The sequence below is a fragment of the Quercus robur genome, chromosome 3 (assembly GCF_932294415.1).
Source record: "Quercus robur chromosome 3, dhQueRobu3.1, whole genome shotgun sequence".
Classification (NCBI taxonomy): domain Eukaryota; kingdom Viridiplantae; phylum Streptophyta; class Magnoliopsida; order Fagales; family Fagaceae; genus Quercus; species Quercus robur.
The window spans coordinates 58,522,569-58,650,739 of record NC_065536.1 but is presented as its reverse complement, the minus strand read 5'-3'; the positions used below and the strand labels follow the sequence as shown (position 1 = coordinate 58,650,739).

Below are 128,171 nucleotides of genomic sequence, written 5' to 3'. Positions count from 1 at the left end.
TCGATTTGTAATGACTTCTTTTCTCAAGATTCAAGTGGGTTTTTAAGTGTTTTTATTGTCTAGATTTTTCTGCTAATGTTGGCTGCAGCTTAATTTGTTTTCCTAGCTGTGATGCAGATAAGGTGGTTTTTAATACTTAAAAAGGAAAACTGCCCTACTGTCTTGACTGAAATCTTGGAGCATGTGGCTTGAGTTAGTGAACAATCTTTCATCCTATGCCAACATGGAAATGAAGCCTAAAAATCCTGTATTTTGGAAAACAACTGAATCATCAAAACTTTCATATGAATGCATTGTGAATTAGAAACTTTTAGAAAGAACTGTGATAGGTTTTATTTCAAATAAATTTCCAATCCTATGATCCTCTCTTTGTACAATATATCGTGACAAGTTTTATTTCATATGAATGAATTCTAAATTAAGACCTTTAAATAGAATTGTGACGATTTTATTTTCTAATATATTCCCAAACCTATGTAATGGGTTATATTTCAGATTAAATAATAGAATTAAAAACTTTTCAATTATTGTATTGAGTACATACCAATCTCATGATCTTTTAAATATTAAATTGATGGTCTTTTAAATATTAAATTGTGACAGGTTTTATATTACATGGAATAAATGATTAAAAGTTTTTTGAGACGCATTGATAAAAAATTTAAGTTCCATTTACCTTCCTGTAAACTAGGGATTCCTTCAACAAATTAACATAGAGAAATAATTAGTGGAATTCTATCTTAGTGACATCTTAAGATTCAATAGAGAAATAATTGCCACTAGAAAGATCTCTAAAAGATTAGACTGTAAACCTACACAGTGCACACGTACCTAAGTCTCACGTTGCGCCCATTGCGGGAGATCAAAAAACAAAAACAAAAAGGACAAAAGAGAATTCAAATAAAGGGTACAAAAATCATGTCCTTTTGCTGAATATCCAAGATTGAGTTTAAATTATTTTTTGTTTTTCAAATAATTTGCAATCGCTTGAATGAGAATTGAGTTAAGAATGAAAAATGTTAACTTTGAAATACTTCTGGGATAGAATGGTTATGGATATTTGTGCATTTTGATGTATTTTTGGAATTATTTTTGTTTTAATACCAAATGGACAATAAATAGTTGTGGGCTTGATGATTTACTGAAAACTTCAATGGTTGTTGATATGAATAGGTGCTTTTCAATGATCTTGATTTTTTTTTAATGAGCTTTTGAATCGAGGTGGTATTGTTATATGAGATTGTTGCTCTAGGCATTCTTATATTTAAATTCCTTTCCGTTTTATGTTACTTTCAATTTCATGGCCAGCTTTTTGATGATTTTTAATTCAGGGATCATTTTACTTTCAAACTGAGGCTGCTTGGGCCTTCCTTATCTTTGGAGATTCACTGGTTGACAATGACAACAATAACTAGTTGCCAACCAAATTGACCTTGTGCCTATGGACAGAAGCTGTACAAATTTTTGGTTTTATAAACATTGTTAAGATATAACCAGATGCTTATCCTGCACTTGCAGCTGGCATATCTAATGGTGAACAAGGTGTAGGGAATTAACCCAAAATTTCCAAAACAGTGAGAAACAAAATAAAGAAAACATATGCCAAAGAAAAAATAATCACACGTACAAGACAGTATTTACGTGGTTCGACAATTTGCCTACGTCCATGGAGTTGCAAAAATTTCACTATTATCAGGGAAAAATACAAAGTGTGGCAATACAATTTTTCTCACTCTAAAAAACGACCAAAAAAATAAAAATAAATAAATAAATAAATAAAAACCTAATCACCAAAACCCTAATCACCAAGCCTCCGCTCCATAGACTAAGCCTCAAAAAATCTCCCATTAAAAACCACGCAACATTATTTTGAGTTGGATCATCATCCGGATCAAACAAAACTAGGCTTCACAATGTTGACACCTAATTTTGCATCCTGCATTTAACCTTACCTGGAGGGTAAAATGATAATTTTGCCTTGGAAATATGCATCTTAATTCTGATCATTAGATCCTTAATCTCATTTCACCAAAATGATCTTGATATTGTAACGATCAAATTGACTGGTCATAAGCTCTAATCGAACCACCAGATTGAAAGTTATTATCAAATCAAGATTTAATGGCTGAGATGCATCATCACAAATTGTGTCCGACTATATGTGATTATGAACAATTGATTTCAATTAGTTATAAGTATAATCAATTTGAGATCAATGATATGTCATAATTTGATTAGTTAGGACTACATTTTACTGTAAGGTTGCACACATCTAATTAACTAGATAGTTAAACATTAATTATTCAATGTGTAATTTGTACAATTATCTTTTTATTAAAGTAAATTTGGAACCAATTAAGTCTGAAATGAGAGTGATTGAAACTATTTAATATTAATTGGGAGCTAATTTGGAACCTATTAATGTTAATTGTGCTGAAACCATTTTCTAACAAATGACCTCTGCTCACCATTTCATCGATATCTCTCACAATATTTTGAATCTGTGAATGAAATTAATTTTCTCAGAAACTAGACATCCGGGACTTCAATTTGAGTACAAGAATAAGACAATTCTGATCAGAATTGAGTAAGATATAATTTTTTGAAATTGGCTCTACAAGCTATTACAGTAGTTACGGGAAAACCGAATTTTGCTTCCTCCTCACTTTCACCAATCTTCACATTTAATGTACCAGATTTCCTTAAAGGCTAAAATGAGGTCTAGGTTCATGATTCTTTGTCAACCCTCATTAAATGGTTTTCCATTCATATTTCCTCCACCATTACTATATAAACTCCACCTCTCCTTCATTTCAAGACACAAAAACCCCATCTCTTAAGTTCTAGTGAAGTTAAGTAATCTTGTCATATCTTGGTCTTCTTGAGACTCAAGGTATTGAGTGAGACTCACTTTTCCTCTCTTAACTCTTCTTTTCCTCCACCCTTAGGATCTTTACCAAGAGTCTCCTCCTCTACCATATGAATCTTGCATGAAGGTATAATCTCTTTTCCTAACTTGTTTTTTGTATTACCATGATAAGAATTTAAGATTAAAGTATAATAATAATCATTTAAATTCTTTTGAATATGTTTGAATGTTCTTATATGTTATTCAGATGTTCTTGGTTGTTCATCGCATGTTCATGCATAACACTAGTTTCGATCTTAAATCCACATCAAAAACATGAAAAAGATGTTTGTTTAATAATTCTTTTAAATTCTTGAATCTAGGATATCACCATCCACACACATTCACTAGAGTTTATTTTTCAATCTAAATGTCATGCTTAATAAATTGAATTAGGGTTTATCACATGCACACACATTAAATTCAACATGTAAATTGATTGATAACATATTGGATGATGTGATATGAATGTTAACCACATAGTTTAGAAGACCGGTTTCACTGGGTAAGGTGGATGTCTAACACCTTCTCACCTTGTAACATAGCCTCTGAACTTAGATCAAGAATTGATAGACTAATGTTTATCCTTATAATTTTCAATTACTAGATTGGAACTAGGAAATAAAGTTATGTATTTTATCTTAGATTGTATTTAGGACCAAAATCATATAATTTTCTTATGATCAATGTAAGTTCAATTGAAAATTAATAAAATGAGGAATTTTATAATTTTGATTTTCTTATTTATCCCAATAATTAAATAAGTGGCGATTCTATTGTAAAACCCTTAATCTAAAGAAGAAAATATAACTAGTCGAACCTCCATTTTGAATGGCAATAACACGACTCCACCCATTCACATGGGTTTGGCCCAACATTCTATAAAAACGGGTCGAAGGCGTGGTCTCTTACACACAAAGCCCAACAAATCTTCCACTTGGAGACTAGTTCAATCACCAACATCAACCGCAATCCTCTAAAAACAATCCTTCATCCCTGTAACTCATCCTCATGTCCTCAAGTTAGAAGACTAACTGAAGCTACACACAGCTTTAGCTTCTCAATAGTGACACTCTTAATCAACATATCTGCCAGGTTCTTAGATCCACAAATCTTCTCAAGTATTACCAGCTTGTCTTCAACAAGATAACAGATAAAGTGGTATTTTGTCTGTATATGCTTCAACTTTGAATGAAAAGCTGAATTTTTAGCAAGAAAAATTGCACTATGATTGTCACTATGTAGAATGTCCATCTCTCGCTTCTTACCCAATTCATCTAAGAAGCTATGTAGCCAAATCATTTTCTTTCCAGTTTCAGTTGCTGCAACATACTCAGCTTTTGTAGTAGACAAAGTAACAATCTTTTGTAGATTTAAGGCTCATGATATAGTTATACCACCAAAAATAAATACAAACTCAGTAGTACTCTTTCTATTATTAATATCACTAGCAAAATCAGCATCTACATAACCTTACAGTTTTAAACTTACACCTATGAAGTAAAGACATGTATCTGATGAACCCTTTAGATATCTTAGAATCCACTTGATTGCCTCCCAGTGCTGCTTTCCTAGCCTACTCATGAATTTGCTCACAACTCCCTTTGCATGTACAATGTCTGGCCTTGTACACACCATAGCATACATCAAGCTACCAATGGCTGAGGCATAGGACGCCTTGCTCATATGGTCCCTTTCTTCTTCTGTCTTCGGTGACTGTTCTTTGTTTAGTTTGAAATGACTACCCAAGGATGTGTTCACTGGTTTAGCTTCATTCATATTGAACCTATTGAGAACTTTCTTCACATACTCTGACTGTGAAAGTTTCAATGTACCATTAGCCTTGTCTCTAATGATTCTCATACCAAGGATTTGTTTTGCAACTCTCAAATCCTTCATTGCAAACTCTTTTGACAATTTCTTTTTTAGATCACTAATCTCCTCAATGTTAGGGCCTGCAATGAGCATATCATCCACATACAACATAAAATGATATAAGTATTGTTAAAAAACTTAACATAGCAACAGTGATCAGCTTCACATCTCTTGAACCCAATTTTATGCATAAAACTATCAAATTTCTTGTACTACTATCTTGGAGCTTGTTTTAGGCCATGCAAACTCTTTCTCAGTTTGCAAACTAGATTTTCTTATCCCTGAACAATGAACCCTTCTGGCTGAATCATGTAAATGTCTTCCTTCAAGTCATCATGAAGGAATGTCGTCTTCACATCTAACTACTAAAGATATAAACTTTTTGCAGCCACCATTCCCAGTACCTGTATGATTGTTGACATCTTCACAACTGGAGAAAATATTTCTGAGTAGTCAATGCCCTTTTTCTACTGGAACTCTTTGACAACTAATCTGGCCTTATAACGTTTGCTGCCATCATGCTCATTCTTCATTCTGTATACCCACTTGTTGTGCAAAGCCTTCTTTCCTATTGGCAATTCAGTCAATTCCCATGTCTGATTCCCTAACAAGGAATCCATCTCATCCTTCATGACTAACTCCCACTTGCTTGAATTTTCATTCTGCAAGACTTCTTTATAATACTCTGGCTCACCACCATCAGTTAACAAGAGATAATTTAGAGTGAGTGATTAACATTGTGGAGGTCTAATCGTCCTGGAAGATGAACGGACTTTAGCTATAGGTGTACTCTGATCTACCTGTGAATCTACATTCTCCTTATCTTCTTCACCCTTTTTCTAGACAATACTATCAGTCAATTCATCTAAATTGACAAGCTCAGATTTCTTTTGATCTATTTCTGTAACATCTAACACTATAGTTGACCTGTCCTTGTACATAACCTGTTCATTAAATATCATATTTCTACTTCTAATGATTTCCCTGTTTTGTTCATGTCAAAACTTATAGCCAAATTTCTCATCACCATAACCAATGAAAAAACATATTTTAGACTTTGCATCAAGTTTATTACAAGCATCAGAATTAATATGAACATAAGAAATACAGCTAAAAACTTTTAAATGTGCAAATTTTACCTCTTTACCGCTCCAAACCTCCTCAAGAAGTCTAAACTCCATGGGAACTGATGGTCCTCAGTTTATTAGGTAAGCTGTAGTGCTAACAGCATCAGTCCATAAAGTTTTTGGTTCAGCATGCAACCTCATACTCCTAGCATGCTCATTGAGAGTTCTATTCATGTGCTCAGCCACACCATTCTATTGTGGTGTCCTAGGAATTGTCTTCTCCATCCTGATTCCTTGTGCAGCACAATACTCACTGAACCCTCCATCTATGTATTCTCCTCCAGTATCTGACTTCAAACATTTTATTTTCAAACCTATTTCTGTCTCAACTATGGCCTTCCATTTCTTAAAAGTTTCAAATATATCAGAAATTCAGAAAATAAATCCATACCTTTTTGCTTAAGTCATCAATGAAAGTGATGTAGCACCTTGAATCTCCAAGGGATGCAACCGGAGAAGGCCCCCACAAATCAGTGTGCACTAACTCTAATTTTTCAGCTTTCGGTGTCCTGCTAGTTTTCAAGAAGCTCACATTGTTCTGCTTTCCTAAAATGTAGCTTTCACACATGTCAAAATCAATGGACTTCAATTCTGGTAGTTTTCCTCCTGACAGCAGCATTTTCATCCATTTCTCACTTATGTGACCAAGTCTGCGGTGCCATAGGCTTGTATCAGTACTTGCTTCAACAACTGTAATTGTGTCTTTTGAACTTAAGGTCATATATAGAGTACCGGTCTTCTTTTCACGAGCCAATACTCTGGCTCCCTTTGTAACCTTCCAAGTACCACTAACAAACAGTATTGCATGCCTTTTATCATCAAGTTGTCCAACAGAAATTAGATTCCTCCTCAGATCAGGAATATGTCGAACATTCTCTAGTAACCAAATAGACCCATTGGGCAACAATATACGAACGTCTCCCATACCCGCAACATTCAAGGCTGTACCATCAGCCAAATACACTTTACCAAAATCACCTGCAGTATAGTTCTGTATGATTTCTCAATGTGGAGTGGTATGAAACGAAACTCTTGAGTCTAAAAACCAATTGTCAAGTGGACTATCTACTGCAAGAAGTAATGCATCATGTACCTCTTCTGTTACAGTATTAGCAGAATCATCTTCATTCTTCTTTTTAGGACTTTTGCATTGCCTCCTAAAGTAATCCGTTTTCCCACAATTCCAGCATTGTACTTTTTAGCCTAATCTAGATTTATTTCTGTTCCGATTAGAATTTCTGGATTTTGATCTGCCTGATTTGAATTTCTATCATTACCTTGGCCTTTTGTATGTCATTGTACTTCAGTTTTTCTTTTCTTGTAAAATTGCTTACTATTATCCTTATTGCCTCCCAACTGTTTGGCAAAAAAGCCAAAACGATCAGTGCATAGATCTCATCATCAAAATCAATTTCTACAGATGACAATTGTTTGTGATAGTGTTAAATTTGTTCAGATGTTGTGCTACTAATGCATTCTTTGCCATCTTCAAGTTGAACAGTTTCTTCATCAGATGCACCTTATTATTTGCTGATGGCTTTTCATACATACTAGACAAAGCCTTCATTAGATCTGTTGTGGTCTTCTCCTTTACAACATTGTGTGGAACAGACCTAGATAGAGTTAACCTGATGACTCCCAGTACTTGTTTGTTAAGAAGAGCCCATTCCTCATCCTTCATAGTTATAGGTTTTTCCCCTAGAAGCGGCAGATGCAACTTCTTCCCATAAAGATAATCCTCGATTTGCATCCTCCAAAATCCAAAGTCTGTGCCATCGAACTTTTCTATTCCAAATGACTTTCCTACTTCCTCTGCCATTACTCCCACTCAAATCTAACCCTAGGCTCTAATACCAATTGTAGGGAATTAACCCGAAAATCCCAAACTTGTGAGAAACAAAATAGAGAAAACATACGCCAAAGAAAAAATAATCACACGCACAAAACAGTATTTACGTGGTTCGGTAATTTGCCTACGTCCATGGAATTGCAAGGATTTCACTATTATCAGGGAAAAATATAAAGTGCGGCAGTATAGTTTTTCTCACTCTCAAAAATGACAAAAAAAAAAAAAAAAAAAAAAAAAAAACTAATCATCAAGCCTCCGCTCCATGGACTAAGTCTCAAAAAATCTCTCATTCAAAACCACACAACATTATTTCGAGTCGGGTCATCATCCGGATCAAACACAACTAGGCTTCATTAAGCCTAACACAAGGAATCATAAGTTTATAACTATTGCATTTGGTGAGTTTTAGTCCCTTGCAATTACTTGTAAATCTTTTATCTTCGTTTTCATAATTAATATGCCTTGTTTTTGGGATAGGTTACTCACGATTCTTTTAGCGAGATAAACTTGTCACAAAATCCCAAGCTTCTTCTATTGCCCTTGCAACTAGTAAGGCTTTTGACATATTGAGTGGGTAACTTGCATGAATTGAAGCAGAATCAATGATAGAAAATGTTGTTGCTGTGCATACTGCTTCAGTAGCTGAAGTTGAGAAGGATATCAGTCCCAGTTTTAAAATGGAGCTTTTCTTTGAGAGGAAAAGGATTTGATGTTGTGGAGAAAAATGCTAAGGAGGAAAGGCATCAATTTCGCATTTCAAAGAAAAAAAAAGTGTAAATAATCATAATCATTAGCAATTGTGAATGATAGGTTTTGTTATGTGTATTGGTCACGTAGTGTGTTAGTTAAATGTTTTTTTTTTTCCCCGAAATTCACAATATATGGTAAACAAAAGCTAATGGTGCTTTGTGAAAAGAGAAATCAAAATAAGCTGAAATACAAGAAAATGCAAAAAAAGTACATAAGTCCGAAACTTTGACTCACAGTCAACCAAAAGAAGAAATTGAGAAAGATCGTGAGGAAGAGAGAGAATGTTCTCTTATATCCATATTTCCACCCCCAAGTTTTTGAATTGTGAGAATGCATCCTGGTTGAATGAGCTTTTGCTCTAAAGTTTAATAACAAAAGTGCAGAAGAATGCTTAAAAACAATAGGTCCAAAACTTAACCCACAGTTAGCGAGAAGAAAAAATTGAGAAAGGTCATGAGAAAGAGAGAAAAGATTCTCTTGTACCCATATTACCACTTCCTGACTTCAGAATTGTGAGAATGTTAGCTGGCTGAATGTTTTGCTCTAAAGTTTTAGCTATATGAGTAAAATGTGGTTAGCCTATTTTGAATCTGATTGGGGCCTTTTATATTGAGTTTTTGGTGCTCTTAGTTATGGTTTTTGGGCAGGGAGAGAGGCTTTGGACCTCCTAAGTGTTATTTCCAGTATTTCGATGTAGTTTGCTTTATGCTTAGGAAATGGGTTGGTTGCTTTTTACATTCCCTAGAAATCACAAAAGATTGTCCAATAGGCTACACTATGAGGCCAAAAATATTAACAGTCAAGTTTTTATGTCAGAATAATTTCTATACTATTATGACCCTGCTTCCATCATCCTTGTGTAATCTTGGATTTTCAACTAGTGTCATTCGTGTAAAATTTTCCAAAAGAATTGATTTCATGCAATGTAAACACATCTTTTTTTTTTTTTTTTTTTTTTTTTTTTTTTTTTTTTTTTTTTTTTTGTGGAGAAACCGCAATGCAAACAAATCAATTATCCTCTTTTGAAACTTGAAAAGTGAGAAACCGCCACATACCAATAATTCTACTTAACTCTTGCCAGCTTTTGGGATTAAGACACTAGCTATTAATCTACAAATCAAAATGATAATGATTTGATTTCACGCATAGCACTACTAGCATACACAGTTTATTTAAGTCACTACAATATGCTAACTTAAAAATTGAAAACAAAGAAACAAAAAACAAATTAAAAATGCATGATACTACTAACATACCCATAGGACATGTTTGGTAACTATTTTTCCCCTTAATTAAGACTAAAAAACGTATTTGACAACTCAATGAAAACACACGTATGATTTAATAAATTTATCTCATTTAATAAGTTAGCGCCAAAGTTTGAATCCTAATAATAACAAATTTCAGGATTTTCTCTCTTTAATTGATACCATATAACTTTGGGCACTATATAAATTTTATAACATATAGCTTCTTTAGAAATTTGTAATCATCCTATGTGCTACATTTCATATTTGGATAATAATTTTCATTTGCCTTTTGTAAAAAGTATATAGTCTTGTTTCAGCATCGTCAAAATTACCAAACAGATTTTCAAAATTTTTTTTCCTTAGAAAACTTTTATTTTATTTTATTTTAATGAACCAAACATGTTTTTTATTTCAAAAATACAAGAAAATTGTTTTTTCTTTATATTCCTTATCAAAAATAACTACTTTCGGGAATATTTTGAACAACTAATTCTACTTTCCAATCATATAATTATTTCAGTCTAAGCAACACAAAAACAAATACAACATGCCATGAAACACATAATGGTCTCTCAAGTAGTTGCTGAGGTAACGCCACTGATACTAACAGGGCTGACACTCATACAGTCTAACCGGTCTTACAACAATTGGCTTACAGGAGCCAACTAACTGCAGCAAAATGCATTAATATTGAATGGTTAAATATGACTTTTCATTGCTATCCCAAAAAATAATTCAAAAAATGAAACCATCATCTCTCTTTGGAAGGAATTCTAAGTATGCTTATGGGTGCTTGCATACTATGAATTCTAGCATTCTAAAGTTCATTTCCATATATATGCACATGATGGAATTGAACTTTAGCATCCTAAAGTTTTGTAACTAGACCTGTTACAGCGACTTCAAATCCATATATTTGGTCATCAATTAGTTTTGTAACTGACCTTTTAAACTTTATTGTGCTAAAAAAATTGGTCTTCACAACCGAAAGAAGTATAAACAGTCCAATGTACATTATATGGCCAAGAGAGAGAGAGATATTCTATTCTTAGTAGAAAGACTACATAGGCAATGCCATTTCTATAATTTAGATACTTGATCAAGGTAGTTAAAGGCCAAAGGTGACCTTAAGGTGCCAAGGCCTTGTATCGTCCGAGGCGTGAGGTGACAAAAAGGCGTTTGCCCGAGTAAAGCAAGGCATCAAATTCTTAATATATTTATTATACATATAGAACTTAAATCATATGTACCTAGGGTCTGTTTGGATAGAACTTATTTTGCTGAAACTGAAAACTGAAAATTGAAAACACTGTAGCAAAATAATTTTTAAATGTGTAAATAGTACCGTGGGACCCATTTTTAATGAAAAAATTGATAAAAAATGAAATTTGTGGGTCCATAAACAGTGCATATAGCAGACCGGTCAAAAGTTGCGGCTACTGTTGCATGAACAGTAGCCGCTTGTGGGAAAAACTCGTGAAAAAAAAAAAAAAAAAAAAAGGAAAACGCAGAAACGCAATTAAGTAAAAACGCAACGCTATCCAAACACACAACTAGTGTATTATAATATTATAATGAAGTGTTTTTCAATGTGTAGCATGAAGGAATTAGGTCTATCAATTATTTCAAAAAAGGATTAACATGGTTAGGCTCTATCAGTTAGTTCTAACAATAAGTTTTACTACAAGCTTCTATATAACAAAAAGTCTTAAAAAAAATTTGTAAATTAATTTTAACTAACAATAAGTTCTATAACATGCCTTTTGAAATTAATAATCTAAAAATAGGTTTCACAACAAACTTTTATAATAAAAAAAAATTTTAAAAAAAAAACTTAAGTCTCTCTCCTTACTCCTTAGCGCCTTTTTCATGGCTTAAGGTGGTCGCCTTGCTCACCTAGGCTCTAAAGGCACCTCGCCTTAGAGCCTTTAAGGCGCCTTAGTGGCACCTCGCCTCACCTGGGCACTTAGGCAATCACCCAGCTTGCCTTTGACTACATTGTACTTGATTGTTAAGCTTTTGATCAGTAATGGGTGACTTTGACATTTTGTCAAACAGCAAACACACAATATCCAATTTCATAGCACATGCTCTTGTTAGCATTTTATCAAACATTTTATACACATTACACAATTGGTTGAATCCTGGGCCTATAATGCAGGTGACTGTAAAACTATTAGTCAAGTTGAATGTTGAACCTTGATTCACTTGTGATAACAATGGTAAATTTATACCAAATCTGTTTGGCATATAGCAAGAACAAGATAGAATTTGTAAATTGCACCATTGATTTCATACATATGTTAGTATCATCACCTCTAATAAACTTAGTTTAAATTCTTGAAGTTTTGTAAAGATATTTTGAAAGACCCATTACAACACAAAAGATGTCAAGTAAACTTACATCTTTTGGATATTGGTTGCTGAAACTCAAGATTTGCCGCCAAGCCAAGTCTTCCCACACTTTGCACACCATGGCTAACACCAGACCATTACATCTATCCTCCGCCTCATTTCAATTCCTGTGATGCCTCTATTCTCATCTTTATTATCCCTTCAACTCCCCCGACAATGGTGCTAGGTCCTCACATTCTCCATGCCTTTAGAGAATCGGCATCCTATAACCCATCTTGCATAGAGATGGTAAGGAATGGCAATGGGCCGGGTTCGAGCCAGGTTTTTTCATACTCGGAACCGACCTGCAGGCCCAAACCTGGCCCGTTTATTAAACAGATTTTTTTTTTGGGGCCTAGACCGGCCCCGCGGGGCCCCGTGGGCCCTGTTTAGGCCAACTAGATTTGGGCCTAATCTGCAGCCCAAATCGTGGCCTAACCAAAAATAAATAAATAAATAAATAAAAATTGAAACCCAAATTCATTTTTGCCTAGATTCAAGCCCTATAACATATAGATTCAAGCCCAAATTTATAAATCAATAAATCATAGCTAATATCATAAATCAATAAATAACCTGTTAATTATAAATCAATAAATCATAACTAAGATTATAAATCAATAAATCACCTAGCTAAGACAACCATTTAATCATAATCCAATAAATCATAGCTAAAATCACCTGCTAAACATAAAAATAAAATAAATCCAACAAGTCCAAGAAATTAAAAAGTAACAAAATAAATCCCACAAGTTTAGAATAATTACAAACCAACAAATTAATTCAACAAGTCTAAGAAATTAAAAACGCTACTAAATCAATACAAAAATTCTAATCCTCCACTGCTGTGACACAACTCCCATCCTCTTCTTTAGGCTCCTCATCTTCAAGAATTGATTGAAGTGTACAATCTCCAGACATAATTAAAGAACCTACAACAATAAATTAAAAAATGGAATGAACTTCATCAAATTATAACTAGTAAATATAAAAATACAATTTTGATTTCATTTTATAAATATGAATTAGTCAATTACTAATCATCGATTTTACTCCATAACCAATTCTGAGCACACATCATTGCCTCTATAGTGAGCATTTCATTATGCAAATAAATCCAAGTGAGCATTTCAATGTCATTACTCATTAGATTCTCAAAAAATTCATCAATAGGCACAAAAACCAAAAATGAAACTAAATCCAACCACATTTTCTTTGTTGCTGCTTTAGCAAACTAAACTAAAAGCTAACTAAAAGCTATATTATCAAAACCAAATTATAGAATGTATCCATTCAACTCAATTATGCATCTCAATATCGAACAATTCAAAACTACTTCATAATAATCATTTTATAACACTTTATAAGATTTCATTTTGACCCTATCTACATATTGATAATTTCAATGTCATTAGATTCTTAAAAAAATTAGCAGAGAAAGAGAGAAAATGAACTTGTGCAAGTGATGGTCGGCAGTGAAAGGCTTCAGGCCAATTAGGCCAACGGTGATAGATGTTCAGGCTGGCGGTGACAGATCGAAGGTTGGGGGTGAGTGAGAGGGAGTGACTGAGTGAGAGTGGGAGAGGAGAAAGTGAGTAGGGGTGGTTGAGTGATTATGTTGTGTGAAATGAGATTAGGGTTTTACTTGGCCTGATAAATTATAGGGTTATGTATGGGTTTAAAAAAAAAAAAAAAAAAAAAAAAAACCAGAAGCAGGTCTAGAGTTTTACAAAAACCCAACTTGAACTTGGACCGAACCCTACCCATATATGTTAAAAATACTAAAATACCTCTCTCTCTCTCTCTCTCTCTCTCTCTCTCTCTCTCTCTCTCTCTCTCTCTCTCTCTCTCTCTCTCTCTCTCTCTCTCTCTCTCTCTCTCTCTCTCTCTCTCTCTATATATATATATATACACACACACACACACTAGGTAGGGCCGCACGTGCTGGCTTTAGTTAAAAAAAAAAAAGGCAATTAAGTTTAAATTTTAATTATATTTTCAACATGAAGGCAAAATATAAATCAATTGATTTTTAAAGTAATTTTTAAAGTGCATATGTATTTTATCATCAAAAGGGACGTTAAATTGATTGCATCCGAAAGAAATACAAAGATTATAATAGCTAATATAATACATCATAACATAATATATTACCAAAGTTCAAATATATACATGTGCTTTGAAATGCACCATAGTATAAGTATATAGGTTGTACATACTTTAAATATATACATGTGGATGATAACATAAGTATATATGATTTACATACTTCAAATATATACATGTGCTTTAGAAAGCACCATATGATAAGTATATATCATGTGCAAAAAAAAACCCAAAATGTTGATTTCTAATAATAGGCACATCATGGAGTAACAAAAATGAGGTAATGTTTTGATGATTTCATTTAGTTATATGAAAAGACAAAGTGATACATTATATATGAATAATGTATCTATTTGTCTTTTGTATGTGCCTTTTTTTTTTTTTTACAAAGTTCCAAAAGGAGATGTTTTGCATTACACAGTTCTTTTTGAACTTCATTTTCATGGATTTTCTTGAGGCAGATCATGAACGGCAATGATGTTGAACTTATAGCGCGGTTCTGTAGGGGTGTCCAGCTTTATTGCTCTCAGTTGGATGAGAAAGTTCTTATCAGCAGAGAGCTTGACAAAGCTTTCAATATTTTTGATTCCATCCTATAGCCAAATAAGTACACTTAATTAAACTAAAATAAGGATTTGATCAAACTTAAATTGACAAGCTAAGGGAAGTGAAGCATTATAATATTATTTTGTAATATCAGTGTTAATAATAACTAAGAATTCAAAAGATTGTCATCCATTAAATACATTAACATTGGCCATTTGAGCTTAAGCCAAAAAAAGAAATAATTTTATAACTCCATACAATTACTATTAACGTTCCCATTAAATTTCTAAGGTATAGCCAACTATGTACCTTGTTTATAAGGCATAGCAAGTGAAAGCACAACAATATTATCACAACTTGTATTGAAAATTCGATAGGTAGCTAATCTATATTATACAAAGCATAAAAATTAGACGTGAATTTTTGTTACTTCATTACATTTTAGCTTACTTAGTTTTAGCAAACATCCTTTTAAGCAAGAAAAAAATTCAATGTTAGGTAGCAAATAAAACACCCTATATCACCATTCTAACTTTCCTAGCATGACTACCAAATAAAATTCTAAATAAAAATAAAAATTGAAACAAAAAGCAAATACCCAGTTTAGATATGTTGAAATAACACAATGAAGCTAAATTAATTGACACAATCACATGATGAACCTGAAATAACACTTGCAAAAATATGATATACATAAATTGAAAAAACATATAAAATTAAATCCAATCAAGCAAAAGAAGTAGAATTCATAACTTGGAGTGCAGCCTGCCTGAAGATTTAAAGGAAAAAGTTTGAAGTTGTGCATATTTGCATTTTTAAAATCAAAACTGAGAGATTTTATATATACCATCATTGAAGCAGCCAAAGTCCAAAATAGCTTCTTATATGCAAAAGACCAAATTAGAATAGACCAAATAGCTTCCAAACAAGCAGCGTGCAAGAACATTTGCTTAATTACATTATCGGTCCTATCAACTCTACCAAAATCTCTACCATTCCTCTGTTGCCAAATAGTCCACAACACACACAAGGGAATATCCTTCCAAATCTCCAAAATTCCTTAGACAATAAAAATTTTCCTTTCCAACATCTAAAATCACAGTCTTTAGCATGACCCCAAAAAAGAGTAAACACAAACAACTCAATTTTCACATACTAAAATGCAAGACCAAATTTGTAATATGTACAGAAACCAAACATTAAATTGGTATCAAGCCAAAAATTTCCACCACAGGGCTTGCCTTGTCCACCACCCATGAATCTGCTAAAACCCCAAAAACCTTTCAGAACTCGTTTCTTGAACTCAACAATACACATGCAAAAATTTTGACATTGGAGGTAAAATTAGAAGCACACAAATTTGGAACTCTTACACTATATATAACAAAAGACACAGATTTTATATTTACCATCATTGAAGCAACCAAAGTCCAAAATAGCTTCCATGTATACAAAAGACCAAATTAGAATAATTTCTTTATATTTGAGAAAGATTAGATATCCAAGAACTTTAAAATTCATATCCTTGATCCTTTTTTCTTACCTTTTTTTAAATTTCTTTGAGAAGAGAAGATAAGGAGTATGGACATTTTAATAAGCTAGCAAATACAAAGAATACAATTTTGAAATCACTACGGTTGCTTTTATGATGTCTACCAATGGCTTAGAGTATCTATTGTGTGCATCAGTCCATATTCTCAGAACTAATACCAGTTTTGAATTTTCCTTAAAATTACATCAAAATATCAATAAGGTGATAAAGAAAATATAAAAAGGGAACATTATGTATTAGTAGTAACCATTAATACTGATTACATGAGAAAGTGAGAAAACACTCACCTTTGTCATTTAACACTCCACCAAATGCCAATTCATATAACAAGTCTTTCTAGAAGATAAGCAAGAAAACAAATTTGAACTAATGATTCTTCATAAGCCATGTTAATGTATGCAGTAATATATGCTACATATTAATGATCATCAGGTTAAGACCTATGGTAATTTGTCGAAGAATCAAGACAAACCAATGGTCTTTTAGAATCCCCATGATCATACTAATCAATGAAAACAGTACGTAGTTATTGTCACACAATTGACCTAATAAGCAAGTTTGAGATATTTTAATTTGCGTATCAAAACATACATGGACAAAAATTGCAAAAGTAGGTGCTGCATCACTACATGCTTGGACAAAAATTGCAAGGCAGAGGATTTTTTATCATCTAAGAGAACCGAAAATGCAGCACCGCACTGACATAGAAACACGACACAGTGGAAAATTTTACAATTCACAAAATGATGAAATACCCACAAAACATATCTAAACTTGAATAGGAAGCATTAAAAATTTTAATATCAACTCAAACTTTACATGTAGAGATGATTCCTAATGACCCAAGTAATTTTACAGGACAGGAGCAGAGTGTATTACATAGATTTACAAGAACTTTAATATCAACTCAAACTTTTCATGTAGAGGTAATTCTTAGCGACCCATGTAATGATAAATGACAGGAACAAAAGGAGCTGTATAAATTTCAATATAATGTTGCCTAATATCCAAAACCAGAATGCATCCGAAGCAACAACCAATTAAATGCCACAAATTAAAAAGGGAAATATTTGACTTAACATGATTACTAAAGCTTTGGAGGATTTTTCTTTTTGAAAAAAAAAAAAAAAAGCATCACAACACTTCTAGAAACTGAAGAGCTTACATCATTATGGATAAAACTCTCTTTAGCAATAGTTTTCTCTGTCCTTAGATTAAACAAAGTTCTTCCTTTAGAGTGCTGCATAAGTGAAAAGACAATCCAGTCAAATCCTAACACATGCAATAATAGGACAACATGGTTTGAAGTCTAAAAAGTACCATTATTAGCTAGGAAAATAACAATTTTTAAGAACAAAAAAAAAAAAAAATTGTAATAACAATGCGTTTAAACCCCAGATAAAATTGTGAATAGTTCTTAAGTTCTTATGATTATCAAAATTATCTTTTAAAATAAAAGAATATGCAAGCTCTTCCTATGGGAAATGTTAAATTAACTCAGAATCTAACCTTGCTTAAAGAGTTTAGGAAGAAACATAAAAGCTTTTAGCTTATAGTATTATATATCTCCATATAATCTAAATATAGTATTTTTTTTTGTTCATAGTAATTATAAAACTCCAACAGTATCGGTCCCTGGAATTCATATAAACTGGAGTTTAATTCAATAAACAACCCCCCCCCCTCCCCCCGGGCTCGGGTAACACACACACACACACACAAAAAAGAACCACTATGATTTGGATAACCAATATGACAAGCTGGAATTGGTTCTATTCAAAAGTGTCAGGCAATTTCAACGTAAAATTGAACATATGGATGTCAAATTTGTTACAAATTGCTTAATACATCGTTTTTTTTTTTTTTTTTTGATAAGCTTAAAATATGATAATTAAGCTCAAAGTGCAAGGCATATGCATCCAATTTCTAAAATTTTAAAAAGAAAAAGAAAAAAGGAAATAAATTTAATATCTTTGGAAGGTATCCGAACATTGGTCAAGATGTATTTAATGCCTAAGAGTTAAAAAAAATATATATTATTAACAATTATTACAACATGTAATCCTGCAAACGGAAACTGGGGATAGGAACAAACAAGAAATGAATTTCAAACTTGGAAACAGAAAATCAAAACGTAAAATTGTTCAACCACAAATGCAAGCCATACTTCAATAAATACCAAAAGGGTACCGAAAATTACGCAGTGAAGATGGTTTTGTTTTGTTTTTATATATATACCTTTTTGAAGCTGCAGAGGCCTAGTGATTGGCCCTGACTACATTCCCGCCAGCTCCACACAAACACAGAGATACACAAACAGAGTGCATGAGAGAGAGAGTGTTAAACTTTAGTAACATGCATGCATAACACTATCAGAATAATAAAGCTGACCTTAATAACATGCATGTATAAAAATAAAACAAGGGAATTTGTATGGATTACTCATTAACAACTGTGAAAAATTAATAATCTCTAAGAATTATTGAGCAAATAATAACATGATGAGTTTATGACTTTTATAATTGAAAATAATAACATGATGAGTTTATGACTTTTATAATTGAGCAAAACATGCATATTTCTCTTACATTTTTCACAAGTGAGCAAAATTTCCTAATTCAGCAGGCTGAGCTCCAATTAGACCGAGATCCTTTAGCTAGCTGTGATACCGGATAAAAAAAAATGAAACAATAATATAAAATATTTGTTTAAAAAAAAATCACCAAATTGAAAACAAAATTAAACGGAAGAGAGATATAAAATACCAAAGGTCACTAATTTTTTAATGTTGCTAAAAAATGAATTAATATGTAGTAGACTCCAGATTAACAGAAGAAGGCAAAAACAAAGTATGATGAATATATACCATTGGTTTTACTCATTCCAATTTGGTTGCTCTACATCCCAAAATCCAAAGCAAATACTATCAGAAAACAAAGATGACCTTAATAACATACATGTATAAAAATAAATATTCAACAACCACTCCATATTCCTTGATCAAATGTTTAACGGAACTAAAATAAAATGATAATGAATCTCTTAAAAATCAATCAACCCATAGAATAATAAATCAGTCTTTAAAAAAAAAAAAAATCAATCCAGCCATAGAAAAGAGAACTTCAGAAAGAGAGACCTGTATTGTGATTAGTTGAGAATGCTGAACCACAGAACAGTAAAAAGTTTTTTCTGATCTTCCACACTCTCTCTCAACTTCCAAGAAACCCATACGCATTGACAATCTCCACCAACCATTTCAACTTTCAAGAAAAGCACATAACCCACGGCCATCCTTTCTCTACCGCTACAAACCTATATTCCTCTGTCTTTGAGGCTTATCTCCCCCAAATATGTATGGATTGCAACAGAACCACACACGTACTCAGCTAACCTCATCTTTCTGTCAGAGTCCAGAAGAAGAACAAATTTTTTTTCCACTTTTGCCCGCCAGACCTGCTTTTCTTTCCCAGGCAAAATCGTTTGATGAACAGAGCATTCTCATCAGCTCTCTCATTAAAAATGCCATTTTGACACACTAAAAACCTACTTTATCATTTTAGCACATCATTTTACAACATACCATTTATCAGATGTTCTATACTATAATTCTATACATTAAAATAATATTTACTACACATTAAAATAATAGAGAGAGACATCTTATAGGAAGAGAGAGAAAAAACAAATTAAATAAGCCAAATAGTGTTTTGGCATGGCTGTCCGTACCGTCTCATATTTGAGACGGTACTGTAGCTATGTCTCAAATTTTTTGAGATTTGGAAGAGCTGATGAGGGATAGTTTTTGGTGTTTGGTGTGCCAAATGCCAAATATTTGGCACACCTGATGAGAGTGCTCTAAGAGATATAGAAGAGACGTGGCCGTGGGTTATGTGGTTTTCTTTTAATTAAGCCCATATAAGCCCAATTAAAACAATGATAAGCCCAAATAAAACAAAGACAAAGCAGTAGTCACAGGGCTGTTAAGGTTCTGACCGGCAAGAGAGTGGATTTGAGAGAGGCAAGGAAGAAAGACATACAGCACTACAGAAGTCTTAAGAGCTTTAGGGTTTTCTATAGATTTTATTTTATAATATAAAAATATTTTATGTATACTCTGATTCCAATACGACGTAGTTTTGAAACTAACATTAAGAAACGACGTAGTTTTGAAACTAACATTAAACTTAATGTTAGTTTCAAAACTACGTCGTTTTGGTATTTAGCTTATAAAAAAAAAAAAAAAAAAAAAAAAAACAAAAAAACGTCTGCCTCCTTTACTCTTTAAACCCTAGAATTATCTATACCCATCTCCTTACTCTTTCTTCAGCCGTCCAAGCCCCAAACTCTCCCTCTCCCATAAACGTCTGCCTCCTCTCTCATTCTCTGTCCTCACTTCTCTGCCTTCACCTCCACTACTTGCTACCACAGTATTCTGCCCCTTAATATCACAAATCTTGGAGTGTCACTCTTTCCTTTGTCGTTTTCGCTATTCTCAAGAAGTTTTATAGAAGATTTCGAATTTTGATGCTCCTCATTACAATGCTTTCTTTGAGGTTTGTTTATGTATTTTAGTTTTAATGGTTGTGAATGATCTTTTATGGATTCAGTTTTTTTTTTTTTTTTCTTAAATGGGTTTTTGTGGATTCAGTTTTTTTTTTTTTTTTTTTTTTTTTTTAAAATGGGTTTTTTGTCATTTGAAATAAGGTATTTTTGAGAGAAAGATTGTGAATTTGTTTGTGATTGTGCGTTTTCTTTTGTTTCTTTTTTTCTTTTTATGGTATATTTGGCTTTTTGAATGATTATGATGGGGTTTGAATTGTTAACTACATTGTGTTTGATTTTGGGCAGTGATTGACGAAACCAGATTTTTATATAGTTAATAGATATGGATTCAGTTTAGTTTTTTTTTTTTTTTAAATGGGTTTTTTGTGGTTTGAAATAAAATATTTTTGAGAGAAAGATTGTGAATTTGTTTGTGTTTGTGCGTTTTCTTTTGTATCTTTTTTCTTTTTATGGTATATTTGGCTTTTTGAATAATTATGATGGGGAGTTGTTAACTACGCTGTGTTTGATTTTGGGCAGTGATTTAGAGAGAAAAGATAGAGAAGAGATAGAGAGAGTTCTTCTAGTCTAGAGAGAAAAGAGAGAAACGCACCGTTGAGCACTCTACAAACGGACAAAAAAAGAGGACTCACGAAACCAAAATACCATTTCACTCACCCCTAACCTCCGATCTGTCACCGCCACCGCCGGCCTGAACATCTGTCACCGCCGGCCTGATTAGCCTGAAGTCCTTCACCGCCGACCATCACTTGCACCTCCAATCAGGTTCGTTTTCTCTCTTTCTCTCTTTCTCTCATTTCAATCTCAACTATGTTTTTTTTTTTTTTTTTTAATTAAATAACTGAATCTAGTCTGAGTTGATGGTAGACCAGAATGCATATTCATGTTCGAAATTTGAGGTTATTTTTTTTTTTTTTTTTGCCATAATCTAATGGTTATGGGGAGTGTCTGGTTATAATAACTCACTACATTTTAGATTTTTATGGTATAATATAAATCCTACTTTATTTGATCAGGTCTAAAATATATATATATATATATATATAATAGTAATAATAATTATGTAAGGATATGTTGGAGAACCATTTGAGTTTCCTATGGCTTTAGATCTATTTGGAAGGGTAGTTTGAGTTGCCTGGGTGTCAACTGAAGTGGATAATCATACTCTCTGCTGCCTTGATTGGTAGTGGTTGCCTAAGGTGAAGCCTTGCCTTATGCTAGTTTAAAAACTATTTATTTAAGGATTTCAAAACTAGGTATTTTTCAGGTTTTCCTTTTAGTGTGTGCAATAGTTTGTGATGAAGGGCAAGCACTGTAAAAATTATCATCTGGACACTTTTTCATATGTAGACTAGTAACATGCATAGTTTAACCATATATACCACTTTGATGCTTGGTGGAATGCCAATTAAATCATGATGCTCTAGTTGTTTCCTTTAATTTACTATCAATTAAATCATCTCTTTTAATCTACGATGTTTTATCCATTGTGGTATTTGATTATAATTTATAGTTTAAGCATATCTTGTTTGATAACAAGTGAAAGAATTTATATACGCCTAGGTTTTTCCTAAGCAATGCTTTGGTTAGGAAGTTTAATCAGGTATGTATAAACTATGACACTTGGAGAAACTGGTAAAGAATCACACTTTAATGCTTGGGTGAATGCCATTAAAAACGCGTCCTCTACTGATTTTTTATGGTTGTCAATGAGCTTTAGTTGAGATGACACATACTCCCCTTGTAAAATAAGGTAGAGGGTGAGATCATGGTAACTTATACCAATATTTAAAAAAAAAAAAAAAAGAGGGATGTTTCTAGTCCGTTCATTTACCATCAACTAAATCATCTCTTCTAAGCTACAATGTTTTGTCCATTTTGGTATTAGGATCTTGATTTCATTGGTGCCAAGAGTATTGTGGCTCATTGGCATTGCTTGGTCTCCCCCCCCCCCCCCCCCCCCTCCTCTTTCTAAGGAGAACCTGAGTTCAAATCTCCCCTTCTCAACTTGTTGTCAGCCCAAAAAAAAAGAAATGTTATTGGTATTTGATTATACATTTGTTGTTGTCATTCTCTATTGGTGGTTAGGCCTATAGGAGCTGTTATATACATGCAATGAAGGCATATGGTGGAGGAGGTTCCCCAAGTTCTAGTTCCTTCATCGTAAGGATGGATGAGTATAACCTGTGGCTTTCAGTAAATTCATCATGAGCAAGTGTGAAACACTATCCTTCAATATTTTATGCCATTGGACATTGTTAAATTACCATGCCTTCTTCTTTATAATATTTCTCTTTATGACATATTAAGATCGTGTAAAAGTTGTCAGACTCCAATTTTTGGTATTAGCATTGAATAATTGCTGACATTGTCATACAATGCATAAAATTTTTACCTTTGAAGTTGTTGGGGTTTATGCCCTAAAATCCAATTTATTGGCATGTTATAAATAATTAAATTGTTTAATTATGAGTCTATTTGTAAATGAACTAGTGGGACATTATTATAGTCATTGAGATGCATTGTATGTGATTTAGTCATAGAAGATATAAATTACAAGTTCCTTGTAAACTCAAAATGTAGTTTGTAGTTGGTGATGAAATTGGGCGTTTTATCTGCGAACACATTAACTAAGATGGTTTGTCTTGATCATGGAAGTGGAGACTTTTAGTTGATGTGTGTTAAGTGTTAAGACATCTTGAATTGGACCGTTGTGAGATTAATTATTGAATCAACAACTGTCACTTGAATAATTAATCTCACTACTTTTAATTTCATAGACTCTCAATCCTGAGAGGATAATGAACCCGATTATGAAATGTAGGTTACTTTGATATATCAGGAGTGAGATCTAATATTCACGGTCAAAATCTCAGTATATTGGGTAACCACATGTAGTGTTGAGGGAATACATATTCTCAAGATGGAATTTGTAATCTCTTTTTATAGAGACACGAAATATCCCCTTGAGATAAGTTTAATGGGAACTGGTTATTCAGGGCGCTCACTTTAGTAAGGAGTTACTAAAGCTTATATTTATTGAAATTAGATTTCAATAAATGTGAATAACTAAAATATTAAACTGGGTACTCAAGGATAAAATAGTTGTTTACGTAGTGACAGTTTATTATGACTTTGTTCATAAGGCTTAGAGTGTAATTATATTTATTTAGTGGTATTAAATATAATTAATGGTAACTTTAGACTTGTCAATAGTTGACAGATAAGCCTAAGGCCCATTGGAGCTAGAGTCTTATTTGTTCCCTTTGATCCCATCTCAAGCCACAAATTAAAGCCCAATTGGGCAGGTCCAAAAGGCTAATCCAATTAGATAATCAGCTTTTATTTAATAAGAGTTATTAAATAAAGTAACTACCAAGGTAGTTAGAATGTACGAATGATGAAAAGAAAAGAAAATAGTTTTTCTTTACAATGAGAAAAAGAACTTTCTTTGAGAATCAACGTACATAAAGACTGATTGAGAGACCACTCTTCTCGGGCACCATGTGAAATTGAGATGTTGATTAGAGGTATTCTCAAGTTTTGTTTTTGAATTTCACTTCATCAAGGTACGTTTTCTATTCTTTGTTCTAGAATTCAAAGTTACATGTTATCTCTCATGAATGAAGTAGATCCATGTTTGTTGCTTCCGCTACGTGTTTGGTATGAGATGCAAAACCAAATTTTCCAACAGAAGCGGCTTATATCTGAATTCTTAATATTAGCATTCAATAATTTCCCCATAGTCCAAAGGCAGTGAATTGAACATTTTTCCATGGCTGCATCACAAAGTCTCTTCTTCCCTCTCCTAAAATCATTGGTTCTTGTCTTCTCCTTTTTTTTAATTAATAAAATAGAGAATTCTTGTCTTCTCCCTTTTTTTTATTGATAAAATAGAGAATTTTTTTTTACGGTTCTATTAATTAGGAGAGAGGTCAAGCCTTGGTGTAATGGCAAGTGCCTTCAACCAAAAGCAAGTAATAGGTCATAGGTTTAAGTTTGGGAATCAATCTCTTGATGATAAGACTGTTTACCATGACCTCTCCTAGACCCTATAAAAGTGAGCTTTGTGCAATTGGTATGACTTTTTATATATTAAATTAACAAAAAGACCACAGTATTATGAGGAAGAAAACTTACCATAGAATAGAACCCTGAAAATATCTGGAACAGCTCAATAAGCTATCAGCTGAAAACTGAAACATCTATGATAAAAAAAATATATCAATATACAATTATTTATTATGTATTAATTTATTATGTTGAGAATGACTCACAACTCTTTTGACGTTGAATTTTTTCTATTATATGGTATCAACACTGTCAAAATGAAAATGTGTTAAAAACAACTAATTTTAAATTTTCATTTAGCATAATAAAAATGTGGCACACCTTCCAATTTATACCACAAGCCTAATAATTCCTCATCCCAAAATTGTAGTGCAAACGAACCAATTACTATGTTAATTATGACCAATAAATAAATAAATATATTTTTTTAAATAGCAAACATATAAAGTTACGGTTTATCCAATTGTTAACGGTTCTTGCATGGAGTAGGGGCCATCAAGTAACATTGGCCAACTTACAGTGTCAACAATATTGTCACATCCAAATTTGACCTTAACCATTCTCCTCCCATAGTCCTCTAATATAGTGGCAATCAAACCCGTTGGAAAACCGTTTTCATAATCCCACACTTCTTCCCTTCTAGTTGTTTGTTTTAAATGTAGTCCTTGTGCTATGATTAATACTCTTTAGTCTTTGACGCTCACATGCGTATTGTGCAAGGCTATGTGCTATTCCGTTGAGTTTGCTATTTATCCATATAACCTTTAAATTGTAAAGAACAACAAATTTTCTGTTGAATTCTATTAGATTAACATCGTTGCAATCAGCTTCACCACTTAAAAATTTAACAACACTTTCGGCATTACTCTCAATTCTGAGGTTCATATTAGGTAGGTTATTCCTAAATAGACGTTCATCCCAGGCAACAATGGCCTCACCTTCCAACAAAGAAGTTTTCTTAGCAAAATTTATTGCATTTTCTTGGCAAAACTCAGCACTAACAGGAAATTGGTTCTGGTTCCTAAGGATAAAACCTGTTTTGAGAAAAGACGTAGGTGTGCTCCTTCTCATTGCCGCATCAAGAGACAAGTTAAAAGCTATTGTAAAGTCTGGTTCTATAAGTACCTCCTCCAAATAACATGGGAAACTCATTGCGTAGGTAATCCAGTTTATTTGGAGGAGAGTTAGGGACCTGACTTTACAATAGATTTTAACTTGCTTGTTGATGCGGCAATAAGAAAGCGCACACCTACATCTTTTCTCGGAACAGGTTTTTTCCTTAGGGAACATAACCAATTTCCTGTTAGTGCTGTGTTTTGCCAAGAAAATGAAATAAATTTTGCTCAGAAAACTTCTTTGTTGGAAGGTGAGGCCATTGTTGCCTAGGCCAAACGTTTAATTAGGAATAACCCACCTAATATGAACCTCAGAATTGAGAGTGATGTTGAAATTGTTGTTAAATTTTTAATTGGTGAAGCTGGTTGCAATGATGATAATCTAAAAGAGTTCAAGAGAAAGTTTGTTATTTCTTTCAATTTAAAGGTTATATGCATAAATGGGGAACTCAATGGAATTGCACATAGCCTTACACAATATGCATGTGAACGTTAAAGGCTAGAGACTTAATCATAGCACAGGGACTGCATTTAAAACAACAAGAAGGGAAGAAGTGTGGGGTTATGAAAACGGTTTTCTAGCGGGTTTGATTGTCACTATATTAGAGGACTATGGTAGGAGAATGGTTAAGTTCAAATTTGGATATAACAACATTGTTGACATTGTAAGTTGGCCAATGTTACTTGATGACCCCTGCTCCAATGCAAGAGCCATTAACGGGTGGATGAACCATAAGTTTATATGTTTTCTATTTAAAAAAAAATTATTTATTGATGGATATATATATATATATATATATTGCAGATATAAGTTAGGCCATAATTGACAAAGTAATTGGTTCGTTTGCACTATAATTTTGGGATGAGGAATTATCATCCTTGTGGTATGAATTGGAAGGTGTGCCACATTTTTACAATAGTGTTATGTTAAATGAAAATTTAAAATTTCTTGTTTTTAACATATTTTCATTTTGACAGCGTTGATGCCATATAATAGAAAAAAACTAGCGTATTCAACATCAAAAGAGTAGAGTCATTCTCAACATAATAAATAACTGTATATTGATATTATCATTTTTTAATTATAAATGTTTCAGTTTTCAGCTTATTGAGCTGTTCCAGATGTTTCCAGGGTTCTATTCTATGGTAAGTTTTCTTCCTCATAATACTGTGGTCTTTTTGTTTTTACTTGTGTAATGTTAAGAACCTATGGTATTTGCATAATGTTCTTAACCATAATTTCGTGTCATCTAGGTTGATTTAAGAAGTCAGTCCAAACCAATGTTATTAATTTCGTTTCGTTTCGGCCGGAATGGCTGAAAAATTTCGTACCACTATGCAAATCGAAATGACACACCCCCTTGTTCCACCTTAGATAAAATTCCAACCTATTTCGGTGTGTTTCGGTCATTCTAGTTCGTTTTGGTGAAATCCAGCCGATATTCAAGATGAACCTCACTGCCTCAGTGAAAAATGAAAAGAAAAAGAAAATGAAGATGAAGATGATGATGAAGATGAGAACAAAAATTAAAAGATGAGATTAGTGTCAACAAATTTATAGAGCAATAGACCCGAAGAGAAATCCTTAGAGATGAAAATGCTGAGAGAGGGAGGAGATAAGACTTAAGAGAGACAGAAGGTTAAGTGAGTAAGAACTTTTGAATAGAAGAGTACAGAGAGAACTTAAAAGACATTTTGAATATACGGTTGTGATGAGGTTTGGAATGTGGGAATATTGGGATCGGTGATAGATGGGACTTCAAGAGAGATGAAAATGGGGGAAGAGCAGACCAAAGACACATGTGACATAGAAGAGAGAGAAGTTAAAAAATGAATCAAAAGATATGAAGATATGGCAGTGGTGGGATCGGTTTAGAGAAAATGAATGCATAGGAAAAACTGAAAATTAAAATCATTATTTTATATAATTAAATTAACTCCATTATTTTATATCTATATTTCCCTTTTTTGAATTGGTATCTTTTTTTTTTTCTTTGCTGAGATTAAATGGGCTATTCTTGTGCCACATAAAGTGGCACAAGTATTGTTCGAGATTGAATTGATTTGATATATATATATGTGTGTGTGTGTGGAATTTTGAAACAGCTTGAAACGGTACGCCGAAATAATCTGGTATTGAAATATTTCATTCCACTAAACAAACTGAAACAGATTCCGAAATGGAATTAATAACATTGGTCCAAACGGGTAGATGAGATAGAAGTATGTATATAATTAATTTCTTCTTATTTGAGTTGCATTAGTAGTTTGTTTTCAAGTTGGTAGTTGTATGTATATATTTAATTTCTTCTACAAAAATCGGGTACACGTCTATTTAAATACCTAGAGGAGAAGGTAGAAAGAATGAAAGCTCTTTGCCAAGCATCCGAACACACCATTGACTGCGTGGATGTGGGTTTTTTTGTTGTTAATTTTAAAATTATGTGTTTTTATTATGGTTTTGTTATTATTGTTTATTTATTTATTTATTTTATTTAGGGCAAGCTTGTCTTATTAACAAAGTATGATGTGACTTATCCATCTGCTGAGGTAGGTTATTTGTTGTTTTCCTCTATATTGCTATTTGTTGTTATTTTGTGTCTTTTTTCCTTTTCCCAATTAATTTGTTTACCTTGTGAAACTGTTTTGTTTTTTGTTTTTTATTTTTTATGCAGCGCAAGAAGTATTTGTTTGATGAACTTCCAACTCTCAGAAAATTTAATGTCTTAGGCCCGTAAAGGGTCTTGAAGATGAAAAGGATATATTTTGGATAATATTGCCTAATTCCTATTTTAAGTAGCTTTTAATTTTTTTTTAGTAGTAAATAAGTTAACTGTAAAAAATTACTGTTTTTAAATTTCCCCCCTGTTTTTCTTTTTGTATTTGTAGCTATGAGGTTCCATTGTTAAGGATGTGCCTCGCCTTGAAAAATTTTGTTCACTTGTTGTGAAGATGGCAGAAGATATGGACAAGAAGGGGGACCAAAAAGAAGAAATTGAAGAGTCCCATGGTGGGATAGGCAGAGGCTTTGACAACTCGTATTTTTGGGGATTTACAGAGAAAAAGTAAGGAAGAGTGACTGAGGTTCTAAATTAAACTGTCTAATTATACTTGCCCCCTTTATAGAGGAAACCTTTACAAAACATGGCTACTGTCTATGAAAAGCTGTTCCTTTTTTGATATTCTTTCTTGTCAATGCAAAAGATAAGAACTGGAGTTTCTGGTAACAATAAAACATTGTCCTTTTAACTAGTTTGGTTTACGAATCTGAGTCAAAATAAAATTAGATTCTTTCTGCATATTATTTGATTAAACTGTATTTGGGTTTCTTGTGAGTGCAAGAAATACAAGTGACTATTTGCTTGTTTGCCACATTACATGAGTTGGGGTTTGATTCTTTGTTGTCAAAGGTAGCAAGGAAAAATTGTGTCTTGAGGTTACGCTTGACACATTGATAACTGAGTGTTTGTTGCAATTCAGCTGAGAAAAGTGGTGGTGAATTTAGTATGCCAATATCCTAAAATGTCTTTGGTTCAATCTCAAGTCAGACTGAGAAATGGTTTTCTCACCAGCCCTCCTCTCTCTCATCTACTTTCACCTTCTTCTTCTCCTTCATTGATTACCAGAAACAACCGAGCCCATCGTCATCATCTGGAAGTAAAATAAGCCCAGCAATTCTTTTTATCATAGTTATTCTAGCTGTCATCTTTTTTATATCTGATCTACTTCACTTGCTTATTAGATTTCTCACAAAACATAGATCTTCATCATCAATAAGTGAATCAAACAGACACCCAGAGATTTCTGAGTCTGATGCTTTTAAGAGACAATTGCAACAACCCTTTCAACTTTCTTGATTCTGACCTAGATCAAGCTTTTGTAGATGCTCTCCCAGTTTTCCTCTATAAGGAGATAATCGGTCTGAAAGAGCCATTTGATTGTGCAGTTTGTCTTTGTGAGTTTTCAGAACAAGACAAGTTGAGGTTGCTTCCAATGTTTAGCCATGCTTTTCATATTGATTGTATAGGCACATGGTTACTATCTAATTCAACTTGCACTCTTTGTAGAGGGAACCTTTACACACCTGGGTTGTTGGGCTTTCCGTTGAAAACCCAGTTTTTTGTTTTGAGGACCCAAGGGAAGAAGATGGGTTTTCAAGCAATGGGGCAAGTGGGTTTCTTTCTGGTCAAAAGCCTGCAGAAAATGCCATTATTAGTGAAAAGAGTGTATTTTCTGTGGGAATTGGCAAATTTAGAAGCTCAAATGATGGAGTAGGAGCTGTAGTAGAGAGAGGAGTGGGAGAGACCAGCAGTAGCAGTTTGGATGCAAGATGTTACTCATTGAGATCATATCAATATGTGGTTGCTGATTCAGAGCTGCCAGTTGCTCTGTCCCAGTAGAGTGGGTGGTAGTATGAGAGTTGTGAAAGGGAGAGGGACAAAATGGGATATCCACAATTCATGGGATTGGGGATGGTGAGGGGAAGAAGATTAACACTGGAAGTAAAGGTATAGTTTTTCTGTTTCTAAGATCTGGCAGTGGTCCACTGGGACATCCTCTCTCACTGTGGCTTTGCCATGGTCTGATAGATTATAGGGTTCACCATGAAGGTATTCAATGTGCTTTTTACTTTTTTGCATTATGTCAAATTGTCAATAGGTCCATTTCTCAAAAGCTTTTTCCTTCTTTTTTTAATGAATGGATAATTCCTTACCTAAATGCTAGCTTATGTGAATGGTGCTCAATTTTTTGAACTCTATGGAAAATGCTCTTGCACTTCATCATTTTTTTGAACTCCTTACATCTACAATTTGACGCTTTCCTCCTCATTCGTGCCTTTTTTTGGGGGCAAAAGTTAGGAATATTGGGTATCCAATCAATATCAATATATATATATATATATATATATATAAAATGTGAGAGTGCATGATGTCCTGCCATGTGGCGCTCTAATTTTGAATTTATTTTTTTATTTTTTATTTACCTCTTTTTGTTGAGTTTTTTTATTGTTACTCAAAATATCACATTTACTTATTTTTACTATTATCTCATGAATCTCTCAATAATTGCCTGAACTTACACCATACATTTCTCTTTTCTTCATGACTTATAGCATACCCACCGTCTTAGTATTAAAAACAAAAGCGAAAAAAAAAAAAAAAAAAAGCTTATGGAGGAATATTGGAGAAAAATTAATATTTGTTGTCCTTTCTACGTGGTTTGTCTCTCTATTTTTAATTTTTAACTCAATTTAATTTCTACGTGGTTTGGCTACTTGCTACTAATTTAATTTTTAATATCTCAAAATTTATATGCTTCTTTACTCTAATTATTAAATTAGTTTACTTTTTCTTTAGAGCATCACCATTGGTAGTGGTTAGCTTTTTTATCACCTCACACTCCAATTTAAGTGCCAACATTGGTGTAGTCAAAAGACAAAATATTTTGCCTTCTTGCTATCTTGAACTGTCAAGATTAGCAATTTACTGTACTAAAGTGGTATATATATATATCTATATATATAAATGAATAGTGTTTGATTGATGATAAAAATTAGACCATTTGATGCAAGGTGTGTTGTGAAATTATATTAAAATAGATAAAATAGTTTTTTGAGTTGTTAAATGCTAAAACTTTTAGCTTCACTAATGTGGATGCTTTAATATATGTACAACATTATCCATGCATTGTATGGGTAACTTACTAGTTCAATTAATCGACATTGTATTTTAAAAAATTGACAAACAATGTTTTCTTTTTTAATAACAACTAGATTTAATATAGTCATGTGTTTGAATATAATTGGAAAAACTATTGGAATATGACAGTTATTTTGTTAAGATGCCATCATAGTAGCTTCTCTATATGTTGATAAACCAATGTATGGGGTTTCAAGCAATAAGAGATAGTAATCCTTAATCAAATAGGTTTCAGTTAGCTCAACTGGTAAAATCTTTGACCCTTTACTAAGGAATTTGTGTTTGAATGCTATCCTACCTACATCATGGTTTTAAAAACCGGTACGATGAAAGAACCGGAAAAGAGACTGATTAACGGTTTTCTGGTCGGACCGGGGTCCGACCGATGGTCGAACCGGTGACGTCATAAATAATTTAATTAATAATTATAAAAATAAATAAATAATTTTATAACTAATCATTTTAACTGAAAAGTTAAACAATAGTAAAACATTAAACTTTGGCTTATCAACTTTTAAACACCATTGAACACAATTCAACCAAAAAAAAAAAAAAAACATATACAAACATTCATAGCCTACAAGTCTACTATAAAATATTTTAGTTATTTTTTAACCTTTCAAATAACAAAAAATAAGTGCACCATGAGTAACAATATCATTGCCCATTTGATATTTTTTCCCCTCCACACATTCTTGATTCTACGTATCCCAAGATTCCCAACAACCACACATTTTGAAATTACTTCCACACGTTTTGGTCCAACAAACAACAATAGTACCCACCTCACTTTTTGCTTTTTGCTTTTCATCTCTTTCTTCAATACTCTCTCTCTCTCTCTGGCGTGAATAAGTGCAGTGCAAGATGCAAGAGCAGCAAAAAATAAGCCTCAGCTGAAGCAGACAGGAAAGACGCAAGGCAAGAGCAGCAAAAAATAAGCCAAAATAAGCTTCAGCTGAAGCAGACAAGCAAGATGCAAGAGCAGCAAAAAATAAGCCTCAACTGAAGCAGCCAGATCATTACAAATCTGCTTATCTTTGGGCTTCTTTGATTCTTTCTCAACATAATATAATAAATCTGATTTTTTTTTTTATTTTCTTTTGAGAAAAGGTAAGTAACGTAAATATGATATTTTTGGTTTACTGTAAGTGTCTTAGGCTTCAACACTTCATACTTGAAAGAGCATTTTTAAAATCAAAATCTCTCTTCTTAAATCTGAAATAACATCTCTCTTTTTAATTTTTTAATTTTTTTTTTTGGGTTAACAGCTGAAGTATTTAGGTAGAAATGCTAAAACCGGTTTAACTGCACCGGTTTCCGGTTATACCGGTTGAACCGGCGGTTTTCACTGTTCATCCGGTTTTTCTTTTATTTTCGGTTTTAACTAGTAACCGGACCGGATTAAGGTCCGGTTCCCGGTTGAACCGGTTGAACCGGCCGGTTCGGTCCGGTTTTTAAAACATAGACCTACATACAAACAAAATAAATTCCATAGTTGAATTAATGTCACTTTATTGTTGAGAATTGGTAAAGTGACAAAATTCAGAAGCTATGCATATGAAGCCCCTAAGATCATCAGCATCTGGTGATGCAAAATGCGTTTAATCCATTTTAGCTTTTATTGTAACAACAAATCCACAAATAGATTCCCACATCTGGTTGACAGGTGATAAAGGGACAAACTCAGAAGCTATGCATAAGAAGCCCCTAAGATCATCAACATCCGGTGATGCAAAATGCCTTTAATCCATTTTAGCTATTATTGTAACACCAAATCCACAAATAGAATCCCACATCTGGTGAAGCATATTGCTAAATTTTTTGCATCTTGCTGCAATGAACATGTAAAATATATATATATATATATATATTTTCTCTCTACTGCCACCAAAAAGTACAATAACATGGTTTTTTTTTTTTTTTAATTTTTTTAATTTTTTTATGCGCATAAAATAAATATTATTTTAATGAGAATGAGATGTAGGGTGTGTTGTTAAAGTTGTTATAAAATAACTGTAAATTGTGATCCCTGCAGGGACTGCTTTGACGTTTTCATATGCCTAAACCTGCAATATTCTAATGCCAATCACGATACATGCCCTTTTGGAACTCCAGAGTAATATTGCTTCTCACCTTTCTCCTGGTAGAAGTTTTATTATGTATGTGCATAAGTCTGCTTGATTCACCCTTGACAACGAACTTTTCTACTGTTATTATATTGCACTGGATCTCAAGGACATTCCGTGTCATTTTGAACCATGTGAAAGGTCCAACAGGATTTCAAGATTTGTTGACTGTGAATGGGATAACCTACCCAACTTTTAAGCAAGCAACTGAACAGAGGGGTTTATTAGAGAATGATAATAGCATACGACAATGTATGCTTGAGGCGGCAAACATTAGAATGCCATTAGCTTTGAGAAGATTGTTTGCAACTATATTGGTATTCTGTGATCCAACTGGAGTACGAGATTTATGGAATGAGTTCTACCTGCATATGGTTGACGATTATCCATCATCATCTATCACAACGGATGTAGTTCGTACAAATAGGCTTCTAAATGATTTAAAACTATTACTATTGCAACATGGCAGACGTATCACAGAATTTGATTTGCCGACAATAACTGCAACATCTGATGAAAGTTCATCCATGCCTAGAATCATACAAGATGAGCTTACCATTCCTATGGATGACGAAGAATTGACATTAGTGGACAAATTGAATAACGATCAAAAATTTTCTTATAACACAATAATGGAAGTCATTCAACGTAAACAAACAATGGCATTCTTTGTGGATGGTCCAGGAGGAACTGGAAAAACGTTTTTGTATCGCGCATTACTAGCATCTTTAAGAAGTGTAGTCATATCGCAATTGCCACAGCAACATTACTACCTGGTGGAAGAACAGCACGTTCAAGATTTAAAATACCTTTAATTCCTGAAGCGTCATCAACTTGCTCTATAAGTAAACAATCTGATTTGGCTGAACTCATTAGACGTGCGGTAGTGCTTATTTGGGATGAAGCTCCTATGGTGAATCGACGTGCACTTGAAGCATTAGATAGAACATTGCAAGATCTTATGGAAATTAATTCACCTTTTGGTGGAAAGGTGCTAATACTGGGAGGAGATTTTCGTCAAGTACTTCCTGTTATTCCCAAAGGCACAAAGGCAGAGTTGATAGATGCATGTATAGTCAACTCCCCATTATGGAGATATATCAAGATCTTACATTTAACTCAAAACATGAGATCTATTAACGATCAACAGTTTTCAGAGTACATAAGACGCATTGGTGATGGAATTGAACCATTTGCAACAGACGATCTGATTAAAGTTCCGTCTTCTATGGCAATACCATGGGAGGGTGATCATTCAATTGCTCAACTAATTGAACAAGTTTTTCCAGATTTGTAAAATCATGCCTACAATGCAAGATACATGGTTGATAGGGCATTGTTAACACCAATTAATGAGGATGTGGATAAACTTAATGAGAAGATAATCACACAATTTCCAGGAGAAGAACAAAAGTTATATTCGTTTGATGAAGTTGAAGATGATACACAACATTTATATCAACAAGATTTCTTAAATTCTATATCTCCAGGAGGTTTACCACCACATATCCTAAGGCTGAAAAAAGGTGCTCCAATAATGCTATTGCGAAATATAGATCCAAAAGTGGGGTTATGTAACGGTACAAGATTACTATGTCATGGGTGTTTTAATAATGTAATTGATGCAGAAATTTTGACTGGACAATATGCTGGAACACGTGTGTTTCTACCAAGAATCCCTTTGAAAACTACAGAAAATGTGCATCTCCCATTTGTGATGATAAGGCGTCAATTTCCAATACGCTTGAGTTTTGCACTTACAATTAACAAAGCACAAGGTCAAACAATTCCCAACGTTGGCATATATCTTCCTGATCATGTTTTTAGCCATGGCCAATTGTATGTGGCCCTGTCAAGAGGGGTATCTCAATCTACCACGAAACTATTAGTTCAAAAAGGAACAATACCTAGGGAGGAAGGAGTTCACACAAAGAATATTGTGTACAAAGAGATTTTGTTGCATTCATCCTAGGTATATTTCATAATTTTAATGCCTACCAAATTAATAGTTGAATTTTTTTCTTTTTTGTTTCTTATTTAATATTATGAAATGTGTTTATTTGATAAAAGATTTGTATTGTCATTATGAAGGAAACGAAATCCAACATCATATCATGCTTAAAAGCTAGGATGGGACAAAACTCACTTCACGATAGTGTATATCTGGAGAACAAGGTATTTCAAAAAAAAAACACCCTAACTTCTTTGTTTACCACACATTGTATATTACATTATATGTTTATGTGGAATAAGTGTATTTGACAATTTAAATTAATGTGACAATGGTGTTATTCTAACGTGGCTTCATTTGCCTCTTACAATTACACAACAGGTTTGTTGCAAATGTTGCTGTGAAACAATTGGAAGGCTCAATAAAAGATTTGCCCAATCATAAACATTTTTTTTCATACCCTGTCATATATATGGGTGGATGTAATTTTTTGTTTCTTTTTTTAATGAACAATCTTCTACAAATTCTAATTCTAATTATAGTAATGTTTCAAAAATTAATCTATTAACAATCACTTTAGAAGCAACACAAAAAAATTGGATGATATTTATGGAATACTAGCCTCTGAGCACGTGCTCACGCGCGTGCTCAGAGGCTCTTCTATTTTTTGGGTAAGGGTTAATTTAGAGCATTTATTATAATTTGGGATTACTACATTTTCCAATCACAAAAAAAACCTAGGAGTGTGATGAGTGTCATGTGTGGAGAAATAATTTTTCAATCACAATAATTTTTCATCACAAAAAAATCTAGGGGTGTGATTGGAAAATTATTTCTCCCCACATGACACTCATCACACCCCTAGGTTTTTTTTGTGATTGGAAAATGTAGTAATCCCAAATTATAATAAATGCTCTAAATTAACCCTTACTCAAAAAATAGAAGAGTCTCTGAGCATGCGCGTGAGCGCGTGCTCAGAGGCTAGTCTGTATATATTAAGAGGATTTAGAAAGTTAGTTATTGCTTTTTTTTTGTCAAAAATACCCCTAAATTAATTAACCAACAACTTAAAAATGGGGTTAAAATAGTAAATTGGCAAAAGAAAGTTAGTTATTGCTTTTTTTTACTGTCAAAAATACCCCTACCTAAAACTTAAAAATAGGGTTAAAATAGTAAATTGACAAAAATAATAAATTCCTACTCCTACGTTGAAATGCCTTCTTACTTCTAATAAACTCCTACTTTTACGTTAATTTAAATTCATACTTTTACTCTCTAACTCCCTACAAAATAGAATCACTCTTTTATTAGTTTTAAAACTCCTCAAATCTAGAAAACTCACTTCACGTAAAAATCCCAAATTATAATAAATGCAAATTATTAATATTTACCCAAAAAATAGAAAAGCCTCTGAGCACGCGCGTGAGCGCGTGGTCAGAGGCTAGTTTTTATTATTGGAATCTACTGCACTTTTATTACGTCCCACTTTACTATTTCAATTAGTTAATTTTTATTTTTACCTACCGTACTTCAAAAAATAAAAAATAAAAATCAGTTTTAAATACCAAACATTTCCTAATACACTTCCTCCTATCCTATTTCGTAACGGTTACTAAATATTATAATTAGGTCATAAAAAAGGCCATCGTTCTAATAAAGCCCAAAAAAATCTCGTATCTCATCTCATTATACTATTTCTGTAAAGCCCACAGTTAGCCCTATTAGCCGAGCCCATTAATACATACACTTCATCCCAAGTTGCAATTTGTTAGGAAAATGGGAGATCTATTATCTTTTTTTTTTTCCATTTTCTTTTTTTTTTTCTTTTTCTTTTTTCTTTTTTTTTGCTTTCAAAACTTCTAAACCTAGGGCATGGGATTTCAAGTAAACTGCATACAATTATTTCAATATTTTCATATTAATGAAGAAGCAAGGAGATTAATTCTTGGGAAAATGCTAGATCTACTAACTTTATTATTATTATTTTTTTTTACAAATTGCTAATATAGTGAGTAGTTATTAGTAAGTATATAAATGATATTATGCGCTTAAATGAGAACCAGTAAAAATTAGTCACAATAATAATTTGTAAAAAAATGTGGTAAAATAGCTTTTGGCTTGGTTATAGCATTACTCTATTTTTTAAACATGCATGCAAAAGATTTAAAAAGAAAACTGAAAGTACATAAGTAAAGAAAAGAAAGGAATGTTTTAACAAACAAATGCGTTAAAATAAGATTGAGATATAATGTTTAATTGCAAAAGATTTTCTTTTTTTACTAAATAAAAAAATGGGTCTTTAGTGTTGATTTATCGACCCCTGTAGGTTCTATCAACTGTAAGAGTGAAAAAAACATACACCCATAACAAAGTTATATGTGTCACCTGTTAGGTGATGATGATAATTGTTTGCAACACTGTTCTTGGCTTCCTTAATGGAATGTGTAAAGTGAAAACTATATAGCTTGAGTTTGGGCTTTTTTCTGGACTAGAGACTATATTGCTTGATTGACGCTGTGGCCCACTCATTATGACTTGCACTCGCACCCAACTGTGCCTATGGCTACTCCGCATGATTTTACTTACAACTGTGGATTTTGTTGTAAGTTTGGTTCAGCTTTTTAAATTTTGATACCATTTTTTTTTTTAAATGACAATTTCAAAAAGCATGGTTATGAAACTAGGCTCTTTTTTTTTTTTTTCTTTTTTCTTTTTAAGCTAGGCGCCTAGTAAAAGCTGATAAAAAGTATATATATAAGAGAGTTTATTTCATACTTAGTACCAACTTCTTAATAATAATAATTGTGGGGCCCGGCCCAAAATGATGGGCTAGTCAAATTACGGGCCCGTCCGAGAAGCATCCTGTCCGAGGAGAAGTCATAGTCCAAGCATCGTTCGAGCCCAATTACGGTAAAGAAGACCTGTCCGAGGAGCAACTCCTCCTCGGACATTACGAAGTCTGGATCAAGAGCTCACCCCAGCCATTGCAATTCACCCTCCAAGCATATAAAAAGGAATAAAACCCAAAATATCTCATAGAAAGCTGCTGCCACCACATTAAATGAGTCACAACCACTCTCTTGGCCGCATTAATGAGGAAAAGACCCCTGAACAGTGCTGCCTTGGCCACTGCAACTCACAAGGTGATGATAAAGGTGTCTGATAGGACAGGTGCTCAAGTGGGGGCTTAGATGATCGACAAGTGTAAGGCTCAGATAAGATCGAAAGACCTATATAATGTAGTGGAATCCCTCAGAGAGAAGAGGAAAAAATTTGTATGATCTAGACCCAGAAATATAATCTTCGGAGAGAGATCCATTTGTGTGTTCTTATTTCTGCAGCAATATTGTCCATGCACCAAACCGTATAAGCTCACTGAAGCTAAGTTCTTTGACCCATCCTCTACCAAGATTTATTGTGTGTTGTACCTTGGGCCTGGGCCAAATTAAAAGGATTTGGGCCAGAAAAATCGTGCAGCTACAATAATAATAATAAATATATTATTGGTATTATCTATATCTATATATATATATATAATAATAGATAAAGTACAGAGAAAATCCAATTAAATTTCAAATTGGAATTCAATTAGAGTCTAATTTTGCGCCGTGTGTCTCACTTAATCTAAATTTTAGAATTTTGTGCATAGTGAGTTAATTTAGTGTAAAAATTGAATTTCAATTAGAGTTTAATTTTGCGCCACATGTCCCATCTAATCTAAAATTTTAAATTTTTGTTCCAAATTAGTTAATTTAGTGTAGAAAACAATGAGTCCAATATAATAAACCATAAAAAATATAATCATATAACTAAAAAAAATTCAAATTTATAACTCATCTATATATATATATATATATTGATAGGTAAAGTTTAGAGAAAATTGAATTAGAATTTGAAATTATAATCCAATTTTGCGCCATATGTCCAAATTTATGTGGGAACTACACCATAATTATCTACTTAAACTTGTGTCATGTGTCTACTTAAGTTTTTTAATTTTTGTGTCAAGTGAGTTAATGAGTACAAAAAACTAAGAATCTAATATTAATGAACTATAAGATAAATAAATAAAACTCATATATACTCAATAAAAATCACCACATGTTTCTCAAAAAATAAATAAAATAAAAATCACCACATAACAAAAATCACCACACGTTCTATCTTATTAAAAATTAGAAAAAAATGATCATAAATAGTATTAAATTTAGGTAATAATTTTAATATGTGACTAATCATGTTTACTTTAAAAATATAATTTGACTAATTATCTATATTTTATGATAAAAAATTTTGTTTAATTTTAAATATATCTATATGTATGCATGAATGCATGTGTTACATACTTTAAAAAAAATGACTAATTATTTATATTTTTATAATAAAAAATTTGTTTAATTTTAAATGCATCCATGCGTTTACATGGAGTTAGATGCTAGTATATATAATAATAGGTGAAGCTGAGAGAAACTCAAATTAGAATTCCAAATTAGAGTTTCAATTTTGCACCATGTGTCCTAAATTATTTATTCTTAAAGAGTTTTATATCTTAATTTTAGAATCAAATGTGGGACCATATCATAAATATTCATTCAAGTGAGTTATTAAGTACAAAAATCAAAGAATCTAGAATAAATGAATCATAAAAAAAAGTGCTTCACAATAATAATAATAATAATAAATATGGACAATTTACATTTTATACCTAATAATATCCTTACAAATTTTTTTAAAGAGTTAATAAAATATAAAAATGACTATCAATAATATTTAAATTATATATATATAGGAATTATATTATGCATCTTATTGTATATCTTTAGGTGTATCCATGCATATGCATAGGGTTACAAGTTAGTTTTAATAATGTTTGTGTTAGTTTTTTTTGTGTCATAATTATTTGTTATTACTATTAATAACTTCTTATCAATATTAATTAAATCTCAAAAATTTTCAACGAGCATAAAATGATAATGCAAAAAGATGACAAAATACATACCAATAATCCAAGTTTAAATTGTACTAGTACATGATATTATAAAAATAAATAAATAAATAAAAAAGACAACTACTAATTATTATCTCCAAATGGAATTAGTAATGAAATCCCGAGGAACCACCATCTCAGGGTCTGTAAAAGATCTCATGTTGTTTGCTTCACTATTATGCTGTCTAATAGGAATTAAATCTTGATTGATACCTTTGAAGCCCCTATCATCCTATTATTTAGTCTAACAAAATTATGAAGAGCTATGGAAAAGATGGCGTGTTTTTGATAATTCTCCATTTATTCTTTCACACACTAAAAGGCTCAATCACAAGTGGTTTTTGGTACCTGGTGGTTATTGCTTGGTGTCCTGTTGATCAAAAACTCTACCTTATATAAAAAGGTTTTTCTTAGATTAGATATATAAGACATAAAAAAAAATTAGAAAAAAATAGAGAGAAGAAGAAAAAGAGGAAGAATCAAATCTGCAGCAGCACAGAGGAGAGGAACCTAGCAGTAGAGCTCCTACAAATTAGAGTTTGAGATCTGGTTCTGGGCTGCACACTGCATAATTTGTTTTTAGAATAGAAGGGTTAAAATTGGGTTTTCGAGAAAAAAAACTATGGGGAATTTGGAAAATGGATGCACCTTCCCAACAATAATTTTTATTTTGCATTTGTTGCGTTTTGCAACTGTAGGTCTTGTGGTGCCACATGAAAACGTAGGATTCCTTTGTACTGGAAAATGCACATTTTATTTCTCCTTTTTTTTTCTTTTTTTTTTTTTTTTATTTATAATTTGCAATCCATTTCTAAAAGAAGGAAGAACAAAGGGGATAATCACCCTTACAAGTTGCCAATAAAGGTGTTTTGGGATCCTTAAAAGTGAAACCAAATGAGCACCAAGTTAGTGTAACCATTGTATTGTTTAAAAACTGTCCAAAAGATCTCAAGAGTAATTGCAATTAACTCAAAATGACTTAATTCATTATTGTATTAACAAATTGACTCATTTTGACATGAATAAATTTAATTGATATAAATAAATATTATTTAATTTCTAACATGAATTTGAATTTTATATATTTATACATTTTTCATTGAAATTTTAAAGTCTAGAACCCTTTTTAAGTCTTAACCAAAAATTTTAAAAAAAAAAAAATTCTTATTTCCTTTTATTTTTGTTAGTTTTTATATTTCTAAATTTGAATGGATCAAGATCATTAAGATTTTTTAAGATACTTCATCATATAGAGTTCTTTAAATCTTGATATTTCATCATATAAAGTTCTTTAAATCTTGACCTTTTCTTTTGATAATATGATTCAAATTCTCCCAAATCATATAGAGTTCATTTTTTTTATTCATTTGATGGTTATAATGGGGGAGGAGATTTGAATCTTGGATGTCTTCCTTGGATAACATCAAAGTTCAATGTTAGTAGGTTTTACAAAAATAACATTAAAAAAAAAAAAGAAAAAAAAAAAGAAGGAAAGAGAACCTAGGCCTCAGTACCTGTGCTTGCTTGGAGTAGACACCAAGCATTGGAAATAAGAATCAAATCCCTCTAATTGCTCAATCAGTCAACATCAATTAGGTCCAACAGAATCATTTAGCATAACTACAAAGTATTCCAAGAATCAAGTGTACCACACAGTGAATTAGTTTCCACTAAATTATCAACCTGTGCATAAGAATATTAAGAAATCATCACTTAACTGGCCTAGGGCACGGGTTTGAGTTAGATCTTAACTTCTAGATTCTACTAGACCTATGAACCGGAGATCGATATCTACTCATGTAACTATGGAAAGACAAAGCGGGCCTCCATTAATGCAGGTTGCTTGAAGATATTAGAATGCAACCTAAGATATATGACTGAGGCAGTAAAATGGGTACAATTAGTGACATCATTGAAAGGAACATTTTTAAGTGGGAGTTGCTTGAAGATGTAGAATGCAACTCTCATAACTGACTCTAGGACTCTGAAAAGTGAACATTTTTGGCCCAAGAAAGAAAGGAACACATTCAGCTTTGGAGAGAGAGATATCACCTTGTGGCCTATGTATTAATTAGATCATATCTAATTCAAAGAGATCAGTAGAATATCATTTACATTGATAGGATTCGTTTGAATAAATAAAGACAAGTTATGCTTCCTTACATACCAAGTTCCTCACAATCTAATCATTTTATGCTAGAACACACTCTCTTCCACAATTGACAAGTCTCTGACTTTCGTCAAACCTGCCAAATCATAAGCTCAAATTTAGTATCATAACAAAACTGTACTTCTCTAGTTATTATATTTTTTCAGATTATTTATACCCAAATATAAGATGCAACTTTCTATTCTACTACAAATTTTGATGTGAGAGTGCATCCTTTAATATGTTTAACTATATGCACTTCATGTTTATGTGGATCTGATACTTTTGCCAAATCATAGTGAAAACCCTACCTTTCTTCTTAAGCTTGTTTCGGAAGCTTCTTTTCCTGCTAAATGCCGTCTCCTGCAGACATACGAAAATAACCAGTCATCATTCATGAAGGTGCAAATATTGGCAACAAAATAATAGGGAACCACATATGGAATTTACAATACATCAGTAGGAAACTAAAACTTGCACTCATGTATGATAAAAAATCAATGAGAATTGTAACTTCCACCAAATTGTACATTCCTAAGTATCCAGCATCCCATTAAACAACACAACTTTAGGGGGAAGAAAGAGAATTGCAGAATCATTGGTTGTTCTTCAAAATCTGGGCCTAAGTAGCATAAAATCTGCCCATTCACAGAAATCACATCTTTGAGAATCAAATTACAAGTTTCAAGAATTACCACAGGCTGACCAAGTTCCTCTGCTTGATGAACTGCAGCAACCAGATCCCGGTTGGATTCAGAGTACAGGCTAGTGACAAGTCCAAACTGACCAGCTCTACCACTGCAACCAACCCTATGCAAAAAATCTACCGCAGAAGTAGCAAAGTCTGCCTGGAATAGATAGATAATTTCAAGAGTTAAGTCCTCTATCAATTCATATACACCCCAAAAAATGTTGAACAAACAGAACAAAATTAGAAAAACAATTTGAAGGAAGCATGCCAGTTATAATAGTAAAAGAGGTCTCATGACAGAAGAGCATGTAAGAGAAAAATGAAAGATCATCTAGAGTGTCCATCTGTAGGATCCCATACTAAGGCTATGATCATCTCACTACCAATAACAAGGTTTTTCATTTTCCTCTGGCTCTGACTACAAAGCACTCATTGTGATATATATATATATATATATATATAGGACCTTGCTTGAATTTATAGGAAGTCTACAGTTTAGTGTCTTTTACCATTTTTATATAATGTAAAAATATTTTCCCTTTCTCCTTTTTTTCAAAAATTCTCTGACATTGAGAAACTTCTAATTTTAAGTTCTTGTATTAGTTCTGGAAATCTGTCCATCAAAATTTTTTTTCCAACATTTTACAATAATATAATTTTGTTTTCCTATTTAGATTTACTCTAATGGCATGGAGTTAGTAAAGTGACTCTAGTTGTTTAGTGACCACTCATTAAAAAAATTAATGTTTATCAGTTTCCACTCTAATGTTTCAGAATCAGTAAACACACTCATAGCTGCTTAAGTGCTTAGTGCTTACTCTCATAATTTAAACAGTTCTTTTGATGTCTGTCATTTACATTCTCTCATTTACTTACTGTTATGAAACCTAGCGTTAGTACTTATCAAAAAAAAATAAAATAGCATTAGCAGGGCTTTCTGTCCTGTGAAAGGAGAACCAGATACACGATGGAGGAATAGCTAATTTCATAAAAAGAGATGCACCTGAATAACATGTGAGACATTTGGTATGTCAACACCACGTGCGGCAGCATCAGTGCACACAAGAATACCACCTTTCTCTTTGAGATCAGTCAAGCTCTGGGAACGTTCCTCCAAAGAGACATCCTTATGGTAACGGTAACAGTGAATGTTAGCTTTCAACAGTATATTTGCCACCACTTCTGCAGCCTCAACAGTGTTTGCAAACACCATAGTTCGGCATTCAGTAGCTTTAGATTTAAAACCCTGTTTCACAGCATTTATGAGTTCATCCACCTGAGTCTCAGTTGTAACTTCAATCCACCTCTGCTTCAATCTGAAATGGAATTGAATCAATAATCACCAGCTCTCATGCATTTTCACATGCATGATAACACCAAAGAGGTTATTTAGCATCATTTTTTTTTTTAAATGACGAAGAGCCTTTCCAAGGCAGGGCTACTTTGTGCACCCACCCCAGTTGAGTAAACACCAGATACAAGACCCCACCCCTAAGACTACATATTAAATAAAAGAATGGTTTTTTATATAGCATTACATCTTTAACCAATTATGTATATACTTTTGAGTTCATCAAGTCTTTACTAGAAAACAAGGCCACGCTGTTTGGCTAGAACTGGAAAATAAAAAGAAAAATTTCACCATAAATCACTGGAGTTGCATCTCTTTTTTTTTCCCACCTGAAGTACTATTTGAGGGTAAATTCCCTCCTCATGACTCCTCCCAATCTTAATCGACACTAATTTCCATGAGCTAAGCATATGATAATGGCTGCACACCCATGGGGCTCCACCCAACAAGCATGCAAGGCCTCACCTATTCTACACTAATGATTGGCATGCAATCAAGCTATTGTTAAAGCATTTGCCAATGAGTTGGCTAAGGATCTCTTAAAGTGGAAGAAGTCATAATTTTGACCCACACAGGAGAGATGGGAATGTATCACAAATTTCATATATATGCTCTGCCTATTCCTCTCAATTCTATTATCCAATATTCCCTAATTAGCTACACACATAAAAATTAATAATGCTCATCTACAGAATACTTCAATGTACCAAGCAAGGGATTAAACTGCCTGAAATGGTCCAAAATTTATAATCTAAACTCATGCCCACTGATAGCATTTAGGCATCAACCATGTGAATCAAAAGGATCACCATGGAAATATAGATGTAGACGTATATGCATAAATATATGAACATAGTGCATGGAGCAAACATCTCCAACCATGTGTATGATTTCATCATTTCATGTGCTATGGCACCATAATATAACTTTTCTGCATGGTTGTAAACAGTCTTATAGTGGGCTAAATGTAAGTGACCAAACTGGCATTTAGCAATTGTTGTTAAGATAAGTCATTAGATCACCATACACTTACTCTTTATAAGAAGAGTCCTACTTAGTACATACTAAAGTTAATATATATATATATATATATATTGCATTGTGATACCAAAATTTTTCCCATTGAGCCACCAGTAAACCTAATCTTTTTGCTATAGGTCACCATGTGTTACTAGTATATATTAATTTAAAATTAAAAACACACACTAATGCTTCAAAAGCAGATGACTAGCAAAGGGAAAAAGAATATCACTAGAGAAAATAGTAGGCAACCAGAAATAGATGGGGCACCTGGGGTTGTGACAATGGAGGTAGTTTCCACTGACCCAATTGGCATTTGGAAACATCTGTTTCAACACTTGCCCAGCAGTTTTCTTTCCATTTACTGGAAGGGTGGCTGCAACAAAAACGTACGGTTTACTGCGCTCATAAGTTTTTCTCACTCTCCTCCAGTCTTTTCTTTTATTAGACCCAGCTTCAACTTCCTCTGCTAAGTCATCAACATGAACATCCTCATAATTTTCCTCCCCTTCTGATATGATGTCAGTTTGTAGGTCCTCCTTATCATCTAAAGTAAAGTGTGATGAAGGTTCAGACTCCAATTCCACTGGCAACTCAGATACGGATTCTTTTGATCTAGACAATAGCTTTTCATCAAAGTGGAGCATGTTTAATAGACGAATAACTTTATTCTGGAAGCCCCCACTAAGAAGCATATCTGCTTCATCTAACACCTGCAAGTTATAGCAAATAGATATGTTACTTATAAATTATGTGATCTCTCCTATGTTATCATTCTGGGCAGCCAGATCAGATTTGGAATTATTGAGATAACCAACATATTTACACACAGTTAGTTACACAAAAAACATACCACATATTTTACACCACGCATAAACTCCAAACAACGGCGTTTGCCTGGGTCAATATTATTAAGGAGAGCAGCTGGTGTCGACACAAGAATATCAGGCTTATGAACTGGCCATCCCTGCAGTCAAAGTTTCTTACATGTGAGAACCAAAAATCTTAAAATGTCTATGGACATAACCCCCAAAGAAAATTGAACCAAATCCCTTCAATTAACACACTATGTAAAGGCTTAGTAGCCCATATCCATCACAAGAATAATTTGCAAATAAAGTACCTGCCCACCACAGACAGCTGCAACTCTAAGAAGCGGTTTACCATCATCGCCACAAAGACCATTTGCCATCCGCACCACTTGCTCACACAGCAGCACATTTGGGCAAAGAACAAGAAAAATCCTTTGGGATTGGATTGATTCTTGATTAGAAACAGTATTTACAGAATCATCATGTGCAGAGCAGAGCCTATTGATCAGGGGAATCAAATATCCATGTGTTTTACCACTACGGTCTCTGCAGCCACAACCACATCCTTTCCCGAAAGTATAGCTGGTATACAAGCAGCCTATATTTCAAATAGAAATATCTTAATAACAACCCTCACTAAACTCATAAAAAAATAAATGCACAAGGATTTGGATTTCAATCTTTAGTATTAAATTACTTGAATAAAGTATGAAATGATAGGATTTTCTGGATTAATGAAATTTATGAAGGAATTTGAGCATTATCAATGTGTGGATTTGAAATGACTAAGTGTAAAATATCATTTCATATTCATAATATCAACTGTTTTTCTTTAGCAAAATCTCAAAACCTTACATCATCACGTGTTGTTAAATTTATGTCAATCAATTTATACTACTGAAAACCAAATGGAACCTAAGAATTACAAAGAGAGATCCAAAACAAAGCCTTTAGCAAGTCTAGTATAGAAATTTTCGCTTATTAAACACGGTATTGGTCAAAGTTTTCATCTTTTCCCCTCAAAAAACAAAACCCACAATTCAAAATTCGTTGTTTTTCACCCTTTGCCTTGCAATTCTCCAAAAACAATCAAAAACAAAACATTGACATTCCTGCTATAATTCAACAAATGAGTGAACAAGGCCAGGGTGAGTGTGTGTGGCTACCTGAACCAGAGAGGGCCTATCGATGCCGGCACTATAGACAGCCCGAGAGAGCTTATCGGACACCCCCCGGGATGCCCACGACACGTCTTCATCGGCGAAAAACGTGTCAGTTCCCTTCCTTTCCGCAGCAGCGGTGGCGGTAGCAAATGGTCTAGCTTGTCTTTGGCGAGGTGGGTTCAGGCAAAAGAAGTTGACCCTGGGCAAAGAAAAAGAAGGGCATGAAGGAAGTAATGGTAGTGGTGGTGAAGAGTTAGAGAGAAGAAGAGAGTAAGAGTGTTTGAAATGGGAAAAGAATTTAGTAGGAGGAGGTGAGCGTTTGTGGATGTAAAGCAGTGAAGCTGAGCGATTGAGAAGCATCGGGGTTTTCTCTTATTTTGTGGGATTGGAATGGGGTTTTGAGAATTGCAGAGGAAGGGATACGGGGTTTTTTAGTTTAGGGTTTAAGCATGAACACTTGCCACTGTCTATTACTCTATTGTGACTGAATAATAATAGTAAAATTAATAATAAATATATTATTTTATTCTCTAAACTTTACTAAAATTTTTTTTTTTTTTTAAACTTTAAAAAGTTCTTTGCTGGTTTCTAAGGGAATGTTTGGTATACCATTTCAAACAATAATTTTCAGTTTTTAAACAATATTACACGTATTTTTACACACTTTCTTATCTACATGTATTTTTACACATGTTTTCAAACAACAAAACACATGTTATTAATTACATGTACAAAACACCCGCCAAACAATTGAAAAGTTGATTTTTTTCTAAACTATTAAAAATGTTTTACTTTTCATCCTTAAATTTTACTAAAAGTTTATTTTTCGTTTTTAAATTATTGAAAATTTTTCTTTTTTATCTTTTTTTTCCCAAATTATTTATAATAAAAAAATAAAAATAAAAAACTCTTTACAAAGTGTGAGATAAAAAAAATAATTTAAAAATCAAAAATAAAATTTTAGTAAAATTTAGACATCAAAATAGTATTTTAACCACAAAAAAAGCTCACACTCCAAAACTCATCTTTTAAATTTCACTATTTTTCATTTTAATTATCTAAAAATTTGCATTCTTTCATTTCAATATTTTAAATTTCAAAACTCCACAATTTCGTTACCATTTGAACCCCCCCCCCCCGCATACAGCGTCATTTTGCCCTTAATTTAGTATTTAATAATTAATATATTATTTATTAGGGTAAATTCCACAAACCACTCCTGAGATTTGTGATAATATTCAACTAAGTCCAAAACATTTTAAAACCTACCAATTTCGTCCTAAAAGACAATTTTGTCCCTGAACTTAAAAAGAAAAAAAAAAAAAACACCATTACTTTTTTTTTCACTCCTTCCTCTGTCTTCTGTCTCTTTCCTCTTCTCGTCTCTCCTGAGTTCTCCATCTCAAAACATATCCTAAAGTCACCATTGCCATTCAACCATCACCTCACCAAACACACCACCCACCTAACCACCACGACAACAACCCACCCCACCACCACGGTAACATCCTCCTACCACCACCATGAACCTACAGATGCACAAAAACCCACAAAAAAATCAAAGCAAAATTCACACAACTAAAACCCACAAAATCTGAATCCAAAAGGCAAGACCTATCCTAAAATCCATCAATAAATCAAAACCAGAAAATTCCAACCCAAAACCCATTGGAACCCACCTAAAATCAAAACCCATGAACCATAAATCAACCCATCATGACCCACGCCGGATTTGAGAGACCCACAACCCACGACCACACCGGACTTGAGAGAGCCATGACCCACGACCTACGCCGAACTTGCCATGATCCACGCCAGACTTGATGCACCCACAACCCATGATGGAGCCATGACCCATGGAGAAGACGGAGAGAATACATGCATACGGCTTGGTTAGGTGGCTTGCAGTGGCCTATGATGGTGGTGGCTTGCAGTGGGGCCAATGACAGTGGGTCTGGCCATTGTGACTTGGTGATGGGTTTTGGGTTTGAAGATGAAGAACTCAGAGGAGAAAGGGGGAAGACAGAGGAAAAAGGGGGGAAAAAAGTCAAGGTGTTTTTTTTTTTTTTTTTTTTAATTCAGGTACAAAATTGTCTTTTTAGGATGAAATTGGTAGGTTTTTAAATATGTTAGACTTAGTTGGTATTACCTCAATCCTCAGGGTGGTTTGCCGAATTTATCCTATTTATTAATTGACTTATTAAAAAACGTTAATTAAAATAAAAATAAAAACCAACCCGTGAGAGATTATTAGATATCATATCCAGCCCCGCCGACACACCGCACAAAAGAAACTGGGCAGTTTCAATCATGTCTCTCTTAGGTTGGAGATGTGGTGGGACGCTGTTGTTGAAGCTGAAGTTGAAGTTGAAGTTGAACACTATAGCTGCTGCTTCTTCTGCTACTGCAAGTGCTAGTACTACTTCTTCCCTCATAAATCTAATCCGCCACAACAGTAAACGTTGCTTATCCTTCGCCAGCAACCATGAAGAAGAAAAAAGTTCTCATTCTCAATGTCCTCATCAGCACAGCAGCAGCCGCAAAGCCCGAATCTTGGTACGCGGCCGCAACCGCGGAGATAAAGGTATGGATTTTTATTCTGCTGAGGTGCTGGATGAGAGAGGCAGCGTTAACATAGGACCCGCCACTCTTGTTGCCACGGTTCCTTTTGACTATCTTTATGGAAACGATGTTGAATATTGTAAACTCGTCAATGGTTTTCTTTGTTTTCAAAATATGGAAGCTGTAAATATCTTGAATCTCAGCGCTCCCCCACAGAGTTTGGCTCTTTGTAGTCCAGTAAGCAACTTTCAATTTAGCGGTTTGGGCTTTGATCCTTTGTCCAACCAATTCAAGTTCTTCAGTTGGCCTAGGGGCAACAGAGAATCTCCTAGCATTTTCACGTTTGGTAACTGCAATGGCAACGACAACGGCAACGGAGGAAGTAATAGTTGGAGACAGTTAGCTCCTGAAGAATTCTACGGAGCTGACTTATTATGTAATAAATTTTTTCGTAACCAAGTTGGTGTTTCTGCTAATGGTGCACTGTATTGGCTTACCTATTGGGTTACCAATCGTGACAGACTGCCACCCAAAATAGTGGCATTTGATCTCCACGAGGAGATTTTTAGATTAGTCCCTTATCCTGATGGTGCTAAATCAGACTTACGCAACCATGTTGGACATCTTGCTGCGGTTTGTGGACGCTTGGCTTTCATAGAAAAGTTGCAGCCTGACAAATTGAATATTTGGATATTGCAGGAGGACTACCACAATTGCAACTACTCTTGGGTTAAACAAACTATTCGTTTTCCTTTTGATTGGTCTAAACTGAAGCGATGGAGTCGCATTCTTGCCATCAACACTAACACCGATGAGATCTTTCTGGAATTAGATGTTAACCATTGCTCTTTAGTCTGTTATAATACAAAGACAGAAAATATGAAGCGACTTGAAATCACGGGATTGCCTCATTGGTCGGAACCTGTCCATTGCAAATTGGTCGGCATTACCTTCGATGATGAGAGAGGGTAAGTTTCCATTTAATATCCAGGGAGAATTAAGTGGTGTTCAACCAAAAACTGATGGGAAAATTTCATGTAATGGGATCATGTTTGCTTGTTTGTTTATGGTTTGGCTTTAGGAATAAGATCTTGCTGTTTTGCTGCAATAGCATCTAAATGCTCATATGTTTGTATTTAAATTTAAAATATACGATAAACCAATCTAGAATTTAAGGAATTGATATTTTTATGTGAATGTTTTTCTTCATCATGGGCACTTAATTATGATATTTTTGAACTTTCTTGTTTTTGCATACTCTTTTAATTTTTGGGGTTTTATGGTGTATGGTAGTTTTGTGTTCGGGGTTTGAAGTACTCCTCTGTTTTGATGAGTATGTTGTGCAATTGAACTCGATATTACCGATATTGAGTTCCACATGGCCTTTTTTTATTTAGAAAAGCCACATCAGAGACTGCCACCATGACGAAACACCCATGAAACTCAATATTAGTGAAGTCAAGTTCCGCACAGAACTCGAATTTAGCAATATCGAGTTCTAAAAGAGTGGTATTTAGCCATTTTCCCCTTTATTTCTTGCTGTCAAATGTGGGATTGCTAGAACAAAACTTAAGTGAATGCGTTGAAACTTCAGGACCTGCTAGACATAAATTTTTACTTAACCTTTTATTTTGTAGGCTTCTATTCAGTATTTGGTTTTTGAGTTTAAATTGGGTCTGGTCATGGCCCAATTTAAACTCAAAAACCCCAAATCTTATCTCCTCTCCTTTTAGCACTGGAGCTCCACCCTGCCACATACACCGCCGCATACGTTTTGCTGAAGCCTTAAAAATATGTTGGAGCCGTCGTGAGTGTGGTGTCGCGGCCTCAAGGAATATTCTTTTATGATTTGTTTTTTTTCCAAATTTTAGATTTCGAAATATTGATGGGTTTGGGTTGTTTTTTGGATATCAATCACTTGATTTGGTATAGGTTTTTCTGTTTTTTGGTATTTTAATGGGTTCTGATTAGATTCTTAAGTGGTAGCCTAAAAAAGAATCTGATTGTGAGAATATCATAACAGAATTAGAAGTACATTGGCAGATGCTAATGACATACTTGATACAAACTTGGACATAGTTTACTTTAAAAAGACTGGTTATCTTTCTAGATGTTCCAGATTTGTTGGTGAGAATGTCAAACTAGGGTTGATGATAAATAACCAAAAAAAAAGAAAAAAGAGAGAGACTACATTGATGACAGCAAGCATGACTAAAAGTTTCCCATGAGGTTTGATATTTCTATTGCTTTGTTGTGTAGTTGTGCCCTTCGTTTTGTAATGACTTCTTTTCTCAAGACTCAAGTGGGTTTTTAAGTGTTTTTATTGTCTAGATTTTTCTGCTAATGTTGGCTGCAGCTTAATTTGTTTTCCCAGCTGTGATGCAGATAAGGTGGTTTTGAATACTTAAAAGGAAAATTGCCCTACTATCTTGACTGAAATCTTGGAGCATGTGGCTTGAGCTAGGGAACAATCTTTCATCCTATGCCAACATGGAAATGAAGCCTAAAAATCCTGTATTTTGGAAAACAACTGAATCATCAAAACTTTCATATTGTGAATTAGAAACTTTTAGAAAGAACTGTGATAGGTTTTATTTCAAATAAATTTCCAATCCTATGATCCTCTCTTTGTACAATATATTGTGACAAGTTTTATTTCATATGAATGAATTCTAAATTAGAGACCTTTAAATAGAATTGTGACAATTTTATTTTCTAATATATTCCCAAACCTATGTAATGGGTTATATTTCAGATTAAATAGTAGAATTAAAAACTTTTCAATTATTGTATTGAGTACTTATCAATCTCATGATCTTTTAAATATTAAATTGATGGTCCTTTAAATATTAAATTGTGACAGGTTTTATATTACATGGAATAAATGATTAAAGTTTTTTGATACGCATTGATAAAAAATTTAAGTTCTACTTACCTTCTTGTAATCTAAGGATTCCTTTAACAAATTAACATAGAGAAATAATTAGTGGAATTCTATCTTAGTGACATCTTAAGATTCAATAGAGAAATAATTGCCACTAGAAAGATCTCTAAAAGATTAGACTGTGAACCTACACAGTGCACACGTACCTAAGTCTCACGTTGCGCCCATTGCGGGAGATCAAAAAACGAAAAAAAATAAAAAAAGGACAAAAAGAGAATTCAAATAAAGGGTACAAAAATCATGTCCTTTTGCTGAATATCCAAGATTGAGTTTAAATTATTTTTTGTTCTTCAAATAATTTGCAATTGCTTGAATGAGAATTGAGTTAAGAATGAAAAATGTTAACTTTGAAATACTTCTGGGGTAGAATGGTTATGGATATTTGTGCATTTTGATGTATTTTTGGATTTTTTTTTGTTTTAATACCAAGTAGACAATAAATACTTTTGGGCTTGATGATTTACTAGAAACTTCAATAGTTGTTGATATGAATAGGTGCTTTTCAATGATTTAGATTTTTTTTTTAATGAGCTTTTGAATCTGGGTGGTATTGTTATATGAGATTGTTGCTCTAGGCATTCTTATATTTAAATTCCTTTCCTTTTTATGTTACTTTCAATTTCATGGCCAGCTTTTTGATTTTTTATTCAGGGATCATTTTACTTTCAAACTGAGGCTGCTTGGGCCTTCCTTATCTTTGGAGATTCACTGGTTGACAATGGCAACAATAACTAGTTGCCAACCAAATTGACTTTGTGCCCATGGACAGAAGCTGTACAAAATTTCTGGTTTTATAAACATTGTTAAGATATAACCTGATGCTTATCCTGCACTTGCAGCTGGCATATCTGGTGGTGAACAAGGAATCATAAGTTTATAACTATTGCATTTGGTGAGTTGTAGTCCCTTGCAATTACTTGTAAATGTTTTATGTTTGTTTTCATAATTAATATGCCTTGTTTTTGGGATAGGTTACTCACGATTCTTCCAGCGTGATAAACTAGTCACAAAATCCGAGGCTTCTTCTATTGCCCTTGCAACTAGTGAGGCTTCTGACATATTGAGTAGGTAACTTGCATGAATTGAAGCAGAATCAATGATAGAAAATGTTGTTGCTGTGCATACTGCTTCAGCAGCTGAAGTTGAGAAGGATATCAGTCCCAGTTTTAAAATGGAGCTTTTCTTTGAGAGGAAAAAGATTTGATGCTGTGGAGAAAAATGCTGAAGAGGAAAGGCATGAATTTCGCATTTCAAAGAGGGGAAAAAAAAGTGTAAATAATCATAATCATCAGCAATTGTGAAGGATAGGTTTTGATATGTGTATTGGTCACGTAGTGTGTTAGTTAAATGTTTCCTTCTTCTTTTTTCGAAATTCACAATATATAGCAAATAAAAGCTAATGGTTCTTTGTGAAAAGAGAAATCAAAATAAGCTGAAATACAAGAAAATGCAAAAAAATACATAAGTATGAAACTTTGACTCACAGTCAGCCAAAAGAAGAAATTGAGAGAGATCATGAGGAGGAGAGAGAAGGTTCCTCTATATCCATATTTCCACCCCCAAACTTCGGAATTGTGAGAATGCATCCTGGTTGAATGGACTTTTGCTCTAAAATTTAATAACAAAAGTGCAGAAAAATGCTTAAAAACAAGAGGTCCAAAACTTAACCTACAGTTAACGAGAAGAAAAAATTGAGAAAAGTCGTGAGAAAGAGAGGAAAGATTCTCTTGTGCCCATATTACCACTTTCTGACTTCAAAATTGTGAGAATGTTAGTTGGCTGAATGGGTTTTTGTTCTGAAGTTTTAGCTATATGAGTAAAATGTGGTTAGCATGTTTTGAATGTAACTGGGGCCTTTTATATTGAGTTTATGGTGCTCTTAGTGACTGGTTTTTGGGTAGGGAGAGGGGCTTTGGACCTCCGTGTTATTTCCATTATTTCGGTGTAGTTTGCTTTATGCTTAGGAAATGGGTTGGTTGCTTTTTACATAATTTTGGAAATAAAGAGGTTTGCTCTAATTGGTTGCCTTTTGTAAGTCATTTTAGATTATTGGAATACTCAACTAAGTGAGTGCTAGCAGTTGGAGATAGCCAATGAGAGCCAATTAAATTTTAAATGCAAAAATGAATTAGGACAGAAACTTAGGGTCACAAACAGCTAGAGCATAGAAGCTTTTTTGAGGTGGAAATTTTGGATACAATACCTCCTCCATTAGTTTGAAATACCAGTGTCCCTTACCCACTTGATAGCCGCTAATGCAAAAGGTTCGAAAGAAACCGACACATACCCTTCAAATTACACTTTCTCAACTTTCCTGATATGCTGCATGGGCTTAGATCATACTTAAAAGAATATAATATAATATAATACATGAATTGACCTGCAAGGAAGTTGAGCTTGACCATATCGGACTCGTAGAAAATGTGTTGTCAAAGTGGGTATCAACAATGATTTTGCTCATTCATCATTATAAATAAATAAATTAATCATTCAATCAAGAATAGAGGAGAAGGTAAAGGTTCCTAGTAATCACAAAAGATTTTCCAAATAGGCTACACTATGAGGCCAAAAATATTAACAATCAAGTTCTTATGTCAGAATAATTTCTATACTATTATGACCCTGCTTCCATCATCCTTGTGTAATCTTGGATTTTCAACTAGCGTCATGTCATTCGTGTAAAATTTTATAAAAGAATTGATGCCATGCAATGCAAACACATCTTTTTTCCCCCTTTTTTTTTGAGAAACCGAAATGCAAACAAATCGATTATCCTCTTTTGAAATTTGAAAAGTGAGAAACCGCCACATACCAATAATTCTACTTGCCAGCTTTTGGGATTAAGACTCGAGCTATTAATCTACAAATCAAAATGATAATGATTTGATTTCACGCATAGCACTTCTAGCATACACAGTTTATTTAAGTCACTACAATATGCTAACTTACAAATTGAAATCAAAGAAATAAAAAACAAATTAAAAACGCATGATACTACTAACATGCCCTTAGGGCATGTTTGGTAACTATTTTTTCCCGTTATTTAAGACTAAAAAACGCATTTGACAACCAAGTGAAAACACATGTATGATTTAATGAATCTATCTCATTTAATAAGTTAGCGCCAGAGTTCGAATCCTAATAACAGCAAATTTCAGGATTTTCTCTCTTTAACTAATACCATATAACTTTGGGCACAATATAAACTATATAACATCTAGCTTCTTTAGAAATTTGTAATCACCCTATGTGCTACATTTCATATTTGGATAATAATTTCCATTTGCCTTTTGTAAAAAGTATATAATCTTGTTTTAGCATCATCAAAATTACCAAATAGATTTTCAATTTTTTTTTCCTCAAAAAACTTTTTTTATTTTTTATTTTAATGAACCAAACATGTTTTTGATTTCAAAAATACAAGAAAATTGTTTTTTCCTTCTATTCCTTATCAAAAATAACTGCTTCTGTGAATATTTTGTACTTCTAATTCTACTTTCCAATCATACAATTATTTCAGTCTAAGCAACACAAAAACAAATACAACATGCCATGAAACACATAATGGTCTCTCAAGTAGTTGTTGAGGTAACACCACTGATACTGACAGGGCTGACACTCATATAGTCTAACCGGTCTTACAACAATTGGCTTACAGGAGCCAACTAATTACAGCAAAATGCATAATATTGAATGGTTAAATATGACTTTTCATTGTTATCCCAAAAAATAATTCAAAAATGAAACCATCAATTCTCTTTGGAAGGAATTCTAAGTATGCTGATGGGTGCTTGCATACTATGAATTCTAGCATTCTAAAGCTCATTTCCATATATATGAGCATGATGGAATTGAACTTTACCATCCTAAAGTTTTGTAACTAGACCTGTTACAGCGAGTTCAAATCCATATATTTGGTCATCAGTTAGTTTTGTAACTAGACCTCTTAAACTTTATTGTGCTAAAAAAATCGGTCTTCACAACCGAAAGAAGTATAAACAGTCCAATGTACATTATATGGCCAAGAGAGAGAGATATTATATTCTTAGTAGAAAGACTACATATGCAATGCCATTTCTATAATTTAGATACTTGATCAAGGTAGTCAAAGGTGAAAGGCAACCTTAAGGTGCCATGGCCTTGTATAGTCCGAGGCATGAGGCGACAAAAAGGCGCTTGCCCGAGTAAAGCGAGGCGCCAAATTCTTAACATATTTATTATACATATAGAACTTAAATCATATGTACCTAGTGTAGTATAATATTATAATGAAGTGTTTTTCAATGTGAAGCATGAAGAAATTAGGTCTATCAATTATTTCAAAAAAGGATTAGCATGGTTTAGGCTCTATTAGTTAGTTCTAACGATAAGTTTTACAACAAGCTTCTATATAACAAAAAGTCTTACAAAAAAATTTGTAAATTAATTTTAACTAACAATAAGTTCTATAACATGCCTTTTGAAATTAATAATCTAAAAATAGGTTTCACAACAAACTTTTATAACAAAATTTAAAAAAAAAAAAAAAAAAAAAAAAAAAAACTTGAGTCTCTCTCCTTACTCCTTAGCGCCTTTTTCATGGCTTAAGGTGGTCGCCTTGCTCACCTAGGCTCTAAAGGCGCCTCGCCTTAGAGCCTTTAAGGTGCCTTAGTGGCACCTCGCCTCACCCAGGCACCTAGGCAAGCACCTAGCTTGCCTTTGACTACACTGTACTTGATTGTTAAGCTTTTGATCAGTAATGGGTGACTTTGACATTTTGTCAAACAGCAAACACACAATATCCAATTTCATAGCACATGCTCTTATTAGCATTTTATCAAACATTTTATACACATTACACAATTGGTTGAATCCTGGGCCTATAATGCAGGTGACTGTAAAACTATTAGTCAAGTTGAATGTTGAACCTTGATTCAGCTGTGATAACTGTGGTAAATTTATACCAGATCTGTTTGGCATATAGCAAGGACAAGATACAAATTGTAAATTGCACCATTAATTTCATACATATGTTAGTATCATCACCTCTAATAAACTTAGTTTAAATTCTTGCAATTTTGTAAAGATATTTTGAAAGACCCATTACAACACAAAAGATGTCAAGTAAACTTACATTTTTTGGGTATTGGTTGCTGAAACTCAAGATTTGCAGCCAAGGCTAACACCAGACCATCACATCTATCCTCCGCCTCATTTCAACTGCTGTGATGCCTCCATTCTCATCTTTATTATCCCTTCAAATCCCTTGACAACGGCGCTAGGTCCTCACATTCTCCACGCCTTTACAGAATCGGCATCCTATAACCCAGCTTGCAATACCAATCCCATGGATTCATCTACTACTTTTGTTTTGAAATGCATTTTGGTCTTCTCTCTTCTGTTTTCTTTTTCTTTTACTTTGCCTAAATTAACGTTACTTTAGAAATTGCTCTGTTAACTCTCCCATTGATGTCAAGTTAGTATGTTTTAAATGATGTCGCACATTTTAAGCCAAGGATTACCTTGAAATCAATCCTAGCCATGAAATGGACACTCTCTATTTCACTTGGAAATGGAGAGGATCCAAATCCCCACATCATGCGTCAAGCAGCAGGGAAGGCATCCACCAAACCAATCACTATTCCATTTGGGTCACTTCCTTCCTGCCTTCTTCTCTTTTGCATTTCCTATGCCTTCACCAATTCCTTAGTTTTTACAGCTGTTGACTGTACCTAGCTACCTGCCTCAAGGCACAACAAATAAGGTCCCACTCAAGAATCAAATATTGAGTGGCAAAGTTTTATCCAGTGAGTTGTTGATTTTTTTTTTTTTTTTAAGAATTTTTGGTTAGGACAGTTCACCAAGGCTAGCTGACAATAATACGTGTGCCGGAGCACAGCTGCTACTAGCCTCTACCCCCTTACTATATATCTCACCCATTTCTTTAAACTCTTCTTCACCATTTTTACTTTTAAGAAAAACCCTTCTTCACAGTTACATTTTTGTGTTTTTGGAATTTGCTAGTTGTGAAGGGAAAATTTGAAACTCTTTGGCCTTCACCATTACAGTTATATATGGCTGCCATTACCAAACAGCTCACAGCACTCTCTAGTCTGCGTTCCACAGCTAGATTTGTCCAACTCCACACTGTGGACACAAGAGTTCCTCCGATGAATAGTGCTGCTGAAGTTGAAGGAGAATTGCATCCGTACTACCAAGTCAAGAAAGATGAACAAGAGATGATTTTGAAGGTCAACCTACCTGGGGTGGACAATGAGTGCACAAAGGTTTGGGTGGAAGACCATGGTGCTCTTTGCTTCAAAGCTACTGGATGGGACTTTAACGCGCTTTTCGTTAAGGATAATGAAGGAAAGTTTCTCTGTGACACTCATCTTTATCTACTGGATTAGTAAGTCCCAATTCAGCAATGGAGTCTTGAAAATCATTGTTCCCAAGAAGACTGGAACTTGACAGTTCTTCCATTGTTAATGAGTTTGAATTTTTTTTATTTTTTATTTAAGGTGGTGGTTATTTTTGTCTTTTTTAATGAAGTTTATGTTTCTTCGTCTTTGTTCTGCTCTCTGTTATCTCTGTGTTTTAAAAAGTAATGGAAGTTCCAAGAGATTACCTTTCCTATCCTTTCCTTTCCTTTGTCTTTTTTAATTGATAAAAGAGTAATTTAGCAATTACTTTTACTTCAACATGCCAGCTTGCACTGATTGTTGTTCTTTAAGGTGAAAAACCAGGCAGTGGTTCTTCTACCATGCTAAGACATTTCCATTTGATGAATCAAGCTTGCTGCTTGGAGGAGTTGACAGATTCAATCACCCACCTAGTGATAATGAGGCAACACTCTTCTCAAACATGTGCATTATCCAAAGAAAATTTTAGAGCGATTCTTGTGGGCCTTTGCATAAATACATTGAATAAAATTAGGAATTAGAGTGTACATTTTGCTGGTTGTAAAGTTATTTTCTTTTGGCATTGTGTTGTTAGAGCAGCATAGGCACACTATCTATCGAAATCTGATCTGGTTGTGTTTTAGGATTTATAACTAATGTTGATCTTTTTGAATTAATGAAAGCATTATGATCCAGTTTCAATCATAATGCATGATATTGTATGACAATATTGTCATTATGAAAAAAGTCATCAAACTACTATATCGACTAGATTGGACACGGTTCTAGTGTACTCAGCTTGCCTACGCCTGTTTCTAATCACTGAATACTCTATTAAACAACATAATTAACGGATTGACATCAAACATCTTTTTTTTTTAATTGACAGATTGCATCAAACATCTAGAAAGAAAGGCATTTGACAAAAACAAAAACAAAAAAAAAATACAAACAAACAAAAACGTACCATTCTCCACTCTTTCCTTCCTGCCCTCTTGCAAATCTCGATAGATTTTGAGGTTCAACCACTGCCCCATTTCTAAGACATTCACTACTAACTTGAATTGAGTTTAAGGTTCAACAACTGCCCCATTCTGAGGTTCTACCATAAAGAGAAATGCTTCTGATATTTTGAGGACCACCCGAATAAACCCATTCAGGCAAACCGATAATTTCAACCTTCTTGAAACAATGTCCCTCCGTATTATAGAAAAGCAGCCACGCAGGGCTCTTACTCAAAGAAAGCGGCTTTAGCAATATCTCCCCGTTGGGATAGTCCCAATAGGAACAGGTTGACCACAGTCGCTCCACTCAAATGGAAAGAGTATAGTCTTCATAACCCACACATGATTGTGCTACCAAGGCCAAGCACCCATCAAGCTCAACTAACCGTTCAAATTCCAAACGGAACGATGCAGAGTTTTTTTTTTTTTTTGAAGTCATGGGGAAGTGGGATAAGTCTAAAATTCTCATCTTTGAGAACAAAAGCCACAATGGATCTGCAACCGCTTCTCAAACGCATCAACCACATACCTAATTGCTGCTGCCGCCGCCACCGCCGCCGCCAGTCTCTCTCTATCTCGTTCAAGAGGCAGGATAGGTTTTGGATTGAGTTGAGGTTGAGAAGCCTACATCTCTTTTTTACTTTTCCTTCGTCTCTTTCTTTTTCCTCTTCTTTTTCTTTTATTTATTTTTTTTATCTTGAAAAAAAAAATTGTCAATTTTTACATTTACATTTTCATTCTCACATGGGTCTTGCCCCTCTTAACCCAAAAAAAAATGGGTCTTGCCCCTAAGTAGACATGGCAAGGGTCGGGTTCAAGTCCGGTTAAACGAGTTGTAGGTTAAAATTGGTCATTTTAAGCGAATTAAAAAAATGTTCGGGTTAATCAGGTTGCAAGTCAATCAGGTTGACCTGTATTTTCCACATAATTTTTTTTTTTGTTTTTATAAAGAAAACATGTATTTGCCATTTAGAAAATCATGTAGCACATTACTTGATGTAAAATGTAATACTTTGAATTTATCACTTATACCAAAAAGGAACTCAGTTAAACTTATTAATACTTATTAAATAATTTTAAAATTATACAAATCCTAACATTGCTATATAAAACAAAATAACACAAAGATAAGTAAATCAAATATACAAATTTTATTTCTACACAATATCAATATCCCAAAATATAAAACAAAATTACAAATGACTTATTGGATAACTCATTTGACAAAGAATAAAAACATATAAGAAATTTACAATCTTGAAAATTAATTTTATAATCTATTATCAATTGTGGTTAAAACTCTATTTTAATTTGAGATTTACATTAAAGTTTGATTGTTTACTTATTTATATATGGTCTCTTTAATAAATATCATATCGTATTAAAAGACTTGGTCAATTAGTTCAAATGATTTCACTTTTCAATCCTCATGGGCCCTACCCATGTCTTTAGAGATTTTAGGGTTTAAAAGTTTCTCATAACATGGATGGGTTCAACATCTTTTAAATAAAGTTCATAACATACTCATGGTCTTGGTCTTTGTTGCTTTTGTTTTGTTTTGTTTTGTTTTTTTTTTTTTAATTTTGGTCTAAAATTTAGGGTATGTTATGACTTCATAGCACATTTTCCTCCTCCATAGTTTTTAGTATACTTATGGTCTTGAGCTTATCATTTGAAAATATTTTTATTTTAGGCCCAAAACTTAGGGCATACCATGGGTTTGTGAATCAGCTCTCATTTTTTATTTTTCATTTTTTTTCTTTTTCCAAAATTTTCTCCTTTTTTTTCTTTCTAAAAAACTCTTCTTCCAATTTTTTTTAATAAAAAACCTTCTTCTTGAAAAATAATTTCTTTGCAAAAGATTTTTTTATTATTATTTTCTTGAATAATTTTTCTTTGCAAAAAATTTATAAAAAAAATTATTTTCTTCAAAAATTATTTACAAAAGATTTTTTTCATGAAAATATTTTTCTTTGCAAAAGATTTTTATCTTTAATTTATTTTTGGAACTTTTTTCTTTTGGGTTAAACCAAACACATGCAAATGGGCTTTCTTATAAATTGGGTATATGGTTGTTCTATGTGTGGGTAAAACCTTCATACTAAAATTTAAGATCAATAAGTCACTCACAACTAGGGGATATGCTCAAACTAAGGGTGTAAATGGACCTGAGTGATCAATATCCATTATAGGCAATGACACAAATTGTAAGTCGGTAGGGTAAACTTTAGAAAGCCTCATCCCTAATGGAGCTATATTTTTCTCACTCACCTCTAACCTGGAGTATCATAGGGTTAAAAACCCCTACAAGTGTATGAAAAGAAAATTAAAATAGATTGGACTTCATTAATAAATTTTTTATTTAATTATGGTCAAACATATGTCCAAGTCTAACTCACCATGCCCATTAAAGTTGCCACTGAGTGCACTGCCTTGCACTTGTGGGTTGCATGACCCGCTTTCTCTTTTCTTTAGAAGTGGCCACCAGATTTAGGTCCAATAACCAAAATGGAGGTCTACGTTTCAAAAACTAGGTCTAGAGTTAAGATCCATGGATGAAAAAGTATTAAACATCCAACCCCGCTCGGCCCATGGCCCATGGGCCAGCTTCTACTAATGTTGCTAGGCCCCATTTAATTAATGATATTATTAACTAAGCTCAAAATCTAATCATACAATTAAATCAATTAAAAGCTCAGACACAAGAAAATATCAAATCAAATCACAATATAGAAGGAAGCAAATTCAAATAAATTAATCAAATCAAATCAATTGTTTACCACCTAATTAATCAACGATTAAATCAAACAAAATCAAATCATGCATTTATAAGAAAACAAAACATGTCAAATATTTTATGAAGAAGACAAGAGAGTAAATCACGGCAAGAAATTAATGTTTTCTAACCTAAAAAGGGTCAAGAAGAACAACCAGACATTGAAAATATCGAACAATCAAGACAAATATTAGGCCTTTTCTAGGTCAAGCGGTGTATACAAGTTTTCGGGCCTACGTACACACCTTCAACCATGCAAGCGCATATAGACATAGAAACCCAAATCCAGAATTGTTTCACATATATTCAAATTCGCATATCCTTTAATCAATTCAGCTCTTCATTAAGAACAAAGAGACAAATCAAAATCTATTCATAAACATAATTGAGAACATAGTAAAATAAAACAAACAAATCTAGAATCGCTTCACATATATTCAAATTCACATATCCTTTAATCAATTCAGCTCTTCATTAAGAACAAATAAACAAATCAAAATCTATTACTAAACATAATTGAGAACAAAGTAAAATCAAACGAACAATTCCTAAACATGCATTGGATCTAACAATATTAAAGAACAATAAAATACAAACAAAGTATATTCATTGATTCATATGATTTTTAACATGTTCATTTAACCATTTATTTAAAACACATCATTGCACAACATTTCAAAGGCGTCTAAATCAAATCTCAATTCTAAACATGCATAAAAACTCAAATCTACATAAGAACTACAAACCACAAAGCAAAACATGTTAATATTCACATATTTATCAACATATTTATACTTGAAAAGAATTGAACACAAATAACTAAGACAAAATAGAACAAAAACAAATAGTAAGAATGTATAAGATATAAATCTAATTAAAAGCAAAAAGAACACAAATTACAAAGCCTAAATTAAGGAAGAGCAATAGAAAGGGACTCACCTTACTTATGGATCACAAGTTTGAAGTATTTAATCGGCTCCTTAGTGCCTACACAACAAAATCAAATGAGATTTAAAGGGATTAAAGGACTTAATAGCTCTTTGTTAGTCACAACTCAAAAATAAGAAAGGATTCTTGAAAGGATTTGAAAGTTTTTTTTTAATGAAGATCAAAAGTAGTTTCTGTCTAAGTGAGAAATAGAGTGGTTTTGAAGAACTAAAAACATGTGTGGTGTGCAAAAGATTAAAGAAGAAAAGCGTTTTTGGAAGAAAAGTAGTGAAAAAGACTCTCTCTCTCTCTCTCTCTCTCTCTCTCTCTCTCTCTCTCTCTCTCTCTCTCTCTCTCTCTCTCTCTCTCTCTCTCGGAATGGAGTCATAAAGGGATATTAATAGGCTTAAACTAGGGTTTTTAGGAGTCTTTTAGAGCGCACTAGAGGTTCCAAGACGTCCTCCACCCCCTGCGGCGATGAAGATTTAAGTGATTAAGGAGCTAAATATAGAAGTTTGGTGACCTGGAAATGAAGCTACATATGCAAGTTGGAGCTTGCATACGCAAGCTCGCTTAAAACCTTGAAGCTCAAGATGTACACTTTCCAATGCAAAAAGATTCATTCAAAAATTATTTGCGGTTCAAAAGTTATGGTCAAAACAATGAGTATATGTCACTTTTTTAGCATTATTTTCAAAGTGATTTTGAGAACTTCTAAATTGTGATTACTTCCGAACTATCAAGATAACTTCAATTACCCTTTGTTGATATATTTCAAACTCATCATGTGTGCCAAAGACTAAAGGTTATGAACCAGTACAAAATATGGTGTCTATAGTAGTGATCACGATTGTTATTGTTGCTTCAACAATCATTGTGGTTCCTATAAAAAAAAAAAAACAATCATTGTGGTCCTTCTTGTTGCTTTGGCAGACTTGTGTGTTGCTTCAGTAACTCAAGTTGGTCCTTAAATTTTATCTATTTAGGTTGTTTCTTGCCTCTAGATTTGTGAATTTGTGGTTTTTCCATCTTTTTTATAATAAAAATAGTAGATTTGTGGTTGCATTTTTTGTATTTGTGGCGGTGATTTTTAAGAAAGAAAAATGAGTTTTTTTTTTTTTGAGAAACAAACACACACATACCTAAGGCCTTTGCAAGAAGTGTATCAAAAAGTATTTGATTTATCACATTTTAACCTACTTTTCAAAAAAAAAAAAAAGACTTAATCTAACCTCTTCCTCAAAGGAGGGCAACGGTGTCACCGACGGTAGCTAGGGCTTGGGTTTGTTCAATCACTCTCTCCCCTTCTCTCTTTCATGGCTTTGTGGATCAGATTGCAAATGAGTTTTAATTTGGATTAGATTGTCATTTTTTAATAAAAAGAAATGCCAAGTCACTAAAAAAATGACATTTCGTTAACCACGTAAATAATGCTACTAATAAAATGACTTATCTATATATATATATATATATATATATAAAACCGAAATTTTTGAAGTTCCCACAATTTTCCACGTTATCACTATTTTCTTTTTCTTTTTCTTTTTCTTTTTGCTTTTAAATCTTATCAAGTATTACAATAGTTTAGTTTAAATAAAACTCTATTAGATATATGTTTCAAAAGCTTGAAAATATATAAAACCGAAACTTTTGAAACTCCCACAATTTTCTACGTCATCACTATTTTATTTTTCTTTTTCTTTTTCTTTTTCTTTTTATTTTAGATTCTTTTTATTTTTGCTTTTAAATCTTATCAAGTATTACAATAGTCTAGTTTAAATAAAACTCTATTAGATATATGTTTCAAAAACTTGAAAATTCTATTTCAACTAAAATTCTATAACAAAAATTTTCACAAATATAAACTTCTTTAAATAAAACTCTATTAGATATATATATATATATATATATATAACCGAAACTTTTGAAACTTCCACAATTTTCCACGTCATCACTATTTTCTTTTCTTTTTTTCTTTTTTTTTAGATTCTTTTTATTTTTGGTTTTATATCTTATCAAGTATTACAATAGTTTAGTTTAAATAAAACTCTATTAGATATATGTTTCAAAAGCTTGAAAATTCTATTTCTATATATAAAACCGAAACTTTTGAAACTCCCACAATTTTCCACGTCATCACTATTTTCTTTTTCTTTTTCTTTTTATTTTAGATTCTTTTTATTTTTGCTTTTATATCTTATCAAGTATTACAATAGTTTAGTTTAAATAAAACTCTATTAGATATATGTTTCAAAAGTTTGAAAATTCTATTTCAACTAAAATTCTATAATAAAAATTTTCACAAATATAAACTTCTTTAAATAAAACTCTATTAGATATATATATATATATATATATATATAAAACCGAAACTTTTGAAACTCCCACAATTTTCCATGTCATCACTATTTTCTTTTTTTTTTAAGATTCTTTTTACTTTTGGTTTTATATCTTATCAAGTATTACAATAGTTTAGTTTAAATAAAACTCTATTAGATATATTTTTCAAAAGCTTGAAAATTCTATTTTAACTAAAATTCTATAACAAAAATTTTCACAAATATAAACTTCTGTCAAGGTCGAAACCCTTCATACTCACTCAAATTTTCACAAAGAAAACACACATATCAAATTGAAGCCATAGTAGGAAGCAAGTTGATTCTTCAATGAGAACAAATCCTGAAGTACAAAGGCCACCTAATCACTTTTAGTTTTGAACTCGATTGTCTTATTAACAACAAAGTCTATGAATTGCAGTGATGGACAGCTGTCCACAAATAACATCCACGCAAGGGCTTGATGTTCTTCTTAATTATCTCGTATAATTCTAGGAATTATTTTATTTAATATTTTTTGGAATTAATATATTTACATGATTGGCATAGCAGACAACATAAAAACAATTTTCTGTCATTTATGTTGCCTTTTACATAACCCTAAATCAATGTTGAAAGGTTGTGTTTTACAACCATCTGATCTTGGTAACCAAACCCTGTACCTATGATTGTTTATGATTATTTTTGTTCATTGTTTGTAGTTTAAACCCATTAAAACTTATTGCTTGATGGTATTTCATTGTTTTTTTCCCCTTTACTTTTTCTTTCAAGGTTGCTAGGAACACAACCTAACATGTGATTTTTTTTTTTCATTGTTTAAAGTTTAGACCCATTAAAATTTAAAACTTTTTACTTTATAGGTTCAAACAATGACTTCTTTATCAAATTGTAACATAAATTGAAGTTATACAAGAGAAATTTATGCAATAATGTAGTTTCTTAATCAATTTAAAATTTTAAATCATTTTAGTTTATCATATAAAGAGGTAGGTTCCCGTGCATAGCACGAGTTAGCGACTAGTATTGCTTATTTTGAAACCAATTGTGCTCTCTTGAAACTTGAGATATCAATGACACACACATGGTAAGTTTGAGGGACCAATATTCTAGGTTTTTTTTTTTTTTTTTTTGGATATCAACGATCAATATGGTTTTAACGATGGCTACCTCGGTTCGGGTTTTTTTTTTTTTTTTTCCTCTTTGGCAGTGATGGTTTTGTTGTGTGGTGCTGAGTGGTGTAACATTAATGGTTGGGCGGTGGTGGTTTCACTGGTTTGCAATATAGTTATTGATTTTTTTTTATTTTTTATTTTTTATTGCTAGTGTGTATGAAAAAATAGTATTATTTTAATTTATTTTATTTTTAAATAAAGAATGTCATGGAGAACGTATTGTAAAGTTATGTAAAATAAATAAAGTGACTTTCCAGTTAGCTAGGTTTTTTTTTTTATTTTTTTATTTTTTATTATTATCTCGCATACGTGAGTTGAACGTTGTTATAGACACTAGCCTGATCACACGCGCTTTGCACGTGTAATGAGGTTTTTTTTTTTTTTTTTTTTTTTTTGGTTTAGTGAAAACATTTGGATTAGTGCTATTTTATAGCAACCAAAAAAAAAGTTCTTTATTTATTTTTTTATTTTTCATTTTGAGAATCTAATTTATAAATGGATAAAGTAATTTAATAATCAACGGGAGAAGGACCTTAATTTTTTAGGCAATGTTTTAGTGGGAGTTAAAATTGTATTTTTACCGGATTGTCCTTTAGTTTTGTCTCTCCTTAAACATAGGGGTGTAAGGGCATATTTGAACCAAAAAATGAGGAATCCAAAGAGGGGAAGCCTCTTAAATAATAAAATGGATGATGTAACTTTGGATTGATATCATTTTGTAGGACAACAGTATTTGCATCAACTTAGAATTCTGAATTCATGCAGCCCAAGTTCTTAAAGGAGGTGAGTGTTTTCTTCCTTCAGCTCTAGAGTGAAGTGTCATTCTTTCAAACATCAAGAGAGGAGAGTGTAATTACCCCACACACACACACCCAAAAAAAAAGGTAAATAATTGAAATATCATTAGATATGCTGACTTCCTCAAAAACTTGTCAAGTCTTAAACTAACAGTCAATTTCAAAACAATATTCATGCCACCAATGCAATGTCCTGATATTTTGAAGCAGCACACAAGTTCGGTCTAATCTATTGAACTCAAGTTCAAGTTTTTAAAAACCTAGTTAAAATCATAAAATAGAAAAGATAATAATGCATTAGACATAATCCATAGAACCTAAGTAAATTAGGATAGATAATGAAAATTACCAACACTACTAAAATATATGATTGTCTAGCTAAAAAGGAGAATAACAAAATAAAATAAAATTAGTCCAGCACTAAAAGTTCTGGATCACCTGCACTGCAAATCTCTGATTCCATCATAGCCCTTAAATTCAGGGTTCCATCTCCCTCCAAGAAACCTCTGAAACTTGTCTCCAGGGGTCGACTTATGTGTGTTAGACCATCCTCAACTGAGAGCAGTGCCGGAACTGGTGATCCCTAGTTACTCACATCCCAATGCACAGTTTCTGGCATAACATAGCCATTCCTTTTAAATTTCTCCCTCATTGCTTCATAGTTACTGCTCCAGCCACAAACACAAGAGCTACAACAGCCTTCATATTGCCAAATCTCTCTAAAAGCAAGGCCTGTACCATCAAACACAAAAACCCTTTTACTCATATCCTGTTTGCTCACATTCAAGTCGATTGCAGTTTCCAAAATTTTATCCAAGAATGATATTAGCCGCAGGCTCCATGCCTCCTTTGTTTAGTATCGTTATCATCTCCTTTTGGGCTCACAACATTATTTAGTCTACAAAAATTTATCCTTGATCCAAGATCATCCCCTTCGATGCTCACAATCTCAGAATTATCACCATACCTAAGGAGCTTTCCCTTCCAAGGGTTTGCAAGAGTTCAGAAGTCATCAATGTAAAGCCACAGCAGAATCCATGTGTGCAGTCATTCATATTAAAAGTTGAAATGCAGTTGACAAATTTGCCATTCTTAGAGAAAGTATCTAGCATTATTTTCCATTGCCGTTCACCAACTTCAAGACCATTAACATACTGAAGAATAGTCCATCCAATTACACTAGAAACAATAGCTAAGGTTTATCTTGCTGCTTCAGGGAAAGAAAGCTAATGACATGTCATATTTATGACGCTGCGACGGGGAATCAATGGATTACCTTCTTCTTCATTGTAAGTTTTCTCATGCCTTGCTGTGTGAAAGCTTTTGCATTGTTTGGGATCCAGTGGGTAATGTCGAGGTCAGCTCCTTTTTCTTTATATGGAGACATTGGTTTGGAAAGCGTCTTTCAACCATTTGGAATATGGTCTTGGCATGTTTAATGTGGTTAGTTTGGCAGGAACACAATGCCCGCATTTTTGAAGACAAGGAGAGAACATTAGATCATCTAAAATCTCTCATCTTTGGTGCTCTATTTCAGTGGGCTTGTATTTAGGGGTGTACGAATTGTATTTCTTTATCTGAATTCTTAGTCTCTATTTCCTTTAGTTCTTGATTATATTGTATTTGTTTCTCGTTTATAGTGTTCACCATCGTGAACATGATGTTCAATTTTTTTCAATAAAAATCTTATTACCTATTAAAAAAAAATGTCATATTTCTGAGAGGACAATCCATAAGGACTTTAAGATAAAATTTTTAATACAATTGTGTGATTTTGGGTTACTACCATTGCAGTAAATTATTTTGTTTACAGCTCATGATACTAAGAGGAAGCTGGGGATGGCACAGTTGGGCTGCTATTAGTAGCAATGACACCAAAAAACAGAGAAGGCAGCAAAAAGAACCTAGCAGAGCTAACGTGAAAATAATTTGTATATAAGATTTGATATCAAAAGAGCGGCACTTCATTTGAGAGAGCCAGAAGCATTCCTTTTGCCTGCGATTAAGATTAATACTAGCCGTATATTCACGCGATGCGTGAGAATATATAAATATTATGTAATGAGGTGATTTGTTGTATGTTTGATAAATATATTTTTAAGGTAAACCGCATTCTTCTAACTTATGTTGTAGTGTGTTATATTTGCTTAATATACAACTAAACTTTATAAATTTTAAATTTATTATCTCGGAGATTATCAAAATAATAAAAACTTATTACAAAATTACAATGTTATTTTAACCAAAATTAAAATAAAACCAAAGGAAAAAAAAGATAGAATTTATAATAATTTATTAGTCAAACAATTGGTAGGTATATTCAAATTCATAACCATGTAAATTGCGTCTTAATATAAACTGACAACAATAGTAACATTTATAAGAATCCAATAGTATTACCATCACAGATTGATAGGTAACCATGATCAAGAAAAAAATATTGACAAATAAAAAGAAAGGGATTAAATAAAAGGTACAATGTCATTTCAATTCTCTATTCATGTATATGCAAGTTTGTGCGTCCACATTACAGAATTACCCTGTAAATATAGGTGTATGTACTACTACTACTATCTTTCTTCCTCAGTTGATATAGGCCAATAATAAGACAACATAATGAGTTGAATGGGATGGTTTTCAAGAGACTTCACGCCTTAGATTGATCCTCAACAACAGAAGATTTAATGTTACAGTAAAAACTACTTCACTAGGGTGGGAAAAGGTTTAATATAGCCACTGCCTTGGATCTAAAGTCTAACTTTACAAGGATCTATTACTAAGAACACTACCAAAGACAAACAATAGCTTAGATCTTCAATCTCCAAATGTCTGGTGTTTTGTGAGAATGTGAGGTTCAGCAAATAATAAAGTACATAATAAAACAGATTACATGCAAAAGACAAGTCTCGAGGTGTTCCAAGATCATCATTAAGACTCAGCACTAACAAATGGTGACCATTTGAAATATAATAGAGCAAAGAGAGATAATAGAGAATCAGAAACGACCAATAAGCCTATTAGCCATCTTTAAATGACTAGTTGGTCATGTTAGATTAGACTTTGTGTAATTCTGTTAAGACATTTTTCTGTACACAAAGTTTCTTGTTTTCAATAAAACTATAAATTAATATATATACACACACACACACACACACACACACACACACACCCACACACATATATAAATTAAAAAAGATCAAGTTAGATTACATTGCAAAATTGTTCTGAAATGTAATAAGGAAATCACATTATATTTTACCAAGTTCATTTTTGGAAAGACACTTAGAAGTCAAAAGTAGCCTCAAAGAAGCAGAGTAAGTTAACTGATTTAGCATGCTATTTTCTTGCCCAGAATTAGGAATCTTGAAATTTTTACATGTGCCAAAGTAGCCAGAATAACTCCATTAGGGGGAAGTTGCAGAGCACTCCAAATGCCTATAAGAAACAACAGCTTGATTTGACGACAAATATTAGATTAAGGCATCAATCATGAATTCTTCTATGGAATATCATGATTATCATTATACATTGTGTTTAAACATTCACCCTATCATATGCTTCTTATAAAATAATATCTAATCCAAAAACAAGACATGACTTTTTCTTTTTTTTACCATTTCATACACAGATCTGCATGGAGTAGCACGAAGACTGCTTTTTAGGAGAACACTCACCTATGGGGAAGCAAATTTGGGCCCTTGGGAAAAATCATATGCCAACTTTCATTATTAGGCATCCACAATAATGGTTGGAGCTGTTGTTCATCACTTACTCTGAAGGGTATATGCATCCCATTTTGGAACTGCAAGATAAAGCTATTTAGAATACAGAATATGATCGTACCAAGGCAACACATCAGGACTAAAATTCTCACACTAGTTAAAGTCATTCTTTACCTGACTACTGCATTCTAATGACATAAGTTGCTTCTTTTGTAGTTTTTCCTACTAAACAAAGATAGAAGGGATTAGTGTCTATAGAACTGTTGATGATAAAGAGCAGATATCCTGGCATGTTTATGGCTGGCTATGAGTTGCTCTTGTTACTTGGCTCCACCTTAATTGATGTCATATCAATTCTCCATTCACGTATTTGAGTTCGTCCGTCTACATTACATTGTAGAACTACCATGTAAATGTAGGTAAATGTAGGTATATGTACCATATTTCTTACTCAGTTAATATAGGTGAATAACACATTACAATAAGAAGACAACATAATGAGTTGAATGGTTGGGTTTTCAAGAGACTGCACACAATAGATTGATTCTCAACAACAAATGATTTAATGTTACTGTAGGAGTGTGGTTCCAATAAGTTCAATCGGTAAAATCTCTTGTCGTCAAATAAAAGATTTGTGGTTCAAACTCCCACTTACACCAAAATCTAATTGGTGTTTTAGTCTGATGATAGAGTGATATTATCATGAAAATGATGCCATAGATTAGGTTTTTGTAGCTTATTTGCAAGGACGAGGAGGAAAATAGCTTTACGCAAATAAGCTACCAAATTATAAGCTAACAAAGCACAACTTGTGGAAATTAGGACATAATGCCTAGGGGTGGCAATTCTTGTTCACGAGTTGGGTTCATATCAAGTCAACTCATGAGTATTCGACTATATACGTAAACACTAATTCGACTTGTTTATTAAAAGGGTCAAGATTCCTCAAACCTAATATGACTCATTTAATTAAACAGGTCAGACGGGTCAAACAGGTTCTATGGATTAAACACTAACCCAACTCATTTCTTAAACGGGTCAGTTATGTCAACCTGAATATGACATGAACCCATTAAACCTCGACTCATAACCTGCTAATTTCGTGTCATGTCGTGTTAGTTTCGTGGGTCGTGTCCAATTTTGCCACCCATAATAATGCCCTTCCCTTCCTACTTATTAACTCATGTTGAATTCGTCAAAAGAGGCATGAAGGTACATACAAAGTATGTGTTGTCCGATAAGAATAATAAAGACATTAATCATTTATTGCTTTATTGTAATTTAGCGAGAACATTTTGGCTTGTATCTAAATTGACTTTAAGTGTAGTGTTGTGTCGTGTAATTTCGTGTCATGTCGTGTCATTTTCGTGGGTCGTGTCCAAGTTTGCCACCCATAATAATGCCCTTCCCTTCCTACTTATTAACTCATGTTGAATTCGTCAAAAGAGGCATGAAGGTACATACAAAGTATGTGTTGTCCGATAAGAATAATAAAGACATTAATCATTTATTGCTTCATTGTAATTTAGTGAGGGCAGTTTGGCTTGTATCTAAACTGACTTTAAGTACAAGTCTTCTACAGCAAAGTTCCATAAAACAATGGTTTGAGACTTGAGAATCTTGTTACATGAAGCACAATAACCTTAAGTACCATTTGATGACAATGCAAATATCATTATTGCAATGGTCCATATGTAAGAAAGAATAGAGACCAGGCTTTATTTGAAGGAAGTCAAGGAACAACTATATTCTAGTAGATTTTAATTTGCAGGTATGCTAAAGAGCTTATGGGAGACCAAAGCAACAATGCAAGTAAGACAACTGAGTTTCTGGTCTGCTGTCAAATTAGTTGGAGACAGCAATGTGGACTGTGACATCAGAAGGCTTAAGTCTCAAGGGACAAAAGCTATGTTTTATGTTGTCCACCCAAAAATTCTCAATGAATAAAGGCAACGAGATATGCTACCTAATTACTCCCTCACAAACTTGTCAAGTTCTTTAACTAAGTGTCAATTTCAAACCTATTTGCATGCCTCCAATGCAAAGTCTTGATTTTTTTTTTTTGATAGGTAATAAGACTTTTATTGAAAAAATTTGAACATCATGTTCACGATGGTGAACACTTTGAACAATGAAACAAATACAAGAAGATCAAGAGCTAAAGGAAATAGAAACTGAAAAATTAGCTACAGTAATATAGTTCGTACACCCCCCAAATACGAGCCCAAAGAAACAGAGTACGAAAAAGTAAACATTTTAAATGTTCCAAAGTTCTCGCCTTGTCTTAAAAAATGCGGGCATTACGTTCCTGCCAGACTCACCACATTAAACATGCCAGGACCATGTTCCAAATGATAGAAAGATGCTTTCCAAACTAGTTTCTCTAAATAAATAAAAAAGATTTCACTGACCTTGGCATTACCCATTGAATCTCAAACACTGCAAAAACTTCACATCATAAGGCATGAGAGAACTTACAATGAAGAAGAAGGTGGTCCACTGATTCCCCATTGCAACGACACAAACAACACCTATTAACCAAAAACTAACCTTTCTCAATAAGGTTATCAATAGTGAGTATCCCATCATTAGCTACTGTTCATAATCTATTGAAGCTACATGAGTTTAGACATAATCTATTGAACTCCAATGAAATTCACTTGATTCATCCAAAAAATAACACACTTTAGGTCTTGGGGTTTTGAATACTAGAGGTTAGGGAACAGTAGTAGCATCACACTAGAGAAATATTGCCTTTTCAATTAGTTCATTGACTTGGCATTCGCCTGTGCGTTGTTGTAGTTGCAGTCAAATATATTCTTCCATTGAAATTCTTCAATGTAAAAATAATTGTAAATTTCTAATCAAATTCATCTTGTATGAATTTAAAAACCTTATTGCATTTTCAGTCAATTCTTCATATATATATATATATATATAACAACCCTGGTTAATCATTTCAAATTAACACAATAAAACTCAATTATACCAAATAAAATATAATGGAAAATTCTCAATTTGTTCTTGTCCACAAATTTCTAGCGATTTTATTTACAACTTAGAACTCTTCTAAGTAATATCTAATACATTAAGGCAATATACTAGGGAACAACATTAAAAACTAATTTTAAGGACTTTGCTTTCACATGAAGAGAATCACAATTGAGAATTCATCTTTCTTCTTGTAATACTCACTATCTGAGGGAATTTAAACCCTCACCCACCAGCCCATACTTGTGAGGGCAGAAAATGCGCCATTTAGTCAAAGCCATTGGCTTCTTCTATATCAAATTCAACACAAGTTAGCCATTTAGTCAAAGCCATTGGCTTCTTCTGTATCAAATTCAACACAAGTTACACCGACCAAATTCTTGAATTCATGCTTAACATAAGAAAAAGAAAAATGATAGCCACTTCACCCTCTCAAGTGCAACATAGGAAATAAAGATAACCACTACAATTGTTTTTTTTTTTTTATAAGTAAAGATAATCACTACAATTGTTATTATAGGAAAGAAAGATAACCACTACAATAGTGAAACCAAGAAGCACTTATTAAGATTCTATGTGGTGCATGTAAGTGTCATAACTCATAATGTGTCTTTGATAATGTCAATGAACTCTAACTCAAATGATATTTCTACTAATAAGAAGATGAAGGTTAGATGCATAACTTGTCAGTAAAATAAAATAAAAAACAATATTAGGACTAAAAGCTTGACGATGCTTGTTGTATGCTACTGACAACATCAATTCTCATTGTTATCCATGGCGAAACTAGACGTATCTAATTTGGTTAGTAAGTTCTGCTAAACCATAAGAAGAACTCATCTTTAAAGCTAAGAAAAAGCACAATAAATACACCCCACATAGCTAAGGAAAAGCACAATAAATACACACCATATTATATCAAATGGGCCTTTTACATAGAACGCTCCATCATACTCAACCCTCTGCTGCTCTCATGCAAATCTCAAATTTGAGGCCATTTCCTAGACCTTCACTAGCCCTCATAAACAGAAACGGTTGTGTTAATTCCAGAACAACTTGAATAAACCCATTCAGGTAAGCCAGTTATATCAACCATCTTGAAATCTTGTCCCTCCATATCATAGAACATCACCCCGCCAGTATAATTAAGCGCCTTAAGTATTATCTCCCCAGAGGGAACAGTCCCAATAGGAAAAAGTTCCCAATCCCCCCAATAAAATGGAACATAAAATTCCTCCTTAACCCATACATGATTGTGGTAATCCTTTAGTATCCACAACTGCAAAATGGGATCATCATCGCGATTACCATATTTGTATTTGTCAGCTACCAAAGCCAAGCATCCACCAAGTTCAATTAATCGATTAAGTGGCAGTATAAAGTTTTGAGCTTTGTAGTCATGGGGACGTGGGATTAGTCTAAATTCCTCGTCTTTAAGATCAAAAGCCACAATAGAATTCCCATACTGTGGTAGCCAATGTATTACACCATTAATACACACACTCTTCCCAACACTCATATACTTGACAGAATGAAAAGGCAGCTCAGGATTTATCTTTACCTTTCTCCACGAACCGTTGCTGCTGCAGCCTAGTGTCAAAACCGTGCACACCATTTGAGTAACTCTAGGATATGGTTCTGGAATAGCAACTGTCCATTTAAGTCGTAACACTTTGTGGGTTTTGGTTAAAGGGTCGAAGCCAAAATGTGTATCAACGGACAAAGTAGCGGTATCTGTATCAGGAGTGAGTGAATGAGGATCAAGGGGAAGAGTTAGTGTTTGTTGGGTGGAAGGGTTATAGGTGAGAATAGGGGTGTGACTGGAATGGGGATAGCCATTGGGGTGAAGGAGAAAAAAGGGGTTGAGATATTGAGAAATTTTGAGATCCTTGGGATGGAACAAACGGAGTGTGGGTGTGAGGAGTGAGGTGGGTTTGGATCCCAGAGAGAGTGTTTGATGGATTATTGGGATGGAGAACAAGTGTTGTAGGAATGTGTCTCTGTTGAAGGTAGAAATTAGGAAGTGGTGGGTGGTATCGGATTTGGATGTGGATGTACATAGTTGACGAAAACGCAAAGATTGGCAGGCACTTCTGATTCTCAAACGCATCAAGGACATCGCTGCTTCCCGCCGTCACACACGCTCTCTCTCTCTCTCTCTCTCGCTCTCAATCAACAAGACGGGTCTTGTTAAATTATTATTATTATTTTTATATTTATAGTCAGATCTCTTACCTAATGGTGTTTGGACAGGAGCTAAAGGCTATTCACAATGGTCATGGGTTTGGATTGGCATAGGATGAGATATTATTCAACCTGGTCCAAACTCTTAAGAAAGTTGAGGGTTTTTTTTTTCCCAGTAAAGATACGAGAAAAAAAAAAAAAAAAAAAAAAAAATCTTATCAAAGGCACATGTGGCTTAAAAAAACACACGTATCTAGCCAAGAGGGTAGGGAGGAAATGGGAATCGGCCAGGCTTATGGTTCACTTATAAGAGTATTGACATTAGCCTGTATATAATAGAAATATGTGTAAAATTTATACAATTTTGTTTAAAAATAACTCACATCTATAATAATTGTGTAAATTTACACTTATACTATTCATTTTTATATTTAGTTGTTTATTCTTTCTTTACTCAAGCATGAAAGAAGAAAGTAGATGGTGATTATTGTATGTAAAGGAAAATAAACCATTTCTTTAAAAAAAAAAGATTGATATTTTTAATGAAATGTAATGTAAAATAAATAATTTAATGTAAAATGCTTTGAAAAGTAGGTATGTAAAAAAAAAAAAAAAAAAAAAATGTTTTTATACAGAAATAGATAGAAATTTTTATACAACCTGACGCGAATGCTCATATAAAAAGCAAATGTCACTTTGATACTGACCTTGCTTGAATTAATAGGAAGTCTACAATTAGGTGTATTTTACCATTTTTATATAAATGTACAAATATTTTTCCTTTTTCCTTTTTACAATTATATAATTTTGTTTTCCTACTTAGATTTACTCTAATGGCATGGAGTCGGTAAAGTGACTCTTAATTGTTTAGTGACCACTCATTAAAAAAATTAATGTTTATCAATTTCCACTCTAATGTATCAGAATCAGTAAAAGTACACATAGTTGCTTAATAAGTGCTTGGAGCTTACTCTCATGATTTAAAAAGCTCTTTTGATGTCTGTCATTGCTATGAAACCTAGCATTAGTACTTATCAGGAAAAGAAAAGAAAAAAAACTAGCATTAGCAGGCTTTCAGTCCTGTGAAAAACGAACCAGATACATGATGGAGGAATAGCTAATTTCATAAAAAGAGATGCAACTAAATAACATGTGAGACATTTGGTATGTCAACACCACGTGCAGCAGCATCAGTGCACACAAGAATACCACCTTTCTCTTTGAGATCAGTTGAGCTCTGGGAACGTTCCTCCAAGGAGACATCCTGATGGTAACAGTAACATTGAATGCCAGCTTTCAACAATATATTGCCACTGCTTCTGCAGCCTCAACAGTATTTGCAAACACCATGGTTCGGCATTCAGTAGCTTTAGATTTAAAACCTTGATTCACAGCATTTATGAGTTCATCCGCCTGAGTCTCAGTTGTAACTTCAATCCACCTCTGCTTCAATCTGAAATGGAATTGAATCAATAATCACCAACTCTTATGAATTTCCACATGCATCATAACACCAAAGAGGTTATTTAGCAGAATACTTTTTCTTTTCTTTTTTATGACGGCAAGCCTCTTCAAGGCAGGGCTATGTTGTGTACACCCCCCCACCCACCAAAGAAAGTTAACTCCAGATAAAAAGAAAACCGTGAGTTCCCTAAGTCTTTACTAGATAAAAAGGTCGTGCTATTTGGCTAGAACTGGAACGTAAGAAGATATATCTCAACATAAATCACCGGAGTTGCATTTTTTTTCCCCACCTGAAGTATTATTTGAGGTTAAATTCCCTCCCCTGACGCCTCCCATTCTTAATCGACACTAATTTCCATGAGCTAAGCACATGATAATGGCTGTACACCTATGGGGCTCCACCCAACAAACATGCAAGGCCTCACCTGAAATTCTACACTAATGATTGGCAATGCGATCAAGCTATTATTAAATCATTTGCCAAATTGCCAATGAGTTGGCTAAGGATCTGCTAAAGTGGAAGATATCATAATTTTGACCCACATAGTTCAGGAGCGATGGGTATGTATCACAAATTTCATATATATGCCCTGCCTATCCCTCTCAATTCTATTATCCAATATTTCGTTATTAGTTATTACGCAAAAAAATTAATAATGCTCATCTACAGAATACTTCAATGTACCAAGCAAGGGATTAAATTGTCATTTACTGGCCCTGAAGTGGTCCAAAATTTATAATCTGAACTCATGCCCACTGATAGCTTTTAGGCATTGACAATGTGAATCAAAAGGATCACCATGGAAATATAGATGTAGACGTATATGCATACATATATGAACATGGTGCATGGAGTAAACATCTCCAACCATGTGTATGATTTCGCCATTTCATGTGTTATGGCACCATAATATAATTCTTTTGCATGGTTGTAAACAGCCTTATAGTGGGCTAAATGTAAGTGACTGAACTGGCATTTAGCAATTGTTGTTAAGATAAGTCATTAGATCACCATACACTTACTCTTTATAGGAAGAGTCCTAAATAGTACATACTATAATTAATATACATACTATAATTTATATATATACACACACACACACACATTGCATTGTGATACCGAAAATTTTCCATTGAGCCAGCAGTAATCCTAATATTTCACCATGTGTTACTAGCAAGGGGGAAAAGAATATCACTAGAGAAAATAGTAGGCAACCAGAAATAGATGGGGCACCTGGGTTGTGACAATGGACGTAGTTTCCACTGACCCAATTGGCATCTGTAAACATCTATTTCAACACTGCCCCAGCAGTTTTCTTTCCATTTACTGTAAGCATGGCTGCAACGCAAATGTACCGTTTACTGCTCTCATAATTTTTTCTCACTCTCCTCAAGTCTTTTGTTTTATTAGACCCACCTTCAACATCCTCTGCTAAGTCATCAACATGAACATCCTCAGAATTTTCCTCCCCTTCTGATATGATGTCAGTTTGCAGGTCCTCCTTATCCTCTAAAGTAGAGTGTGATGAAGGTTCAGACTCCAATTCCACTGGTAACTCAGATACAGATTCTTTTTACTGAGACAGTAGCTTTTCATCAAAACGGAGCGTGTTTAATAGACAGATAACTTTATTCTGGAAGCCCCCACAAAGAAGCATATCTGCCTCATCTAACACCTGCAAGTTATAGTAAATAGATATGTTACTTATAAATAATGTGATCTCTCCTATGTTATCTTTCTGCCAAATCAGATTTGGGATTATTGAGATAAACAACATAATTACGCAAAGTTAGTTACACAAAAAGCATACCACATATTTTACCCCACGCATAAACTCCAAACAACGGCGTTTATCTGGGTCAATATTATTCAAGAGAGCAGATGGTGTCTACACAAGAATATCAGGCTCGTTAACGGGCCATCCCCGCTGTCAAAGTTTCTTATTTGTGAGAACCAAAAAATCTTAAAATGTCTACAGACATACCCCAAAGAAAACTGAACCCAAATCCCTTCAATTAACACACTATGCATGTAAAGGCTTATTAGCCCATATCCATCACAAGAACAATTTGCAAATAAAGCACCTGCCCATCACAGACAGCTGCTTTATGTAACGGTTTACCATCATCGCCACAAAGACATTCACCATCCGCACCACCTGGTCACAAAGCAGCACATTTGGGCAAAGAATAAGAAAAATCCTCTGGGATTGGATTGATTCTTGATCAGAAACAGTAGTTACAGAATCATCATGTGCAGAGCAGAGCATATTGATCAGGGGAATCAAATATCCTTGTTTTTTTACCACTACCGGTCTCTGCAGCTACAACCACATCCTTCCCCGAAAGTGTAACTGGCACATAAGCAGCCTATATTTCAAATAAAAATATCTTAATAACAACCCTCACTAAACTCATAAATAATAAACGCACAAGGATTTGGATTTCAATCTTTAGTTTTAAATGACTTGAATAAAATATGAAATGATAGAATTTTCTTCATTGATGAAATTTGTGAAGGGATTGAGCTTTATCAATGTGTTGATTTGAAATGATTAAGTGTAAAATGTCATTTCATATCCGTAATATCAAGTATTTTTCTTTAGCAAAATCTCAAAACCTTACCTCATCATGTGCTGTTAAATTTATATCAATCAATTTATACTACTGAAAACCAAATGGAACCTAAGAATTACAAAGAGAGATCCAAAACAAAGCCTTTAAAAAGTCTAGTATAGAATTTTTCACTTATTAAGCACAGCATTAGCCAAAGTTTTCATCTTTTCCCCTCAAAAAACAAAACCCACAATTCTAAATTTGTTGTTTTTCCCTCTTTGCCTTTCATTTCTCCGCAAACAATCAAAAAGAAAACATTGACATTCATGCTATATTTCAACGGACGACTGAACAAGGCCAGGGTGTGTCTGTGTACCTGAACCAGAATGCCGGCATTATAGAGAGAGTCTGAGAAAGCATATCGGACACCCCGAGGGATACCCACGACACGTCTTCATCAGCATAAAACGTGTCAGTGTCAGTTCCCTTCCTTCCTGCAGCTGCGGTGGCGGAAGCAAAAGGTCTAGCTCTGCTTGGGTATGGTTTAGATTTACTTCATTTCGTCAATTTGTCATGCTTAGTTGTCTGTTAAGTGTCAAATTAATCAAAAACAACTTCAAACAAACATAGAAGGTTTAAAATCAAATTAATACAAATTTAGAGAAGGGTGTGCAAATATGTTGTTGTGCCAATTTGGTAAAGTATAGTACTGTTGTGTAGTAAATTGACATTAGGAGGCAAATAAAAAAATTGAAACTTTAAAGAACAAAATCAAAATTACTCCAAATTTTAGGGGTTAATTTGTAATTAGAAAATAAAATACCATCATTTTCGGTTACAAGTTACTATGTACAAAAGTCACTTGGCTTAGCTTAAAAAAAAAAAAAAAAAAAAAGTCACTTGGCTTGTAGTTGTCGGAGAAGCAAAGAGACTGATAGCAATGGCGCCAAAGACAACGAAAAACAAAAGTACCCCTCAAGACCCAGATGGGATTTTGGCAGGAATGGTTGTTTTCTTAGTCCAAAATGGAGTTCAGCCTCGCCGACTACAGGTTCTAACTCCATCCACCTTTGCACTTAGTTTTATCATATGATCAAACAAAACTTTTACAGATCTTAGGTGTTCTGCATTAGCTTCTCCAATTATATTCTAACCCATACATAAACTGCATTTATTTTCATTCTCTTTGAGAAAGTTAACATTAATTTTGTTGTATTGGTCAATGCAAGAATTTTATTGTAACTAAGGAATTTGTACCTCAGTTTTGCCCATATATCACAAACCCCACCTAGCTACACAATATTTATTTGCATTTAAATCTTTCTGTCTCTCTTTTTTTGTGGGGTATATAAAGATTAGGAGGCAGAAACTGGCGCAAATGGGGCCTGCAATAGAAGAGCGCTTATCCAAAAGGGTCACTCATCTATTTGCTATGAACTCAGAAGCTCTTCTCAAACAAGTGGCCGCTGAACGCTTGGAACGCTTTAAGGGAGTAAGTCTCAGTTCTTGTCTCTCTGTTTGAGCATGATCTTCATTTTGAATGATGGTTTACATATTCCTACATTGTTGTATCATTTAATTTAATATGGGCTTGCTTACAAGTTTGACATATAACTTTAAGTCTAATTATATTGTTTAAAATTTTATTACTTCCATTCAGTTTCTTAGTTAGAGTTCATGATTAATATTTTTACTGGAGGACCAAATTAGCAGCTAAATTTGCTTGCTAAGATTGAAGTTTGAATGCGATTTGCTGTTTGCTTAAGGGGATTTTTTTTTAATATGGGGCCCACCAAAATATGCTCGAAAGCCCAAAAAACTGGCCTTTTTGTGCTTGCAAAATGCACACAAGTGTGCTTAAAATCATAGCAGCTGACAAAGATTGTAATCAAAGTGGTGTACAGTGTACTTTACCTCTATGTTATCTTATGTTGGACTCTTGTTTAGTTGAGTTTAATGACCCACCTCAATTATGGGAAATCAGTTATGGTCTAAGGAGTTACACTTAAACTACTACATTGCCTACGTTAAAATCCTCAGAGGCTGTTTTTCAGGAACATGGAATATAAAGGACATGTCATGGCAAGACTCTCTAGTTAGGTATAGGCCGAGTTCAACATTCAACTCCATAGGACTTCTCTATCAAGTAGTTTCTGATAAATTATTTTGACTTGTTTCTTGAGAAAATTTGATAATTTTGTTAGATTATATTTTTTGTCTTCATATATCATATTCATCTATGTACTATCACTTTTTGCAGAGGGCTCTCCTTTATCAGTGGCTAGAGGACAGCTTGAGATTAGGAGAAGGTATCTGAGGATTTGTACAATATTAAAGTGGACCGAGAAGGAGATAAAGGAGATAAAGGAGAAGGTATCTGGGATTTCCTTGGCTTGAACCACACGAAGGGAATCTGTGAACTCTGAATAGTTTGCATAAGCATGCTGTACATAAGAGTTACCATGCTTGGTTTTGCACCATTATAAACAGAAACCTCCCTCACTCCTTTGTTGGCTGAGAGTTTTTTGGCATGCTTTCCTTGTGAATTATGATATAACAACAGGTCAGAAAAAGAGGGATTTTTCTTTGGCATGCTAGCCTTGTAAGCGATGTATTTCAAACAAAGGGATCCAAGTAAAAACAGTGATGTCACTACAGGGTTGAGCTTTCACTTTGGTCCTCAATTTCCGCTGCATGATAATTTTTTTTAGCACTAGAAATATATGGCAAGGAAAGGATTAGAGGGAACTGGGAAGAAAGGGTGAGGGTGAATAACAAAGAAAGAAGAAACCATCCACGTGATATGATAATGAACCGGTGGTTAGATAGCCAACTTGTCAATGGGATGGATACCTACAAAAACAAAGACTGCCTTGGGTGGCACTAGTGTGGCATTGGTTTAAGCATTGTCATGCCTAAGTTAGTGATGATCTGACCAAAAAACAGTTTTAGGAGGATTTATGCACTTAAATTCAATTAAATTATGTGGGTTTAGAAAATTCAAGCATTGTTAAATCCAAACTGTATAAATTATATACTTCATCCGTTGGATTTTATTTCTCTGAATAAATGAATTCATTTAGCAGAAACAAGAAAGAAACAAACAAAAGCAAAGAGGAATCGGTATGTCTTACTGTTTGATAGAAACCAAAGAGGTTAACGGGGAGATGGTTGGAAGCTCGCATGCAAAACAAGAGGCAACGTTATGAGCTACAAAATTAAATTCCTGCAAACAGAGAAAAAATCTCAGTCCACAAAAAGGTTGGTGATATTAGTAGCGTCGTCTAATGGTATTATTAATATTTACCTAAAGTCATCAGTGAGTCTTGTTTCATAAAAAAAAAAAAAAAAAAGTCATGAGTGACTCTATCACGTGGGTTTTAATTAACTTTGTATATTAGAATCACCCCGGCCCGTCTTACCTAATTATTTTTTTTTTAAATTGATTAATATCATGGCTCAATAATAAAAGATGATTCATCATCATGAAGTATAGCCTGTACACCTACATATATAGCAAAAAATAAATAATAATTGGTATCATTTATATGATATCTAAAAGTTTAAGCCTAATATTTATTGTTACTATACTCATTTTGAGCCATATCTTTTTTTTTTTTTTTTTTTTTTTTTTTTTTGAGAAGCCATTTTGAGCCATATCAGTGTAGCATTTTACTTCAGTTGGTCCACTAGAGTCCATTCATTTTATTTCGGTCCACTTCGGTCCATTTGAACTATTGAAGTCCATTTCAGTTTACTTTGGCCCACTCGGTCCAATTTGGTCCATTTGTTTCATTTTGGTCCATTCAATCCACTTCGGTGATGCATTGTGACTCTAGGAGGCGAGATTTGTGTGAAAAGAAGAGATGTTTCATTGACAATTATATCACATTCTCAACATAATGTTGGTAGGTTTTTGATTTGGTCCATTCAATATCCACTTTGGTGATGTATTATGAGGAAATGTTTGTGTAAAAAGAGGAACTACTTCATTGTCAACTATGTCACACTCTTAATGTAATGTTGATAAGTTCTTAATAAAATTACATTTTACCATTTTATTCTCTCATTTTACTATTTTACTATTCCAAAATTTTACATGTAATGTTGATAAGTTCTTACTGTCTACCGGTCTCTGCAGCCACAACCACATCCTTTCCCGAAAGTATAGCTGGTACACAAGCAGCCTATATTTCAAATAGAAATATCTTAATAACAACCCTCACTAAACTCATAAAAAATAAATGCACAAGGATTTGGATTTCAATCTTTAGTTTTAAATGACTTGAATAAAGAATAAAGTATGAAATGATTGGATTTTCTTTATTAATGAAATTTATGAAGGAATTTGAGCATTATCAATATGTGGATTTGAAATGACTAAGTGTAAAATGTCATTTCATATCCATAATATCATGTGTTTTTCTTTAGCAAAATCTCAAAACTTTACATCATCACGTGTTGTTAAATTTATATCAATCAATTTATACTACTGAAAACCAAATGGAACCTAAGAACTACAAAGAGAGATCCAATACAAAGCCTTTAACAAGTCTAGTATAGAAAGTTTCGCTTATTAAACACCGTATTTGTCAAAATTTTCATCTTTTCCCCTCAAAAAACAAAACCCACAATTCTAAATTCGTTTTTTTTCCCTCTTTGCCTTGCATTTCTCCGAAAACAATCAAAAACAAAACATTGACATTCCTGCTATAATTCAACAAATGAGTGAACAAGGCCAGGATGAGTGTGTGTGGCTACCTGAACCAGAGAGGGCCTATCGATGCCGGCACTATAGAGAGCCTGAGAGAGCTTATCAGACACCCCCAGGGATGCCCACGACACGTCTTCATCGGCGAAAAACGTGTCAGTTCCCTTCCTTTCCGCAGCAGCGGTGGTAGTAGCCAAAGGTCTAGCTTGTCTTTGGCGAGGTGGGTTCAGGCAAGAGAAGCTGACCCTGGGCAAAGAAAATGAAGGGCATGAAGGAAGTAATGGTAGTGGTGGTGAAGGTGAAGGTGAAGGGTTAGAGAGAAGAAGAGAGTATGAGCGTTTGAAATGGGAAAAGAATTTAGTAGGAGGAGGTGAGAGTTTGTGGAGGTAAAGCAGTGAAGCTGAGCGATTGAGAAGCCTCTGGGTTTTCACTTATTTTGTGGGATTGGAATGGGGTTTAGAGAATTGCAGAGGAAGGGATACGGGGTTTTTTAGTTTAGGGTTTAAGCATAAACCCTTGCCATTGTCTATTACTCTATTGTGACTGAATAATAATAATAAAATTAATAATAAATATATTATTTTGTTTTCAAAACTTTACTAAATATTTGTTTTTTATTTTTAAACTTTAAAAAGTACTTTGTTGGTTTTTAAAGGGGTGTTTGGTATACCATTTCAAACAATAATTTTCAATTTTTAAAGAATATTACATGTATTTTCACACACTTTTTCACTCACACGTATTTCTACATATATTTTCAAACAACAAAATACATGTTTTTAAGTGCATGTATCAAACACCCCTAAACAATTGAAATGTTGATTTTTTTTCTAAACTATTAAAAATGTTTTTCTTTTGCGTCCTTAAATTTTACTAAAAGTTTATTTTTCGTTTTTAAACTATTGAAATTTTTTCTTTTTTATCCTTATTTTCTCTAAATTATTTATAATAAATAAATAAAAATAAAAAACTCTTTACAAAGTGTGAGATAAAAAAAATAATTTAAAGATAAAAAATAAAATTTTAGTAAAATTTAGACATCAAAATAATATTTTAACCACAAAAAAAGTTCACACTCCAAAACTCACCTTTTAAATTTCACTATTTTTCATTTTAATTATCTAAAAATTTGCATTCTTTCGTTTTAGTTTTTTAAGTTTCAAAACTCCACAATTCCGTTACCATTTGAAACCCCCCAAACAGCGTCATTTTGCCCTTAATTTAGTATTTAATAATTAATATTCCTATCTTCACAGTCAAAAAAAAAAAAAAAAAAAATATATATATATATATATATTATTTATTAATTAACTTATTAAAAAACGTTAATTTTAAAAAAAAAAAAAAAAAAAAAAAAAAAAAAAAAAAAAACCAACCCTAGAGTGAAAGATAATTAGATATCATATCCAGCCCCGCCGACACACCGCACAAAAGAAACTAGGCAGTTTCAATCATGTCTCTCTTAGGCTGGAGATGTGGTGGGGCGCTGTTGTTGAAGTTAAAGTTGAAGTTGAACACTATAGCTGCTGCTTCTTCTGCTACTGCAAGTGCTAGTACTACTTCTTCTTCCCTCATAAATCTAATCCGCCACAACAGTAAACGTTGCTTATCCTTCGCCAGCAACCATGAAGAAGAAAAAAATTCTCATTCTCAATGTCCTCATCAGCACAGCAGCAGCAGCAAAGCCCGAATCTTGGTACGCGGCCGTAACCGCGGAGATAAAGGTATGGATTTTTATTCTGCAGAGATGCTGAATGAGGGAGGCAGCGTTAACATAGGACCCGCCACTCTTGTTGCCACGGTTCCTTTTGACTATCTTTATGGAAACGATGTTCAATATTGTAAACTCGTCAATGGTTTTCTTTGTTTTCAAAATATGGAAGCTGTAAATATCTTGAATCTCAGCGCTCCCCCACAGAGTTTGGCTCTTTGTAGTCCAGTAAGCAACATTCAATTTAGCGGTTTGGGCTTTGATCCTTTGTCCAACCAATTCAAGTTCCTCAGTTGGCCTAGGGGCAACACAGAATCTCCTAGCATTTTCACGTTTGGTAACTGCAATGGCAACGACAACGGCAACGTAGGAAGTAATAGTTGGAGACAGTTAGCTCCTGAAGAATTCTACGGAGCTGACTTATTATGTAATAAATTTTTTCGTAAAAAAATTGGTGTTTCTGCTAATGGTGCACTGTATTGGCTTACCTATTGGGTTACCAATCGTGACAGACTGCCACCCAAAATAGTGGCATTTGATCTTCACGACGAGATTTTTAGATTAGTCCCTTATCCTGATGGTGCTAAATCAGACTTACGCAACCATGTTGGACATCTTGCTGCGGTTTGTGGACGCTTGGCTTTCATAGAAAAGTTGCAGCCTGACAAATTGAATATTTGGATATTGCAGGAGGACTACCACAATTGCAACTACTCTTGGGTTAAACAAACTATTCGTTTTCCTTTTGATTGGTCTGAACTGAAGCGATGGAGTCGCATTCTTGCCATCAACACTAACACCGATGAGATCTTTCTGGAATTAGATGTTAACCATTGCTCTTTAGTCTGTTATAATACAAAGACAGAAAATATGAAGCGACTTGAAATCACGGGATTGCCTCATTGGTCGGAACCTGTCCATTGCAAATTGGTCGGCATTACCTTCGATGATGAGAGAGGGTAAGTTTCCATTTAATATCCAGGGAGAATTAAGTGGTGTTCAACCAAAAACTGATGGGAAAATTTCATGTAATGGGATCATGTTTGCTTGTTTGTTTATGGTTTGGCTTTAGGAATAAGATCTTGCTGTTTTGCTGCAATAGCATCTAAATGCTCATATGTTTGTATTTAAATTTAAAATATACGATAAACCAATCTAGAATTTAAGGAATTGATATTTTTATGTGAATGTTTTTCTTCATCATGGGCACTTAATTATGATATTTTTGAACTTTCTTGTTTTTGCATACTCTTTTAATTTTTGGGGTTTTATGGTGTATGGTAGTTTTGTGTTCGGGGTTTGAAGTACTCCTCTGTTTTGATGAGTATGTTGTGCAATTGAACTCGATATTACGATATTGAGTTCCACATGGCCTTTTTTTATTTGGAAAAGCCACATCAGAGACTGCCACCATGACGAAACACCCATGAAACTCAATATTAGTGAAGTCAAGTTCCACACAGAACTCGAATATAGCAATATCGAGTTCTAAAAGAGTGGTATTTAGCCATTTTCCCCTTTATTTCTTGCTGTCAAATGTGGGATTGCTAGAACAAAACTTAAGTGAATGCGTTGAAACTTCAGGACCTGCTAGACATAAATTTTTACTTAACCTTTTATTTTGTAGGCTTCTATTCAGTATTTGGTTTTTGAGTTTAAATTGGGTCTGGTCATGGCCCAATTTAAACTCAAAAACCCCAAATCTTATCTCCTCTCCTTTTAGCACTGGAGCTCCACCCTGCCACATACACCGCCGCATACGTTTTGCTGAAGCCTTAAAAATATGTTGGAGCCGTCGTGAGTGTGGTGTCGCGGCCTCAAGGAATATTCTTTTATGATTTGTTTTTTTTCCAAATTTTAGATTTCGAAATATTGATGGGTTTGGGTTGTTTTTTGGATATCAATCACTTGATTTGGTATAGGTTTTTCTGTTTTTTGGTATTTTAATGGGTTCTGATTAGATTCTTAAGTGGTAGCCTAAAAAAGAATCTGATTGTGAGAATATCATAACAGAATTAGAAGTACATTGGCAGATGCTAATGATATACTTGATACAAACTTGGACATAGTTTACTTTAAAAAGACTGGTTATCTTTCTAGATGTTCCAGATTTGTTGGTGAGAATGTCAAACTAGGGTTGATGATAAATAACCAAAAAAAAAGAAAAAAGAGAGAGACTACATTGATGACAGCAAGCATGACTAAAAGTTTCCCATGAGGTTTGATATTTCTATTGCTTTGTTGTGTAGTTGTGCCCTTCGTTTTGTAATGACTTCTTTTCTCAAGACTCAAGTGGGTTTTTAAGTGTTTTTATTGTCTAGATTTTTCTGCTAATGTTGGCTGCAGCTTAATTTGTTTTCCCAGCTGTGATGCAGATAAGGTGGTTTTGAATACTTAAAAGGAAAACTGCCCTACTATCTTGACTGAAATCTTGGAGCATGTGGCTTGAGCTAGTGAACAATCTTTCATCCTATGCCAACATGGAAATGAAGCCTAAAAATCCTGTATTTTGAAAAACAACTGAATCATCAAAACTTTCATATTGTGAATTAGAAACTTTTAGAAAGAACTGTGATAGGTTTTATTTCAAATAAATTTCCAATCCTATGATCCTCTCTTTGTACAATATATCGTGACAAGTTTTATTTCATATGAATGAATTCTAAATTAGAGACCTTTAAATAGAATTGTGACAATTTTATTTTCTAATATATTCCCAAACCTATGTAATGGGTTATATTTCAGATTAAATAGTAGAATTAAAAACTTTTCAATTATTGTATTGAGTACTTATCAATCTTATGATCTTTTAAATATTAAATTGATGGTCCTTTAAATATTAAATTGTGACAGGTTTTATATTACATGGAATAAATGATTAAAGTTTTTTGATACGCATTGATAAAAAATTTAAGTTCTATTTACCTTCTTGTAATCTAAGGATTCCTTCAACAAATTAACATAGAGAAATAATTAGTGGAATTCTATCTTAGTGACATCTTAAGATTCAATAGAGAATAATTGCCACTAGAAAGATCTCTAAAAGATTAGACTGTGAACCTACACAGTGCACACGTACCTAAGTCTCACGTTGCGCCCATTGCGGGAGATCAAAAAGCGAAAAAAAATATAAAAAGGACAAAAAGAGAATTCAAATAAAGGGTACAAAAATCATGTCCTTTTGCTGAATATCCAAGATTGAGTTTAAATTATTTTTTGTTCTTCAAATAATTTGCAATTGCTTGAATGAGAATTGAGTTAAGAATGAAAAATGTTAACTTTGAAATACTTCTGGGGTAGAATGGTTATGGATATTTGTGCATTTTGATGTATTTTTGGATTTTTTTTTGTTTTAATACCAAGTAGACAATAAATACTTTTGGGCTTGATGATTTACTGGAAACTTCAATAGTTGTTGATATGAATAGGTGCTTTTCAATGATTTAGATTTTTTTTTTAATGAGCTTTTGAATCTGGGTGGTATTGTTATATGAGATTGTTGCTCTAGGCATTCTTATATTTAAATTCCTTTCCTTTTTATGTTACTTTCAATTTCATGGCCAGCTTTTTTATTTTTTATTCAAGGATCATTTTACTTTCAAACTGAGGCTGCTTGGGCCTTCCTTATCTTTGGAGATTCACTGGTTGACAATGGCAACAATAACTAGTTGCCAACCAAATTGACTTTGTGCCCATGGACAGAAGCTGTACAAAATTTCTGGTTTTATAAACATTGTTAAGATATAACCTGATGCTTATCCTGCACTTGCAGCTGGCATATCTGGTGGTGAACAAGGAATCATAAGTTTATAACTATTGCATTTGGTGAGTTGTAGTCCCTTGCAATTACTTGTAAATGTTTTATGTTTGTTTTCATAATTAATATGCCTTGTTTTTGGGATAGGTTACTCACGATTCTTCCAGCGAGATAAACTAGTCACAAAATCCCAGGCTTCTTCTATTGCCCTTGCAACTAGTGAGGCTTCTGACATATTGAGTAGGTAACTTGCATGAATTGAAGCAGAATCAATGATAGAAAATGTTGTTGCTGTGCATACTGCTTCAGCAGCTGAAGTTGAGAAGGATATCAGCCCCAGTTTTAAAATGGAGCTTTTCTTTGAGAGGAAAAAGATTTGATGCTGTGGAGAAAAATGCTGAAGAGGAAAGGCATGAATTTCGCATTTCAAAGAGGGGAAAAAAAAAAGTGTAAATAATCATAATCATCAGCAATTGTGAAGGATAGGTTTTGATATGTGTATTGGTCACGTAGTGTGTTAGTTAAATGTTTCCTTCTTCTTTTTTCGAAATTCACAATATATAGCAAATAAAAGCTAATGGTGCTTTGTGAAAAGAGAAATCAAAATAAGCTGAAATACAAGAAAATGCAAAAAAATACATAAGTTTGAAACTTTGACTCACAGTCAGCCAAAAGAAGAAATTGAGAGAGATCATGAGGAGGAGAGAGAAGGTTCCTCTATATCCATATTTCCACCCCCAAACTTCGGAATTGTGAGAATGCATCCTGGTTGAATGGACTTTTGCTCTAAAATTTAATAACAAAAGTGCAGAAAAATGCTTAAAAACAAGAGGTCCAAAACTTAACGTACAGTTAACGAGAAGAAAAAATTGAGAAAAGTCGTGAGAAAGAGAGGAAAGATTCTCTTGTGCCCATATTACCACTTTCTGACTTCAGAATTGTGAGAATGTTAGTTGGCTGAATGGGTTTTTGTTCTGAAGTTTTAGCTATATGAGTAAAATGTGGTTAGCATGTTTTGAATGTAATTGGGGCCTTTTATATTGAGTTTATGGTGCTCTTAGTGACTGGTTTTTGGGTAGGGAGAGGGGCTTTGGACCTCCGTGTTATTTCCATTATTTCGGTGTAGTTTGCTTTATGCTTAGGAAATGGGTTGGTTGCTTTTTACATAATTTTGGAAATAAAGAGGTTTGCTCTAATTGGTTGTCTTTTGTAAGTCATTTTAGATTATTGGAATACTCAACTAAGTGAGTGCTAGCAGTTGGAGATAGCCAATGAGAGCCAATTAAATTTTAAATGCAAAAATGAATTAGGACAGAAACTTAGGGTCACAAACAGCTAGAGCATAGAAGCTTTTTTGAGGTGGAAATTTTGGATACAATACCTCCTCCATTAGTTTGAAATACTAGTGTCCCTTACCCACTTGATAGCCGCTAATGCAAAAGGTTCGAAAGAAACCGACACATACCCTTCAAATTACACTTTCTCAACTTTCCCGATATGCTGCATGGCCTTAGATCATACTTAAAAGAATATAATATAATATAATACATGAATTGACCTGCAAGGAAGTTGAGCTTGACCATATCGGACTCGTAGAAAATGTGTTGTCAAAATGGGTATCAACAATGATTTTGCTCATTCATCATTATAAATAAATAAATTAATCATTCAATCAAGAATAGAGGAGAAGGTAAAGGTTCCTAGTAATCACAAAAGATTTTCCAAATAGGCTACACTATGAGGCCAAAAATATTAACAGTCAAGTTCTTATGTCAGAATAATTTCTATACTATTATGACCCTGCTTCCATCATCCTTGTGTAATCTTGGATTTTCAACTAGCGTCATGTCATTCGTGTAAAATTTTATAAAAGAATTGATGTCATGCAATGCAAACACATCTTTTTTTCCCCTTTTTTTTTGAGAAACCGAAATGCAAACAAATCGATTATCCTCTTTTGAAACTTGAAAAGTGAGAAACCACCACATACCAATAATTCTACTTGCCAGCTTTTGGGATTAAGACTCGAGCTATTAATCTACAAATCAAAATGATAATGATTTGATTTCACGCATAGCACTTCTAGCATACACAGTTTATTTAAGTCACTACAATATGCTAACTTACAAATTGAAATCAAAGAAATAAAAAACAAATTAAAAACGCATGATACTACTAACATGCCCTTAGGGCATGTTTGGTAACTATTTTTTCCCGTTATTTAAGACTAAAAAACGCATTTGACAACCAAGTGAAAACACATGTATGATTTAATGAATCTATCTCATTTAATAAGTTAGCGCCAGAGTTCAAATCCTAATAACAACAAATTTTAGGATTTTCTCTCTTTAACTGATACCATATAACTTTGGGCACAATATAAACTATATAGCATCTAGCTTCTTTAGAAATTTGTAATCACCCTATGTGCTACATTTCATATTTGGATAATAATTTCCATTTGCCTTTTGTAAAAAGTATATAATCTTGTTTCAGCATCATCAAAATTACCAAATAGATTTTCAATTTTTTTTTTCTCAAAAAACTTTTTTTACTTTTTATTTTAATGAACCAAACATGTTTTTGATTTCAAAAATACAAGAAAATTGTTTTTTCTTTCTATTCCTTATCAAAAATAACTGCTTCTGTGAATATTTTGTACTTCTAATTCTACTTTCCAATCATACAATTATTTCAGTCTAAGCAACACAAAAACAAATACAACATGCCATGAAACACATAATGGTCTCTCAAGTAGTTGTTGAGGTAACACCACTGATACTGACAGGGCTGACACTCATATAGTCTAACCGGTCTTACAACAATTGGCTTACAGGAGCCAACTAATTACAGCAAAATGCATAATATTGAATGGTTAAATATGACTTTTCATTGTTATCCCAAAAAATAATTCAAAAATGAAACCATCAATACACTTTGGAAGGAATTCTAAGTATGCTGATGGGTGCTTGCATACTATGAATTCTAGCATTCTAAAGCTCATTTCCATATATATGAGCATGATGGAATTGAACTTTACCATCCTAAAGTTTTGTAACTAGACCTGTTACAGCGAGTTCAAATCCATATATTTGGTCATCAGTTAGTTTTGTAACTAGACCTCTTAAACTTTATTGTGCTAAAAAAATTGGTCTTCACAACCGAAAGAAGTATAAACAGTCCAATGTACATTATATGGCCAAGAGAGAGAGATATTATATTCTTAGTAGAAAGACTACATATGCAATGCCATTTCTATAATTTAGATACTTGATCAAGGTAGTCAAAGGTGAAAGGCAACCTTAAGGTGCCATGGCCTTGTATAGTCCGAGGCATGAGGCGACAAAAAGGCGCTTGCCCGAGTAAAGCGAGGTGCCAAATTCTTAATATATTTATTATACATATAGAACTTAAATCATATGTACCTAGTGTAGTATAATATTATAATGAAGTGTTTTTCAATGTGAAGCATGAAGAAATTAGGTCTATCAATTATTTCAAAAAAGGATTAGCATGGTTTAGGCTCTATCAGTTAGTTCTAACGATAAGTTTTACAACAAGCTTCTATATAACAAAAAGTCTTACAAAAAAATTTGTAAATTAATTTTAACTAACAATAAGTTCTATAACATGCCTTTTGAAATTAATAATCTAAAAATAGGTTTCACAACAAACTTTTATAATAAAATTTAAAAAAAAAAAAAAAAAAAAACTTGAGTCTCTCTCCTTACTCCTTAGCGCCTTTTTCATGGCTTAAGGTGGTCGCCTTGCTCACCTAGGCTCTAAAGGCGCCTCGCCTTAGAGCCTTTGAGGTGCCTTAGAGCCTTTGAGGTGCCTAAGACATTTCCATTTGATGAATCAAGCTTGCTGCTTGGAGGAGTTGACAGACTCAATCACCCACCTAGTGATAATGAGGCAACACTCTTCTCAAACATGTGCATGATATCCAAAGAAAATTTTAGAGCAATTCTTGTGGGCCTTTGCATAAATACGTTGAATAAAATTAGGAATTAGAGTGTAGATTTTGCTGGTTGTAAAGTTATTTTCTTTTGGCATTGTGTTGTTAGAGCAGCATAGGCACACTATCTATCGAAATCTGATCTGGTTGTGTGTTAGGATTTATAACTAATGTTGATCTTTTTGAATTAATGAAAGCATTATGATCCAGTTTCAATCATAATGCATGATATTGTATGACAATATTGTCATTATGAAAAAAGTCATCAAACTACTATATCGACTAGATTGGACACGGTTCTAGTGTACTCAGCTTGTCTACGCCTGTTTCTAATCACTGAATACTTTATTAAACAACATAATTAACAGATTGACATCAAACATCTTTTTTTTTTTAATTGACAGATTGCATCAAATATCTAGAAAGAAAGGCATTTGACAAAAACAAAAACAAAAAAATACAAACAAACAAAAACGTACCATTCTCTACTCTTTCCTTCCTGCCCTCTTGCAAATCTCGATAGATTTTGCGGTTCAACTACTGCCCCATTTCTAAGACATTCACTACTAACTTGAATTGAGTTTAAGGTTCAACAACTGCCCCGTTCTGAGGTTCTACCATAAAGAGAAATGCTTCTGATATTTTGAGGACCACCCGAATAAACCCACTCAGGCAAACCGATAATTTCAACCTTCTTGAAACAATGTCCCTCCGTATTATAGAAAAGCAGCCACGCAGGGCTCTTACTCAAAGAAAGCGGCTTTAGCAATATCTCCCCCGTTGGGATAGTCCCAATAGGAACAGGTTGACCACAGTCGCTCCACTCAAATGGAAAGAGTATAGTCTTCATAACCCACACATGATTGTGGTAATCCTTTAGTATCCACAACTGCAACATGCAATCAGCCTCAACTCCGCTATATACGTCAGCTACCAAGGCCAAGCACCCATCAAGCTCAACTAACCGTTCAAATTCCAAACGGAACGATGCAGAGTTTTTTTTTTTGAAGTCATGGGGAAGTGGGATAAGTCTAAAATTCTCATCTTTGAGATCAAAAGCCACAATGGAATCCCCATACTGTGTTAACCAATGTATTGCACCATTAACACAAACACTACTTTTCCCACCAATACCACACTTGGTAGAATCAACAGGCGGCGGCACATGATTTACCTCTCTCCACGACATGTTGCTGCCAATTGTCAAAACCGTGCACACCATATTAATAACTCTAGGAATTGATTGTGGAATGGATTCTGTCCATTTAACACGGAGGACTTTGTGGAGTTTGGTTGAAGGGTCGAAGCCAAAATGGGTTCTAACCTCCCAAGTAATAGTTGTAGTTGTAGGGAGGGGAGGATCAAGAGGAAGAGTGAGAGATTGTTGAGTGGTGGGGTTATAGGTGAGAAGATGGATGTCATTGTAATGGGGATATTCAGGGTGGTGAAGGAGAAAGAAACTGTTGAAATATTGGGAAGAGGTGAGACCAAAGGAATGGGAAGGGAGTGAGAAGAGTGGGGTGGGAGATCCCACAGAGAGTGGTTTGATTAATGGGATGGAGAAAAATTGTTGGTGACATGTGTCTTTGTTGATGGCCGAAATAAGGAGGTTGGTGTTATCGGATTTGAATGTGCATAGTTGACGAAAGTGCAAGGATCTGCAACCGCTTCTCAAACGCATCAACCACATACCTACTTGCTGCTGCCGCTGCCGCTGCCGCCGCCGCCGCCAGTCTCTCTCTATCTCATTCAAGAGGCAGGATAGGTTTTGGATTGAGTTGAGGTTGAGAAGCCTACATCTCTTTTTTACTTTTCCTTCGTCTCTTTCTTTTTCCTCTTCTTTTTCTTTTATTTATTTTTTTTATCTTGAAAAAAAAAATTGTCAATTTTTACATTTACATTTTCATTCTCACATGGGTCTTGCCCCTCTTAACAAAAAAAAAAAATGGGTCTTGCCCCTAAGTAGACATGGCAAGGGTCGGGTTCGAGTCCGGTTAAATGAGTTGCGGGTTAAAATTGGTCATTTTAAGCGAATTAAAAAAATGTTCGGATTAATCGGGTTGCAAGTCAGTCAGGTTGACCCGTATTTTCCACATAAATATTTTTTTTTTTATAAAGAAAACATGTATTTGCCATTTAGAAAGTCATGTAGCACATTACTTGATGTAAAATGCAATACTTTGAATTCACCACTTATACCAAAAATGAACTCAGTTAAACTTATTAATACTTATTAAATAATTTTAAAAATTATACAAATCCTAACATTGCTATCTAAAATAAAATAACGCCAAGATAAGTAAAACAAATATACAAATTTTATTTCTACACAATATCAATATCCCAAAATATAAAACAAAATTACAAATGACTTATTGGATAAATCATTTGACAAAGAATAAAAACATATAAGAAATTTACAATTTTGAAAATTAATTTTATAATCTATTATCAATTGTGGTCAACACTCTATTTTAATTTGAGATATACATTAAAGTTTTATTGTTTACTTATTTATATATGGTCTCTTTTATAAATATCATATCGTATTAAAAGACTTGGTCAATTAGTTCAAATGATTTCACTTTTCAATCCTCGTGGGCCCTACCCATATCTTTAGAGATTTTAGGGTTTAAAAGTTTCTCATAACATGGATGGGTTCAAAAAGTGTATCAAAAAGCATTTGATTTATCACATTTTAACCTACTTTTCAAAAAAAAAAAAAAAAGAATTAATCTAACCTCTTCCTCAAAGGAGGGCAACGGCGTCACCGACGGTAGCTAGGGCTTGGGTTTGTTCAATCACTCTCTCCCCTTCTCTCTTTCGTGGCTTTGTGGATCAGATTGCAAATGAGTTTTAATTTGGATTAGATTGTAATTTTTTAATAAAAAGAAATGCCAAGTCACTAAAAAAATGACATTTCATTAACCACATAAATAACACTACTAATAAAATGACTTATATTACTTATTTTGAAACCAATTGTGCTCTCTTGAAACTTGAGATATCAATGACACACACATGGTAAGTTTGAGGGACCAATATTATAGGTTTTTTTTTTTTTTTTTTTTTTTGGATATCAACGATCAATATGGTTTTAACCATGGCTACCTCGGTTCAGGTTTTTTTTTTTTTTTTTTTTTTCCTCTTTGGCAGTGATGGTTTTGTTGTGTGGTGCTATGTGGTGTAACGCTAATGGTTGGGCGGTGGTGGTTTCACTGGTTTGCAATCTAGTTATTGATTTTTTTTTTTTTTTTTTATTGCTAGTGTGTATGAAAAAAATAGTATTATTTTAATTTATTTTATTTTTAAATAAAGAATGTCATGGAGAACGTGTTGTAAAGTTATGTAAAATAAATAAAGTGACTTCTCAGTGAGCTAGGTTTTTTGTTTTTTTTTTTTTTTTTTTCTCGCATACGTGGGTTGAACGTTGTTATAGACAGTAGCCTCATCACATGTGCTTTGCATGTGTAATGAGGTTTTTTTTTTTTTTTTTTTGGTTTGGTGAAAACAATGGGCTTAGTGCTATTTTATAGCAAAAAAAAAATATATCTTTATTTTTTTTTTTTTTTTGAGAATCTAATTTATAAATGGATAAAGTAATTTGATAATCAACAGGAAAATGACCCTAAACTTTTAGGCAATGTTTTAGTGGGAGTTAAAATTGCATTTTTACCGGATTGTCTTTTAGTTTTGTTTCTTCTTAAACATAGCGGTGTAAGGTCATATTTGAACTAAAAAATGAGGAATCCAAACAGAGGAAGCCTTTTAAATAATAGAATGGATGATGTAACTTTGGATCGATATTATTTTGTAGGACAACAGTATTTGCATCAACTTAGAATTCTGAATTCATGAAGCCCAGGTTCTTAAAGGAGGTGAGTGTTTTCTTCCTTCAGCTCTAGGGTGGAGTGTCATTCTTTCAAACATCAAGAGAGGAGAGTGTAATTACCCCCCCCCCCCCCCCCCCCCCCCCACACACACACACACCAAAAAAAAGGAAAAAAAAAAAGGGTAAATAATTGAAATATCATGAGATATGCTGACTTCCTCAAAAACTTGTCAGTCTTAAACTAACAGTCAATTTCAAAACAATATTCATGCCACCAATGCAATGTCCTGATATTTTGAAGCAGCACACAAGTTCGGTCTAATCTATTGAACTCAAGTTCAAGTTTTTAAAAACCTAGTTAAAATCATAAAATAGAAAAGATAATAATGCATTAGACATAATCCATAGAACCTAAGTAAATTAGGATAGATAATGAAAATTACCAACACTACTAAAATATATGATTGTCTAGCTAAAAAGGAGAATAACAAAATAAAATAAAATTAGTCCAGCACTAAAAGTTCTGGATCACCTGCACTGCAAATCTCTGATTCCATCATAGCCCTTAAATTCAAGGTTCCATCTCCCTCCAAGAAACCTCTGAAACTTGTCTCCAGGGGTCGACTTATGTGTGTTAGACCATCCTCAACTGAGAGCAGTGCCGGAACTGGTGATCCATAGTTACTCACATCCCAATGCACAGTTTCTGGCATAACATAGCCATTCCTTTTAAACTTCTCCCTCATTGCTTCATAGTTACTGCTCCTGCCACAAACAAAAGAGCTACAACAGCCTTCATATTGCCATATCTTTCTAAAATCAAGGCGTGTACCATCAAACACAAAAACCCTTTTAATCATATCCTGTTTGCTCACATTCAAGTTGATTGCAGTTTCCAAAATTTTATCCAAGAATGATATTAGCCGCAGTCTCCATTGTTTAGTATCGTTATCATCTCCTTTTGGGCTCACAACATTATTTAGTCTACAAAAATTTATCCTTGATCCAAGATCATCCCCTTCGATGCTCACAATCTCAGGATTATCACCATACCTAAGGAGCTTTCCCTTCCAAGGGTTTGCACAGAGTTCAGAAGTCATCAATGTAAAGCCACAGCAGAATCCATGCATGCAGTCATTCATATTAAAAGTTGAAATGCAGTTGACAAATTTGCCATTCTTAGAGAAAGTATCTAGCATTCTTTTCCATTGCCGTTCAGCAACTTCAAGACCATTAACATATTGAAGAAGATTTAATATCTCATGTGGAAGTAAATTGTTGGCAGTGGTTTTTGGCAGTTCAGAGCACTGCACATTCTGAAGGTACTGCAAAAACCTTTCACGGTCATGTTTATAGAATGCCCGCTTGTAAGTTTTCAAGGCAACAGATGAGATTCGATCATATTGAAGCAAGTTCCATTGATTGGCACTCATGTAAATTTCTGGCAACTCTAGGGCTTTCCGAAGTGGGACAAGAACTTCTTTTTGTAATCGATTCCGAACCCTGTAAACATAGTGAGATTCATTGATCCCTTTGTATTCAGGACAAGAATCATATGGGAAAAGCCTCCTGGCAACACTTCCACAAATTAAAGTTGAATAATCATAAGAAGAGTAAAGAGAAGGGCACCATTTTGAGGCCATACTAATTTTTTCTGTCCGCCCAGTATTCAAGTGCTCAAGATCAGCCTTAAGTAGCTCGGCAAAGAGATCAGAAATCCGATCATACAAAAAGCGGTACTTTGGATCAGAGTTGTACCACTCAATGGCTTTTATTGCCATCATATTTCTTTTCTCCTTTCTCTTTGTAGCCTTCTCTTTCTTAGCATTCATCTTATCCTTCACAGCCTTCATTCTCTTCTCAAAGGCCTTTTTTACCATCATTTTTCTGTTCTCCATTCTCAAATATGATGCCTTTTCTTTCTTAGTCTTTGTCCAATCCTTCACAGCCTTCATATTTTGCTTTCTCCTTGTAAGTATTTTCCTTCTCATAAATTGCTTTATCCGTCCTTTGCATGTCATAGTTTTGTTAGTTCTCTGTGCATGTTCTTTAATACTCCTACCCAAAATTAGGTTGATCCTTTTAAGTTCTACCCTGTCCCTGATGACAGCATGACCTTGAAGTATCGGGGTGCCACTATTGACAATCCGACAGAGGATTTCCAGCAAGTCTTTCAAGCACCCAACTTTGGCAAATGTTTTCAAATTGCATGCTAACGTTTTAGGGTGGTATTGGTGGAGCCACATAGCTGCCATAAAGAACTCCTCTCTTCTTTGGTTTCTAAAATAATTAGTGCTCCTCAAGAGGCAAATAAGTTTGAGAGTAGTATGCTGACAGTGGTACCAAGACATCTCCAAAGAGTGCAGCAGATCATCTAATGATTTCTTGTATATGCAGTTTGCATAAAATTGAACGCAAGGATTTTTTTCTACACCGACAGGTGTCAGCCGAAATTTGTTTTCATCAAAGAAAAGGCCTTTACTTGGAACCACAGTAACTGTTGAATGAGGGATTTCTGGAGGCCCAAGAAGTTGAAATGGAGTAGGGTTTAATTCTGCAGAGCTAGGACAAGATAAACAACACCTTAAAGACAATGCACCAGAAATGTTTCTTAAACCAGAACCAGTCCACCTGGCTGCAGTAGCTCCAGTCCTTTTGATAGAGATGTGAAAGAGTGAAAAGCCAAGGCGACTCATATTACTACCTGAAGAGAATTAGTTTAAGATCAAGAGACATAGAATCAGATATAAAAGGAAAATGCTAGATGACAATAAAACTAACATAATATCACAGTATGAGTCTGATAAGTGTGATAGACAATTCCACCACCACAAACCTTCCAAAAGAAGACGAGAGCCAAGCTACCAACTGGAATCCACTGTAGACTTGATTGTTGAGTTCATTAAGGTTGCAATAGAGAATTTTTTTAAAATCTCCACTTGACATCCACCTGCACCAAAACGATTCAGATATATAATTTTTAAATTTGTAATTTCTATATCAATATATAATCTTTTCGTTCCTTATCACTTTATAATCAGTTGTTTAGATCTCTCACTGTGGACTTTTTAGCCTTTAGTTCTTATAAATTAATTGTGTAAGTCAGCTACTTAGTCACTGCCATCAGTGTTTGTTTTTGACACCTACAAAAATGTTTATTTTCAGATTTGTAGGCATAATTTATGTTTATTTTGGGTTTTAAAAATAACTAACAACAATCAAAATGTTTTAAAAATATATCTAAAATTATAATAGTGCCAAAAAAAAAAAAAAATTGTTCTGCTGGATAACATTATATTTATGAATTATATAAATAAATAAATAAATAATTAAAGACATAAAAACATACAAATTTATTAATAATAACAACTAACAAGAAACAATCTTAACTAAACCAACCCAAACTCTAATTATTATTATTTTTAATCCGAGAGAGAGTGAGACTAACTAGTCCAGAACAATCGGTCTCCTATCCAAACCAAGTATTTGACCACTCAGTCAATACTCAATACCTAGCGAGAGAGAGAGATGGAGTTTTCCGGAAAAAACAAAAAAGAAAAAAAAAGAAAAAAGGAAACAGTGAAGAGTGCGATTGTGCGAGTGAGAGAGGGAAAGTAAAAAATACTCACATTAGGTCGCCGTTCGCTGTGGGTCGCCGATATAAGGCCGGCAGTCATCTTCACTGAAGCATTTTATCGAACATATAGATGTATATGTCAGTTTTTAAAAACACAAAGCAAAACAAAACACATCTCTGTAAAAAGAAAAAAAAAGGAGAGAAGACCTTCCTGCAACGTCAGGTGTTGGAAGCGGTGATAAAACTTCCGGCGTTGGGGGTTGGAGACAATGAGAAGGAGAGACGAGATGCCAAAGGCATTGTATCTGAATTGTATCTCCACGTACAAAGTGCTTCAACGTTCTTTCAGTAACATTATTTGTATTTTTAGAAATATGCGTGGATAAAAAAGTTCATAGACATGTAAGTTAGGGATGGCAATTTTTCCCCGCCCTGCTTGACCCGCCCCTCCCCGCTTCGCCCCGTGTGAGTTTTCCCCGCCCCGCAAAGGTGGTGGGGCGGGGATGGGGCGAGATTTTAGACCCACACCACGGGGCGGGGCGGGGATGGGTTTACACTTTTTAGACCCACCCCGCCCCGCCCCGCCCCATCCCCACCCCGCCCCGCCCCGCAATAATAAGGGTTAAATTGTAATTTTATTGTATCCTAAAACCCTACTATTTAAACAAAAATATCATCAACTTATTTTATTCTACCTAACGTGGCTCTACCTCTTTTTTCTCTCTAGCAAAGTTGGAAATAAGGTACCAATTTTAACTTCTTCTTTTTTTTTGTCTTTATTGGAAACAAATTTATATACTATTGAATTGATGATTTCATTCATAATTCATACGGTCTTTCTCAACTTACTTTTCATCATGTACATAATATAATTTTTTTTAATGAGTTACGGGTCTGTGGCTCTAAATATGTGTCTGAGTAATTGTTTTTGTAATTTTGTGTGGGCATTTGGCTGCTTAACAACACTGTTTCTTTAAGCTTGTTAAAATTTTATTTTATCATGTTATGAGATTTTTGTTGTGATATTGTCTTGTTAAACATTAAGATAATATTATTTAGTTTTTGCTAAAAATTAGTTTAATTTGATAGGATAAATTTATTTATAATTTCAAGTATATTTTTATTATTGAAACATGTCATTTTATTTGAAAAATGGTAATAGTTGTAGGGAAAATTAACAAGAAATAAAGTTTTACGGTGTAGGGTGGGGCTTCGCGGGTCTTCGTGGGGCCTTAAGGGGCGGGGATGGGGCAAGAAATTTTCCCCATCATGCGGGGCGGGGCGGGGATGGGGCAAGAAAAATCCATGCGGAGCGGGGGCGAAGATCTCATCCTTCGGCCCCGCCCCGCCCCATTGCCATCCCTAATGTAAGTAATGTTGTGTAAAAATTAAAAATATGTGTTTAAATATATGTACCAAATTGGCCCATAGATCATACAAGTTTTTTTTTTTTTTTTTTAAGAATCATATAGAATACAAGCTAGGAACCAATGGTATAAGGAGAAATCATAAAGTATATAATAAAAGTTGGGCTTAGAAGCCGGTTACACTAAATGGCTGTACTAAATTGCATACATTTTTTTAGAATTTTAAAAAAATTAATATAATTTTTTTTTGGTACTCATCTTCTTCTCTTATAATTTCTAAATGGACAAAATTCTTAATTTGATTATAATCCAAACTCTTCATTTAATTTTTTTATTATTATAATTTATAAGTTGATAAAAAATTTTAATTTGATTATAATTCAAACTCTTCATCTAATCCTTTTTTTTATTTAAATTATATTACTTCGTGTAAAAAAAAAAAAAAACAGCAACGTATTTGTAGGGTCCGATTTTTCTGATCCGGCCCAAGATGCGTGGGACTTTAGACCAGCGAACCCGGTACAATGAATTTGTAGAGAGTGGGCCAAAGAGCTAGGCTTTGGTGTATGGATAACAGTTGTCATGGTATTTTACTCAATAGGATGAGATGGATTGAGTTCATCTGGGAGAATTGGCCCTCGGTACAGTTCCGAGAGCCCTTTCTGGTCCCTCTTGTGTGTTAGGGGGTCTTCGCCCCGCCTCCTCTACATCCCTTTACTCCCCTTTTATAATAGTTTCCTTCCTCCTGGATGGGGTCCCTAAGGTAAGTACTTGTCCCATCAGCCCTTCCCTCCAGTTGTTAGGAGTGGTTGTAAGGACAGAAAAGTGTGGCCGTGTCAAGCACAAGGCACTGAATGTAATAATGACAACCTTTCCTTTAAACACTTTCGTTGTCCTTTTCTGTTTTAGTACTTTTCTCGCTTCGTGGAATGATAGGGAGTGTTACTACCGATGGCAGGTTACCTCCTCCATCCTCAGCTACACTGTGTCGAGTAGGGCTCTCCCCATGGCCGAGGAAGGGCTTTTCCTCCCTGCGACCGAGGAGGAATTTTTCCTTTGGGCTGGGCCTTTGGCCTAATATAGACATCAACATGGGCCAAATGGTCTTTTACCCCCTACAATAGCCCATCAAAATCCTGCTGTCCGACTCCTCAAGTGAAGAGGAGGGTTTTGGTGACATCGGGCCTCCGTCTCGGCTTGCCACGTCAGGCCCTCCACTAAAGGCCAGAGCCTCTTCGTTTGCTTAAGGCGCGTTTCCGGCTGTGAGACATTCTTTTAACCTATCCAAGCCGCGTCCCTGTTGCTTCGGTATACGAGGCGTGCTTTAATAAGGGTCCCTTCACGAGGTGACATAAATTCAACGGTTGAAGATCACTTTGGAAATTGAGCGAGATTTATTTCGCCCGTAATTCCTTTTTGGAGATTTGGGTGAATTGATTGCCACCAGGTTTGCCTCCTATATAAGAAGCACGGTGGGAGGTCATTCCCTTTATTTACAGACCCTTTGAGCTTTTCAGATTCCTAACTCTCCAATTGTTCCCAAAGTCCCCATTACCAGTGTGACTGAGCTTTAAGAGGTGGAATGGTTAAGGCTAGGGTGAGGGTGAAGGAACCACATCCTCTTCAGAAACCTTGGGTATTTTTGAGATTTAGAATGGCCCGGTTAAGGCAAGGGAGACAAAGACTCAAGACATTTCTTCTCCTCAATATGGCAAGAAAGGAGCCTTTTCTTCCTTCAGCCAAAATCCGAAGCAGGTGAAGGTCGCATCAGATTTTTGGTGCGACAGCACTAGGACTTCCATCCGGTGCCGTGTGTTATGCACGTGAGGGCCTGGACTTCCCATCCTGGTACCATCCGTGCTTGCTCGATTGCTGCTAGAACGATACTTGCTTGATTGCTACTAGAGTAGGTATGGGGATTTGGCATCCTCGCTTCTTCCTCTCTTCCATCACTGGTACCATCTAGACTTGCCTAGTCGCTGCTAGAGCAAGGTTGTGGACCAAGTGCCTCTGCTTCTTCTTCTCTTCCATCATTGGTGCCACCCAGGCTTGCTTAGTTGCTACTAGAGCAAAATTGAAGGATCTATCGTTCCCATGTATTCCTTTTTTTTTTTTTTAGTTAGCTTATGACATAGACTTGTCTAAACCCTTTTATATATATTGTACTATCTCTTTATCTAATAAAAGATGATTTTATCGCATTTTATGTATCCTTTCTTTTCTGCGATAATTATTTTGTGAATGAATGTGCTGGTGTCTCTTCTTTCGAACCGTATTTAGAACCAATGCTCTTGTCGGTAAAGAGTTACTACTTTAAGCTTATCAAAACCCACGAGCACAACAATGCCGACTTTAAATAGGTTAACTATATAGGACTAACCGGGATAACAGCCGAGGGGTGACTGCCTGAGGACGTGTAATCTAAAATAGGCTGTCCGAGAGGGCCGCTGGGTACTAGGGTTCTTTTCCGCGTTTTCAATGATATTCATAGTTTTAACTTGTTTTAGGTGTCTGGTTCGAGGACCGAGGCATAACTATACCTGGTCTAAACACTCAGAGAGACACCATTGTGTGTTAGTTCCCATAAGGCCGGGGGGCCGAGGACCATACGAGACCTTCATTCCGCCTAGGACTTAGGTCTTTCTTGAAGTTGCTAGTTTCCCTATAGGTTTGAATCCGAGGACCATGCAAGACCTTGGTCTTGTCTAGCACTTGGGCTCTAGGAGTGTCTAGTTTCCCTATAGGTTTGAGTCCGAGAACCATGCAAGATCTTGGTTCTGTCTAGCACTTGGGCTCTTAGAGTGTCTAGTTTCCTCATAGGTTTGAGTTCGAGGACCATGCAAGACCTTAGTTTTGTCTAGCACTTGGGCTCTTAGAGTGTCTAGTTTCCCCATAGGTTTGAGTCCGAGGATCATGCAAGACCTTGGTTCTGTCTAGCACTTGGCCGTTAGAGTGTCTAGTTTCCCCATAGGTTTGAGTCCGAGGACCATGCAAGACCTTGGTTTTGTCTAGCACTTCAAAAGATTTCGATTTGGCCCTTGGCTTCTCTGTTTGTAGGGAATTCAGCGAACTGGAATATTAGGGGTCTCAAGAGTTAGTCCCTTGACAAGTGCATAGGGGTGCATATCTGACTTCCAAAGTCCCTTGAATTGCACTGTCTTAGCGGTCCTCTTCTTGCAGTGAACACTTCGAAGCGTGACCCAAAACGGAGGCTGAGCCATGATAATGGTGGTGTGTTCCTGGAAATGATAGGGGGCTTTCGCGCAGCTCGTACCACTGCCAAAATGATCCTCTCGAGGGATTCTTGTTGATAGGAGCTTGACCGTGACTAACCGTCATATTCGCCAACGCACAAACTCTTCCCACAAACGACGCCAATTGTAAGGTCCGATTTTTCTGATCCGGCCCAGGATGCGTGGGACTTTAGACCACTGAGCCCGGTACAATGAATTTGTAGAGAGTGGGCCAAAGAGCTAGGCTTTGGTGTATGGAAAACAGTTGTCATGGTGTTTTACTCGATAGGATGAGATGGACTGAGTTCATCTGGGAGAATTGGTCCTCGATACAGTTCCGGGAGCTCTTTCTGGTCCCTCTTGTGTGTTGGGGGGTCTTCGCCCCGCCTCCTCTGCTTCCCTTTACTCCCCTTTTATAGTAGTTTCCTTCCTTTTGAATGGGGTTCCAAGGGTAGTAAGCCTAAACAGAGAAATGATCCTTTTTTTTTTTTTTTTTTTAAGTAAGAAAAAACATATGCTTAAGACCTAAACTTTTCTTAAAAACATATGAAGTGCAGGAGGGGCAAGTGGATATTCAAGATGCTAAAAGAGGTAAAATGGGTAGTGATGATGGAAGTACTGATTATATATCGGCGAGGGTGGAAGGCCACCCTTGCTGGGAGCCATGAGGTTGTTAAGCTGGAACTGCCAAGGGCTTGGGAACCTTTGGACAGGTCGAAGCCTTCGCAAGATTGTGAGGGAGCAAGTTCCCACGGTTTATTTTCTTATGGAGACAAGACTAGACAAGGAGGGGTTTGAGAATTTGTATGGTAATTTGCCGTTTCAGAATAAGATTATTGTAAAACACCCTGATTCGGGTGGAGGTTTAGCTTTTTTGTGGAAAAATAATATTTTGTTGGAGATAATAAATTTCACTATCAATCATGTTTTGGCCAAAATCACAGAAGAGGATGGATTTGTCTAGTACTTGACTGGATTTTATGGATGGCCAGATGCGCAGCAGAAGGAAAATTCATGGAAATTATTGAAGCACTTACAGACTTTTGTGGAGGGGCCGTGGGTGGTTATAGGAGATTTTAATGCACACTTACATGCATGGGAAAAGAAGAGCAGAAGACAGCAACAAAATCCATAGGTTGAAGCTTTTAGGGAGGCGTTGGAGTGTTGTCACCTTCAAGATCTTGGTTTTTCGGGTTACCCTTATACTTGGAGTAACAAGAGACCTGGGGAAGCAAATACCAAAATCCGGCTGGATAGAGGAGTGGCGAACAATGAATGGCTGGAGAAATTTCAGATGAGCAAACTTATACATTTGTCTACACATGCTTCAGACCACTTACCCATTATGCTTCATGTTCAGACTTATGTTCAGGCGAGGTAGAAACAAAAAAGGAGCTTTAAGTTTGAAGAATCTTGGCTGCTTAGTAGTGAATGTGAAATGGTAGTGCAGGAGGCTTGGGGAAGTGCAAGTGAGGAAGGGCTTGGGTTAGCATCTGTCCAGGAAAAGATTAAATTATGTGGTGCTGAGCTATTGGCTTGGGGTTCTTCATCCATTAATCTAGATACTAGAGCTATTAAAGACCTCCAAAAGAAGTTGGATTTTTTAAATGAAGCTGAACATACAGAGGCTACCAAAGCTGAATACTTGGAATTGAGCAAGAAGATGGATGAGTTGCTACAGAAACAGGAAATATTTTGGGCCCAAAGATCTAGAATAAATTGGTTGAAACATGGAGACAAAAACACAAAGTTTTTTCATGCTAAAGCCACCCAAAGGAGAAATAAAAATCATATTAGGGGTATCCAAAATGCAGATGGACAGTGGGTGGAGAATTTGGAGGAGGTAGTGGAAGTTGCTTCTGCTTACTTTGATAATCTCTTTCAAGCTTGGGTGGGAGATCAGATGGAGGAGTGCCTGAATGCAGTTCAGAACAAAATAACTGATGAGATGCGGGAGACTCTATCCAGTGAATATACTGCTGAAGAAGTCAAGGTGGCGCTATTCCAAATGGGACCAACAAAAGCTCCTGGCCTTGACGGTATGAATGCTTTATTTTACCAAATATTTTGGCATGTAGTGGGTGATACTGTAGTTCTAGCTGTGTTGGATTTTTTAAATAATGGGAACATGTTACCTGAAATTAATCATACTAACATTGTGCTTATCCCTAAAATTAGGAATCCTGTGAAAATGTCTGATTTTAGGCCGATAAGTCTATGTAATGTGATTTATAAAATTATTTCCAAAGTATTGGCAAACAGATTGAAATAGGTACTCCCTCAAATTATCTCACCCATTCAGAGTGCATTTGTACCGGGAAGGTTGATCACAGACAATGTATTGGTGGCCTTTGAGACACTCCATACCATGCATTCAAGACAAAAAGGGAAGAAGGGATCTTTAGCATTGAAGTTAGACATCAGCAAGGCATATGACAGGGTTGAGTGGCATTTTTTGCAGAGTATTATGGAAAAAATGGGCTTCCCTGATACTTGGATAGATAGGGTGATGAGTTGTGTCTCGACACCATCCTTTTCTATTTTAGTGAATGGGAAAGCTTATGGCATGATCCACCCATCCAGAGGAATAAGGCAAGGGGATCCTTTGTCGCCATATTTATTTCTGTTGTGTGCTGAGGGATTCACTGCATTACTGGACCAAGCAGAATCAGAAGGAAGGATCAAAGGAGTATCCATTTGTAGAGGGGCTCCGAAAGTCACTAATCTTATGTTTGTAGATGATTCCTTGCTTTTTTGCCAGGCAACTCAAACTGAGGGTGAGACTATAGCACAAATCCTCCAAACTTATGAAAGAGCTTCAAGGCAGAGCATAAATTTAGACAAGTCTTCAGTTTACTTCAGTAGCAATACTTCAGATAGCCAGAAACAACAGATTATGAGGATTTTGTGAGTTAAGGAGGTGAATAGAATTGAAACTTATCTTGGTTTACCAACCTTGGTTGGGCGGGCCAAGTACCATACATTTTCTTATTTGAAGGACAGAATATGGAAGAAGCTTCAAGGGTGGAAGGGTTTGGTTTTGTCAAAAGCTGGCAAAGAAATTCTAATCAAGGCTGTGGCACAATCCATACCCACATATACAATGAGTGTGTTTCAACTCCCATTGAAATTATGTGATGAACTGGATGCTCTGTGTGCAAAGTATTGGTGGGGTCAAGTGGGGTGTGAACGAAAGATCCATTGGCAGAGTTGGAATAAACTAACAGTTTCAAAGAAGGAGGGAGGAATGGGCTTTCGAGATCTAAGAGCCTTTAACCTTGCGATGTTAGCTAAGCAGGGTTGGAGACTGATTCAATGTAATGATTCTTTGCTTTATCAATGCTTTAAAGCAAGGTATTTTCCTCGGTCTTCTTTTCTTGAAGCTAAAGTTTCGCCAAACTGCTCATATGTTTGGAGAAGTTTGATGGCTGCACAACCCATTCTATTATCTGGACATTGTTGGCGGGTAGGAAATGGCCTTTCAATTAATGTTCTCAAAGATAGGTGGATTCCTTCGTATCCATCTAATGGCATATTACATCCGGTTCATGAAGATGTGGACGGTATGAGGGTGGCTGATTTGATTAATCCGGATATGCATGCTTGGAGGACTGAAGAAATCATGGCTAAGTTTCACAGGGAGGAGGCAGAAGCTATTTGCCAAATTCCATTGAGTCGTAGAAATGTTAATGATACTATCATCTGGCTACACAATTCTAAGGGCGAGTTCAGCATCAAATCTGCATATCATGTGGCTAGGAACCTGGGAAACCGGACAGGAACTTCAAGAGGCTGTGCGGAATGGAAGGTATGGGCTGCAATTTGGAAACTAAAACTTCCAAGCAAAATTAAAATCTTTGGATGGCGGGCATGTAATGAAATATTACCGACAGCTGGGAATTTATTCAGGAGGAAAGTTATTCAGGAAAATAAATGAAATTATGTACAAGGGAGGTGGAAACAACAGTCCATGCCTTATGGGACTGTGTAGCGGTGCAGTATATTTGGTATAGCAGCATCCAAAAGTTGCAGAAGACCAGACATGGGCAGCATGACATTAAGCAACTGATGGTGGATTTATTGGAGCGATTAACGCCGGATGAAATGGACTTGTTCTGGGCACAGGCATGGTTTATCTGGAATCAAAGGAATTGTATAGTTCATGGAGGTAGAATGAAGGATCCGAGTAGCCTGAACAAAAGAGCTGAGGAGTATGTTGCTGAATTCAAACAGGTCCGAAATAATCTCTCTGTTTTGATTCGGCAGCAACAGAGTGGAGATGCTTGGCGACCTCCCTCACATTTGGAGTACAAACTGAACTTTGATACAACGATTTTTTCAGGTTTGGACAGAACAGGTTTTGGTGCTATAATTAGGAATGACAAGGGTGAAGTGATGGCAGCTATGTCCGTGAGTGGTCCAAGGGTAAGTACAAGTGATGAGGTTGAATTACTTGCTTGCCGAAGAGCTATTGAGTTTGCTGTGGATGCTGGGTTCTCTAGGTTGACTATTGAGGGAGATAATAGTAATGTAATCCAATCTATCTCTTCTTCATCAGAAAACTCTTCACTGCTTGGGAATGTTGTTGGTGATATCAGACATTTGTTGAGGGGACTACAGTAGGCTAGAGTTTGTTTTATTAATAGAGAAGCAAATAAGGTAGCTCATGCTTTAGCTCAATATGCTAGGAATTCTCTAGAGGAAGATTCGTATTGGATGGAGGATTCCCCCCCACCAGCCTTAGAAGCTTTGTATCATGACTCTTTATCATTATAATTGAATGAATATTTCCCTTTCAAAAAAAAAAAAATTACTTTGGATCTAAATAGAAACTTTCTCAATTAGTATCATAGCAATTAAAACACAAATGGACCTCATCCAACCCTTTGTCAATGAATGAAGCGAAGTTATGGAAGATCTCATTGTCCAGCAATTTATGGAAATTGCAAATTGTAGTCAAGCCCAAAACTAGGATGGACTTAGTCCGACAATAAATTCACCAAACCCTTTGCCAAAATGAATTGGATTGGGCTCCTTGATCAACAAACATGGGCTCTAAGATCAAAACCCAAAACTTTAAAAAGATTGACTCACGATAATCATTTTTGACACAACAAATAAAATCATACTATTAAGTATTAATTAGTGATTGTATAGTGAAATGATACTTTTCTTCCTCTAATTACTAAGAAGAACGAACACTTCAATCCAATAGTTAAATTCATACCTTATCATGAAATACTTGTTTAGCATTCAATATATATTATAAATTATAAATTATAACATAACTTGCATTTGAGTTGGGTTGTCCATGAATTGGGTCATTGGATTTGGGCTGAAACTCTTAAATCTCACATTGATGCACACCCTTGGATTTGGACTAAAACTTTTATATATCACACATCCGTACGTCTATATTTTGTTAGACATTTATTTTTTTGATAAGTAAAGAAAATTTATTCAAAATCATAAAAAGGAGTTACCCAAGTATATTCGAAATAGCAAGTGACCAAAACAATTAAATACACAAATTACAAGCATTCATAAAACATGGACTGAAAAAATAGAATGAAACATGGACTGAAAAAATAGAATGACTTCCTATGATAGACATACAATTTGATAATGTTTTTAAAAAGAAGAGTTTTAAGTTGTCTATAGTCCTTTCAGAAATCTTCAAAACACCGGTCGTTTCTCTCCCGTCAAATGCATCACATCAAACAATGAGAGACGTATTCTTTTCACTCATGTCAAATATTTATTTCAATCAACAAATGTTATTTTATGCAAAATTTTGATTTGTCCTTGTTTCCATTGCTTTGTGAGAATGGTGTTCTGATTGCTTTGTATATTTTGGATTTGATTATTTTGAAGCTTTTGACAAATGGATTGTAATTTGTTTTGTATGTAGATTCACCTTTAGAAAAATAACTTTGGGAAAACTCATTGTTACAATGCTATATTGTTCATTATTCAAGTAATTGGATTTTTTTTATAAGTCTAGCGATATATATTTTTCTTACTTAGTGCTTTTGGGTTTGATGATTTTGAAGCTGTTGACAAATGGGCCGTTTTGTGGTCACCTTGCAGAAGGAGCTCTCTCCAAAAAGAAGAAATCATTCTTTAGAAATCCCATATTTTTCTTTCTTTTTGTTGAAAGTGGGTTTTTCTTTTTAAACTGAATATATGAATGAAGCATCTGTCATTATGTATAGTCAAGGTTATTAGGATTGAGATCCTACATGGGATTGGTGAGAGGGTTCATGGATCGGATTGTAAGATTGGCATGAGGATAGTAAGATCCTACATTTCGATTAAGAAAAATACTAAAAAAAATACCCATAATTATGATTCATAATATATATTAAAGAAACTTTGAAAAAATGTAATTTTTGGTACAAATTAGTGGAATCACTAATAAAGTACCAAATTACAAATCACAACAAGAAAAAAGTCTTATTGCAACGAAATTTTTTGTTGCAATAAATTTCAAAATGTTGCAATCTATTGCAATGAAAATTTTTTGGGGGAAATTACACATTACCACCCTAAACTATGCACTAAATTACACTTTATACCCTAAACTATATGAATGCACACTTTGCACCCTAAACTATTACACTTATCACATTTTCCACCCTAGTGTTACTTTTGCTGTTATATTTGACAGAAGTTTACTGCATGTGACAAACACATGTTTTTTGCTTAGGTGGAACAAACTTAAAAGTCTAAAACACCCTTCTTCAAAATCAATTAAAACAAAAACCAAATTTTTCTATACCCATGTGCCTCTTCCCAAATTCAGATTCTTCTCAAAACCTTAGGTCTCACCCACCCACCTCACCCATCGTCCTGTCCCTCTCTCTCTCAAATTTCAAATCCAATTCATTGATTTTAGCAGCAGTATCACTGTTTAATTGCAAAGGAGCATGAGAGGACTTGACAATTAGCATAAACCTTATAAGATCTCTGATTGTCAATAGCTGGGTTTCACTCATATCTCTGCAATGACGAATTATTTACTTGATTTCTTTGAATTGGTTTGTGTTACTAAAATCTTGGATAATTTTGTCAAGTTCCAATGAGGTAAGAATTTCAATAGATTTATTGTAATTGTGCTTTGCCACTCCAATCTTCCACGGCAAAATCTATAACCCCATCTACCAAACCAAGAATGTCCATAAGCAACCCCATACAACAATCGAAGATCCATTGACCTCTTATTTGACATCCTCAACTGTGATTTTTCTGCAAAAAAAAAAAAACCACCCTAAACGTCTTATTGCAACGAAAAAAGAAAAAAGTCTTCTGCAAAAGAAAAAAGTCTTATTGCAACGAAATTTTTTGTTGCAATAAATTTCAAAATGTTGTAATCCATTGCAATGAAAATTTTTTGGGGGAAATTACACATTACCACCCTAAACTATGCACTAAATTACACTTTGTACTCTAAACTATCCGAATGCACACTTTGCACCCTAAACTATTACACTTATCACACTTTGCACCCCAGTGTTACTTTTGCTGTTATATTTGACAGAAGTTTACTGCATGTGACAAACATATGTTTTTTGTCTAGGTGGAACAAACTTAAAAGTCAAAAACACCCTTGTTCAAAATCAATTAAAACAAAAACCAATTTTTTCTATACCCACGTGCCTCTTCCCAAATTCAGATTCTTCTCAAAACCTTAGGTCCCACCCACCCACCTCACCCATTGTCCTGTCCCTCTCTCTCTCATATTTCAAATCCAATTCATTGATTTTAGCAGCAATATCATTGTTTAATTGCAAAGGAGCATGAGAGGACTTGACAATTAGCATAAACCTTAGAAGATCTCTGATTGTCAATAGTTGGGTTTCACTCATATCTCTGCAATGACGAATTATTTGCTTGATTTCTTTGAATTGGTTTGTGTCACTAAAATCTTGGATAATTTTGTCAAGTTCCAATGAGGTAAGAATTTCAATAGATTTATTGTAATTGTGCTTTGCCACTCCAAGCTTCCACGGCAAAATCTATAACCCCATCTACCAAACCAAGAATGTCCATAAGCAACCCCATACAACAATCGAAGATCCATTGACCTCTTCTTTGACATCCTCAACTGTGATTTTTCTGCAAAAGAAAGAAACCACCCTAAACGTCTTATTGCAACGAAAAAATAAAAAAGTCTTCTGCAAAAGAAAAAAGTCTCATTGCAACGAAATTTTTTGTTGCAATAAATTTCAAAATGTTGCAATCTATTGCAATGAAAATTTTTTGGGGAAAATTACACATTACCACCCGAAACTATGCACTAAATTACACTTTGTACCCTAAACTATCCGAAGGCACACTTTGCACCCTAAACTATTACACTTATCACACTTTGAACCCTAGTGTTACTTTTGCTGTTATATTTGACAGAAGTTTACTGCATGTGACAAACATATGTTTTTTGTTTAGGTGGAACAAACTTAAAAGTCAAAAACACCCTTGTTCAAAATCAATTAAAACAAAAACCAATTTTTTCTATACCCACGTGCCTCTTCCCAAATTCAAATTCTTCTCAAAACCTTAGGTCCCACCCACCCACCTCACCCATTGTCCTGTCCCTCTCTCTCTCTCATATTTCAAATCTAATTCATTGATTTTAGCAGCAGTATCATTGTTTAACTGCAAAGGAGCATGAGAGGACTTGACAATTAGCATAAACCTTAGAAGATCTCTGATTGTCAATAGTTGGGTTTCACTCATATCTCTGCAATGACGAATTATTTGCTTGATTTCTTTGAATTAGTTTGTGTCACTAAAATCTTGGATAATTTTGTCAAGTTCCAATGAGGTAAGAATTTCAATAGATTTATTGTAATTGTGCTTTGCCACTCCAAGCTTCCACGGCAAAATCTATAACCCCATCTACCAAACCAAGAATGTCCATAAGCAACCCCATACAACAATCGAAGATCCATTGACCTCTTCTTTGACATCCTCAACTGTGATTTTTCTGCAAAAGAAAGAAACCACCCTAAATTTAGAGTTTTCATAAATCAAAAACAGAAAAACCGAGAACTTTGTGTGGAATTTTGGTTACTGGGTTTGTAGATTTTTACAAATCCTATCCCACAGTCAAAGAATGCAATAGATGCGTATGAAGATCAATGACTTGATCAGCCAAAGGTGTATTTTATGTCCTTTCATATTTCAAGTTTTAACTGCGTTGTCAACAAAACTTGCATGTAGATTTCCTACACCAGCAATACTTTCCATACGGTCAGTTTAGAGTTCCTCTTTTCGTAATTTCTGTCTCTATTCTAGTCCTTTTTCTATCTTCGTTTTCTTTCATGGATCTTTCTGTCCAAAGAAAGAACAAAAGAAAGAAAATTTGAGTTTTTTCTTTCTCTTTGGACAATGGGTGAGTTGGGTGGGTGGGACCTGAGGTTTTGAGAAGAATCCAAATTTGGGGAGAGGCATACACGCGAGACAAGAGATTTGGAAAAATATGGCTTTTGTTTTAATTGATTTTGAAGAAGGGTGTTTCAGTCTTTTAAGTTTGTTCCACCTAAGCAAGAAGCATGTGCCAAGCACATGCAGTAAAATTCTGTCAAATATAATAGCAAAAATAACATCAGGGTGCAAAGTGTGATAAGTGTAATAGTTTAGGGTGCAAAGTGTAATATGATGTATAGTGTAAAGTGTAATTTCCCCATAATCTTGTTGTCAGTTGTTGCAATAAAGTTTGTGGCAATAGACTATTGCAACAAAAATTCCGTTGCAATAGAGTTTTGTTGCAATAAAATCACTTGGGTACACATAAATGTGTCCTAGCTTTTAATGGGGCTCTAAGGAGATGCACACCTATGTCTTATCTTGGAACTGGTTTTATCCTTAGGGACTAGAACTAGTTACCCATTTGTGCTAGTTTTTCCTAGTAAAATGCAGTTCAAAAAAGTTTTTTTTGGAAGGTGAGGCCATTATTGCATGGGTCAAACGTTTACTTAGTAATGACCCACCTATTAAAGACTTCAAAATTGAGAGTGATGCAAAAAGTATTGTTAATTTTTTAATTGATTAAGCTAGTAGCAATGGTGTTAATCTAATAGATTTCAAAAGAAATTTTGTTGTTACTCATAATTAAAGGTTATATGGATAAATGGGGAACTTAACAGAATTGCACATAGCCTTGCACAATATGCATGTGAATGTCAAAGGCTGGAAAGTCTTAATCATAACATGGAAACTGCCTTTGAAACAACGAGGGGGGATGAAATAAATTTATTGCAATAAATTTTAAATTGTTGCAATCTATTGCAATGAAAAAATTTTGTCGTCAATTGTTGCAATAAAGTTTGTGGCAATAGGCGATTGCAAAAAAAAAAAAAAAAAAAATTGTTGCAATAGAGTTTTGTTGCAATAAAATCACTTGCGTACGCATAAATGTGTCCTAGCTATTGATGGGGCTCTGAGGAGATACACACCTACATCTTATCTCGCAACTAGTTTTATCCTTAGGGACCAGAACTAGTTACCCATTTGTGTTGGTTTCTCCTAGTAAAATGCAGTTCAGAAAAGTTCTTTTTTGGAAGGTGAGGCCATTATTGCATGGGCCAAACATTATTTAGTAATGACCCACCTATTAAAGACTTTAGAATTGAGAGTAATGCAAAAAATATTGTTAATTTTTTAATTGATTAAGCTGGTTGCAATTGTGTTAATCTAATAGATTTCAAAAGAAATTTTGTTGTTACTCATAATTAAAGGTTATATGTGATTCAAAAAAAAAAAAAAAATTAAAGGTTATATGGATAAATGGGGAACTTAACGGAATTGCACATAGCCCTGTACAATATGCTTGTGAATGTCAAAGGCTGGAAAGTCTTAATCATAACATAGAAACTGCCTTTGAAACAATGAGGAGGGAAGAAATAAATTTATTGCAATAAATTTCAAAATATTGCTTTAGGGTCTCGTTTTTCAGCCCAATCCACACGGTGGATGGGATCTTGGACCAGCGGGCCCAATACAATGAATTTGTAGAGAGTGAGCTAGAAGGCTAGGCCTTGGTGAACAGACAGTCGTTAGTCATGGTGTTCATGATGATCGCACAGAGGTGAACTAAGCTTATCCCAGAAGACTTTCTCCTCGACACGGCCTGGGTGGCTCCGGTTCTTGGATCTTGTCCCAGTCCCTTTTCTGGATTGCTTCTTCCTCCTTTTATACTAGCTTTTTCCCTCCCCCCAACGTCCACGTGTAGGTTCAGCTTTATAGGGCTGGTACTTGTCCCATCAACCCATACCCAAAGTGGTTGGGGGAGGTTGCAAAAGCTGAATAGCATGGCTCTGTCAGGTGCAGAATACTTAATTACAGTAATGGCAGTCTTTCCCTTGCTCTTTGTCGTTTTAGTACTGTTCCTGTTTGGCGAAATGACCCGGAATGTCATTACCAGGACCGAGTTGCTCCGTTTGCCCTCAGCTACATTTATGGCCGAAGAGGGTCCTTCCTATGGCCGAGGAGGATCCTTCCCATGGCCAAGGGGTGGGCCTTCCTTGGATCAGGCTTTGGGCCCAGCACAGATATTGACATGGGCTTCCCGGTTTTATACTCCCACAATAGCCCCTCAAAATCCTGCCGTCCGGCTCCTCGGACGGAGAGGAGGGTTTTGGTGTCGTTGAGCCTATGTCATGGCTTGCCAAGTCTTGTCCTTCATCAATGCCGGAACCTCTTCGTTTGCCAGGGGCACGTTCCTGGTTGTGAGACATTCTTTTAATTTACCCATGCCGCGTTCTTGACGTTTTGGTACACGAGGCGCGTCTTCATTAGGGTCTCTTTTCGAGGCGATGCAAATCCAATGGCTGAAGACTGCTTTGAGAATTGAGCGGGACTTTTCTCATTTGTAGTTTTTCTTGGAGATTTTTACAGATTAAATGCCACCAGGCTTACCCCCCATATAAGAAGCACGATGGGAGGTCATTCCCTTTATTTGCAGACCCTTTAAGCTTTTCAAATTCCTAACCCTCCAATTGTGCCCAAAGTCCCTACTACCAGTGTGGCTGAGCCTTAGGGGGTGACATGGTCAAGGCCAGGATGAGGGTGAAGGGATCACACCCTCTTCAGAAGTCTAGGGTATCTTAAAGATTTAAGATGGCCTGGTCAGGGCAGGGGAGACAAAGACTCAAGACATTTCTTCTCGTCGATAAGGCAAGAAAGGAGCCTCTTCTTCCTTCAGCCAAAATCCGAAGCAGGTGGAGGTCGCATCAGATTTTTGGTGCGACAGCACTAAGATTTCCCATCGTCGGTACCATCCATTTTTGCTCAACTGCTGCTAATACGATACTTGCTCGATTGCTGTTAGAGTTGGTATGGGAATTTGGCATCCCCGCTTCTTCCTCTCTTCCATCACTGGTGCCTCCCAGGTGCTTCTGCTTCTTCTTTTCTTCCATCACTGGTGCCACCCAGGTGCCTCTACTTCTTCTTCTCTTCCATCACTGGTGCCACCCAGACTTGCTCGGTCGCCACTAGAGCAAAATTGAAGGATCTATCGTTCCTGTGTATCCCATTTTTTTTTTTTTTTTTTTTGTTTCTATAGTTAGCTTCCGGTATAGGCTTGTCTAAGCCTCTTTTTTGTATGCTGTACTACTTCTTTGTCTAATAAAAGATGGCTTTATCCCTTTTTACGTGTTCTTTCTTTTCTGCAATAATTGTTTTGTGAATGGATGTACCGGTGTCCTTTTCTTTCGAACAATACTTAGGGCCGATGCCCTTGTTAGCAAAGAGTTACCATTTTGAACTTATCAAAACAGACGGGCACAACAATGCCGACTTCAAGTAGGTTAACCATACGAGACTAACCGGGATAACAGCTGAATGTTCTGCATTTTGTATAGGGTGATCACCCGAGGACGTGTAACCTAAAATGAACTATCCGAGGGGGTCACCGGGCACTAAGGTGCTTTGCCATGTTTCAGATGATATTAATAGCCTTAACTTGTTTTGGCATCCGGTCCGAGAACTGAGGCATGACTGTATCGGGTCTAAACACTTGGTTGTGTTAGTTTCCTTAGAGCTGGGGGTTTGAGGACCGCACGGGATTTCCATTCTGTCTAGGACTTAAGCCTTTCTTGATGTAGTTAGTTTCCCCATAGGTTTGAGTCCGAGGACCATGCAAGAACTTGGCTCTGTCCAACACTTATATTTTCTAGTGACTAGTTTCCCCACAGGTTTGAGTCTGAGGACCATGCAAGACCTTGGTTCTGTCTAACACTTTCTTCTTGAAGTAGTTGGTTTCCCCATAGGTTTGAGTCCGAGGACCATGCAAGACCTTGGTTCTATCTAACATTTTCTTCTTGAAGTAGTTGGTTTCCCCATAGGTTTGAGTTCGAGGACCATGCAAGACCTTAGTTCTGTCCAACACTTATATTTTCTAGTGACTAGTTTCTCCATAGGTTTGAGTTTGAGGACCATGCCAGACCTTGATTCTGTCTAGCACTTTCTTCTTGAAGTAGTTGGTTTCCCCATAGGTTTGAGTCCAAGGACCATGCAAGAACTTGGTTCTGTCTAACACTTATATTTTCTAGTGACTAGTTTCCCCATAGGTTTGAGTCCGAGAACCATGCAAGACCTTGGTTCTGTCTAGCACTTTCTTCTTGAAGTAGTTGGTTTCCCCCATAGGTTTGAGTCCGAGGACCGTGCAAGACCTTGGTTCTGTCCAACACTTATATTTTCTAGTGACTAGTTTCCCCATAGGTTTGAGTCCGAGGACCATGCAAGACCTTGGTTCTGTCTAGCACTTTCTTCTTGAAGTAGTTGGTTTCCCCATAGGTTTGAGTCCGAGGACTATGCAAGACCTTGGTTCTGTCCAACACTTATATTTTCTAGTGACTAGTTTCCTCATATGTTTGAGTCCGAGGACCATGCAAGACCTTGGTTCTGTCTAACACTTTCTTCTTGAAGTATTTGGTTTCCCCATAGGTTTGAGTCCGAGGACCATGCAAGACCTTGGTTCTGTTCAACACTTATATTTTCTAGTGACTAGTTTCCCCATAGGTTTAAGTCCGAGAACCATGCAAGACCTTGGTTCTGTCTAGCACTTTCTTCTTGAAGTAGTTGGTTTCCCCATAGGTTTGAGTCCGAGAACCATGCAAGACCTTGGTTCTGTCCAACACTTATATTTTCTAGTGACTAGTTTCCCCATAAGTTTGAGTCTAAGGACTATGCAAGACCTTGGTTCTGTCTAGCACTTTCTTCTTGAAGTAGTTGGTTTTCCCGTAGGTTTGAGTCCGAGGACCATGCAAGACCTTGGTTCTGTCAAACACTTACGGGAATTCGGTGAATCGGGCTACTGGACCCACGAGGATTAGCCCCTTGGCAAATGTGTGGGGCATAGACTTGCTATTGGAAGCCCCTAAAACTGCCCGTGCTACTAGCACTTTGAAGTGTAGCCTTGAGTGGGAGCTGAGTTAGGGCAACGACCGCTTGCTGCTGGAAATGATGGAGAGGCTTTCGCATAACTTGCACCACTACCAAAATTATTTCTTTCGAGGGACCCTTGTTGATAAGGGCTTGATCCTACCATGACTAACTGCCGCCTGCGCCAATGCGCAAGCCTTCCCACAGACGGCGCCAATTGTAGGGTCTCGTTTTTTAGCCCAATACCACACGGTGGGTGGGATCTTGGACCAGCAGGCTCAATACAATGAATTTCTAGAGAGTGGGCTAGAAGGCTAGGCCTTGGTGAACAGACAGTCGTTAGTCATGGTGTTCATAATGATCGCACAGAGGTGAATTGAGCTTATCCAAGAAGACTTTCTCTTCGGCACGGCCTGGGTGGCTCCGGTTCTTGGACCTTGTCCCAGTCCTTTTTCTGGACTGCTTCATCCTCCTTTTATACTAGCTTTTTCCCTCCCCCAACGTCCACATGTAGGTTCAGCTTTATAGGGCTAGTACTTGTCCCATCAACCCATACCCAAAGTGGTTGGGGGAGGTTGTAAAAACTAAATAGCATGGCTCTGTTAGGTGCAAAGTACTTAATTGCAGTAATGGCAGTCTTTCCCTTACTCTTTGTCGTTTTAGTACTGTTCCTATTCTGCGAAATGACCCAAAATGTCATCACCAAGACCGAGTTGCTTCCTTTGCCCTCAGCTACATTTATGGCTGATGAGGGTCCTTCCCATGGCCGAGGAGGATCCTTCCCATGGCTGAGGGGTGGGCCTTCCTTGGATCGGGCTTTGGGCCTAGCACAGATATTGACATGGGCTTTTTGGTTTTATACCCCCACAGTTACAATCTATTGCAATGAAAAATTTTTGTTGTCAATTGTTGCAATAAAGTCTGTGGCAATAGAGTTATGTTGACATGCTAAACACACAATTATGTTTTTTCACATTTTAAAATATGTTATTTGAAACATAGTACCAAACAAATTTTTTGCATTATGAATACTTTAAACACAATTTTTCACAACACTTTTTAAACCACATTTTTCAAATAATTTTGAATAACAATACTTAAATGCTACCAACAAGCCCTAAAACTTAAGCTGATACCTCACCTTTAAGAGTTTCAACCAAAAATCTGATATCCCAATCCACGGAAAGCCCAACCCAAATGCAAGTCTTATTATATACAAATATATTCAAGTCCCATTTTTTGCCCTAAAGAATTTGACAAAGAAATCCCCAAAAGAAATTAAAGAGCAAAAAAAGGAAATTGAAAGGGCAACTCGATGAGGAATTCAAATTTAATTGTTTGCTTAATTTTTTTTGTTCTTTTCTTTCCTGTTAATTATTCTTTGCTTCTGCTATATTAGTTTTTGCTTCTTGTTCATTTCTTTTTAGGTTCTTGACAATCTATTGAGATTAGGTTCCAGTTTCATACATAATCCCAAAACTTTAGGTTCTCGCATTGCAAAGCCTATACCAAATGCAAAAACAGCAACAGCAATTGCAATTCCTAAACTAAACTCAGTCATAGAAACAGCAACACCAACAAAAGCTTACATGTTAAAAGGTAACTTTTCTTTTATTACTTTTACATATTTTGAAAATGTAATAGATTGGATTGCATGTTCTTTACTAATTCTTTCATTAGTAATTTCTCTTCTAATATGTCCAGCTTCTTTGAGTGAATTGCCTTCCTTTTGAGATGTTGGGAAGTTTTTCCTAGATTCAAGAACTTTAAAATTGGAGTATTGCCACAAACACCTAGAAAATGCACCCAGTATTTCACACCCACTCACAAGTATTCCCCTCTCCTGGGCAACACCACAATACAAAAGGCACTGAGTGTGAAATATTTGGCAATTTTTTGGTGTCTCTAGCAATTACTTTAAAATTGATGTGTCATCAATGTCAAGCTGACTGCCTGACTGTATTCCCTATATTTTAGATGAAACTCATGATGACATATAGCTTGTCTAATATGACGTAGAGTGTTTATTCTTCACAATGGTGTTTATTTGTGAGTCTGTTCTTTCCTTGTTGAGCATAATTGGCCCAGTGATGATTTAATCTAATTTATGTTATTTATTTCTAGCAAACTTACTCTTGCACATGCGCGCACACATGTATATATACTTGGGATCTAGATTCAAGTGTGCTACTTTAGTTAAAAATTTTCTACTACATTTTATACTTGGAGAGAGTATAATAGGAAAAAGGTTCCAGGTTATTTGTAAGGCTATCACATCTCACAAAGATAGGAAACTAGGCTCTATTGGTAGTCTATGCTTTTGAGGAGGGCTATGATTATTATAATAGTGTTGTGAAGAATTTGCGTGTTGTGATATTTCCTTCTGGTTTTGTTAATACCATAAAGCTGCTTTTAATGTTTGTTGATCTAGGTTCTTGTTTTCTTCTACTATTAGCAGAACTGTCACTATTTCCAAAATTCACTCCTCTAAAATGCTAATATGGTGGCTTGGTTTATAGAATGTTCAATATTTATAGAAAACTGAAAAAGTGGTTTAGCGAATTACTTAAAAATATAATGTAAAATTCTTTTATTATATAAAATTTTGGTTTGTCTTTGTTTCCATTGCTTTGTGAGAATTGTGTTCTGATTGCTTTGTATATTTTTGCATTTGATTATTTTGAAGCTTTTTACAAATGGGGTTTTGTATGTAGACTCACTTTTAGAAAAAATAACTTTGGGAAAACTCATTATGTAGGTAATCCAATTTATTTGGAGGAGGTAGTTAGGGAACCTGACTTTACAATAGATTTTAACTTGTCTGTTGATGCAGCAATGAGAAGGCACACACCTACATCTTTTCTCGGAATGGGTTTTATCCGTAGGGACCAGAACTAGTTTCCTATTAGTGCTGGGTTTTGCCAAGAAAATGCAATAAATTTTGCTCTGAAAACTTCTTTGTTGGAAGGTGAGGCCATTGTTGGCTGGGCCGAACATCTATTTAGGAATAACCCACCTAATATGAACCTCAGAATTGAGAGTGATGCTGAAACTGTTGTTAAATTTTTAACTGGTGAAACTGGTTGCAATGATGTTAAGCTAATAGAGTTCAAGAGAAAATTTGTTGTTCCTTACCATTTAAAGGTTTATATGGATAAATGGGGAACTCAACGGAACTGCACATTGCCTTGCACAATATGCATATGGGTGTCAAATTGTAGTACAAATGAATTGATTAACTTGACCAATGTTACTTGATGGTCTCAGCTCCAACGCAAGAACTGTTAACAATTAGATGAACTGTAAGTTTATATGTTTGCTATTTTTTAAAAATTATTTATTCATATATATATATATATATATAGTTTCTTATTTTTAAAATTTTTTTGCAATTTTAATTCAAGCCATAATTGACAAGGTAATCAATTCATTTGTACTACAATTTTGGGATGACGAATTATCAGGCATGTGGTATGAAATGGAAGGTGTGCCACCTTTTACAATAATGTTATCTAAAGTGAAAATTTAAAATTACCTGTTTTTAACATATTTTCACATTGACAGTGTTAATATCATATAATACAACAACATATTCAACGTTAGAAGAGCTGTGAGTCATTCTCAACAAAATAGATTAATACATAATAAATAACTATGTATATTGATATTATTTTTATCTTTATTATAAATGTTTCAATTTTCAACTGTTTAGGCTTATTAAGCTGTTCCAGACATTTCCAAGATTCTATTCTATGGTAGGCTTTCTTCAGAAAAAGATTACATCAGTAATATTGTCTTATACATTTTTTTAAGACTACATCTGTAATGTCCAATACTTTTAAGTATAGGGATTTTGAGTGGAGTTGTGGTGTGTCTTTGTGTTAAAACCCCTTTCCTTCTCCCCTGTGTGTGTTTATTTCTCCAAAAAAAAAAAAAAGTATAGGGATTTAAAAAAAAAAAAAAAGTATAGGACATTATTGATGCTATCTTTTTTATTTATATTTTTAAAAATATATATAGCATAGCCCAATCCGACCTCACCTCTGGTTGCAATGGAACATGACGTAGATGTACTAGTTTTGGCAAGTATAGGGCAATTTTTTTCAAAGTATAGGGCACTATTCATCGGTCTTTCTGTTTTTTAATATTCTTAATCATAATATTAAATTTTTTTTTTATGCATGTTATCTAGGTTGATTTATCAACATAATGTTCTCAACCATAATATTTTTTTTTTTTTTGGCATGTCATCTAGGTCAATCGAAGAAGTTGACAAAGGTGATAGAAGTATGTATATAATTAATTTCTTCCTATTTGAATTTCATCAGTATTTTGTTTACAAGGTGGAAGAGGTATGTATATAATCAATTTCTTCTATAGGAATTAGTAACACATCTACACAACTACATAGGGCAAGAGAAGGAAGAAAGAATGAAAGCTCTTGACCAAGCATGCAAACACATCATTGACTGCGAGAATGTAGGTTTTTTTTTTTTATATATATAATTTTAATTATACATGTGTTTTTTATTATAATTTTTTTATTATTGTTTTTATTTTTAAATTTAGGGCAAGCTTGTCTTACTAATAAAGTATGATGTGCATTATAAACTGGGAAGCACGAGTGCGCCATTTTGGTTGGCACACCTGCATCAAACTCGACGGGACGTGCCGTGCGGCCTGGACGCAACTGCATGCACATCCCCTATCGATTTTTTTCCTGATGCAACTTGATATAGTCCAAAATAGGACCTGATACGACTTGATATGGGCCAAAATATTTATATAAAAAAAAGTTAATTATATGAAAAAGAAGACTTCTAACTTGAAAGCTAGGAAGCGTGGGTATGGATGCGGTGCAGTACAATTTTTGAAAAAGTAGAACACAGGTGCGGCATGACACGTTTATTACTTAATTATTAAATATATTGTTATTAATGTTTTCTATATATTACGAAGCATTTTATTTTCATATAATGGTAAATATATATCAATTTAAGAGCAATAGTAGATAATAAAATGAATACATAATCATTACATGATGTTCATAAAAGATAAGTTTGAAATTAACTATTCCAAATAAAATATTTTATTATTATTTTATTAGCCATGTTAGCATTCACCGTTCAAACATGGCATTCCATCTACCACGTATGCATTTTTTGTTATTAGTTTAACATCAGGGATCAAAATGGACATGATTTTTCATTTTCAGGGTCTAGGGTAGGCGCAAAATCAAATTAGGGACCAAAATGTAGTGACCAAAAGCATATTTTCGCCTAAGATAAATAGTAAAAAATCTGCATTTTCAGTTAATACCAAACGCAACGGTAATGTCTTAAAGTAGCTTTTTAATTTTTTTTTAATAGTAATTAAGTTTTTCACGGTCAACAAATTATTGTTTTTAAATTTCCCTTTTGTTTTTGTATTTGTAGCTGCAAGGTTTCATTGTTGAGGATGCGCCTCTCCTCGAAAAATATCTTTCATTTGTTTTGTAGATGGCAAAAGATATGGACAAGAAGGGGACCAAAAAGAAGAAATTGAAGAGCCCCATTATGGGATAGGCAACGGCTTTGACGATTTTTATTACTGGGGGAGTTGCAAAGAAAAAGGAAGAGTGATTGAGGTTCTAAATTAACCTCTGTTCATGTATTACCTCTTTTTTCTTTTTGTTTTGTGTGTGGAATTTCAAACAAGTTACTTTGGACTCTGTTTTGAATCAACTGGTTGTCAAATGTTTTCCTATAGTTCTTTGTATATGTTGTGC

The 128,171-nt window shown here is 34.5% G+C and overlaps 5 protein-coding genes, 1 long non-coding RNA gene and 4 pseudogenes across 13 annotated transcripts; 4 read left to right on the top strand and 6 right to left on the bottom strand.

Moving 5' to 3' along the window:
• Positions 1-17,306: 17,306 nt before the first annotated feature.
• Positions 17,307-19,846, bottom strand: LOC126718597 (uncharacterized). Its single transcript, XR_007652996.1, has 3 exons — positions 19,494-19,846; positions 18,596-19,017; positions 17,307-17,597 (listed from the first exon to the last, which is right to left on the bottom strand). It is a non-coding gene; the product is annotated as an uncharacterized LOC126718597 (long non-coding RNA).
• Positions 19,847-20,635: 789 nt separating this feature from the next.
• LOC126718590 (RING-H2 finger protein ATL47-like) lies at positions 20,636-31,105 on the top strand (annotated as a pseudogene).
• Positions 31,106-34,277: 3,172 nt separating this feature from the next.
• On the top strand, positions 34,278-35,903 carry LOC126719854 (ATP-dependent DNA helicase PIF1-like; annotated as a pseudogene).
• A 7,062-nt stretch (positions 35,904-42,965) lies between these two features.
• On the bottom strand, positions 42,966-48,503 carry LOC126718583 (DEAD-box ATP-dependent RNA helicase 22-like; annotated as a pseudogene).
• A 1,797-nt stretch (positions 48,504-50,300) lies between these two features.
• Positions 50,301-92,575, top strand: LOC126718585 (uncharacterized). Of its 3 annotated transcripts, XM_050420875.1 has the most exons (3): positions 50,301-51,585; positions 54,401-54,453; positions 92,197-92,575. In XM_050420875.1, exons 1-2 carry the CDS (start codon positions 50,366-50,368, stop codon positions 54,417-54,419), a joined length of 1,239 nt encoding a protein of 412 aa, XP_050276832.1. In that variant the 5' UTR covers positions 50,301-50,365; the 3' UTR covers positions 54,420-54,453; positions 92,197-92,575. The 3 variants fall into 3 exon arrangements, with proteins under 3 accessions (XP_050276832.1, XP_050276833.1, XP_050276830.1); XM_050420876.1 differs by lacking the exons at positions 54,401-54,453; positions 92,197-92,575 and adding an exon at positions 53,003-53,281; XM_050420873.1 differs by lacking the exons at positions 54,401-54,453; positions 92,197-92,575 and adding an exon at positions 52,992-53,281.
• LOC126718588 (F-box/LRR-repeat protein At2g40920-like) lies at positions 72,140-77,867 on the bottom strand. Of its 6 annotated transcripts, none has more exons than XM_050420883.1 (4): positions 76,576-77,867; positions 72,850-75,206; positions 72,628-72,755; positions 72,140-72,404 (listed from the first exon to the last, which is right to left on the bottom strand). In XM_050420883.1, the coding sequence occupies exon 1, from the start codon at positions 77,783-77,785 to the stop codon at positions 76,679-76,681; it is 1,107 nt and encodes a 368-aa protein (XP_050276840.1). In that variant the 5' UTR covers positions 77,786-77,867; the 3' UTR covers positions 72,140-72,404; positions 72,628-72,755; positions 72,850-75,206; positions 76,576-76,678. The 6 variants fall into 6 exon arrangements, with proteins under 6 accessions (XP_050276840.1, XP_050276838.1, XP_050276839.1 ...); XM_050420881.1 differs by having other exon boundaries at positions 72,140-72,388; XM_050420882.1 differs by having other exon boundaries at positions 72,140-72,755; positions 72,850-73,059; positions 75,154-75,206.
• Positions 78,992-87,012, bottom strand: LOC126719853 (DEAD-box ATP-dependent RNA helicase 22-like; annotated as a pseudogene).
• On the top strand, positions 87,985-90,972 carry LOC126718586 (uncharacterized). Its single transcript, XM_050420877.1, has 2 exons — positions 87,985-89,251; positions 90,657-90,972. Exons 1-2 carry the CDS (start codon positions 88,035-88,037, stop codon positions 90,688-90,690), a joined length of 1,251 nt encoding a protein of 416 aa, XP_050276834.1. The 5' UTR covers positions 87,985-88,034; the 3' UTR covers positions 90,691-90,972.
• A 3,801-nt stretch (positions 92,576-96,376) lies between the features above and the next one.
• Positions 96,377-97,823, bottom strand: LOC126718589 (F-box/LRR-repeat protein At2g40920-like). The gene has a single exon (XM_050420888.1). The coding sequence runs from the start codon at positions 97,695-97,697 to the stop codon at positions 96,597-96,599; it is 1,101 nt and encodes a 366-aa protein (XP_050276845.1). The 5' UTR covers positions 97,698-97,823; the 3' UTR covers positions 96,377-96,596.
• Positions 97,824-100,045: 2,222 nt separating this feature from the next.
• On the bottom strand, positions 100,046-103,818 carry LOC126718582 (uncharacterized). The gene is made up of 4 exons (XM_050420868.1): positions 103,624-103,818; positions 103,469-103,521; positions 102,676-102,789; positions 100,046-102,543 (listed from the first exon to the last, which is right to left on the bottom strand). Exon 4 carries the CDS (start codon positions 102,533-102,535, stop codon positions 100,343-100,345), a length of 2,193 nt encoding a protein of 730 aa, XP_050276825.1. The 5' UTR covers positions 102,536-102,543; positions 102,676-102,789; positions 103,469-103,521; positions 103,624-103,818; the 3' UTR covers positions 100,046-100,342.
• Between the last annotated feature and the right edge of the window lie 24,353 nt (positions 103,819-128,171).

What these genes read in the sequence shown, in the direction of transcription:
- LOC126718585 (XM_050420873.1), top strand. Translation starts at nt 50,366, where the DNA reads ATGTCTCTCTTAGGTTGGAGATGTGGTGGGACGCTGTTGTTGAAGCTG. An exon ending in ACCTTCGATGATGAGAGAGG is followed by an intron (nt 51,586 to 52,991) that starts GTAAGTTTCCAT and finishes TTGTTTTCCCAG; the next exon opens with CTGTGATGCAGATAAGGTGG.
- LOC126718588 (XM_050420880.1), bottom strand. Translation starts at nt 77,785, where the DNA reads ATGTCCTTGATGCGTTTGAGAATCAGAAGTGCCTGCCAATCTTTGCGT.
- LOC126718586 (XM_050420877.1), top strand. Translation starts at nt 88,035, where the DNA reads ATGTCTCTCTTAGGCTGGAGATGTGGTGGGGCGCTGTTGTTGAAGTTA. An exon ending in ACCTTCGATGATGAGAGAGG is followed by an intron (nt 89,252 to 90,656) that starts GTAAGTTTCCAT and finishes TTGTTTTCCCAG; the next exon opens with CTGTGATGCAGATAAGGTGG.
- LOC126718589 (XM_050420888.1), bottom strand. Translation starts at nt 97,697, where the DNA reads ATGTGGTTGATGCGTTTGAGAAGCGGTTGCAGATCCTTGCACTTTCGT.
- LOC126718582 (XM_050420868.1), bottom strand. Translation starts at nt 102,535, where the DNA reads ATGAGTCGCCTTGGCTTTTCACTCTTTCACATCTCTATCAAAAGGACT.